This window comes from Neophocaena asiaeorientalis, unplaced genomic scaffold (assembly GCF_003031525.2).
Source record: "Neophocaena asiaeorientalis asiaeorientalis breed wild unplaced genomic scaffold, Neophocaena_asiaeorientalis_V1.1 scaffold124, whole genome shotgun sequence".
NCBI lineage: Eukaryota > Metazoa > Chordata > Mammalia > Artiodactyla > Phocoenidae > Neophocaena > Neophocaena asiaeorientalis.
In genome coordinates, this window is record NW_020174135.1 from 16,802,307 (window position 1) to 16,930,937 (window position 128,631).

Below are 128,631 nucleotides of genomic sequence, written 5' to 3' on the forward strand. Positions count from 1 at the left end.
TCAAGTCTAATATTCTTATACTCACTGCAAAACTCTGACCTTAGGGGCTTCCCTGGTGGCACAGTGGTTGAGAATCTGCCTGCTAATGTAGGGGACACAGGTTCGAGCCCTGGTCTGGGAGGATCCCACATGCCGCGGAGCAACTGGGCCCGTGAGCCACAACTACTGAGCCTGCGCGTCTGGAGCCTGTGCTCCCGGCAAGAGAGGCTGCGATGGTGAGAGGCCTGCACACCGCGATGAAGAGTGGCCCCCGCTTGCCACAACTAGAGAAAGCCCTCGCACAGAAACGAAGACCCAACACAGCAAAAATTAATTAATTAACTGATAAGAAAAACTCCTACCCCCAACATTTAAAATTTTAAAAAAACAAACAAAAAAAAACCCAACTCTGACCTTGGGCACATTACCTGACCTCATCCATTTTCTGTAATTCAGTGTGGCGGTTTTAAATCATGGTCACAAAGTCTTGGACATCCGTCCGTGGAGGGTTGGAATCTAGGTCCTCACTCTTTTTTTTTTTTTTTTTTGGTATGCGGGTCTCTCACTGTTGTGGCCTCTCCCGTTGCGGAGCACAGGCTCCGGACGTGCAGGCTCAGCGGCCATGGCTCACGGGCCCAGCCGCTCCGCGGCATGTGGGATCTTCCCAGACTGGGGCACGAACCCGCGTCCCCTGCATCGGCAGGCGGACTCTCAACCACAGCGCCACCAGGGAAGCCCTAGGTCCTCGCTCTTGAATCTGTGGTTGGGGAAGGTGGCTTGTAACTGCTCTGACCAAAGCAATGGGACGGAAATGACACTAGGTGACTTTGAGGCTAGATATTAAGGACATACAGCTTCCACCTGGGTTGCCCGGAGCACTCATTTGGGCGCCCTCAACCTCTATGCCAGAAGTTTGATTGCCCTGAGACCACCATGCTGGGGGCGCCACATGTCGGCACTCTGGTTGACAGTCCCAACTAAGACTGTCCTTCAGCCAGGCCGGTGGCCACCTTGTAAATGGATCCTCCAGCCCCGGCTCTTCTAGCCCGCCTGTTTGAGTCATTTCCAGCCATTTGAGTCTACCTAGCTGAGAACCCAACGTCATGGTGTAGTGAAGAAACATCCTCACAGCTTCCTGTCCCACAGAATCTATGAGCATCATAAATGGTTGTTGTTTATGACACCAAGTTTGGAGATAGATAACTAGGACACACGGGAACAATATTACATATGTGTTAAGATTCGGTGAAACCTCATGGGAATGCACCTGATGTAGGGACTGTGATGTAGTTTTTTAAAATACTGTCTTGACTCAGTTTTGAGGTCCTGACTAGAGGCTGGTGAGTTTCCCTTCTTGAGCAGCCAGTTAAATCCACAGGCCCAGCCACCTTCCTCGTCGGGGTCTTATAGTCCAGGCTACTATACACCTGCTTTAATCACCCCAGGGCCAGCCCCTGTGCCCCAGAGCCTGCTGGAAGGATACAAACTAGCCAACTCTAAACCTGTTTACCCTGCCTCGCCCATTCCTTCCCCCGGAAACTACAATAAGGTTCCTCCCCACAGCTGCCTTCCCTCTGTCTGCCCTGCAACAGACCCCAGGGTTTCCCCTGAGGGTTTCCATGTGGTGGACTCCATACCCCATCCCCAGGGAGCTGGGAGTAACCAAACCATAAAACTCTTTCCGGTTTCTCTCTCTTTGATCTGCATCTGGCCTCACCATACCTGACCCAAGGTAACACGGCTAAAACAGTGATAGACTAAGTCATTGATCTGGGTTACTTTCTCTTCCTTTGCCCCTTCCTACCATTTAAAAATTTTCATCATTAACAAATGACTACATTTCTGGGAAAGTAAATATAATCAACTTGATGGGAAGACAAAATAGGAGACAAGAAGGTGGTGCAGTAGAAGGCTGAGGAACAAAGATGGAACCAACTCCATGGACGGTGGGCTGGCTGGGGGCTTTGGGAACCACAGTGATGGGATGGGGGCAGGCGAGGTGGTCACAGGCAGATGATCTGGGGGTCCCTAATGGACTAGGGACTCTGTCGTGTGTGCTGTGTGAGGGATAAACTGTCTGGAAAACTTCATTTCCTTCACGTTGGGAATGTCACGTAGCCCTGGGGTCATCCACCGCCTACACAAGTGCTTCTTAAACTCTCATGTGCATGTGGATCCCCCGTGGAACCCCCTAAAACGCAGCTTCTCTGCATTAGGTCCAGAGTGGGGTCTGATGAGCTTCCGCATTGCTGTCAATCTCCCAGGGGAGGACGAGGCTGTGGGTTTAAGACCTCACTTTGAGCAGCCAGGACCTGCGAACCTTCAGGACCCAGGACATCAGAGCCAAAGGGCCTGGGAGGACCCTTTGGTTCTGTTTTCTCTGGAGCAGGGTGTTTTCAGCTCTGAGGAAACTTTCCATTGCCCCTAGATCACCCCACAGCCATGTGAACATGGAGGAAGGTCTGACTGCCACCTCCTCCCCACCTGCCCCCCCACCCAGAAGCGGAGGGTAGAGGAGACCTTGGGGGTTTGGCTGTTTCTCTCTGACCCGGCAGTGGGGACACAGGGCCCCAGTTTCTTCCCATGTGTCCGTCTAAGGATGCCCTTCCAGCCCCCAATCTCTCTTCCCAGGGCTGGCTTTCCAGGTGAAGATGGAGTGACAAGGACTCCAAATCCTCCCCAAAATCATTCTGAATTTCTTTAATTGCCTGACTCCTAGAAGTCATTTTCCATTTTTTACTGGGCTTAGAGTTAACTAATATTAAGCAAATGTGAAATTCCAGTTCTGCCTCTACCCTCCTGCCCCTGTGGCTTCGTGGATTTGGAGACAGGGGTAAAGAAAAGAATGTGTCCAGATGCCTAGGGAAGAAGGAGGTTTGATTGTCAGGTGAGAGTTAGGGCTTACTGGCAGAAGTCCCCAACTGTACCCATAGAATCAAGAGATTAGTTCCAACAAGTATGAAATTTTACTGGCTCAGTGAGAAAAGGTGTGGCTAAGGAGGTTTGGAGAAACCATTTAGAGAAGGAGTCTTCAGAGAAATCTATAGAAAGCATTCTGCCCCCTGTTCGATGAGCACTTCTACAAGCTTTCCTATTCTCCCTCCAGGAGACGGTCGATGCCATGGGTGGCAACTGGATTTGGTCTTGCATTTCTTTACAGCCCCTGCTGCAGTGGTTCTCAAACTTAGCCATGAGGCAGAGCTCTTGGTGATGCAGGAAAAGACCAAGAAATAATTTTTTTAGTGTAAATAAAACTAATTTTATTCATAATTTTATTTAACTAATTCAGATATCTTACCCACCTCATCTCAAACGGCCACCCTGTCATATTCTCATTGCCCTGTTTTAACTACCCACCAAGAGCTAAACTAGCAGATATTTCTCTTGTTTATGTGTTTGTGCATTTCTTGTCTGTCTCTCTAGCACACGGGTTTTTAACCTTTATTTGCATAACTCAGTCTTCTCTCCCTTGTCTTTGCTGCACGCAATGCTCACCACCTCTTCTCCAGCCCTGCCCTCCAGGTGGAGGTGGTGGGACCACGCGTTGCTTTGCCTCTAGTTACCCTAGTTACCCTTTACTTCATTTGCATGTGAGTTTCCTCACAGGATCATTATCTTCAGGTTAGAACCTCATTGCCAATTGGCAATGTGGGTGGTACAGGGGTAGTGTGGCCCTCACCCAAATTTACCTCTACTTGATCAAACGCTACTAGTGTCCTCAGTTCCCCTTAATCCTTCACTTGGGATAATGCAAAACATTTTACACGTCAGCCTTTCCCACCTCTACCGGCATCAGCTCACATCGACCCCACATTCCTTCCTAAAGTGACTGCCTTGACTCATTTTATTTTTACTAAATCAACATGATACGTCCTTCCTCCAATACAATAGATTCCAATTCTGAGGAATACTGCCCATTCAACAGCCAGGAAGCTCGACCAGGGTCTGGTACACTGTTGCCATCTGACACACAAGGGTGGGTAGCAAATTAGAAAAGGATAAAAGAGGCCCAAGGAATAATAGAGAAGTTGCAAGAATTAGCACTGGGGAGAGAAGTTCTCGGTAAATTGAGCACTGAAGTTGGAGTTGGAGACAGAAGAAAGAAACCCAGGGAGAGAGTGAAATAGAAAACTAGACTAAGGATTATTTCCCTATTCCCAGTCTCAGACTATGATTTCTCTTAGTTAAGGTCTTTTAGTTGTGATAGGAAACAACTCAAATAAGCTTAAGCTTGGGGGAGGGATAATTACAAGGATACAGGGTATCTCTCAGAACCCAAGGATGGACATGTCCCTTCCCTGAGGGGCCAGAATCAGAATATTTCACTCCTGGGTATATATCTGAAAAGAACAAACACACTAATTCTAAAAGATACATGCGCCCCAAAGTTCATTGCAGCATTATTTACAATTGCTAAGATATGGAAACAACCTAAGTGTCCATCAACAGATAATAAAGAAGAGGTGAGATATATATATATATATATATATATATACACATATATATATATACACATACACACACACACACACACACACACACACACACACACTCCAATGGAATACTACTCAGCCATGAAGAAGAATGAAACGTTGCCATTTGCAACAACATGGATGGACTTGGAGGGCATTATGCTAAGTGAAATAAGTCAGACAGAGAAAGACAAATGCTGTAAGGTATCACTTATATGTGGAATGTAACAAATATAACAAACTAGTGAATATAGCAAAAAGCAGCAGATTCACTGACGTAGAGAACAAACTAGTGGTGCTCAGCGGGAGGGAGGGGCTTTATGGGGTGGAGGAGTGGAAGGTACAAACTATTAGGTGTAAGGTTACAAGGATGTACAACACAGGAATATAACCAAGATTTTGTAATAACTGTAAATGGAGTGTAACCTTTAAAAATTGTTTAAAAATTATTTAAATAAAAATTTAAAAAATACTTCTCTCTCTGTCTCTCTCTCTCTCCCTCTCTCCCTCTCCCTCTCTCTCTTTCTCTCCCTCTCTCTCTGTCTCTCTGTCTCTCTCTCCCTTCCCCAGTTGTCTCTGCTTCCCTGCCTGGATCGGGCAGATGAGGAACTTCACAGCTCTTGGCATCACATGTGTGCACAGTCCCGGGGCTAACCAACACTTCTGAGCCCCAATTCTACATTTCTCAACTGTCCTAGTTTCTACGAGCCATGACTAGGCAAGACATCTCAGGGAGATAGAGTGAGCCTGGCCAGATCACCAAGGTGTATTCACCCCTCCTTCAGAGCAAGGGGCTCAGATGGCTGTTCCTCAGTTCTCCTTTTTCTCACATCTCTGTCACAACCTCTTCCTTCTCCTTCTTTCATTTTCTGTTTATTGTGTTCAGGCTCTTGTTCCTGTCCTTCTTTTCAGAACATAGGGCACAAGGTTACCTAGAAAATGTCACTCTCATTCAAGGCAGCCATCACAGCTTATGACAGTCCACATCTGAGTGCATATCCCCTGTATTTACTGTTTCGTTTGCAAAAAGAAAAAAAAATCCAGTCGACCAGGAAGCCACACTTTCCCTCTTTCTCTCCTTCTTTGTTCCTGCTCTAGCCTATACAACTCATATTAATACCCTTTAATGAAAGCAGCCACTGAAAAGTTCTCCTGGTGTAGTTAAGACAGGCTAATAATTGTCCTGCCACAACGTGAGGGCATCTATGATGAACGTGGGGCGGATGAAAATGTAAAACAATCAATGTTTTCCATTTTCTAGTTCATTCATTCATTCTATATCTCAATCTTCCAGCTGAACAGTCAATTCACCGACTTCTGTGTTTTCATCTTCTGGCCGTCTTGTTTACATTGTATAATGAAGGAACGAGACATGGCAAAGGACAATTAGTATAATGAACCGCTGGTGTATAAAAGGAGAGGGAAAGGTTATGTGGCAGGAACATGTGAGAAACCAGAATGTTAGATGAGGTCTGAGAAAATCAGAAACCTGGGGCTGAGAAGCATGAGGCCAGAAGAATGTGGAAGTTATGTTTACTAGTAAAAGCGGGAGCTAGCCAGTGAATTTAAAAATGATTTTGTGAAGGTCCTATATCGATTACCGATCACTGTCATTTGAAGTAACAGACAACCCAAGGCTTCAGTCACATACAGCAGTAACACTTGCTCACATTCAAGCGTCCGCAGTCAGCTGAGGGCCAACTCCGGGGCTCCGCTGAGCTGCTAATGCTTCCCATGTCAGGGTTGGCCGGTCGTCAGCTGATCTTAGCCGGCCTCCTCCAGGCAGTTCAGCTGGCTTGCTCCTGTGTTTGTTGACATCCCACTGGCCAAAGCAAGTTAATGATTACCGATCACTGTCATTTGCCAGTAACAGACAACCCAAGGCTTCAGTCACATACAGCAGTAACACTTGCTCACATTCAAGCGTCCGCAGTCAGCTGAGGGCCAACTCCGGGGCTCCGCTGAGCTGCTAATGCTTCCCATGTCAGGGTTGGCCGGTCGTCAGCTGATCTTAGCCAGCCTCCTCCAGGCAGTTCAGCTGGCTTGCTCCTGTGTTTGTTGACATCCCACTGGCCAAAGCAAGTTACATGGCTGAGCCCAGTGTTAAAAGGGTGGGGCAGGTCAGGGAAGGGACTCAAGTTCACGCGTGGCAAAGGGTATGAAGAACCGAGGCCATTGTTGCAATCAAGCACGGTTACCACACTTAGCAAAAGTTCGAGGGCAGCTGCTTCGTCAGCAACTATCACTTCTCTGAGTCTCTAATCTTTGGGCTCTGAGCATTAAATACACCCCTGATGGGCATAGACACCCTGTGCAGCTGGAGGAGCTGGACGCCCGCAGCGTGCAGATGGCCGGGGCAGCAGCATCTGGGTGGAGACTGTGGATTTGCCTTCACTTTGTAGCTTCAGGTTTATGGCTTCAGAGACCCCACAGACCTTTCCCTTTTACATGAGGGTATGCTTCTCCTGGGGGCTGCTGGAGTTATATTGTGCTCAACCACATGGTCCCAAGAACGTTAATGACTAGTCTTGAAACAAATGTATATTTCCATTTTCCTCTCCAAATAAATAAACACATGAATCGTATTTACAAAACATGGTATTCAGAAAACTTTGTGGTTCCTTCTTACATAACTTTACCCCTGATTTTTATCAACAACTGACCCACGTGCTTTTTAAAAATTTACCATAGTTCCCTTCTAGAGGGTATAATCCTTTCAGGTCAGCCCACACCTGGAAGACTTCAGGTTAGTATTAAAATATCTGTGTGTTTCTTTTCTTCACCTATTATGATTCCTTTCCTCCTAAGTCACACATTTGGGTTTTTGAACTAATTTTTAAATTACCTTTTGTCTATACAATGCAATATTGTTTTTCATTTAAAAAAATTAAAATACTGATCCACACTACACCATGGATGAGCCCCAAGAACACTGTGCGAAATGAAAGAAACCAGTCACAAAGGACTGCAATTCCGCTTATATGAAATGCCCAGAATAGCTAAACCTATAGCAATAGAAAGTAGCTTTGTGGCTTCCTAGGGCTGGGGGAGATGGGGAGGTTGGGGAGCGATGGCCAAGAAATATGGGGCTTCTTTCTGGGATGATGAAAATATTCTAAAATTGATTGTGGTGATGGAAGCACAACTCTGTGAACATACTAAAAGCCACTGAATTGTACACTTTAAATGGATGAATTGTTCTGTAAAAAGTCTCAATACAACTGTTTTGGTTTTTTAAAAGTTATCCTTTCTAAGATTCCAGATCAACTGATGCATCCACGGCAATTCTGTGTGCCCTTTTTGTACCTTTTCCGTCATGTAGCTGAAGAAAAAAGGAAGGAAAGTGTCACACTGAACATTTATACAATAAGAAAGCAAAATCTGCCATGAATATTTTTGTGTTGGGAAGGAGTAATGTTCCATTTAAAAAATTTAAACCATTTATTGCCTGCTGGACACGGTGACTCTGGCACAAATGTCCAGAAATCTAACATCACCTATGGAGCTTCCTTCTGGCTGCGTTTTGAGATGCTAAGTGGTTCAAGGCCACCAGAACTCTTATGAGGAAACCGACTCCATAGAGGTTTTTGTATCACTGACAACTTAGAAAAAACATTTGCCAAGAAGACACATTTGCCTTGATTGCATCGCACATCCTTTTCTTTCCGTCTGCTCTTTTCTCACTTCACTCATTAAAAGGTTGATTTGAAAGAGGGTTGACATACCCAAAGCCTTCTGTGGCCCACAGCTGTTTCTTTTTCTCTCTCTCTCTTTTTTCTTTTTTGTTTCCTTCTCCCCACTCTACACCCCTTTTTTTCTGATTCAAAAGAGCAATTCCAGTCTTTCTGGTTATAATATTTACAGTTTACTGATAATGGACCCTAAGCTATAGATTAAATAAACGTTTATTCAGCAATTACCTGAGACTTGAACATTATTTCAAATAACATGATTACCTCCAGAATAACATGATTGAGAAACACTGCCAAGAGTGAGGGGGGACGCAAGGGTAGAAGAGTTTGAAAGTTTGAAGGGAATGACAAAGTCCTGAATGAGTAATTTTGAAGAGTGAAAGAGTGAGAGATGGTTGGAGAAACACCATAGGATTGCTGTTTTTATATTTTGGAGATTAATCCTTTGCCCATTGCTTCATTTGCAAATATTTTCTCCCATTCTGAGGGTTGTCTTTTCGTCTTGTTTATGGTTTCCTTTGCTGTGCAAAAGCTTTTAAGTCTAATTAGGTCCCATTTGTTTGTTTTTGTTTTTATTTTCATTACTCTAGGAGGTGGATCAAAAAAGATCAAAGAGTGTTTTTCCTATGTTTTCCTCTAAAAGGTTTATAGTGTCCAGTCTTACATTTAGGTCTTTAATCCATTTTGAGTTGGGTATGGTGTTAGGTAGTGTTCTAATTTCATTCTATTACATGTAGCTGTCCAGTTTTCCCAGCACCACATATTGAAGAGACTGTCTTTTCTCCATTGTATGTTCTTGCCTCCTTTGTCATAGATTAGGTGACCATAGGTGCATGGCTTTATCTCTGGGCTTTCTATCTTGTACCATTGATTTATAATTCTGTTTTTGTGCCAATAGCATACTGAAACACTCCCATTTACCATCGCAACAAAAAGAATAAAATACCTAGGAATAAACCTACCTAAGGAGGCAAAAGACCTGTATTCATAAAACTATAAAACACTGAGGAAAGCAATCAACGATGACACAAACAGATGGGGAGATATACCATGTTCTTAGATGGGAAGAATCAATATTGTGAAAATGACTATACTACCCAAAGCAATCTACAGATTCAATGCAATCCTTATTAAATTACTAAGGGCATTCTTCACAGAATTAGAACAAAAGATTTTACAATGTGTATGGAAACACAGAAGACCCTGAATAGCGAAAGCAATCTTGAGAAAGAAAAACAGAGCTGGAGGAATCAGGCTCTCCAACTTCAGACTATACTACAAAGAGAGTAGATCTTAAATGTTCTCATCATAAGAAAAAACTGTAACTATGTGAGGTGATGTACGTTGACTGAACGTATCGTGGGGATCATTTTGCAATATATATGTATATCAAATCATGTTGTACCCCTTAGACTAATGCAATATATATGTATATCAAATCATGTTGTACCCCTTAAACTAATGCAATATATATGTATATCAAATCATGTTGTACCCCTTAAACTAATGCAATATATATGCATATCAAATCATGTTGTACCCCTTAAACGAATGCAATATATATGTATATCAAATCATGTTGTACCCCTTAGACTAATGCAATGTTTTATGTCAATGTTTTATGCAATGTTTTATGTCAATTATAGCTCAACAAAACTGGGAAACAAAGATAGAAGGACCAGAGAGCTTGACGTATTGATACAACCATCTTCACCATACCAGCCATCTCTTTTTTAACAAAGAGAAAAAGAGGCAAAGCCCAAAAACCAAGTGTGACACTTGGAAGGCACCCTCTGCCTTCTCTGTGGCCTGAGCTTCGGAAGCCAGGTACCTGACAGTACAATCAGAATCAGCTCTTTGTGGCCCAGGTGCTGAGGAAGTTGGCACGAGGTCTGCAGCATGGGCCTCCTGCCCTCCCCTTCACTCAACAGGGCAGCAGCATCCTTTAGCTGGGCTCTGGGCTGAAGGTGAGCGGACAGGGGACCAGGGCAGGGGGTGCATGAAAGGATCTGTGGAGCAATTCCATCCGACATGAACAGTCCAGATGCAGTCGTATGGCCCTGTGGCTGCTCCCCGTGGCTGTCAGGCGGCTGCAAAGAACCAGGGCTGCACTCAGAGCAGGTGGGTGTCGAGGGGCTCAGGCAGCATCTGAGCCGTTAGCTGGGACTCCCCAGCAGGTCTGGCCTAATGACAGAGACAGGGACGCCCGAGGTCTTCACGCAGGAAAAGTGTGGGCAGCGGTCAGGTGCACCTGCTCTTTCAGAAGGGGGCTTCTCACCTGTGGGAGTCATCAGTGTTGTCCACCTAGTAGATCTGCTCCCCGTCCCTGCCCCCGCTCCCAGCACACAGGAGGATTGCTCTTCTTGCTTCGCTGAAGTTAAGTGTGGCTGTGAGACTTTTCAGGCCAATGAAGAGCGAATGGGAGTACAGGTGTCACTTCCAGGCAGGAGATTTAAGAGAATGTCAGTCTGTGATGTGCTCTCTGTCTACAGCAGGGGAATGTTAAAGATGGCGCCTCTTCTACCAGCATCGTAGAGCAAAGAGAAGCGGAACAAAGCCCCCAGCCACGGGCCACGTACAGCATGAAAAAGAAATAAACCTTCATCACGGCAGCATGTCGTAGAAATGACCCTTTTCTGTTACTGCAGCATGACCTAGTTCATCCTGTCCGTTACATCATTTGATTGACAAGAGCCCCAGACTGTGTGGTGAAAAAATGAAGAGAAAGGAAAGGGAGGAAACGAACGTTTGTCGATACCTAGTTTGTGTTTCTCCATCTTCTCAGAGCTGTTTATCTCTGCCTGATCAACCATGGGTGGATTTCATAGCTTAATCCTGAAAGGTCTGACCTGGTCACCTTGTTTCCATTTTCCTGAGATGAGAGGTGGCTCATGCCGTCGCACAGAAAGTCCATCCTGACGTTTAGGGAACTTTCAGCTCAGCATCAGCTGTGTGCAAGTGTTCTGAGCCGGGCCACTTGCTGAAGGATGGGGCTGTGCAGGGAGTAGTGTCTCTTTACTAAACGTGTGGGCTTGGGTCTAGAAGAAAAGAGAGAAGGCAAAGGTGGGAACAGGCAGGGAATGGTCACGCACCCAGAGGAGGAGGACGAGGCCGGGCTGAGTGGGGGAAGCACGAACCGCACAGCAGCTAAGCAGGGGGGTCCTGGCAGGCTCAGGTCAGCAACGGGAAGGGGGACCCCGTCCGTCTCGGAGGTGGAGACAGAAGCGCTGCGTTAAACTGAGGAAGAGCCTCACACCTCCGAGATATTCATTTATTCAACACATATTCATTATTCACCTACTCCATCCCAGGCAACTTTTCAGTTGCTGAGGGGGAAGAAACACTACACAGGAGAGACAATAACCCCTGTCCTCTTGGAGCTTACGTCCTAGTAGGGAGATAGGTGTTAAAACAGCAAATGAGTAAACTACACAGCAGGTCCGACGGGAGCAATGCCCTGGAGGAACGGCCAACAGCGGGTCGGGAATGCAGGGTGGAGGCAGCAGCAGCATGAAATGGTGTGCACAGAAGAGCTGAGTGACTCACGAGGTCCCGGCCCGCTTGCAGGCCCTGCAGGGTCAGTACACCCACCTGTGGACCAATCAGGACCCCAAGGGTGGCCCCTGCCCCTCCCTCACCCCCACCAGTAGCAAGGCTATTGAATCTAGTGTGTGTGCTTGGTTGGGATACGGCCCCCTTTGCATCAGAGGAGGCATAGTCATGACCCAGCTTGGGCCTGGGTCTCGCTTGGTGTCAGAGGTGGGGACGGGGCTCTCTGTTTCTCCCGATGATAATGGACGCTTGTGGGTCACAGTCCTGGCCCAGACCACGGGGCCCGAATCCCTCCTCCAAGCCCACTGCTGTTCCTCGTGTCGGCATCTTCCTCCTGCCTCAGTTGGGCACACGGGCTGGGCCTCTGGCAGGTCATCCGCAGGTCCTTTTCTCACGCCCGCGTCTGTTTCCCTGCCTCTGACTGGCGGGAAGGGAAGGACGGCTAAGCCAGGGCTGCGTGGTCAGGAGCGGCTGTAGCAGGACGGCCCCCAGCCAAGCGCCGGAGGATGGATGCGCTGGTCAGACCTCCTGTCCATTAGTAACTCCAGATCCATTTTCCCGGTTTACATTCTCAATTCATAAAGGTTTAAAAACTATGGATTTTCATTTTGCTTGTTGCACCTGTAACCTCCCCAGGCGTCCTCGGGGGTGCGGGCAGTCAATGGCTAGCAGCCAGGCCTGAGAGGTAATGTAGCACCTCTGCCGCCGAGATGGGCGCCCAGGGAGAAGGGACATTAAACAGATCAGCAGCTGCAAATCAATCAGGGCTTGCCCGGGGACACGGGCGGTCTGTTCTGGTCTGCCCCGTCACGTGCTAGAGCGCGGGCGCGAGAGAGAGAGTGAGAGAGAGAGAGAGAGAGAGAGAGTGAGAGAGAGAGAGAGAGAGAGAGTGTGTGTGTGTGTGTGTGTGTACAGGGGGGTAAGGGGGGGTGGAAAATTCTGGAAAGTGCCAGAGTTCCTAGTCCTAGCGAGGGCCAAGGAACCAGGCTGAAACTCTCACTGTGGAAGAACTGAGTCCACCCAAGGGTCCGTACTTCCTCCCGCCCTGCCCACCTCACAGCCCATAACCCAGACTCGCCCGCAGCACACCAGCGCGCCCTCAGACCCTTGCCTGGGGCTGCCGCAGTGCAGGTGACAGGAGGGGAAGCGGGACAGGTGTGGGGACCCCTCTGCCCCCTCCCCCTCCCTCCTCAGGCTACATGTGGACAGAGACACACGCATCACTAAATATTCCAGGAGGTGAATGATTTTGGAGGGGGTGGGGAGAAGGCCAGGATAAAGATTTATCGAATTTTAGAAAAACTTGATTCCTTAAGTCTACTTCACAGCCGGACTGTCACACACACAAAGGCAGAGGTTCAGGATTGATTCTTCAGGAGGAAGAAAGGGAAACCTAAGAGCCCTTCACACGCCATCTCTAGGGCACTTAACGACCGAGACGGCTCTGGACGCCCCCAAACCCCACCCCACCTGGGTCCTGGTCCCTCACTCTCTGCTCCACCCTTGACCACTCTGGCCGGCGACAGCGGGTCTGCTCCCTCCACGGAGAGCTTAACGTCCCCCGGGGGCCTCTGGCCCCCAGGCCCTCTGTGCCCAATCCCAGCAGCTCAGTTCTGCCCCCAGCCTCTCGGGGCTTTCCAACTGGCTTCCTGACTTGATGGGAGCTGGCCCTTGACCCGAGGAGTCCTGCCCAGAACGGCCACTTCCAGGCCTGGCTCCGCAGCCCCCAAGCCCAGCTGGAGCCGCGCAGGGATCAGGAAGGACCAGCCACTGGAAAACCCAGCCCTCTGCCCTGCAAACCTGCCCTCGTCCCCGCAGTCACTGCCCGCTCGTCCTGCAGACACCCGCGCTCCAGAGTGCAGAAGACAGAGAGGCACAGCTGTGCAGCCACGAGCCCCAAACAGAATCTCAGCTCTGCTAGCACCTTCGCAAGGAGCCTCTGTCTTCTCATCCGCAAAATGGCACCACAGTATCAGGCAGGACCCCCAGGAGCGGCCAGTGGGCATCAGCGTGGATGGCCCTGGTTCACGCTCTTCCTCGCTGTGCTTCTCAGAGGTGGGGTAGGGGTAGCAGAGGAATGTTCAAAGACCTCAGGGTACAGATCTCCCCATACCTTGCTGTGGGGAAGTAGTCACTCGGCTCTCACCAGGCACCGGGAGGCCAGAACACTCATGGGGCTGTCTCTGGGTCTGAAAGTGGGACCAAGTCACCCTCGGATCGGAGGCGTCGATCTGGGGTTCCTGCCCTGGGCAGCCCAGTCCCTCCAGGGGACAGCCCTGCACGTGAGCGGGGATTCAGGAGAGGACTGTGGGCACAGCGGCTGGGAAAGGTCCCCCTCAGGCCAGACCATGCGACCACTTGGCCATCAGGCTGGTCTGACTCAGGCCCGGTGCTGCCCGAAAGGATCTGCCAGGGAGAACGAGGGGCGGAACCTGAATGGCCACCACCCAGAACAGTCATCAAAGGCTTTCATGTTTGGGGACCAATTAATTATCCAAACCTCCCGATTTGAAAAGGAAGATGTTTAATCTCCTGTTTTCCCCAGGGTCTCAGCCCTTTGACCCCGCTTCCTGACCCCTGCCCTTCCACCTAGCCTGTTCCCCAGAGGCCCTGACTCTGCTACAGCTTTGTTTAGTAAACAAGGCTCCCGAGTGGGGGAGGTTAAGTGCATCTTTTGACGAAGCCACGCTTTTCACAGGGAGTCTTGATGGGGCAGAAGAAAGGAACTGGGCCTGGGGGTGGGGAGGATCAGGGCCAACCAGGGACCCCAGGGAGGCTCTCAGGACTCCACTGGAGAGAGTGAGCATTCCCTGTCTGGATGCCACTAAGCGGGAGCATTCTTTTTTTTTTTTTTTTTTCTTTTTTCTGAGCATTGTCATGCAATGAGGTTGGCCAGCCGCCCCTCTGGCAGCGGGAACAGCTGCAGCAGATGCAATGAAAGGATCCCCCAGGGAGCTGGCAGGGCCCACGTGCAGAAACAGAGGTCCCAGAGCCACAGCTTTCTCCAGGGTCTTAAACAATCCAGGGTCGAAACAGAAAGTGCCAAGTCGGCCTGGGTTCAAATCCCAGTTTTGCTCCTAATTAGCTTTTTTGACCTTGAGTAAATTATTTAAACTCCCTTTGCCTCAGTCTCCTCATTCAGAAAAGGAGAAGAATGAGAGTGCCAATTGCATAGGTTCGTTGTAAAAATTAAATTAGATAATCTAAGTAAAGTGTCGAGTTGCCGTGAGGTTTACAGAACGACTGGCCAATTTTATGTTTTTCTGGGGAGAGCTTTTTCCTCCCAGCAGGTGACTCTGATCCAGCTTCATCCTCTCCTCCCCAATCTCCATACACCTTCGAGTCCCTAAGGAGACCTAAATTCTAAGTCCTATACCAGGGCTTGTAGCAAGTCTGGGTCTGTTTGAGTCCCTGTTTACCCTGAGCCAGTGGGTCTCAACCAGAGGTGATTTTGCCCTCTGGGGACATTCGGCAATATCTAGAGACAGTTTTGGGTGTCGCATCTGGGTGGAGGGGTGCTACTGGCATCTAGTGTGCAGAGCCCAGGGATGCTGCTATGCGTCCTACAAGGCACAGGGCAGCCCCAGACAAAGAAGTATCTGGTCCCAAAAGTCAATACTGCAGAGGTTGAGAAAGCCTGCCCTGAGCATGGGAACAGGGTGAGAGAGAAGCTTGGGTGGGGCTCCTGCCTGTTCCCCGCCCCTCCCCCCCCCACCCTGCCCAGGAGAATCTGGTTGTCTCCCACAACTAACCAGACTCATCAGGAAAGGGGAAAGTGCCGCTCCTGTGATATTTTCATTCTCCCATAGTCCCTAAAGAGTTCCATGAAACAAAAGCAATAACACAAATTATGTACCCTGAGAAGCCAGTTACAATATGCATTCATGTAAATCAATGAACAAAAACCAATTTCTGTGGCACCGACTGCTAAACAAAGCCTCGGAACCAATGCCTGTAATTGGAAGTATTCAGGAGAGTGATAAAAATCTATCCATAGGGCCAGGTCCTCTTCTGTCTCCCAGTGACACTGCCAGCCTTTCAGCTGTCACTCAGCCCCAGCAGCTCCGGGAAGGGAGCTTCTGCATCCCTGGTCACCAGGGTCCCCTCTGAGTTAAACCCTTGCTGGGCGTCCGTCTTCTCATTGGAGACAAGAACCAGGAGGACCCTGGTTACCTTGGTTACGGTCAGGGACAAACCAATCAACCTAATTAAAGGGGGCAGGGATGGGGGTAGATCGGAGGAAGGTGTAGAAGAGGTTGTTCTGGAAATTCTAACACTTCCATAATCCTGTCCTCAAAATGGAGTCTGGGTAAAACTCCCCAGTTTGCTAGAGACCAACTAACCTCTCCCTTCCGCTCTCTCTATGGATATTTCTCTTTAGGTAACCAAATGCTATTATTCCTGAAGACATTGCCACAAACAGCTCACCCAATATCAAACCAATGGCTCACACGCTATATAACTGGGGGAAATGCTAAATAAACAAGAGTACAGGGCACGGTGCTGTTTGTGTCTTTCCGACTGATCGTCATGATACCTGTAAGTTGACCATCTTTGACCAAGAACAGATTTCATCACCAGAGAAGAAAGGAATTTGATCATCACCTTGAAATTGTGTGCAAGGCATACAACAGGCAATTAAAATCTTAATTCACTTTTTAAATTTCTAAAATGGGAAAAAATATAATTACTTCAAAAGCCATTTGTCTTTCTCGGGGGTGGAGAGGAAAGATTTCCCCAGACCACATGACTCCAGTCATTGAGCATTCTGTTTTGTGTGTTATGAAACAGACTTAATTATAGCTTCTCTGGTCACATGTCTATGAGCCTTGGCAAGAGGCTGCCAACCCTTCATGAAACAGGGTTATGCGCTAGAAATGTATGGGTCCAATCACCCAACCTTGGCTCTATAAAGGGGTGCTGGAACATACTATGTCAACATTAACCTTGAAACAGCCAGTGCTCTTAACAATAAATAAATAACCGCTATACAGTCAGCGGGAAGCAAAGAAACAAACCCTTTGCTGGGTTGCTGAATTTGTTATACTCTGACCATCAGGATTGGCATCTGTGTGTAAATTCTGGCATCGCACACTGTGTGTCCTGGGGCAAGTCACGCCCCTTCTCTGTGCTTTAGTGTCCTCACGTGTACTTGCTTCATGAGGCTATTCTGAGAATTCAAACAGATGGAGAGTGGGAGGTCCCTGGCGGTCCAGTGGTTAGGACCTCGCGCTTTCACTGCCGTGGCCTGGGTTCAATCCCTGGTCGGGGAACTGAGCTCCCACAAGCTTCACAGTGCAGCCGAAATATTAATCAATCAATCAATTAATTACTAATTAATTAAAATAAAATTTGCAAACTTCTAAATAATAAACTCAAACAGATGGAGAGTGAAGAGCCCTCCACAAAGCACCTGGAGTTTAGGTATTGCCAGCAAAGGGAACTGTTGTGTAATCACTGTTATAGGGTAGGACCCAAGCCTCTCCCATCCCTGTGATGGATTGAAAGAGGTTCCCAAGGGCCCTTTGGCTGAGCTTCCCAGCACCTGTGAATGACCCCCTCCCCATCTGATAGAAGTGAAGTCCTAGAGGTAGGCAGCTCACGCTTCCGCTGGGCCCGTCAGCAACTTGAGCACAGAGCTCATGTCTTTGAGGAGAAGTGGAGTGGTCTGGCTGTTCAACGTCACAGAGTGGAATCCAGGACACCGGGGACACCTGACATGCGTCAGTTGAACTCCCAGAGCCTCTGTTTCCTCGTCCACAAGGTGAGAAGGCAGGCGAGGGGTCCCGGAACCCCGTCTAACTCTGCAGTTCCGTGAGTGCAGGGCCTGATAGAAACTGATGACTCGCACACATATTTTGTAACCCTGGGGCAGGGAGGGTATTGTTTGCTTCTGCGACTCCCTCCTAGTGCCCAGCACCGTGCTGTCTGATGCTCAGTGGATATCTGCTGGTCGATCTATCGGTCCCATCCATCCCCAGGCTCATGGCTCACAGCTCCATGCTCTTTTAATTTCAAAAAAGGTCAATCAGTCAATCAATCAATGTACTTTCTACAATGCTGCAGCACAGGAGGCAGTCGGCACCGGCCAAACGGCGTTCCCACCTCAATCTGGCAGGTAGATAAAGACCGTCACAGGCACATGTGTGCGCACACACTCGGGAGGAGAGGGTGACCAGCATCCTCGTTCCTAGGCCACCGTGTGAGCACACGCCCTTTGGTGGACTCACAGGGAGTTTTCCTGAGATGCTTTGCCAGGTTCAAAGATTTGGAGGAGGGCTTCCCTGGTGGCACAGCGGTTGAGAGTCCGCCTGCCGATGCAGGGGACACGGGTTCGTGCCCCGGTTCGGGAAGATCCCGCATGCCGCGGAGCGGCTGGGCCCGTGAGCCATGGCCGCTGAGCCTGCGCGTCCGGAGCCTGTGCTCCGCAACGGGAGAGGCCACAACAGTGAGAGGCCCGCGTACTGCAAAAAGAAAAAAAAAAAAAAGATTTGGAGGAAAATGACTCATCCAGGGCACGCGGTCAGCAAGAGGGCACCAAGCACCGCACAGACCCAGTAAGCTGAATGAGGTGCAGATCCCTGCGCGGACTTGACTGTGCCCTGAGTGTGCCAGGATGCGGGGGGAGGGGGGGCCCATGGCTGGAAAGAGGTGCCGTCTCGCGAAGATGAGCGACAGAGAAAGCAACCGCTAAATAAGTAACAGCGGTGGTGTGGGTGGCGAAACCTAGCTTCCTCGTCCTCAGCTTCTTCCCCTGAGAGCACATCCATCTGACCCCAAATTTTCCCCATTTTCCAAGTCACTGCCCTCGATGGGGCCCATCAGGTGCCCTGACCCCATCCCTTGTCATTGCTTCAATGGGGAACTGGTGTCAATTTAGAGCAGTTGGAATTCGCTTCTTTAGATTCACCTCCAATCTTATCAAAGGGGCTGCCGTTTTGTTCCTTGGGCTTATTCCCTCCCTCCTCCGTGAGGCTCTCTCCCCTCCCCGGGGCCCCTGAGCCTGAGCAGAGATCCCCTCCTCTCTGAAGTTAATGGCTGTAAGAAGATTTCATTTTATTATATCTCCAACAGCCCTGATATTTTAAATTTGCCTTTGACAAACTCGGAGCCCTGGAATCATCATTTAGGAAACAAAGCTTAACCGGGAGCTTTTAAGGAGAGTCTTTTTTTCCTTTCAATTTTAGCAGGCTAGTAAAAATCAATAACAACGTCTTCCCATCTGTAGCCCACCTGACATCTCATGAATGGTCAATGGAGCTGCTTCTAGCTGCTGAAGCTACTGCAAACGGCAGTGGCCAGGGCAGCTGGGGATCGCGTTTCTTTTCTGCCAATTTAAAGTCCTCTCTCCCCCCACCCCTAAGATGCTTCTGGGTGACTTCCTTGGGGAAAAGCTTGGGTCTTTCCGGAAAGAGTTTAGAGTGACCAAATTGAGGACAGGAAAATTGTGGGGTGGGAGGGGAGGTATTATCTGAGCACAGAGATGATCAAACTCTTTGTCTCTCAAAGGATTCGTTAAATAGGACAAGCCTAGGGTAGGGATTTGGAGGGTATTATTCCAGCGCAATTAGCCATAAGCTCCGGGATTCAAGAAGCTGTAAACTGGTCCTGGCTGATGCCAAAAGATTTGGGACCCAAAGCCCTGTTTGGATGCTCAGCAGACCCTCCGTGGGCTGAACCAGAGGCACCAGCAAAACACAGCCCTGGCCTCGCTGGTATCCTGAGGATGTGGGTCTGTCCAGCTGCCCTGGGCATCTAAATGTGCCCTCGAAGGATGGCCCAGGACAGCCAGCCTGGCCTTTCCAGCAGAAGAGGAGACTGGGCAGACACGACTCCCAGACAATGGAGTCGAAATTCAGGAGCTGCTGTGGCCACAGGACACGTGAAAAACAGGGCTCCGTGAACAAAGCGAGGCCGGGGGCACATGAAACAGCCTCCGCCCCTCACCCCACCCCGAGGCCTTTTCAAAGCCACAGACTGAACCATATTGTCGCTCCCAAGCCAAGTTTAACTTCTAAAGAAATCTTTTCAAGATGTTCAAAGCACCCGAGAGCAGTTCAGCGCTAAGCGCTACCATCTGCCGCTGCAGGCAGGCCCGTCCCGTCATAATCCCTCACTCGGTCCTTGCTTGCTGGCAGAGGCCCTTGTGGCAGGGTCCCCGCTGTGCCCACTGGAGAATGCACATTGGGTAGCGGGTGACAAAGGGCCGCTGGGCACTTGGCTCCTGGGCAGTGGTGCGTGGACCGTGAGGGTCTGGGAGCAGTTCAGGGTGGACCACGTCTGTGCCGACCCCCAGCTCGGCCTGGGCCTGAGCCAGCTCTGGGGAGGGGTCCCCGATCCCGAGGGCCCCCGCAGCTCCGTGAGCAGATCGGAGGGCTTGGTGTCCGCCGGTGAAGCCTGGAATTCCTTTGACTCCAGAATTTCAAGTGCAGATAAATGGGGACCTCGCTGATTCCAAATGGAAACTCTCCTTACGTTGGTTTTTGTTTCTCTTCTCTTTTTTTCTCTTATCTTTTTTCCTATTCTAGAGTATGAACACTCTCGTGAGTTAGCATGAAATTAAATAGCTGCTCATTGTAATAAGAGAACCGATATTGGGTTGTTTTTAGCTATGTCAACCGTCTCATCTCTGACCTTGTCCATCCAGTGCCCAGGAAATTCCAGGCCAGGAGGTCTGTTATTCCAGGGCCAGGCGCGCCGAGGTGGAGTATCATGGAAGCCCCAAGCCCAGAAGATGAAGAGTAGCAGGGCCCCCTGGGTAGAGGGGGAAGGGCCCAGGGGCGAGATGAGGGACGAGGTAGGGCAGGAGGCTGAAAGGACCAGAGTGGAGCAGAAGAAGGAGTCAGCCTGGGGACCAAGGTGATTTTGAAGAATGAGACCGCTCTGGCCTCCTCCCTGTGATGGAGACTCAGTCTGGCTTGAGCGGGAGAGAGAGAATCAGGGATCTAGCAGGAGTGTCTGCCCGGCCAGGGTGTAGGGAGAGGCAGCATGGAAGCCGCCTCCTGGAGGGCTGTGATCATCGATCCTGGGCTGCCGATGCCCTGTTGGGTGTCCCCTGCTCTGTGTGGCAGGGGAGCTGGTGGCGAGGCAGGAGCGGAGTCCCGGGGCTCTGTGTTGCTCTGGATTGCAGCAGAGGGCCACCAGGGGCGATGGTTAGAAACATGCCCAGGAGACACTTACTGGATGGCATGAGCCTGGACAAATCACTTAAACTTATCATGCCTTAGATCTATCTGCAAAATGGGGGTAGCTGATAACGAACACACACACCTCACAGGGTTGTTGCCAGGGTTAACATACATAAAGTGCTGAGAACAGTATCCGGCACATAGGAGGTGCCAGCTGAGGCTTGGCCATTGTCATCATTATTGTTTTATTTATCCCAGGAGTGAGTGAGAGGCTGACAGTCTCAGATGTCATCTGGGCTGCTAGAGAAAACGGAAGGCAGCTTTGGCCCCAGGATACAGCTGGGCTGCGCTCCACCCAAGAAGCGCTCTCGAGTTAGCTGTGGGGATTCCAGCTTCCCCTCCACCCCTTGTCCCCAGTGGTCTGGGCGCCCCATGCCTGGGGGCTTGGCAGATCTGAGACCACCTGCCAGGAGGCTGGGGGCTAGATTTCCCGGTGCAGATGTCTGTCAGAAGCTCTGCGGGGAGAAACCGCCCCCTCAGGCTCTGCGCGGCCACAATCACCAGACGTTTCTGACAGCGGCTGTGTTTCAAAGGCGCCCTGGAAACTGAGATTCAGATGGGGTCCAACTGGCACACCAGGGGCTCCGTGGGCCTGGTGACACCCAGCTGGCTTTTGGCCACAAAGAGCAATGCCCAAGCTGTAAGAAGACAGACACAGAAGTTTGCTTTGCTTTGGGGTTTGGGTTTCTCTCTTTCAAAAAAATTTTTTCTGTTACCCTGCCAGAATCTGGGCGACAGCAGTTAAAACTCCTGAAAATCTTCAGCAATGACTTCGGCCGATGGGCCAGCCTGCTTTGCTATATAGAAGTGTATTGAAATGGATTTCACGCAGTAGGTCCAAACTCTTCTTCCTTCATCCATCCCTTTACTACACAGCCCCTCCCATCACACCCCACCCCATCCCCGATCCTGCCCGCCCTTAGTAAACCTGGAGCTCAAAGCGGCGACCCTATCAGGCTGTGTGTCTGTGAAGAGAACAGGTCCACGGAGAACAGCCTACGCTCCCATGCGTGAGGGAGGTGGCATTTGCGGGAGAGCTTTGATTGGCACGTGATCTGTGGGAGACGCGACTGGCGGTGAGTTGATGAGGCTGGGGCTGCTGCAGCTAAGAGTATGGCCTCAGTTTCCTCATCAATAGTCGTCCCTATTTCCTAAGGTTGCTGTGCACGTTCGGCGACTTAATCTGGACAAAGCCCCTAGAACAATGCCTGGATCTTATAAACATCAGCTGTCATTTCCCTGTAATCTACCTAACCACACATACTTGTCCTGTGTTCTACATAACTTTCAAGTGTCCCACCAAACACTGACATTGTCTGAGCCTGAAACATAGCTCTTAAAAAAAAAAACCACGAACACAAAGCGATTTTTTTTTAAGGTTTTAAGATTCGCCGACCCTGCAGGAATGCAAGCACTCTACTGTATCAGACGTGGCTTATTTACCTCCTCAGATTCTCTGGGCTGCACCCACTTCCCGGGCCCTCAGCGTCCTGGTCCACCGGACTCCCTGCAGGACATTGTGTGCCACACCTGAGGCCAACCAGCCCTGTGCCCACGTGCCCAGAGTCTCGGGATATTTCTAGTGCTTCTGGAGTCAGACCAGAGGCCACACTCAAGAGGGTACACTTGCCTTGAGGGCCAGATGATGTGACCCAGAGGGGCAGGAGAGTTCACTCCTCATGGGGCCAACTTTGGCCAAGAGGCGTGAGGATCCTCTCTCCTCTCCTCTTCCTGATGGACTGTTCTGAAGCGTGGTTTCTCCATCTGGTCTATCTGGAGACTTCCTATGCGGCTGAGCATACGCATTCAGCCTGCAGTGTGTCTGAAGGAGTGGCTTACCCAGGAACACATCATCCTGTATGGCCTTCCATCTTTCACTCTTGCTGCCCTGGGATTGCACTTCCTAAAGAAAGCATCTCCCCTTCAGCCCTGCCTCATACTGTTTTCTAGGGAACTTGGGCTAAAATTCCCCTAAAAAGGGGAGATTCAACTTCACCAAAAGTTGTTTACCATTTCAGGAAATCACTTAATCAATAACAACACTCAAAGTATTTGTCACCAGTACAATATATTTCTATCAGTCTACATTTGTAGCCAGCCGCGGCACTCATGGTGATGGGCTTCGACTGTAGTTGTGCCTGTGTATCTATTTATTGAACTACTACTTTATGCATTACTTCCCTTTTATTTCTCCCTTATATTACATGTAGGGCGTTATATTGATTTTTTATTATGTATATAGGGAAGTTATATTATCTATAAATTTGATATCGAGATAGGTAAGAGGTCATTACAAGATATTTGTCATGTAAAGTGGGCACCGGGGTTGGTAGAGCTGAGGAACGGTGATGGAGGAGAAAGGGCCCCGAGGCTACTAGTCAGCTGTGTTGTGATGGATAAGACACTGGTCCCCATGTGCCTTGGTTTTTGACGTCGAGTGAGATGATCCCTAGAGGTCTTTACAGGCGTGCCACCTGAGGTTTAGTTTTCAGAGATGTCACCTGCTTTAGTTTTTCCGGGTTTCCACTGAGGTGCTTCATCTGTTGTTAGAAGCTAAATTCAGCCCCGCTCCCAAAGGCAGGAGTGGGGTGCCATTCCCACCTGAGATGGGCAGGAAGTGGGTGCGTGCCCACCTAAGTCAGCTTCCACTCCAAAGTCACATTCACACCACAGGGACCAGATGGCTGCCATCCCAGCCCAACTGGGCCACCTGCCCTACCTGGGGACATCTAACTGTGCTTTATAATTTGGCTCACCTGTAAACATTCAGTGTCAGTCCCAGCCTGGGTCCCTGTGTGCTTCCTGACGCTGGCCCTGCTTGCTGGGTCTTGTCTCCAGGGCTGGCAGCTGCCTGTGGACCTTGCTCCATCCCTGTCTCTGTCCCTCCAGCTAACACCCCCTGATCCTACTTCCCAGGTCCAACCGTAGAGCCAAGGCCAAGTCCGTGGCATGGCGCTAGAAGTCTTTACCTGCAGGGCAGGAGGTTTGAGATCTGGACCGCCGCCCTTTCACTTTTCTAGGTGGACACAGAGTGGGGACTGAGTGTGGCTCAAAAGCAGGAAGAGCTTTCTTACTGAAACCCCAGGCACTCCCACCCGGGTCCCCCAAGTTTCAGGACCAAACCCACATTGTTAACCCCTTCCATTTCGCCACGGAGATGACAGGAACCAGAGAGTGACGGGGCAACCACCCACCCCAGCCAAGAAGCCTCTTTTCTACCCTCTGTATTTTGTGAAGCTTCAGGAACGCATAGAAATGCTGATGAGCAAAGAACATGATAAAGTAGAAAGGACAAAAAGAAGAGGTTCCTCTCTGTAAAAGGAGCAGTTTCATGCAGAAAAGGGTGTTGGAAGAAAGCCCAGTTAGGGACCCTTGGTGCCGGGAAAGCAGTGAGTCTGAAGCTTGTACCTCCACCCTCCCATGGCTCATCTCCCCAGAGCCCCGAGGCAGCTTGGAAGTCCCGGGTCAAGCTGCGGAGGGGTTTGCCCCCGCGGGGCGCCAGAGCCAGCTGTTCCAAGCCCTGGGTAAGTCTTGTGGCAAAACAGTAACCAAGGAAGCTATTAAGAACCCAGATTAGCTTAACTAAGGCTTTCGAATAGCAAAAAAAAAAAAAAAAAAAAAAGTAGGGTTCTTAAATTGAGGTTATCATGCTGTGTTTTCATGGAGCTTGTAGGTTTCTGCTTAAGAAGCAGAACTAAGGTGGCTTGGGAGAGCTTCGGGAACTTTCTGAGTCTCGGGAGTGCTTTAGAATCTGTCAGAGGTGGCTTCCAGGCAGGTTTAAAGCTGCAGTGAGGATTTACATACAACTGGGGCCTTGGAGGAAGCTGAGATATTGCTTACAAGTTTCCAGAATTCTGTTTCATTTAAAACAGAATTTATTGAGGACCTACTACACCCAAGGAAAGCCTGCCTCACGAAGATGATCAGAGGCTGCGCAGGGCCAGTAGGTTCCAGTTCATGTCTGAGGGTCTCTTTGTGTCCTCCAAAAGCAGAGCCCACACTCCTGAACCCGGGGGCCTCCTTCGGCTTTTTTGCAAAACCAAGACAATAAAATGAAGCAAATCAGAAAGCAAATGCTGGGCACAGAAAAGCCCCACAGAGGCCATGGATGGCGCTGGGCCCTGGGTGCAGAGTCGGGGTGCCCCATCTCCTGGGGGAGGGGCTGAGGGTCTCCACACTGGTGCCCATCTGCCCTTGGGAGAGGTGGGGGGCTGAGCCTGCTGGGAGGTGTGCTCAGCCACTGGGATACCTGATCCCGGCCCGTGCAGATACCCCGGGGGCATCATCAGAGGGCAGAGCCAGAAAGCTGCTACCTGTTCCAGTAGGGGCTCCACGGGCTGAGGACCTCTGCTCTAGGGCTAGGGAAACCACTGCTCCCCGGACGTGGTGACAGTGCAGGTGGCGATGCGGCCGAGTCTGCCTGTGAAGGGAACCCTGTCCAAATGCAGGTTCTTGGGCCCCCTGGGCCCACCGCCTGGTGCTCTCCATGCTGACAAGCCCCCAGCAGATTCGTACACACTCCAGTTTGAGACCAACCTCCCAGTGACAGCCCTGCTGCAGGGGTCAAAGGGTCACAGTGAATCAATGTTATCGACTTTCACTGCTGCAAGGAGCCGCGGGGCGCAGCTCAGCTCACCGGACCCGGCAGCACACGGAATATTCGCTCCCTCAGGCAGGGCCCTTTTCCTAAGCTCCTCGTGGGACAGTGAACCGGCCAGACAAAATCCCTGACCTCTGGGGTCCCCATTCCAACGGTGACAGTGCCTTACCTTCAAATAACACTTGACTTATAAATACTGTTACATTGAGATCAGCCCGTGATTCTAGGAGACTTGTGGCGGGTATGTTATTTCCCCTTTGTACAGGTGAAGGAACAGGACCATAGAGACCAGAGGGCTTGTCCGAGGCCCCCAGCTTGTAGGAGAGAGCGATTGTTGAGGGCAGTGCCTTCTGCCCCGTGGTCCACCCTGTGGAGCGTTGCGGGGCCTCATCTCTGCAGGGCTCTGGTTCTCAACCGGGCAATTACGTCCCCCGGTGGACACTTGGCAGTGTCTGGACACATTTTGGTCGTCACGACTCGGGAGGGCTACTGGCATCCAGTGAGCAGAGGCCAGGGCTGCTGCTAAACATCCCACACCGCACAAGACAGTCGCGTACAGCAAAGGATCATCCACCCAGATTGTCAGTAGTGAAAAGCCCTGCAACAGGCAGGGCAAGGCAGGTATTTAGCACGTCAGCATGGCTGTTTCTCACAAGCAGCACGGAGATAATATGATACTGCCCGCTGTACAGAAAGGAACATTGAGGGCAGCCGCCCTCAATGCCCTAATGCCCCGGATCACGATGACTAGAAAGGGTAGAGCTGGGATTTGAACGAGGGTCCACATTTGAAGCAGTCCAGCTCCAAGGATCTATGGTTTTGCTCCTAAGCCCCTGCTCACCTCAGAGTCGGAGAACAGGACCGAGGAGAGCCGGGAGGTGGCCTGTGCGGTCAGCGGGGCTGGGCCCTGGGGTGGAGCGGCTCGGAGAAGTGCAGCACGCACCACCTCCAGCAGGTTCTGGGGCCTCTGCTTGCCGTGCCCTCAGGTCCCTGCTCAGTGCCAGGTGGCCCGGGCTCCCTGCTGCCAATTCGCCTTATTTCTCACTAATGAAATTCCCTCGAAACTCTATTTTGATTTTATTTATTTATTTATACTTTTGGTTTCGATTTTTGTTCTGGTCTGTTTGCAGGAGCGGATCCCCGGCAGCCTGTCTTCAGCCTGACGTTAGATCAAGGGCTTAAACCGAGAGCGCTTCTCACCAGTCCGCGGTGCTCACCCTGCAGCCGCCACCGCGTCCCCACCCGCTGGGAGCACCGAGCCCCCCAAGCACCCAGCCTCAACCTCTCCAGCCACAGGGCTCCCCAGGCCCCATCTCCCCCACACCCAGGGGGAGGGCCCTCCACTCTCTGAGGGGAGTGGGCTGGGACTGGAGGAAGGGGCAACGGGGCCACCAGGGATTTTTTTTCCCCTCCAATCCAGAAATAATGGCTCCTACAGAAAAGTCGTTTCCAGGGACCAAAGGGTAGCGTGTGCGACCTACTGGGGTGCATTTCTGAGAGCCGTGCAGCTGATTCCCACGGGGATGCAGATCTAGACAAGGCTGGACACCCCCGCCCCCCTCGCCCCCCAATCAGGGGACAGAGAGGAGGGACGAGAGGAAAGGAGCTTGTTAGCAAAAGCCCTCACAGGAACCTGCAGACGATCCTGGCTTCACCTCAGAGGTATGGGCGTCCCTCTCCTAACCCCACTTGGGTCCTTTCCTTTTCCCATGCTTGTCACCCCACGTAGGTTCTGAGTCAGGAAAGAGGTGCCGCTCCCAAGACTCACTGTTCTGCTCCCCAGAGAGAGCCTCAGAAGGAGCAGTGTTCCAGAACCGAATCATTCCTGTGCGTGGGGAGTGAGGGAATGGGGATGCGAGGGGAGGGTCGGGGAGGGGAGGTGTTAAAATGGTCTAGCGGGCAGGCGGGATGCTCAGAACCGGGGCCCATCAGTCCAGGCCGGAGCTGGGGCCTGCACACGCCTGGCGTGGGTGGGACCTCCCCCGACCCCAGACCAGAGGCCCAGGAAGTCATCAAGGCTGATGTGTCTGAAACGTAAGCGTCTGAAACGTAAGCGCGACAGCCGTGGCCACTTCCTGGAACAAAGGCCTTGTGACTGTGTCAGTGTCTTCCTTTTATGATATGTTTTTGGGTCAGGGCTCAGTCAAAGAATTGGAACCACTAGGCATGATGGAAAGAAGCCTGTGATTTGACCTCACGGCACTGTAGGGGGTGGTCAGGCTCTTCTGTGTTGGGTCCCGTGCCTTTGGAGTCCCAGGACCCGCGGGCTGGACTACAAGATGAGAGGATGATGATGATGACCCATGAAGAACAGGTGGGAAGTGTGTTGTCCTCTCCCTCTGCAGCCTCCGTCCTCGCTGGCTGCCGCGCCGGGGAAGAGGCCGTGCACCTGGAGCTGTGCCCCAGGCCCTGGGTGGGAGGCCCTGGGAGGCTGCGGTCCTGCCTGCCCGGGATGTGAGCCTGCATCAACCCTCCAGGGTGCACGCCTCCGCTGCTTCCCTTGCGCCTGCCGACCTCGCCCAGGTTCCACCCTAACCAGTCAGGAAAGGGAGTGATGGGAAATGGTGCTCAGCTAGCCCAGTTGCCACATGGCAAATTCACCAGACTTTTTTTTTTTTTATCCCAGATAGGTTTTGTTTGCTTGTTTTTTCACTCTTCGAGCTCCTGATCGAGCATTTTGGTAGATCTCTGTGTGCATTTGTGTGGACTCCCCCTGAACTAAACAATCTCTGCTTTTTCTCAACTGAATTCTTCTGAAGATCCCTTTAACTTTTGACAGGAAATGAGCACCGAGCCAGGAAGTCTGCCTGGAAAAAATGCTGCGAGTGTGTATCTGTGTTTGTGGTTGTGCGTATGTGTGTGTTTTTGCGGGGTATGTGCATGTTTGGCATGTGTGTGCCCTGTTTCCACACACCCTTCGGTGGGGAGGGCAGAAGGGAGGGTCGGAGACAATAACAGAAAACCAAGCTGCACATTTGGGCTGGGAGGCCCTGTCCTTTCTCCACGAACCAGATGCAGATTTCAATCAATTCAATCAATGGGCAATGTTTGCTGGCCGTAAAAATAGCCGAGAGGTTGCTGGTCAGCGGCTCTAAGATGGATGACCAGTGGCCCGGGACATCCCAAAGGTCAAAGATGACTATGTCACCTTAAAATGTAATCTGTGCTGGCTCCCACCCCAGGCCTGGCCATCTGCAGCCTCCCGCCAAGCCAAGCTGCTCTCGGCCCTGCTGCCCACTCAGCCAGCAGCCTGGCAGGTGGCCTTCGGGCATCACGGGCAGTGCCATCGGGCTGTCCCTACTCCCAAGCCCCCGTGGTGCTACTGTCCTCCCAGGCAGAGCCCACACCCTCTCCGCCCACGGCTGCCCCCATGACAGCCCACAGGAGGCTGCAGAAGAGCAGGGTTTTGCCTTCAACCCCTTTTCACTAAGCAAACCCTTGCCTCCTTCGGCTCTGAGCGCCCGCTCCAGCTTCTTAGGTACAAGGAGTAAAAGGTCACTGTCGTTCACTTGCAATCGTGAGAAAGGATGAAGCAGCAGCGAGAGGTGAGTGAGGGATGTTGCTATGTCCTTTCTTCCCCTCCACGCCGAAGGACCCCCGCTTCTTTTGCCCCTTCCCTCCCTCTCAGTCTAGAACTACCTCTCGTTTCTTCACCCAGGCATTCCTTCCTGTGCCGTCCTGCTCCAGGGCGGACACCGCAGCAGCACGTGTTGTATCTGGAGCCTCACCAGCTCATCTTCAAATAGCTCTTTCTTCCCCCCCTGCTCGTTGTCTGATGGATGCCAGATTTTCTCTCCCCATCTTTGGTGCACCAGTTTCCTTAATTTTTCCCATCTGCTGTGTTGCATTCGGGAAGCGTGTAAGGATGAGAAGTGCCTGGTGAACATTTTGGTCAGTTGCAATGTCTCATAAAAAGGGCTGCCCCCTTCCTTTCTGTTGTTGCCGGTCGTGTGCAGGTGCCGTCAACCCGGGGGCAGGGTCTGTGTGCTATGCATCAACCTCCTTCCATAAATCAGTGCAGTTCGGCTATTTAATGGTCAACGTGTCACCCGAAGATGCAGTATTTCCCAAAAGTCAGGAAGCAAATAAATTATTACAGTTTAAAAATGAATCTATTTATTGATCTCCTTCTTTTACGCTATTAATGCTAATTGTTTTTCATGGTGCATGCATTTGGGATTCATCAAAATGAATTCTTAACAAATTTCCAAACACAAAAATTATAGGAGGATAACAGATAGAACCAAATCATCCTACCATCTCTCAAAGGCCTTCCGCTTAAAGGGCCATATCACGTGTGTCTGTTTGTCTCTAAGAGCTGAGATATAGCTGGTAACAGCCCACGGCCATAGAGGAGTGTGTGGACATTGCAATTAACTATGTCGTTTGAGCACCTACTGTGTGCCAGGCCTTGGGCTAGGACGTTTCACTGAATCCTCATGGCAGCCCCACGGTCAGTTTTATTATTCCCACTTGATTTATTAAAAACTGAGACCAAAAGAAGTTTACGCATCTGTGGAGAAGAGACCAAGTACAAGTCCAGTTTTATTTGTCTCTAAACTGCATGTGCTTTCCACTCTCCATGCTCAGCCGGTATCAGTATGGCTGCAGCAGGTTCATTCCAGGGAATTGCATCACTGTTTCCACCTGTCTGTCCGACTCAGCGTTAACCTTGAGCCTTTCTGCCAAAGTCACCGCATGCACCTCCCACCCCTTGTCTTGGTCTGTCCTCTCTTGGCCATCAAATCAGTCAAAAGGCATCACTGTGCCCTCTTATCTCTCTTGGCTACAAGACTACTACTTGTTTCCCCTTATTCCTCAGTAATATCATTTTAGCTAGCCACATGGCTCCAGCTAAAGAGTTCCCAGAGTTCCTTGCAGCTGGGCACAGCCTGGGGACTGCCAGGATATGAATGAACTTGATGTGTGCCAAATACGGGTTTTGCCTTTAAAGGAAGAAAAAGTGCTTCTTCTCATCTTCTTTCCATTTTCCTACTGTCTGGAATTCAGACATGATGGTAGGAGTTGAAGCAGCCATCTCTGATCATGAGACAGAAGCTGTGTGGTGAGGACAACAGACCAACAAGATAGAAGGAGGCTGGGTCCCTGATGCTACAGAGGTGCCATCCCAGCCCTCAACTGCACGTCTAGACTTGTCTGTGAGACAGAATTCAATGGCTCTCTTGTGTTTAAGCCACTTTCATTCTCATCCTCTGTTATAGTAGCAAACATTTATCCTAACTAATGCAGCTGCCCAAGACAGTACTGATGGATGTGGTAGGCTGAATAATGAACTCCCAAAGATGTCCAAATCCTAATCTCTGAAACCTATGGATACATTACCTTACACGGTAGAAGGGATTTTGCAGATGTGATTAATTCAAGGATGTTGAGATGGCAAGTCTATCTTGGGTTATCCCAGTGGGCTGAATGTAATCCCAAGAGTCCTTATAACGGGGAGGCAGGATGGTCATATATACAGCAAGAAAGTGATGTGACAACAGAAGCAGAGGAAAGCAGAGTCAGAGAGAAAAGATGCTACATCACCAGCTTAGAAGATGGAGGAAGGGGCCATAAGCCAAGGAAGGGGGGCAGCCTCTAGAAGCCGGAAGAGGCAGGAAAGAAATCCTCCCCTAGAGCCTCCAGAAGGAGCACAGGATGTCTGCATAACCTCAAAGCATCTCCCCACAAGAGCCTTATTAATTAAAAGGAGAAAATACTAGTTCCATAGTTTACAGCATAGAAACCTGGCAGACCCCACCTCAGCCAGGTGATCAAAGTGGACGTCACCAGGAATGCGCATCCTGCCGCCATGCCCTGAGAAGGACACAACATCACTGCCGTGGTATTCTTGCAAAAATGCGTAATCAAATCTAATCGTGGGGAAACAGCAGACAAACCCAAATTTGAGACAGTCTACAAGATGACAAGCCTGTCCTCTTCAAAAGTGCCCAGGTTGTGAAGTGATTGAAGAGTCTTACTCCTTGCCAACCTCACGTGTCAGCCGATGGTCTCTCTCTCTTTTTTTTTTTTGCGGTACGCGGGCCTCTCACTGTCGTGGCGTCTCCTGTTGCGGAGCACAGGCTCCGGATGCGCAGGCTCAGTGGCCATGGCTCATGGGCCCAGCCGCTCTGCAGCATGTGGGATCTTCCTGGACCGGGGCACAAACCCGTGTCCCCTGCATCGGCAGGCGGACTCTCAACAATTGCGCCACCAGGGAAGCCCCGATGGTCTCTTTAGACCATAAATCGCATCCTCTTCCTGCTAGGCGCCCCCTCCACTGCAACCTTTGCTAGCCCAGGAGGCCCTGTGTGACCTGACCCCTCTTGCAATGACTCCCAGCCTCATTTTCCCCTCCTCCCTCCCTCCCACCTCCCATACTCTGTCCTCAGCCATACTGGCTCTGGTGGTGGTTTCTCAAATGAGCCAGGCTCCCTCCTGACACAAAGGCTTGGCATTTGCTTAGAGGCTGGAATGTTCATCCATCTTTTCCCTTTTTGCTTATAACTTTTCCCTTCATATTTGTCTCTCCCACTGGAATGTAAGCCCCATGAGGGCAGGAACTGCATCTGATGTGTTTCAAAGTTGCATCCCTGGTGCCTCATAAATGCCGGGCACCAAGAAGGTGAATAAGATAAGCTGAACTAGTGACTGTGCTATTGTCCCAGCATTCTGATTGGATGGACTTGGGCAGAAAGCCATCAAGCCACCCGGGGCCCCATCAAGCCACAGGGTGCCCTTAAATCCGATTCCTCAGCACTTTCTCCTATTATGCGAAGAAATACCTAACTAGAAAGAATAACAGAATATGGTCTATGTACAATGAAACATCATGAGTCCAACGTCCCAACACACTGGCCTCCCTTTGAAGCTGCTTTAGCTCTTGTCCTATATTTTCCATCACCTACCATGTTTGCGGGACTAATCAGCCTGTCAAACCATCCTGAACAAAAACAAAAGAAACATGGGCTTCCCTGGTGGCGCAGTGGTTGAGAGTCCACCTGCCGATGCAGGGGACACGGGTTCGTGCCCCGGTCCGGGAAGATTCCACATGCCACGGAGCGGCTGGGCCCGTAAGCCATGGCCGCTGAGCCTGCGCGTCCGGAGCCTGTGCTCTGCAACGGGAGAGGCCACAACAGTGAGAGGCCCGGGTACCGCAAAAAAAAAAAAAAAAAGAAACAGACAAACAATACACAAGGCATATAATAAAACCGTACTGGATTTCTGATGTCAGCTCTTCAAACCCCTTCATTATGCAGGTGGGAAAACTGAGGCCCCAGAGAGGGTACGAGATCGCATTTTAGGCTCAGGGCCTGGGCCCCAGGCCTCCTGCCTGCAGGGCTTTTGATGCCCAGCGTAGGGGCAGTTCCTGGAGGAGCAGCACACCCAGTGCGAGAGGCCTGGCCTCCACTCTGGGACCCACAGTAGCTGCTGGTGCCCATTCCCAGCCTCCACCCCCATCCCGAGCCTTTAACCTAATGAAACTATCAACAGCTCCTGTGAGATTCCCGTGTGGGCTCCAGCACAGTGCTTCCAAATATGATGTGCACGTGAATCACTCAGGGAACTTGTCAAAAGGTGGATTCTGCCCCAGGAGGTCTGGGTGGGGCCTGAGACTCTAACCTGCCCTGGGGGATGCTGACGCTGCTAAGGCTGCTGCTGCCTGGACCACACTTGGAGTGGGATGGATCTAGCCCAGGGGTCAGCCACCTTTTCCTGTAAAGGATCAGACTGTAAATAGTTGAGGCTTTGTGGGCCAAGAGGCGAAATGGAGAATTTTGTCCTTGTATAACAAGAGAAAACAAGTTTTCAGACGTTTTTTAATTGATGAAATTCAAAATATAATGACAATAATTAAATATGTCTTTCTGGTGATGCAGGTCTACTAATGAAAAGGCTGTAATCCTTTTTTGGGGAGGGCCACACTTCATTTAACTGGGCTTCAGCATGCCCCATCATCAAGTCGGTTGCAAATGTTGGCCTGTAAAAACCATTGTTAGCTCGAGTGCTGTACAAAAAGCACAGGGCAGCTGGATTTTGCTGCAGGCTGTAGTTTGCCCACCTCTGGTGTAGCTCAATGGTTAACCTAAATTTATCAAAACCATCCAGGGAGATGTTTCCCCCTGTTCCCATCCTAGGTAAGGGATGGAGATCCAGATCCTTCTCCTGCCTCAGTTTACCTACGGAGGCTCTGGGCAAGGTCACACACCTGAAACAAACATCCTGCCTTTTGCTTCTGAATGAATTTTTGCTTTGAAGCGTCAGTCCGCAGGAACGCACACCCCATGCGGCACCCTTGAATGGTGCAGGCTCATAGAAGGGTCTGTGGAACTGTGGTCTGCTTTATTCCTTTTACACCCAATCAACTGTGAGTTTTCAGATCGGAGTCCTCATGGGTTGCCTGGGAGCCTGGTGTTCAGAGTTCACGGCCAGGGCAGTAGGGGTCGCTGGGGGTCAAGGCTCAGGTTCTCCAGAAGCATCTTTTGCCGTCCTGTGCCCCATCAGTGGTAATTTTTCTGGTCATTTCCAGCATCTCCAGAGAACCTAAGTGTCCCTTTAGTCTCTGCTCTCCTTCCTCATGTGGGTCGAGGATGGGTAGAGGTCACCTCCTCTTGTCCAGCTTCTATAAAGCAGCGAGTTAGGGGAGATCCTGTCCTCCTGCCTCACAGCCAACCAAGTCATCCAGTTGAAAACACCTGGGCCAGGTGCACTCCCGGTTCCGCCATGAATGAGCTGTCCACTCCTTCCTTCGTTTCTCTTTTCCCTCACTCAGTGGAGCTCACTGAGAACCTAACATGACACCAGATACTGGGGACGAGTGACAACCAGCTGGAGCCCCTCTCTCCATCATCAAGCAGGAATGACTCAGCTTAATTGGAGACGCCCCAAATGAAATAACATTTACGAAAGCTGTTATCGAGCAGGAAAATCATTCTAAGCGGGTTTTCAGTATGAAGAAAGTAGATGCTCCCCTCTCATACCTGCCCCCCTTTCTTATCGAGTTCTGTAATTTACAAAAAGCAAGAAATATAAGTGCTGGGAAGGGAAACACAACAAGCATTGTTTTAAGTGCATTTCTGAGCCGACAACGAAGCTTAGCCTTTGTCTTCAAGAAATAGATCCAATGTGAAACTGCAGCTTTATATTCTGTGGACAAGTTTTTAATCAATATATGGGAAGCAATTCCGCCTAACACACACCCCGTGGGTTGCAGTAGGGGTGGCAGGGTTTGGCGGGTCACCTGAATGCAGTTTGTATAGGTGTTTCTCACTCCTGGGGGCTATGTTCCTGATCGAGGTACTGCGAGTCCAAATGGTGTAAACTGAATCTTATTTCCCCATAGCAGCAATGCTACACGTACGATTATGTGAATGGGAGTTTACTCCCAGGGGAGAGAGAATGCAGGAATAAAGGCATTGAGGCGTGAACGTGGATGGTATTTTCCAGGAATCGTGAATGGTCTGGGCTGGCAGACAGTTAGCTACCCGTCGCTCCCACTGGGGAAACGTGACATTTAAGCTTATTAAATCCCCTAGGTTCAGCCTCGACCAGGTCCCTCAGCTCTTCCTTTTGGTGTCCACTGTACCCTCTGTAGTTGCAGTTCTCACAATCTCTTGACTACAGCTGCAGCCATCTCCTACCTGGTCTTCCTGCCACAATTCTCTCCATTTTCTAATCTATTCTTCACCCAGGATTAACCAAGAAACAGAATTGTTCTCTCCCTTAAATTATTGAGATCTCACCAAACCGCACAGGGGAAAGTCAAACCTTACAGCACTGGCTACGAACACCTTCCCGCTGGCCTCAGCTCCTGAGCCTGGCACTGTTTCCTGCCAGGTCACTGGACAACATACAGGCTGTTTTCCAGCTTTGGCTGCAAGTGTCTTAACCAATGGGAAGTTGATTATATCATCTAACAAGAAGCTGAAGGTGGGCAACTGCAGGGCTGGTTACTCTAGAAGCCCAAGGGTGTCACCAAAGACACCAATGTTCTCCATCTTTCTGCTCTGCAATTTGCAGTGGGTTGGCTTGGGCCTTAGGTCATTTCCAGCGTGGGCCCAAGACGGCTTGTGTGGCCCTTGGTGTCACACACTCACCCACCTATGTCCACAGATAGAAATTTCTACTTGAACGACTCTCTTTATCAGGGAGGGAAACCTTTCCCCAAAGGACTCCCCCTGCAAACTGCCTTCTCATATCTCATTGACCAGAATGCCATTAATGACATTTCCTGAGCACTACCAGGAATTAAATTAGCATTATTGGCTTAAATTAATCAAGCTTCAATCCCCAATACTGATGAGAGATTCCACCCTGAGCGCATGGCCATGTTGTGTGAAGAATAGGACTAGATCCAGGCTTCTAGTCAGGGAAGAAGGGAGAAATGGCTCTTGGGTAAGCAGTTGGCTCTATGGAAAAACCACCTGCTTTCATACCTCTGTGCCTTCACTCATGGTCTCCCCTTTGTCTGAAATGTTCTTCTACTCTAGACAACTCCTATTCATCCTTCAAGACCCAGCTATAGGGCCACCATCTGTGGGATGTGGTTGTGTTGGGAAACCCCACGATGGCAAAGGACTGTGGGAAGCCTGTGGGAGCTGAGGGTGGGCTCCAACAAACAGGCAGCAAGAAAGTGAGGCCCTCGGTCCTACAACCAGCAGGAATTGAGTCCTGCCAACAACTACATGAGCTTGGAAGTGAATTCTTTCCTACGAGGCTCAGGTGAGAGCACAACCCAGCCAACATCTGGGTCACAACCTGTGAGAGACCTGAGGTAGGGGCTTCCAACTAGGCTGTGTCTGGACTCCTGGTCCACAGGAACTGTGAGATCATCAATGCATGTTGTTTATGCCACTAAGTTAATGGTGATCTTGTTATACAAAGTAGATAATATTCCCTGTTTTCATTTTGCCCCTCCCCCTAAACCACCCCCAGTCCATTCTCCAGGTGGCAGCTGTTTTCCAGCTAAATATCACACCTCAAGACATCCTTGACTATGGTCTACGTGGTCGTACACGATCCGGACTCCCTGCTCCTGTGACAAAAGCCTGGGTCACCACCTGCAGCCCTGCTCCTTCCTGCCTCGGACACGTCACACGTGCTACTTCCTCCCCTTGAAGGTCTCCCCGCTCCTGACTGCTCTTCTCTCCCTTCAGAGACCTGCTGTCGACTTTGCCACCCCATCCCCGGGTTGTCAGGTCTTAGCCCTCTCCTTCCACTCTGCATGGATCACGTTACAAGCCGAGGTTTGTTGATCCTCCCATCGCCACGGCCCCGTCCCACCCACACTAGAACGTAAGCCCTATGAGGGCAGGTATGACGATTGTTTCACTCACCCCTGTAGTCCCAACACCTAGTTCACTGCCTGGCACATGGGAGATGTTCAATAAATATTTCCCAGATGAATGAATGAGTTTACTTTTCAGGAGAATCTACCAGAGTGTGTATATTCAAAGGAATGTTTGTCTGAACGGTCTGTCAGCCCCCTTCCTCTACGCTCAGAGGACCCTCGGGGTCGAGGGGCCGGATACTGGTTTCCTTCCTCACTCCTTCCTTCTCTGTGCTGTATCATTGTATCCAGGGAATGAGGCTCTGGAGACAAGGACTGGAAGAAGAGAAGAAAACAATGAAGAATGAAGTCAGGGACCAGTGGGGCTCGGGCAGGTGCGATCCAGGGAAGCAGAGCCTGAAACACTTAAGAAAGCAGAGTCCTGGTCTCCCGGGGGGCCACCCAGGACCAGTGCCTGTGTCCACCATGGAGGACCCTAGCTGAACACAGCACTGAGAATTGCTCTAAGAGCATCGGAAGGAAGGGGCTGTGTGTGCGTGTGTGTGTGTGTGTGTGTGTATGTGTATGTGTGAGCAATATGTATAATGGACTTCACAAAATATACTACATTAGCTAGATAGCTTTGAAATGCATGAGCAATGTGAGTGCCTGGGCTGTATTAATTTGCCTTCTCTAGAAATGCCTGGAAAATAATAGGCATTCAATGAGTCATTGTGGAATAAATAAATGAAGATTGAATTTTGAGGTCCTTGGTTTTTCACTGAGGTCAATATGAGAACGGAGCATGTCTCTTCAGCTACTATAAAACTGGCCTTGAAGAAACCGTCCACTGATGGAGAGGAGAGAGCGCTTTGGATTTGAATCTTAGCCCCACCTCTAACTAGCAGTGTGACCTTGGGCTGGTTACTTAACCTGTCAGTATATCAGTTTTCTAACCTATAGAAGAACGTAGACCAACTCATGGGACTTTTGAGAGGCTTAAATGAAATCATATATACCAAACACCTAGCACGGTCTCAATAAATGTTACTTTTTCCTTCAGATTTTTTAAATTTAAGGATGCAGGCGATACATTCCACTCAGAATATAGGAAGAATAAGAAGTTGGTCTTTCCTTATGCCCAGTATGGGTCCTCCCTGTATCAGACAATTAGAACTATCTAACTCACCTCTGCTCCAGTTGCTAAGAAATTTAGAGCCAAACTGAACGGTAAATTGCTTTCTGGAAAACTCACCCACCCCCCTCCTCTAAAAGGTTTGGAAGCAACAAGCAGAACGCTAAGTGTGAAAGGGTGGGAAGTGGAAGGAGGAGATGTTTTGGCAATAAAGGGACAGGCAAAGCACAACAGAACCCTCCCAGAGGAGCCTGTGACTCATTAGGAAAGAGACGTAAGATTTGTGTCTCATGAGTCAGGGCCTGGCACGTGCTCTAGTGACCAATCTGAGGCTAAAGGATGTGAGCATGGTGGTGTGTTCTGGTTTGCTCTAGAAAATTCTGATATATTCCAGTATTTCCTGGAATGAGATCATCAGGGACAAGAAAGCCTAGGCTATGAAGACCCAACGTGTGACAGTAGAGACTAGAGGGGCCTCTGTCCCGGCAGGGACTCCTTTTTGGAGTAAGTTTTGTGCTACTTCTGTCTAGATGGGAGATCAAGTCACCTGCCAGGTGCGCCCTGAACATTTGATTCCATTGAAAAAATTTTAAGTTTCAGAAGTGCATTTTATATATCCTAAGGAAGAAGAGATGCCAACAAAAGCAATGGGGAGGAGAGGTCAGAGAGATGTGGCTCTGGGAAGGTAAGGAGACAGAGCTAGGGGGACCGGCCAGCAGCACCAAATTCTGCTAAGTCATCAGTGAAAATGAGGGCCCATTTCTGTAAATGAAATTCCATTTTTCCCGAGATATCCATTTCATAAGAGAGCAAAACTGGTTCCTGAGTTACAACAAAATCACTCTGTGGAATGTAGCACAAACTCATGCATTTTAACTCAACCGTTTCATGGTAAAGTAGTCATATTATTCAACACAGAGAAGGAATCTCTTGTCCTTTTAAAATCTGGCACAATGGCCGTAAAACCAAAGGAAAAAAATAATGGCTTTTTTTTTTTTTGGCCGTGTTAGGTCTTTGTTGCTGCATGCGGGCTTTCTCTAGTTGCGGCGCGTGGGCTTCTCACTGTGGTGGCTTCCCTTGTCACGGAGCACAGGCTCTAGGGTGCACGGGCTTCAGTAGTTGTGGCTCACAGGCTCATTAGCTGTGGCACGTGAGCTCAGTAGTTGTGGCTCACGGGCTGTAGAGCACAGGCTCAGTAGCTGTGGTCCACGGGCTTAGTTGCTCTGCAGCATGTGGACTCTTCCCAGACCAGGGCTCGAACCCATGTTCCCTGCGTTGGCAGGCGGATTCTTAACCACTGCACCACCAGGGAAGTCCCAAAATAATGGCTTTAATGGCTTAAACGAATGAACATTCTTTTCTGTTCTACCACACTTTCTTCTGCTTCTAAAAGACGATGGCTGGCCAGGTCCCCTGATGGCTGGCTTCCCCGACTCCTGTCAGAAGAGGGAACTTGGAAGAACAGAGAAGGCTGGGTCTTGGCAACAGAGGCTGGGATTCGAATACTAGATATGGCTTTTGTTAGCTTTGTGATCTTGGTCATTTATCTTATGTGACCTGCAATTTTTTCATCTGTGAAAGGGAGATAATAATTCATGGCTTCTTGGATTAAGAATTAAGCAGAGGGCTTCCCTGGTGGTGTAGTGGTTGGGAGTCTGCCTCCCGATGCAGGGGATGCGGGTTAATGCCCCGGTCCGGGAGGATCCCACATGCCGCGGAGTGGCTGGGCCCGTGGGCCGTGGCTGCTGAGCCTGCGCGTTTGGAGCCTGTGCTCCGCAACGGGAGAGGCCACAGCAGTGAGAGGACTGCGTACCGCAAAAAAAAGAAAAAAAAAATCCACGAAAAAAAAAGAATTAAGCAGAATAACGAATGCAGCTAATATAGTGTCTGGCACACAATAAGTACTCAGAAATGTCAGTACCACTCCACCTTTCCCCATCACTTTTTAAAAGTCAGTACTCTGATCTGGGTTGAAGAAAGGAATAAAACAGAGGGGAAAAAAGTTGATGGAAAAGTATACTTTTATGTAACGCAGAAGCAGGAAATGAAGTAGAAAACCTGAAACATTTCATAATTATAGCTTAAGATAATAACAGTTAGCAGAGTTAGCATTTATTGAATATACTATGTGCCTGACACTGTTCTAAGTGCTCTCTCTATATTAACTCTTTTTTCAGCCTTATAACAAGACCATGAGGCAGGGATGAACTTATTCCCGTTTTGCAGATGAGGAAACTGGGGCACAAGGAGATTCAAGTAACTGAGGCACGTGGAGCGTTATTTAGCTAATAAGTGGCAGAACCAGATTTGAACCTGGGCAGGTTCATTTTCTGCAAAGGAGACCCCAAGATTAAGATTTGCTGGAAGGACGTGTATCAAGACATGTTCCCGGGATCAACACCTAAGTGAGGCAAGCAAAAATGGGCAGAGGGAGAAGTTGGGCTGTGATTCAGTTGCAACAGAGGTTTCAGCCAAACCCTCTGGGAGCTTTGAAGCTGGGGTGGCCCCTTGGAGCTGTCCCAAACCGAGGCCAATAGGGTGGAGCCTTTGCCCTCCCATGACCACTCATTGGATGCAGCTGCCTCGGGAAGGTGGGTAGGGGCTTGGGGAAAGCAGCTGTCTTCAGCCCAGGCAATTCCTGGACAAATGTCAACCGAGCGATGTCAATTGCCAATGGTTCGGCACCTGGTTCACCAGCCTCCACTACAGTCACTCTTTGCCCCGCTTGCTTTAAATAAATTCTGGGAGCATCTCTTCCAGTATTCTGGAGAGAACTTATAAGAGAAATATGAGTGGGACGAACTACAACCCTTGATGCTGCAGCTGGTCCTGAGGCCACCATTGATACACACTGTCTCTTCCACTATCCCTTCTAAGTCCCCCTCCCCCTTGGCAAGAACCTCTGCTAATCTTGGGTACTTACTATCTTGCTAACCCAGAACCCCACCCGTGAGGGTCTGAACTCCTGATAACCATACCCTTCAGGTCTACAAACCAAGTAAAGAATTTTGATTTCAGGGGGGGGAGGTGGCTGCCTTCAGCCTCCTGTTATCCATTCTTGATTTCTTTGGGGTGGAGAGATTGAACCCTTGTTGGCTGCCAGAAGGATGACATACTTTATTAATCATTTCCAAAGATCTCTGCAGGGCAGGCCCCTTTGGCTACCACTCCAACCTTGCTGCTCATGACGACAGCACCCACTGGGTCTCTATTACTTCAGGAGCCTATCATCTGCATTGTTTTCAGGGCCTAGTTCTGTAGCGGCATTTTCTACCCTCAGCCTGGGCCTGCAGAGATGCTCGGGCCCTTCTCACCAGCATGTCCCTTATTGGTTGGTAAACAGAACGTCCTCTGGCCTTTCTCGCAGAGCAGTCATCTGGCGAGCTGCTAGCCTTACACACCTTATCTCCTCCAGCAGTCCCACCACTCGGAGCTTTTTGGTTCTTTCCTCCATCATCTGCCATGGCTCTTCTGGCATTTCTTCTTGACCTCCTATCAGCCATCATCTTCTCCAAGCTGAGCAACAGGTCTGTACCTTGTCATTTCCCCTTGGTCTCACTTCTTATTCTCTCTCCCCTTGCCCAGCGCACCCAGATTCCAGCCCCATTATACTCCCAGCTCCTCGAGGGTCCTGTTGGCTCGGTCCTACAGCTCCTTTGAAATCTAGTTCTTTTCCTCTCTTAGCAGGCCCAGAACCTTGACAGCCAGATGCTATCCTGACTGAACCCACACTCACTGGTCTGGTGGCTGGGAGAGGAGGTTGAGGGCGTGTACTGTTCTGCAGGCGAGAGGCATCCACACAGCCTCAAGCAAAGGAGCAGGCGACTCGGGCAGGCCAGGGAGGGCTCACTGGAATCTGGGGTTTCAAGATTGCTCAAGTGCGTCAACCTAGAGAGCCCCATCCACCTCATTCAGGGCTCTGACCTTGGGATTACAGACCTTCGGAGGCTAAGACTTCAGCCTTCTCTGGAGCTCTGCTTCCCAAAAACAAGTCCTGGGCCTCATTCTCAGCTTGTCATCGGCTGCAGGAAATGAGGCTCTCCTGAGATGTGGCCAAGGAGTGTCTCTGCTTTCACCTGTAGCCTTTAATTGATGACACCCTCAGCTTTCATTGTCTTTTTTTCAGTGTGCTGAACCATTCAAATCCATTGTCCTTATAATATGTCTTTTCCCCTACTTTTCAAACACCTGCCATGTTGCACCCTCCAGTGTATCCCCTTCCATCAGTATGCCATCCTGATCAAGTTTTCACAGTTGCATGGCCCCAGCATGCCACAGGCTACCCATGATCACCTACCGCCAGGGATGGGATCCGCACTGCCAGTGACCCAGCTCCCAAATCATGTTTTAGATCCTGTTTTCTTGGACCACCCCTGGTACCAACTGTCATAAATTGGGTTCTCTGGGGTGCAGACCATGAGATAGATATCTGCACACAGGAAGCTTATGGAGCAGTGTTCTCGAGATCAACACTGCAGGGGAGTGAAGGAAGCAGGGTTAGGCAGAGGGAAAGCTGAACCATGATGCAGTTCAAGGAAAGCTTCAGCCAATCCCAAGGGAAGTCCTGGAGCTGGGACGGCCGTTCAACGTTGTTCTGAAACAGCTAGAGGCTAGGACTTTACACCTTCTCCCTGACCCATCACTGGATGTGGTTGTCCCCAGGAGAAGGATCATGATCTTGGGTCAGACAGTTCTCTGACTGTGAAGCAATCTCCAGGGAAGGACTCAGCAGAGAGCTATTAGACGCCAACACTCCCAGTAGCTGGGGGAATAAATGCTTCAGTCCTGGAGTGATTGTTGAGGGAGGTGGGAATCTAGGCAGTGTACATGGCAGGCACCCAACACACTATGCTTTCTACGTACCAGAAGACAGGATAAGGAGAATGCATAACTTATTTTTAAAGCATAATTTGAAACAATATATGCACCCCAATGTTCTCTGCAGCACTGTTTAAAATAGTCAGGACATGGAAGCAACCTAGATGTCCATCGACAGAGGAATGGATAAAGAAGCAGTGGTACATATATACAGTGGAATATTACTCAGCCATAAAAAAGAATGAAATAATGTCATTTGCAGCAACATGGATGGACCTAGAGACTGTCATACTGAGTGAAGTAAGTCAGACAGAGAAAAACAAACATCATGTGATATTGCTTATATGTGGAATCTAAAAAAATGGTCCAAATGAACTTATTTACAAAACAGAAATAGAGTAACAGATGTAGAAAACAAGCTTATGGTTAGCAGGGGGGAAAGCAGGGTGGGGGGTGGGAGCGGATACATTGGGAGATTGGGATTGACATATACACACTACTATATATAAAATAGATAACTAATAAGGACCTACTGTATCGCCCAGGGAACTCTTCTCAATACTCTGTAATGACCTATATGGGAAAAGAGTGGATATATGTATATGTATAACCGATACACTTTGCTGTACAGCAGAAACTAACACAACATTGTAAATCAACTATACCCTAATAAAAATTTAAAATATATATATATTCTGAATTTTCAAAAAAAGCAAAAGAGCTTTTTTTTAAAAAAAAGAAATCTGGAAAACTAGTAAAAGTCAAAGAAATCTTTCATTAGGGTTTTGCTCTAACTATCATCATTATTTTTAGGGTTTTTAACTTTCAGATGTCAGGTGTTCTTTAGCCCAGCAGTCTTGTTTTCTGTAGTTGTATTAACTGCAACTGGAGAGCCACCTGGATTGTCAGTACTGCCCACCAATGCCCCTCAGGTTGTAGGTGTGAAGTAGTTCATGTACCCTCAAATCACATAGTAACTTGGACTCCCATAAATTCCTATCTTATACCTTCCATCTTCCTAATTAATTTCCATTTATTCTTCAAGGCCCAGCCCGAATGCTTCCTCTCTCGAAGCCTAACTTGACAGTACCTTACCAGAATTAGTCACCTCTGTGTTCTCATAGCTCTTTGCCCATCTCTGTTCTTCATACTTTTTCCATAGTGTTTATGGTCCTTTGCTAGATTGTGAGCTTACCAGTGAGAGGAAAATAGAACATATGCTTGGCATATACTAAGATTCAGTAAATGCTTGTAGACTGAATAATGTTTCATGTGGTATCTTTATTCATAAATTTTCACTAAAACTTAAAGTGTCACTGGGTGGCTCACGTTTTAGATAATACATTTCACATTTGGGTAAATGAAGTGCTAAGTCATTTTTTTTTTTTTTTTTTTTTTTTGCAGTACGCGGGCCTCTCACTGTTGTGGCCTCTCCCATTGCGGAGCACAGGCTCCGGACGCACAGGCTCAGTGGCCATGGCTCACGGGTCCCAGCCGCTCCGCAGCATGTGGGATCTTCCTGGACCGGGGCACGAATCCATGTCCCCTGCATCGGCAGGCGGACTCTCAACCACTGTGCCACCAGGGAAGCCCTGTGCTAAGTCATTTTGACGCTAGTCAAAACAAGAAGATATTGGCAACAGAACTTACACGTTGTTTCCTTTGCTTTGGTGATTTTGTGAAACCTAAGCTATAATACTTGGTGCAGAGTCTTGCGCAATTTTGATGGATGTATATTTCAAAGCTACTCATATAAGTAACTCAGAGTCATCCCTGATGCTAAGATGGCGAACTGCTTCCTTTTTCAGGAATCAGTCATAACTTCAACAGCCATAATCAACCAGCCCCATCCGCTGGTATATATTTTGGCATCCCCTCAGTGTCTACAAGTTTTGGTGAGCAGCAAGATGGCAACACACAGCAACATGACGAAGAGCCTGGTGAATACAGTTGGAACCAGAGAGACTCCTCTTTGGGTAAGATGTTCAGACCTATTATTGGAGTCTACATAGAGATAAAATACAATACAAAACCCAACAGTGTTTTCCAAAGAACACATGTAATTTACAATCTTATTTATCCATGCTCCGTCAGGACTTCTAAATGTCTACTAAAAATAGTAGCTCACATTTCTTGAGTGCTTACTATGTGCCGCCCTTGTAAGCACTTTACAGGCATACTCTTATGGATGTAACAAATGCAATACATATTTGATACTCACTACAAATCAGGCATGAGCTGGACTCCTGGTCTTCTCTGGGAAATCTCAGAATATTGAGGAGTGCTGGCTGGCTGTGCTCTCCTTTTGAAACAAATAATACAAAAAAATCTCCAACCAGATCTACTCAGAATACAGATTTTTTTTTTTAATGAGAAAGAAGGTATATAAATTAAGGGTATATTTTCACTGTTATTTTAATCATGATGTTGCTTGTCCTTGAGGAAACAGAGTGTTACTTTAGATACTTCAAGTATTCAGGATTCCTTTGTCTTTCTGCGTTTGGCTGGAAGGTATGGGCACCATTCGACTTCTTTTTTTATCTGTAGGAAAGAAACAAATCTATATCCATTTGATGGAGGTATCCGTCCACAGAACAAATGGATCTAATCTTGCGGTAAGAGTGGAGTGAATTGCTTACCTACTTCCTAGAGATGCGTAAGCCTCACTTTGAAGAGTACTAATTAGAATACTTGTATAAATAATTTGCTTAAAGGGATTTGGAAAAATAGAAACAATTCAAGTTCCAAAGGCACTCTTTTCTCACGTTAATGACTGAAGCGAATGTGACGGAGGGGCTAAGATTTACGTGGCATCAGGGCAGCAGCAACAGGCATCAAAAAGCAAGACTCAGGGCTTCCCTGGTGGCGCAGTGGTTGAGAGTCCGCCTGCCGATGCAGGGGACAATGTTACCACAAGACGAGGTAACCACTCCAAACACAATCCACGTCCAAGAAAAAATGTACAAAACCCAGAAATCTTAACAACTTTTTAGGCATTCAATATTTCACACTGCTGCCTCTATAAAATTTAAGATTTGGTTAAAGGAGGACCGTAACATTACAGCACACAACTGTGAGCGCTGTTCATTTAAACGGTTCCAAGCACGAACCTCTCTGTAGTCTTTTTTAGTTTGTAAACAGCAGAAAGAACTGAACGTCTAATTTTTGAAATTCTTCTGGCTTTTCTTTTTGACCTTTGGTATTTGTATGTATTGACGATCTCTAAACCATTGTACAAAAACACCTTGAAGTGTCAAGCTTTAAAAATGAATCTTCTTTTCTCTTTCTCCTGTGCAGCTTGGATTATCTTGGCCTTGTCAAAATGCATTCTCTAGTTAGAGGTTAGAAATATTTCCCTCCTGGCTCCAGAGTATTGATTTTCTTCAACACTCAGCTCTGTCAGTCAGCCGAAGGGGTGAAAGGTGAAAGTTCACCCAGCACTGCTTGGCTTTACCTTCCTATTAATGTCATGCCCTTTCCACATTTGATCAGTTTATGTGATCACCAATCATAAAGAACTGTTACTGCCCCTGTTTTCCCTATAAGGATACATTCAAGATATCAGGAGATGTTAAAACCCTTCCTGGGATGGACAGGAGGCCTTTGAATAGGGCCAGTGATGTTGTAGTCAACTCCTTTAATGCTTGTCTATCTCTTAAAGGAAACTGTATTGTTACATGATGATTGACTCAATTTAATTCTTATCTGAAAATTAAAGAGAGCTACATTCACCACTTACATGACTAACCCTCTGTGAGCGATGATGACCTATTTTGTTCCTCTTGCTTTTTCTGAAAACCAATTATACCCTTTTCCTCAGGGATTCAAATTCAACTCCAAACGGAGTATTAAATGAAATTAATTTAATGATCTCAGCCCAGCCCCCCACCCCAGGGCAGTCAAGCCGTGTCATCAAATCTGACAAGATAAAATTTGGTACGATTAACAGTCTATTTAGAAGCAATTTAAGGTGGAGATAAAGCAACAGGCACGCAATTCCCTTGCCCAAACCACAGAGGGTGCTGTTGGGTCTTGGTAGGGGTGTGGTTCTCACTTCCACAGCTGGGAGAGAGACTCCTTTACTGCTCTGCTCTCCTTTGTGGACAAGTTTGCCTTTCCTGAAGCTAGCTCTCCAGGGAAATGAATAATCAGACAGAAATAGAAGGCTTAATTTGGTACCAAAATTGGGAGATAGCATATGGATCTCAACTGAGAACGTTTAAGAGTGAACAATGTTTTTAATGAGAAGAACAATCTTCAGTACAAGTCAGTTTTATTTAACACACGTAAGTACACAGGACATTCAGCACATATAGGATCTGTTAAGTGGAGTCATCAAGAAATGCCTTGAGAGGCAGACACCTTACGTCACGTGCTGTACACAGTGAGTTCAATCATTACATTTTCATACAGGTATCACATCATCTTTCACTTGTAAATTACCAATGAAGCCACATATGTCTCTACGTTTACAAGGACAGGTCCAAATACAGCGCCAACAAGATCAATAAGACACCAAAAGCGTACACTGGGATGACAAGGTAAAGTTTACCTCGGTGCTGAGAAAATCTGAGCTGTGATGAAGTTTGCAACTGTGGTTGTCAAAACAGCCAAGGAGAGATTGGTGTGAACAAGAATGCAGATGTTGGTTTAGCAGTTAGAGGTGTCTGTCTCACCATCAGATACCATCCACCCCAGAGTTTTACAACTGTGATGTTCTAGGGGCCAACAGTTTTGGCTGTCTGTGCAGCCAGGCTGTGTGGCCAGCTGGCCGAGGCCCACCGCCCAGGTATTTGGCTCCTAGGGCCCTCACAGCTTTGTTCTAACCCTCCATGGGGTGGGCCGTCCATGCTTTGGGGTGGCCTGCCCACAGCCTCACACCTTCCTCCGGATGCCCTGAACATTCTGTTTAAAAAAAAAAAATCTCTAAGGTATACTTTTACACTTCATCATTCCAAAGCAGCTTTGTAGTCTAGAATAAATGAATCCCCATTTCAGTTCATAAAGTGAACACGTGCTACGTACTCGCACTGAAGACTCGGGAAACCACTGGAAAAACCGAGAGCACCTCTTGTTCTCCTCAGGTTTCTCTATCCATATAGGGCACAACAGCATGTTCACTGAACAAAGCAAGTCTACGCTGTATAGTTCTGAGTTTCCTCCTGGGAAGCTACATACATAACCTTTATAAATACGATGTACATGCATATGGCATAAATTCACTTTTTAAGAATACCTAAAGTCTAAAACCAAGGTATAGGATGGGTTTGCCATGACTAGAAATGACAAACTTCATGTCGACATGAAAGAGATGTTCTAGTGGTCTTAATTTCCTAACACGTTCTTTAGAAATCTGTTTCAATAAAATAACAGATGTATTTGTTCCTGGACTGTGATCCTACTTTTTTTGTATATTACATAAACGCTGACAATCTATGCTTTTTAAATTAGACACTCCCGTTAGCATTTTGGTTGCTTTGTAAACTTCACGTATTTTTTCTGAATTTAATAAATCATTTTCTATTTTTGTATTTAATAAACCATTTTGCCCAATTAACCGACCAATCAACAACCAACCAACCAACCAAATCCCCAACTATATACAGAGCAAGGTTTACTAGGAGCGAGTCATCCAAAATATTATTTTACAGATTTTTTTTTTTCCATTACTGTGAGGAAGAACCAACATAATCTGACATAAGGAGAAGAAAATGACCGAGTTAAAGCTTACTTGGAAGTGTGACGAACACCCTACTGCAATGTTCGGGTAGATTCGGAAAGATTGAGAGCCTCCACGTTCGTGCACACAGCCAGCCCTCCATGTACTCTGCCATTTTATATCAGGGACTTGAGTATATGTGAACTTTGGTACCCTCGGGGGTCCCGGAACCAATCCTCCGCGGATACGGAGGATTGACTGCACGCTCCTGAATGCTTGTGCCGTAGTTAATAACTTTCTAGGAGACTTGTTTCAAAGAAATGCTGTCTTAGCTTTCCTTTAACTGATCAGTAGTAGTTTGAAGGCTGAATTGTAACTATTACATGATAGCTGACTTACGGGAACTGCAGGTCTGTGAAGTTTCTGGAAGGAAGGGGTAAAGCTCTTTCTTAAAAAGATCTGTAGCCAAGGAATCTTCTTTTCAGGTATACGCTATACTTTCAAACTTGGTTCTTTATTACAAAAGTCCATTTAAGAGATTATAGTGACTGGATGATTATGTTAACTAGATCATAAGTAGCGATCATTTTGATTTTGAGCTACTAAATACAGTATCACTTAAGCGGGATATGAGCATTTTAGAAGGCTAGGTGTCTGGGAAACTGTAGTCTCCACAAGGAAAATTTGTGTGTGTGTGTATTTTCTCATTAATCTCCAATCGGTTAGGTGTTAATAAAGAAGGTAGTGGCTAAACCCTAGGAAATTGGATTGAGTAATTGCCTAGCAATCTCCCGGAGGAAAAAAACCCACGTAAACACAGAATCTTTCTGGTAAACAATAGCACGTTTTAGGAAATCCAAAGGAAAATGGTATCAATAATTAGGACTGCCACATGACCTCAAAACCCAATGTCAGAACAACCAGCGTCCAACAGCATTCAGAGGTGGGCTTTAGCGTGAGGAAACTGCTGATCTGGGCTGGCAGTGCAATCACAGTGGTTATTGATTTCCGGGCTTCTGGTGCACCGAGGCAACGGGACTGCTGGCTGCCCCTCCCTCTGCGGCGGTGAGAAACGACCTGGGGACCGGACGGCCACTTCCTGCGGAGCGATGTGTGCATGCCTCAGTCAATAGGTGGCACGAGCAGGAGTCTGCCCCCGGGGACCATGCGGAGGGACACAGACCCGGCTGTGCCCCCCATGACCCCGGCGGGGGTGGGCACTGAGGAAGGACGGGACTCTGGGCTTGGAGACCTGGGAGAACGGGGACGCAGACACAAGCCCTAGACCATGAAGCGGTGCTCCTTGCCGTCGTGGGCCATGAGGATGACGTTGCGGTTGGAGGTCCAGATGAGCCGGGCCAGCCTGAGGGCATTGTGGGAGCCGGGGGACGCCGGCTGCACGGGGGGCACCTGGTAGGTCTTAATACAGCGCAGCTGGGGCGCCGAGTTCAGCATGCCGATGCTGCCCAACAGGGAGGTGTTCATCTGGAGGGACACGGGGACAGGAGAGCACACGTGTCACTGCAGGAACCGCTTCCCTTTCCCCGCCACAGAGAGGGGTTCGAGGGACACACCCTTGCGGTCACTTTCTCCTCCATCACGAGGCCTCACGGTCATCTAAGAGTCTACTGTTAACCTCTAAAGGGCTCCTTTCAGTGTATTTGAAATTGTTCTGATGCTGTTACAGCAAATGCGTAAACCTGCAGAAATTTTACCTGGTGGGTAGAACTAGACAGCAGGAAAGCCCATCCATCTTTAAGAAGGCGGCTAAATGACACATGTTAATAAAACGGTCCAATCAGACAATATTTGGAAACAGTGGGCATTTCAAATGGCAGACTTCTCTGTTCTTTAGTAATGGTGCTCACTGCATCCCCTGAAGAATGAGCCCCCAAAGGCAAGTCTGGGGACTTAGAATTAGTTTGAGAAAATGAAGCAAAGTTAAGCAGTAGACAGAGTAATAGGTGACCGGATCAAAGCTCAAAACTTACCCCCCTTCTCCAGTCCACCTACCACACCTTCCCTCCTCACCTGCTTTTTAAAAACTCCAAACTCTGGAAAGCTCTAGCTTATTTTGAAGGAAAAAGCAAGAATCAACGGCCTCTCAACCCTGCATGTGTGGCCCACTGTTCTGCGGCCACGCTAAAGAGAGCATACTCTTAACACTTTATTGGCAGGAGGTTTTAATCGGCTGGTGATTTCTGCTTTTTGGGCAGCCTTTCTGGCTTTGACTTGAGTCTTAGGTTCTCTTAATTCGTTCACGTAAATGGAAAATAACATGGAAATTATGGCTCATGAACAACTATGCATTCATGTCGAAGCGCTAAATGCTGAATGGCCGTTATCTAAGTGAACTGTCATCTGAGCGACTGAGTCTGAAGAATCCTTTAGATTCTAAATATTACTTAACATTTTTTCAATATTCATCTTTTGTGCTATTACAAATCACGTGGCAAGCACACTGACCATCAGGAAAGAGGGCTTGGAAATAATATTTTTCTTTGCACTAATTTTCATGTCCAATTCTTCTCTCCAGCAGTACCTCCACCTGAATGTACGTGATTCTAGGGACTTGCTTCCAGAATGCAGATTATGCTCCAATGTGTACACACGGTTGACACAGGAGACCTTGGCACGTCCTAGGACATTTAAGGTGTGTTATTGCTAATATCATGCTCTGCATTTGGATTAGTGCGAAATATTTAAGCCATTCCTTTCCTGGCCCTTCTCAGAAGCAGGATGGTGTCAGGGGGTGTAAATCATGGCATCTCTGGCAGGACACGTGCAGGCTCCACTGACATTTTCACAATTTAAATCATCTTGAGTAATAACCCTTTTAAGATGACTAATGTTACTGATTTTCCTGCATTAATAATAGTGCCGAACACAACACAGAGGTGAAAAAAAATCACTAGTGTACGAGGTCACATTTTAAAACCAAATGTATGATTATCATTAACTCTTTCTGTTAAAGTGCAGTTAACATGTAAAGCCAGGCAGTACCTTACCGTCATCCTCTAAGAACCTCTTTCCTTGCGTCCTTCCCTCCTTTTTCCAAAAACTCCATAAAAGATAAAAATCAGGGCCTTATTGCTTTCTGGACGTTCCCAAATAGCTTAAATATAAATAATGATGGCGAGCTTGATCTGCTAGTTCTCACTTGTACAAAGAGTAACAGTACATCATTATTTAGTCCTCTTACAGAGCAGATCCAAATGATGCAGAAGATTGCCGGTTAAAATGAACTGGCATCAACAGGCACACTGTGCTTTTAAAAACTCTAATTTCTCAGTTGATAAATAACTACAAAGTATTTTTCATTCTTTATGGATTTTCTATGAAAATGTGTATGAAGCTTGATTTCTGCTGGTGGCTCAAAAAGCTAGGGGCATCCGATAGGCTCAGACACATCCTTATTTTTAAGTCCTTCCTTCAAATTTAGCCACATACAAGAAGTGGGCTGAAGGCTCAAGTGGGCAGGGAGAGAACATCTTATTGGAATGTGACAGGTGGAAAGATTTCCCCAAAAGTTCCATTATTATAGCTGGGTTCTCCTTGTAAGTTGAATCATCCGTCAAATGACTGATAAATGCTTTGTTAGGGTCAAACAGCCTTCCTGCCTCAGAACAGGGCTATGTGAAATTCTACACAGTACATAACGATTATGGTAGGAAACAGATGGAAAGACAAAGACTCTCATGTTAAGTATAATTTGTTGCTCCTCAGACCATCCTTTTCCTATGATCTCTTCAAATAAGAGATGAATCTGAAAGACCAGTAAGGGTGGGTATTGATTTTTCCAGCAAGCTCCATCGAAGAACCCTCACCAAAACAACTAGCCATTTTGTTATTCGATATTCATATTTGATCAGAGACTGGCTACAAATTTACTGGCATAAGTAAAGGCAATCTGAGTCCTGCATGAATGAAAACTACATGGCATTATAATATCTGGTCACATTAGCTTTTTTCTTTACTACCAAGATAATAAATACTCATCGTGGAAAATTCAAATGATAAAGAGAAGTATAAAAAAGAAAGCAAAAATCCTCTGAAATATCATTTCCCAGAGACAATCACTAACCTTCTGGTAAACCTCTTCCCAGATCTCCAAGCCTATATCCATATAAGGAGAAGCAGGTTTAAGGAGTTTTACATAAACAGGCTCATATTAAAAGGCAGTCGCACACTCCGCTTTTTTCGTTCAACAGAGCGTTGAGGGCAATCTTTTCATGCTAACGACTATAGATTTACATCATCCTTTTAAAATGGCTGAGTAGTATTCTATTGTATGATGGAATAAAGAAAACTAAATGAAACCAATATCCATCTAATTTATTATTAGCATTCCTGGAAGAGGATACTTAATTGCTGGAGGGTGGTGGTAAAATTCAGGTGAGAGAATGATGGTTGTATTTCATTTCTAAACTCTCCTGGCTCAAATACCAATGGATACACTGAAGTGAAATATTCAAATAGTAGGAATATGTTGTTGGAGAATCAAAGGGCTTGAAAGATTGCCAAATTACATCATTTAGCGGGTGAGTATGTAAACGAACTAACGGCCACCATGGCTTTTTCCTTCCCTTTAAAAATAATGCTTCACAAGACCAGTTCTGAGAAGATTATTTTCTGAACACACAGACATACATACAGATGTAATTCATCAAAACAGGAAGTGTTTTAATGCTATTCTCAGTGTAAGTGATGTTGCACCCAAACCTTTTACTAAATCTCACTTGAGTAATTATCCAACCAGTAATTCTCATTAACACTCATTTCTCAGCAAAGATTTTAATAGCTGATGGCTTTTGTAAGGCTCTATATATAATAAGGCTTCATTAAGTTCTCAAAATATATTGCAGTACATTTACTGGAATCATATAAAAGTATTATCATACATCATTAGACCTAAACAATATGTATATAAATAAATCAGCCAAGCCCATTTGGGGAGAGCCACGGTAGATCTAACACTGCTTTTTGGACTCCCTTTAATTCAAATGAAAACCCACTATACTTCTGGAAGAGGTTTTATTGTATTTTCTTGAGAAAGTTGAAATGATATTTCTGTGTCTTCCACTTAAATTTGAAGACCAAGCTGGGTATGATTTAAGCAGGGAAGAAATGGGCCACATTTAAAATTCTGACATTGGGTTTAGAGGCAAGAAAGACCTGGGTGTTGCCTGAGTTGCTTGGGTGCTCTGTCTGCTGAACACCCACCCCTGCAAGTAACACAAGGTGCCCCTGGAGAAGAGAGTGCAGACGAAGGAAAGGAGCTGGGCAGAGCCACGTGGACAGATGCGCAAGGTTAAGTGCACTTGGCGAAGCCCAGAGGCAACAGCAGGAGCCTGGAGGACAGAAAGAGGTGCCTCAAAAAGACAGCATCTAAGGAACGATCTTGATCCCCGGGGTGAGGAAGATGCTGACGATAATTCCATCAATGAGCCGAGCAGCAACTCTGATAAACATAGAAAAAGATTCAAGGAAGGGATGAACATATCCAAATAGGTCTCTGAAGACCTAGATAAGGGGGAAAAGGTTTACCACTTAGACATTCAGGAAAATACTGGGGAAAGTTTCACATCTGGCCAATTTAGGAGGTATCCCTTTACATAAGGAAGTATATTTTCTTAGCAGGAAGAAAAATTGAACAACGAAAAAGAAGGGATCTGGTTTTGTTTATTCCCAAGAATAAAGCATGGGGCGAACACAAGCTCCTGGAAAGCAGGGACCCGAGACTGCTTGGTTCCATGTCCCTAAAGCTAGGCTGGCACCCAGCGCTTCCACACCAGATACATGCCAAATGAAGGGAGTTTCACATGGACACTCCTCTGAGATTTCAAGAGAACAGGAAATTCAGGAAAATGTGTATCAAAGTACAGTCGGTGTCACAGACACCACTGCGTTGGCAGAAAAGAACAGTTGGTAGAGACACTATCTACAGGACCAATGTTGCAAGAGTTGTTTATGGACTTGCTGTGGGATTTCAGTGGGATAAAATACGAGTCCTGGGGTTACCCACTAGGAAAAATGAAGACTCGGTGACATCTCTAAGGAAAAGTTTAATATGAGCCAATTAAGATGCTGGAGATATATTCTGGAAGAAAGGATAATAAGAAAACAGACTGGAAAACTAAATTAGAGGAAAAGTAGAAAAAGCTAGGACAGATCTGGAAGCTGTCATGCTTCAGTAGCATGTGTTTAATTAAGAAATTTATTGTATCTGTTTTACATTACATTAGCTATTGAGTTTTTAAAAATCGTCACATTGTGAAGTCTTGTTTAAACTTTTATTTGCTTTTTTAGCTTTCAAAGCAATAAACTGAATCTCATAAAACATACTTGCATCCTAGGATAGGTAACAGAATTTTATATTAACTTGCGGCGGGGGGGGGAGTTGGTAATGTTTAACTTTTTTGTAATTATCAGGAGTAAGGTAATTAAAAAGAAGATGGGGGGCTTCCCTGGTGGCACAGTGGTTGAGAGTCCGCCTGCCGATGCAGGAGAGGTTAATCACTGAGGATGAAACAAGTTCTATTATAAAACTCCGTTGCTCCAATTAATATTCACTGTAATCACAATGGAGCAGAGCTGTCCTCGTGTACTGCCAGTCAGTGATACTCAGATTTTTGAAAATGTTTTAATAGCTTGGAAATGAAGAGCATTATGTGGAAATTCAGAAAGCCAATGCAAATGAGATAATACAGATGGGGCATGGAGTTAATACGAGGCTGCCCTTTCCCCTATGCCCTGTTGGCGTTGTCTGGATGCCTTGTGTAAATTAACAGCCTGAGCAGTGCTCTGTGCCCCGATTCCTTTCGGGCCAGGCCCTCACTTACATCTGAATGATGCCTACCTCTCTCCAAACACCCACCCCTCCCTACCCTGAATGCCTGGCTCTTCCTTGATGTCACCGTGTCTCAGCTCAGGTGCCGCTGCCTCTGTGAAGCCGGCCCACCAACCTTACTCCCAGGTTCCCCTGTACTGTAGTTACTTGCTGATTTGCTTGTGTCTCCCTCAGACTGAAAGCTTGGTGAGAGCAGACCCCCTCCTTCTAGGTTGCTAATTGTATTCTCAGTAGCCCCTGCGTGCTGGCAGCTGGCACACAACCGGCAAGCAATAAGTACTTGATATCTGTTGAAAGAAGGGAGGGAGGGCACAAGGGAGCCTTTCCCAGCAAAAGCGGATCATGCACCACACGTCAAGACCCTGCAGCATGTTCACTTACCTGCCAGAAGGAAATGTGGCTGTCTGTGTTTGAGTAGGTGGCAAGATATCGTCCATCAGGAGCAAAGGCCACAGCAGTGATGGGTCCCTTGTGACCATGGATTGTCTGAAATAGAATTCAGAGTCGTTCATCGTATGCACTGCACAGAGCTGCTACGCATACGGATGCAAATACGTTCAATGCCGAAAAAGTTATGTCATGGCTATTAGAAACCATTATGTTCTTTACTTCAAAATTTAGGTTAGAAAAAGAGGAAAAGCAACCAAAGTTCTCTCACTGATACATCCAGGGGCTTTGACCTTGTTCTGAGGAGTCCACCTGTCTCCTACTTGGGAGGACAGCATGAGTCCGAAGGAAAAGCATGTATTAACGGGCAAACCGATGTGTTAATTCATTTATGTCCATGATAGGGAAGAATTTTACAATTAATTAGGAAGGTGAAAAACTGATCACCAAATCTACCCAGGAGCTTCGTCTGAAATGAAGACCAATCAAAGCTGTGTCGTAACATCCCCGTTCTGGAAGGAGTCAAAAACTATAATTTCAACCCCTTAATAATTATACATCTTTCACATTTTATGCTTCATTTCCCACCAATAGCACTGTGTTTAAATGCATGTGGCCACAATTAGTACACATACATACACGCATGAATTGGAGGTTTGAGCACACATATAAGTTAAATGCTATTAAAAACAAGTTAACAGGGATAATTCTGAGCCTTTGCCAAATAGCTATCATTGATTTAACCATGAATAAAAAAAAAAGGATGTTGTATTTTAGACACGGTCTTTGATAAAAGGTCTTTACTAAGAAAAAGTTACACTCACGTTTAATGATATTAATAGTTAACCGAAAAGACTGGAATACTTAGCAAATTAGCATAATACTGTATTGTTTCTACACAAACTATTAAAGACCGTATCTCTACCGCACGAAGCAATATTCACTCTGCTTACAACGGGAGGTTGGTCTCCCCTCTTGATTTAGGAAAGAATGGGGAAAGGTGTTCCCTTAAACTAAGGCAATGCTAGGAAGGGTTGTTTCCATCTGCTGTTTCTTGATGACGAACTGTGAGCCTTGAGTCTTGGCGGGAGCTTCAAGCTCACTGCGTGATTCAGGTCCCCTCCACCTCCGCCTGGCCACACCCGTACTGTAAATTTCAGTAAGACACTTCTCACAATTCATATCTGAGTGATTACAATGAGGAAGGGAGACAGGGATGGGGGTGTGGGAACGTTCCTCAGTGCTTCTTGGGTTTCGTTCTTTCCTGTCATTAGACAAGGCGCTGTGGGATCCAAAATAATGCCTGTTTTTCAACACTCAGAGAAAAAAGTGTTATACTGGTAGCACTGGGCTTTGGGCTGGCAGGGGACACTGCTCTAGGTCAGACTGCCTGCCTTGCACTTGGGCTCCACTGCTTACTGTGGAAGCTGGAGCAAGTTACTTACGGCCCTTAACCTCAAGAGCACCCACGTCTATGGAGCAGAGATGACAACGATGATGCTGGTAATGATATTGAGAATGATATTGATAATTCCTGCCTCAAAGAGCTTTGTGAAGATTAAATGAGTTACTACATATATAGCCCTCTGCACAATGCATGGCACATAATAAGAATTCAATGAAGATTAATATTTGTGTTACTCCTCCTTATTTAAAGATGATCAGATGAATATACTTGAAAGTTGCTAAGACAGTAGATCTTAGATGTTCTTACCACAAAAAAGAAATGGTAGTCACATGATGGTATGGAGGTGTTAGATAACGCCAGGGTGAGTGATCGTTTGCAATATATATAAGTGTGTCAAACCATCACGTTGTACACCTTAAACTTACACGTTATATGTCAATTATATCTCAATAAAGCTGAAAAGAAACATGACCAGACAAATGTAAACAATGACAAAAATCAATTACTGGAGTATGCCATTTAATGAACCCCCCAAAAAATCATATACGAAACCAGATTATACATATGTTGGGTTTGACCTGCAAAATGATTTTTAAAAACAGTTTCTGAGCCTATATTCTAATTCATTAAACATCATTTAAAATCAAGATTTCTAGCCTCTCCTGGAAAAGCCCAGGAATGCTTCCACTCTGGCAATCCTGGGCCTTTGCACGTGGCAACATGGGCCAGGCTGAGTGGAGGTGCCCTGTGGGCCTGGGCGTTTGCTCTCATGTCCCAGCCCTGACTCAGGTGGGTCTGTGTACTTAACACCCACTGCCTGACTCCCTTATTTCCTGTCTGGTCCCTCATGGCATTTAATGCAACCTTTCCACTAAAAATATTTCATTCAAAATAGTTTCTTCCATGCTCTGGGGTCCTGGTATGCATCAGAAGTGTGAGCACACTGAAAGCTCCTCTAAAAGCTTGCCCTTCTTGCAAGCCCCCCTCTCCACCAAAGCCCGGCTCCACGTAGAGGTGGATTCAACCCTCTTGCTGGAGTTAGGGCCCCTAAGTCTCAAAGCAGAATGCTAAGCCTATCTCCTTCAGATTAGCGTCCCTCCTTAATCAGCAAGCAGGATGTGCTTCAGATAAGAAGAGAGCACAAGAGTGAGCAGGCTGTAACCCAGAAGGTCCAAAAGGATGTACCAACCCAATGATCTCCTTAACATACCCCTCCGTGAGGTTGGCTAAGGTGGCCCTGTAGTAAAGGCAGAAAGCCAAGCACACAGGCTCCTAATATCCCATATTATATCTTCATCCTTTATAGTGTTTGGAACGTCCACTTGAATACTTCCGTGTCAGCTGGAGACACTCTTCATTAAGTTATCTAGTATCTCTAATAGAAGATGCTGTGAATTAAGTTCATCTTGGAATTTTCTGCCAGGAAAATGTTGATCTTTCCAGATAAATTTTGTTGGTTTCTTTTATCATGAAAAGATAATTACACAATCTCACACGAGCTTGCTTTCCTGCCAGGAAACTCAGAACTATATTTATGCTCATTCTAGGCGTCTAGTAATAAATACTTCTTCCTCATTTCACTAATCACGGTCCTGTTTTCCTTCATTGTTTTTACTGTCAAGGTGAGATACTGAGTTTAATGTGTTAGTTTCTTTAAAGTCTGTTTTGAATAAAGGGGAACTATACTTTAGATCAGAACACATCAACACACACACACACACACACACACACACACACATACACACACACACACATACACACACACACACATACACACACACACACATACACACACACACACACACACACACACACACACAGTGTGATACTGCGAGGTGCCCCACAGGCTGTCTTTCAAAGCAACATAGAGAAAAACCACAGGGTACTGACTGCAGTGTCAGCTGACAGACATGTTGTCTCATAAGAAAGCAAGTACCACTCATGGTAGCTCAGGGAAGCTCACTATTTTAAATGGTTTGGTACATCTGGTGAGTTCATTACAGTCTCAGCCTGAGAGGTGCTTCAGTCCCCAGTGTAATGGAAATGCTGCCATTGTCTTTTGTTCAGACTCTGAATTTCTCAGATCTGCGCAGGCACCACCTGAAGTGACTTCAACCCTCTATTCTGGCATTAGATGCAGCTGTGTGCGGATCACAGTGAACTTGTAAGTGCTTTGTGATGGGGCAAACCCAAGGGTTTGGGATCTTAAACGCTCAACTAGAAAGAACATTTTCCAAAACAATGGGTTTCAAAATAAAAGGAGGTTTGGTTTACTTTTTATATGTGGATGAGTATCATATGCCTTGTTATATTTTTAGTCAAAGAAATTGCTGTCTTGAAAAGACAGAAATGGACTATAAAGAAATTAATCTAATTCAAGAAGTGCTATGAACAATAAAAGAAATCAAGCAATTATTCCTAGCAGGAGACAGAGTGCTGAATTGTTAAACACTCTCTCCCCCTTTTTCTTATGAAAGAAAAGGAACTGAGAGGCCTCATTAATAAGAAGCAACACTTGCACTTACCCAACAGTTTTTAACAGGCACATTCAATGTGCTCGGCAAAGAATATAATTAACCCCGTTGGACAGAGGAGGAGAGACACGGATTTCCAAAATGATTTGGTCAGCATCAATACAAATTACGACTTTCTAGAATATTCTCTAAAACTGCTCTCTCTTCCTAGAGTTCTTGCTATTCAGCTTCCAAATGTCAAATTTGAGAATTGAAACCAAGATGTAGCACTCTACTGCACCCACTTTACAGACTGAACAAGATCAAAGAGAACATCTAGTAATTTCCAGGCCTCATCACTTTTTTAAAGGGGAGGAAAAAACTCCAGCCAAACAAAATTTCCTACTTTTAACATAAATTCTGAAGAAGAGATTTCCAAATGCAGGTACAATTTTGCTATCATAAACATCATCACAACGGAAAGACTTATAAAGGACTGACCCATGTATTTTGTATAACAGTTACTAAACTAATAAAAAAAGGACTTTGACCGAACTTTCACAGCCCCAGGGTCTGTAGGGCCTGAGAGGGAAGGGGGCCACCCTGGTCGCAGGCCTTCTTGGGGAGCAGTACAGCTGGCTCAGGAGGAAAACAGGCAGCGACAGTCTGAGGGGTGACTGAAGCTGAGCTGCAGGTGTGTCCCCAGTTGGCTGCGCATGGTCTCTGAAATTTCTACAAATACAATTATGCTTTCAGTTGTGGCATTTTCCCTAGCACGTGCTCTGGCAGACAGCAAACAGGACAAACCTGCTTTCATGAGATACAAGCATGGCAGATGCCTTGAGTTTAGGGTGAGCCCGAATGAAGTGTCCATCTGTGTACAAACACAGGAAATAGCTGGAGACAGGCCAGATATACAGGGAAGTGAGTGCTTAGGAAGTGAGGATGAGCCCCGAAAAGAAAAGGAGAGGCAACAGCAAAGACCTACAAATACCTACATTTTCCTAGGGCTGGTCCTTTACTGATAACAAACAACGCAAAGTGAGGTTCAGGACACGCTCTCCTCTGTACCCGAAGCACCAAACAAACATTTGGCATCTCTTCCCAACGGCAGCCAAAGTCAGGAACAGGCGGATGAGGAAGGTGGACCAGGGTCTGATTTGCGTGCCTTTCTGGCATCCCAGTACAGGCTGCTGATTTCCCCGCTGACTGGTAGGGAGGGAACGGCTCAAGGCGGAGGGGAGACAAAGACATTGCTCTGACAGCTTTGTTTGTTAGGCAAGGGGGAGACTCATCAAAAAAGAGCCATTTCAAAAGAGTGGCAAAGTTAAGAATTAATTATGTTCAAGAAAAAACTACCCCTTTCCTTTCTCCGAAGCAACCAATTTGTGAAAATTGTATTATATATTTAAGGTTCACCTGCTCAAGGAAACAAATGATTTAGGCAGATGATAACACATTAAAAACAAAGTCTCATCTATGGCCGATTAGAAGGCCCGAGTCAAATTTAATTCCCACTATGAACTAAGCCTTCTGCAGCCCTTTTGTGTGTGGGATCTTAAGGCCCTATGACGTGGCCAGGGACATTGAAAGGCCACCCATTTTCTTCCGTATGTGCACAGGGCTGCCTTAAAGCAGGCCAGATGAAAATCCATTCTGTTTTCAAATCTCTCTAGAGAAGATGCCAAACCCCCTTTCTGTGTTTAACACTGTGCTGGTCAGGAAATTTTTCCTTTTTCAAATCGAAATCCAAAACGCTACAGTGCAAGCAGGCTGCTTCCTCTGTTCTAGCCTTAGTAGAGATGGAGAACAGCTGGTCACCAATCTTAGTATGATAACCTTTTATAGCCTTGAAGGCTGTTACTGCAACTTGCTCCTTTCTTACTTATTTATTTTTTATTTTCAGGATTTTAAAAAAATTCAGTGACTACCATGTAACCTTTCCTTTCAGGTCTCATTTTCCAACTCTTAAGATAATTTCTGTAGCTTTTCCTTAAACTTTCTCCAAGCTTTCAAATCATGACATCTTAGAGTTGGATGGTATCTTAAAGGTCAACCACGTCTCAAAATGTGGATTTCAAACCAGACTGAGTGCTAGAACAGGCAACTGGCTGTCGTTATAGTTTCTCATAACACCAAGCAGGAGGCCAGGACTATGCTTGTTTTATCACAAACCTGCAACCGTGGCTGGAAAAGCTGGTAAAGTTGTTGGCCTGCAGATGGCTGACGCCCCGCAGTCCTCACACCTGTGGGGAGAGGCAGGGTCCCTGAGCCCACTGCTATCATGGTAGATGAAGGAAAACTCTTTTCCTTGACCTTAAACAGAGGTTTAAAGATTAGAAGCTGCCTCACCCCTCTTCAGGGGTGGGGAAGTAGGTGGATGGTGGCCCCATTGCTCTCATCAGCAGTCTCTCTTCCTGGGGCCCTGAAGGTTTTCACCCTCCCATGAGCTCGCCTGTGCCCCCACAGAGGCAATACCCACCTACAAGTACCATAAATAGGCACTTCTTGAGGAAAGAATCATAAAACTAGGGACCCAGCTTTTTGTCACTTGGGACACAAAAGATGGAAACTAAAAGTATTGACCAAAATGGAGGTATATGGGAAATGCGCTCCAAACATTCCCCAGCATTGAAAGGAGCCCAGCTTCTCTTACTGGCTGTACTATCCATGACTGTGTAAGCATATCTGCCTCGATGCTGCCCTTTGGTGGCTCTACAATGATTTTGAATAGAGATCTGAGGGTTGAAAATGGGTTGTTCAACTCAATAATTTCTTTTCTCGATGGAGGGACAAGCCAATATTTTTTATTCACATTATGCCAACTCTATATTATAGAGTCAACCCATTGTGGCATCTGCCAATCCAAGGGGTATCAGAATGATTCAATGAATTGAGTTATTTTCTATCACTATCTAACTGAAAAGAATATATATTCAGGGCAAAGGACAAGTAGATATGATATCATTTTAACATCTTAATGGAAAACAGATTTAAGGATAAATATAATAAAGTTCGCTATCTTAAGTTTTATTATAAGATATAATGCCTCCAGTAAACAGACTTTATTCCCTAAAAATAGCTGCAGCATTTACTGTACATTTTCAGTTACTGAAAGTTACTTACATGTCATTTGGAAATAAACTGACACTGATGAATTAAAGGAGATTTTTTGGATATCTACATACTGGTAATCCTTAAGACACAGGCAATCGTTTTTGAAATTTCTTTGTGGAGGATTATAACCAACATGTGTGTGCACAGCACACTTATCCAGGAATAGTAAGAATCAAAAAATGCTCAAGATTGCTTCACTATTGTAATTTAGGCATTAGTAAGAATTTCAGGTTTTTAGGATACTGAGGCTTATATTTTCACTAATATCAATTACACATTATCAAAATTGATTTAAAAAGGAAGATCTATAAATGAACAAGTAGAGAGTAACCATTTAATAGTTGATTTCCAATCTTAAAATATTGTAGCCATCATAACAGCAACCTCTATGAAAAAAATATCTACTGGTCTTAGGCATTGACTCCCTTCTATTCAATTGAGGAACTTTTTCAGATTCAAATAAATTTTCCATAAGTCTCACCACTTAGTTTTTCTTCCTCTTTTTCTTGCTATAGATAATCAGGAGCTGACCACACATGTGTACCTGTATACACACACACACACACACACACACACACACACACACACACACACACACGTCTTCTGCTTTACTAGAGCAAATATTTTCAGGATGCAGTAACTAAAAAATACCCACTTCAATTATAATAACTGATGTAGTATGTTTGTGTTGTGTGTGAGACTCTTTTAAGTTAAATAATGATAACAGAAGAAAAAAAATCTAGTTTAAGACATAATTCCAACCGTAACATTTTTCATATATGTTAACATTTTAAAATAGAGTCATATTTAAAGATTATTTATGGATACTCAAATACTGAATACCTATATGATTTAGATAAATGTGCTTCAGTTTCAAATAAAAAGGATAGAGAATAAATTGTTATCAACTATTCACACTGCTGGTATGAAATAATTTTAAGACATTTATTAAAGTATAACTTTCTGTAGCTTTTAAGAATATTCAAATGTTTTCTATAGATCTCAGACCCAAAGCTAAGTATTTTTATCATATTTCTAACATAAATCTATTCAAACACATGACAGAAGTCTTAAAATGAACAAAGTTTTGCTTTTGTATTCTCAGACTATGAAGATTCTGATAAAAAAATTCTGTTGTTAAATATTCAAAGGATTCCTGGGAAATTGGACCAACATAAAATGGTTATATAATTTTTCAAAGAAGACAGGAAAAAATATTCTTAAAGATAATACTGTGTCACAAAAGTAAAGCCCAATTGCTTCCACTTGGAATTCCTTAGGACATGGACTGTCGTATCTCTGTGCCCTCTCAAAAGACTGCAGGCCCTTCAATAGCAGCCTTCAGCGGACATGTGTCCACATGAACCAACGGGGACAGCAATCACATTCCTGAGGAATCGTCCATCCAGATGGACCTCAGCATTTTCGTGGATTCTGATTTGGGTTAAGGCGAACACAGAAGATGGTTTTGGCTACAGCCTTAGGACAGGGCCTTCACCCAGGTGCTCTCCCACCTCTCTTTGGCCTGGTACAGTGCCTGGTGACACAAAACTGTCTTATGCAGATTGTACTAATATGGAATTTATATTTTTCAAAATCACATTTCAAAAGGATCTAATGTTTTCATCATTCCAAAAAGAGAAGTGACTTGAAAGTGTTAACGAAACCTAAAGCATTACATAAATTTCTAAAATTCATACGTGTATTAACCGATATATTACTATATCTTCTGGCTCCTATTTATTTTGGAGAATGACAGAGTACATACACTAATAGAAACACAGATTCAAGAATTTTATACTTTTATGTGTGGCTTATTAGGCTTCTTTAACTTATTAAAACAAAATCAGATTAGTCTGGAACGTAACCTAATTAATACTGACCTATATTACAAGGTCTATTTCTTTTGTTAAGTCAAGACATGCCAAATTAGAAAATTGTAAAATCATCCTCCTATCTTTGAAGTATCATTCCATATTTTTAATATTAAAATAGTAATAAAACAATAAAATATATATGTAAGATTTTTTTCCAAATAGTAATTGAATTTTATAACATTCCCTGGCAATTACTATGGCAAAATAACACTGATACTACTTGTCAGCCCTGACTTACTCTTAGACTACCCCATCTTTATCCAGGGGATTAAAATTTGACCTTGCTGCTCTTTTGAATGGGCAAAATTTTCCGAGACACAATTTGCTTATTTGTAAAATAAGGATAATATCTTTCTTGCCTACCTCATGGGATTCAATATTTTTTGGAGAAATGTACTTTAAAATGTTTATCAAGAGCTTATTATGTTATAAGCCCCATGTTAGATATCAGTAGAAAGATGAGACGTGGCCCCTTCCAGTGAATCTAGGAGACTGGGACAGGTTGACAGTAAGCAACTAGTGTGTGACATACGAAATGGCATAACAGAAATGTGTGTTAGGTGCCATGGAAACACAGATGAATAAGTAGCAATTTCTGTTCAGGGGTAGATGTCAAAACAAGATACAGAAAGAAGGTGGTAATGGAGTTGAGCTTTAAAGGAGAAGTTGGCCTGAAGGACAAGACTTGAAAAGCCCAGATCCCAGCAGATAGGTGAGGCAGACCTGTGAGAGTGAAGATGTGGGAGAGGTCCAGGAATTGTCCGTCTGCCACTGGGAGTGTCAGGGGGCAGAGGACGATGAGGAGGGACAGGTTTGGGGATGAGGGAAAAAGCTAGCTATGGCCAGGCTATAAACTGCCTTTTTCTTGTGCTAAGAAATTTGGACTTAGTTCATAGTCCCAAACTCCATAGGGAGTTTCCCAAAGTTTTAAAGTAAGAGAATGGTCAGAGGAGACCAGTTTTAGGAAAATTCTGGCAGAGAGAGGAGAGAAATTAGAGAAAAAGGAATGGTTGGCAGGCAAATATAGTAGGTAAATTAAGAGTTGAATGAAGAACCAGATGCGGGCAGGAAAGAGAGGTCCAACTGGGCGGGTGGTGATGCTGTTTCCTGGACAGGGAAGCATAAGCAAAAGAAAGTGCTTTTAGTGGGGATGGGAGAGGCTGGTGGGACATCATCAGGGGGAAATAATAAGCTTAGTTTGGGACATGTAGATATTAAGGTGGAGGGCTTGAGCAGGTAGTTGGAAATATGTCAGAAAATGAGAAAGAAAAATTTGGAGCTCAGGAAAAGATTTATGGAAGGAGAGACAGATTTGGGAGTTATTAGCACACAGACAGACGCTGAAGGCATAGATCCTGCACTCGGCAGTGTTCCTGGCACACAGCAGTCTCTCTGTGACTATCTGTTAAATAACTGAGTGTAAGGGGCTGGGATAACCCATGAAGAGCAGAAACAGTGAAAGGAGCAAAAGGATGCAGTTACAATGACAGAGGACATTACCAGTGTAAGGTGTGGGCAGAAAAGAAAGAGCTGGTCTATTTTACAATTTGTAGACTTGAAATCTCAGTTTTTAACTAATAATTTTAAGTGACAGATTTCAAAGTTGTCCCCAGCGTACCAGTCACTTTTCAGGTAGAGAATTTTGCGATGAATCACTGCAGTTAATACCCAACAAAATTGCTTTGAAGTTTGATAACAATTTTATATATTTATTTATTATTATTATTTTTTTGCGGTACGCGGGCCTCTCACTGTTGTGGCCTCTCCCGTTGTGGAGCACAGGCTCCGGACGCGCAGGCTCAGCGGCCATGGCTCACGGGCCCAGCCGCTCCGCGGCATGTGGGATCTTCCCTGACCGGGGCACGAACCCGTGTCCCCTGCATCGGCAGGCGGACTCTGAACCACTGCGCCACCAGGGAAGCCCACAATTTTATATTTTAAATATAACTCTTTATCAAGCAGTAATCATTTAACTCAGATCAGTAAATAATTTATTAAAAAGGCAGACTGCTAGGATCAAAAGCATATATTTGAACTTCTAATTCCAAACAGCCAATACTAATCAACTGACAAAACTGACAGTCCAATTTCGCTAATTTTAACTTTGCTTAAATTTCATCAGTTATCCACAAATTCTGATTTTTCAGAAAGGTCATTATACAGTAGGGTTAAGACTTCCCTGAGTATAACTATAAAAAGACAAAAGAGATATACTGTTAAAAGGAAAGGCAAAAAGGATTTAAAACGGAACTTGTATGCCTGTGTATGTGTGTATGCATGTATACACACACATATGTATTTGGTTGCTCACTTTGATATACAGATCCTTTTCAAAAATGAAAGGAGAAATATTTTAACCAAATTAATGATTTATAAAGACTCATATTAATGATCACAATCACCAACTTTGTTCTGATAGAAATTTCACTGATTTACTAGATTCATAAACTAGAATCAATGCAAGATATACTGGATAATTTACTACTAATTATAGTCACACAATGCATATTTAAGCAAGCACTCCCTATAGTTTGGTCAAAGAGAAGTCACTTACACAGAAAGGAAAATGAATTAAATATCCTCTTGCTGCAAATAAGCTCTACAGGAATATCTATTTGATACCCCTAGAGTGGGAGATATGCTGGCTGAAACCTTTTTATCTTTAATGCAATCACACTGTCTAATGATAAGCCAAACTAAAAGGCCAATTCATTATGAAATTCAATATCAGGACCATCAAACTCTTTAGCACTTAATAAGCAATTAATATTTGTCAATGAAAAAATGTTTTGGTAACACAAGGTGAAAATCAATAACCCTAGCCCACTTGTTGCATTCTGTAGCACTGACAAGCTATCCAAATAACTACAATCCTTAAGGGAAACAACTGCTTTGATGTTTTAATTTATGTTCTTCCCAAGGAAACATGAATCCTTTGAAGCTTTTTGTTTATAACTTAGAATGCACTTTGTTAGTAATCTGCTTATAATTGCCGTCATGTATGCAACCCACAGATGTGTGCCTTAAAACAACACACTATGACTTATGACAAATACTATTAAAAGCATACTTAATAGTACGCACGCTAATTTTATTCACTTCTGAGCAAAAGCATGTAAAACTCAAGCAATAGCCCTCCATTTAACATAATATTTTCCTTTTAGGAGTAAGTATATAAAGAAGGCAGCATGGACACATTTCTGAAGGCTTAATGGATTATATATATGAACTCTGCATTAGCAAAAATGATTTTTAATAGAAGTATGATTTTTATTTTGGAGCTTTTCTTTAAGAGAATAACGCAAAAAAAGGAAACTAAGAATTACCTGTAACGCCACCACTTTTTTTTTGAAGTACCTGTAATAAAACTGGAAACCCTACCCAACTATTCTTACTAATTAGATCTCAGGCCTCAGAAGAAACACCATGAGCCACTTGGCATACATCCTTCTAGAATTTCTATTAGCTTGTCTTTGAAATCATAAAGTTTAGCAGTTTTTTTCTAGTATGAACAATTTGGTATTCCTCTACACTATTTTATATTTTTAATAAAAATATTTGTTCAGAGATGAGACTTGTAGTTGTCAAATCATTTTAAATGTTAAAATTAAAATTTGTGCACCACGTGGTGAGTGTATGCTCCCCCCCCACACCCAAATCTGCTTCTGCTTTAAAAAACAACAACAAAAAAGAGAAGCATTATTTAACACATTTAATTGCTTGTATAGCTTGGAAAAGGTAGAGACTCACTAACTATTTTTGTAAAACAATAAAAGGAATAAAAGGCAGGTATGCTCTTTTAAAGGGGAGGGTTCTTGAGGACCTTCAAGATGGAGGATGAGGTGGTGGAGATCACCTTCCTCCCCACAAATACGTCACAAATACATCTACATGTGGAACAACTCCTACAGAACACCACCTGAACTCTGAGAAGGCCTCAGACTTCCCAAAAGGCAAGAAACTCTCCACGTACCTGGCCGTGTGGCTGACAGGGTCTTGGTGCTCCGGCCAGGTGTCAGGTCTGAGCCTCTGAGGTGGGAGAGCCAAGTTCAGGACATTGGTCCACCAGAGACTTCCTGGGCCCTCGTAATATCAGTTGGTGAGAGCTCTCCCAGAGATCTCTGTCTCAACACTAAGACCCAGCTCCACTCAACGACCGGCAAGTTCCAGTGCTAAACACCCAAGCCAAACAACTAGCAAGACAGGAACACAACCCCACCCATTAGCAGAGAGGCTGCCTAAAATCGTAATAAGTTAACAGACACCGCAAAACACACCACCGGACACAGTCTCGCCCACTAGAAAGACAAGATCCAGCCTCAACCACCAGAACACAGGCACCAGTCTCCTCCACCAGGAAGCCTGCACAACCCACTGAACAAACCTTAACCACTGGGGGCAGACATCAAAAACAAAGGGAACTAAGAACCTGCAGCCTGTGAAAAGCAGACCCCAAACACAGTAAGTTAAGCAAAATGAGAAGACAGAGAAATATGCAGCAGATGAAGGAGCAAGGTAAAAACCCACCAGACCAAAGAAATGAAGAGGAAATAGGCAGTCTACCTGAAAAAGAAATCAGAGTAATGGTAGTAAAGATGATCCAAAATCTTGGAAATAGAATGGACAAAATACAAGAAACGTTTAACAAGGACCTAGAAGAACTAAACAGCAAACAAACAATGATGAACAACACAATAAATGAAGTTAAAAATTCTCTAGAGGGAATCAATAGCAGAATAACTGAGGCAGAAGAACAGATAAGTGGCCTGGTAGACAAAATAGTGGAAATAACTACTGCAGACCAGAATAAAGAAAAAAGAATGAAAAGAACTAAGGACAGTCTCAGAGACCTCTGGGACAACATTAAACACACCAACATTTGAATTATAAGGGTCCCAGAAGAAGGAGAGTAAAAGAAAGGGTCTGAGAAAATATTTGAAGAGATTACAGTTGAAAACTTCCCTAATACGGGAAAGGAAATAATCAACTCCAGGAAGCAGAGAGTCCCATACAGGATAAACCTAAGGAGAAACATGCCAAGACACATATTAATCAAACTACCAAAAATTAAATACAAAGAACAAATATTAAAAGCAGCAAGGGAAAAGCACCAAATAATATACACAGGAATCCCCATAAGGTTAACAGCTGATTTCTCAGCAGAAACTCTGCAAGCCAGAAGAGTGAGGCAGGACATATTTAAAGTGATGAAAGGCAAAAACCAACAACCAAGATTACTCTACACAGCAAGATTCTCATTCAGATTTGATGGAGAAATTAAAACCTTTACAGACAAGCAAAAGCTAAGAGAATTCAGCAGCACCAAACCAGCTTTACAACAAATACTAAAGGAACTTCTCTAGGCAGGAAACACAAGAGAAGGAAAAGACCTACAATAATAAACCCCCCAAAATTAAGAAGATGGTAATAGGAACATGCATATCAATAATTACCTTACATGTAAATGGATTAAATGCTCCAACCAAAAGACACAGACTGGCTGAATGGATACAAAAACAAGACCCATATATATGCTGTCTACAAGAGACCCACTTCAGACCCAGGGACACATACAGACGGAGAGTAAGGGGATGGAAAAAGATATTCCATGCAAATGGAAATCAAAAGAAAGCTGGAGTAGCAATTCTAATATCAGACAAAATAGACTTTAAAATAAAGACTATTACAAGAGACAAAGAAGTACACAACATAATGATTAAGGGATCCATCCAAGAAGAAGATATAACAATTGTAAATATTTATGCACCCAACATAGGAGCACCTCAATACATAAGGCAAATGCTAACAGCCATAAAAGGGGAAGTCGACAGTAACACAATCATAGTGGGGGACTTTAACACCCCACTTTCACCAATGGACAGATCATCCAAAATGAAAATAAATAAGCAAACACAAGCTTTAAATGAAACATTAAACAAGATGGACTTAATTGATATTTATAGGACATTCCATCCAAAAACAACAGAATACACTTTCTTCTCAAGTGCTCATGGAATATTCTCCAGGATACATCATATCTTGGGTCACAAATCAAGCCTTGGTAAATTTAAGAAAATTGAAATTGTATCAAGTATCTTTTCTGACCACAACGCTATGAGACTAGATATCAATTACAGGAAAAAAACTGTAAAAAATACAAACACATGGAGGCTAAACAATAAGCTACTAAATAACCAAGAGATCACTGAAGAAATCAAAGAGGAAATAAAAAAATACCTAGAAAAAAATGACAATGCAAACACGATGACCCGCAACCTATGGGATGCAGCAAAAGCAGTTCTAAGAGGGAACTTTATAGCAATAGAATCCTACCTCAAGAAACGAGAAATATGTCAAATAAACAACCTAACCTTACACCTAAAGCAATTAGAGAAAGAAGAACAAAAAAACCCCCCAAAGTTAGCAGCAGGAAAGAAATCATAAAGATCAGATCAGAAAGAAATGAAGGAAATGATAGCAAAGATCAGTAAAGCTAAAAGCTGGTTCTTTGAGAAGATAAACAAAATTGATAAACCATTGGCCAGACTCATCAAGATAAAAAGGGAGAAGACTCAAATCAACAGAATTCGAAAGGAAAAAGGAGAAAAAACAACTGACACTGCAGAAATATAAAGGATCATGAGAGACTACACAAGCAACTCTAAGCCAATAAAATGGACAACCTGGAAGAAACAGACACATTCTTAGAAAAGCACAACATTCCGTGACTGAACCAGGAAGAAATAGAAAATATAAACAGACCAATCACAAGCACTGACATTGAGATTGAGATTAAAAATCTTCCAACAAACAAAAGCCCAGGACCAGATGGCTTCACAGGCGAATTCAATCAAACATTAGAGAAGAGCTAACACCTATCCTTCTCAAACTCTTCCAAAATAAAGCAGAGGGAGGAACACACCCAAACTCATTCTACGAGGCCACCATCACCGTGATACCAAAACCAGACAAAAAGTGACAAGAAAAGAAAACTACAGGCCAATATCACTGATGAACATAGATGCAAAAATCCTCAACAAAATACTAGCAAACAGAATTCAACAGCACATTAAAAGGATCATACACCATGATCAAGTGGGGTTTATCCCAGGAATGCAAGGATTCTTCAATATACACAAGTCAGTCAATGTGATACACCATATTAACAAATTGAAGGAGAAAAACCATATCATCATCTCAACAGACACAAAAAAAGCTTTCGACAAAATTCAACACCTATTTATGATAAAAACCCTCCAGAACCTAGTCATAGAGGGAACTTACCTCAACATAATGAAGGCTATACATGACAAACCCACAGCTAACATCGTTCTCAATGGTAAAAAACTGAAACCATTTCCACTAAGATCAGGAACAAGACAAGGTTGCCGACTCTCACCACTATTATTCAACATAGTTTTGGAAGTTTATGACTATACTACAAAAAGCAATCTACAGATTCAGTGCAATCCCTGTCAAACTACCAATGGCATTTTTTACAGAACTAGAACCCAAAATTTCACAATTTGTATGGAAACACAAAAGACACCAAACAGCCAAAGCAATGTTGAGAAAGCAAAATGGAGCTGGAGGAATCAGGTTCCTGGACTTCAGATTATACTATAAAGCTACAGTAATCAAGACAGTGTGGTACTGGCAGAAAAACAGAAATATAGATCAACGGAACAGCATAGAAAACCCAGAGATAAACCCACGTACATATGATCACCTGATCTTTGATAAAGGAGGCAAGAATATACAATGGAGAAAAGACAGCCTGTTCAATAAGTGGTGCTGGGAAAACTGGACAGCTACATGTAAAAAAAAAAAGGTCTGAAGAACCTAGGGGCAGGACAGGAATAAAGACGCAGACATAGAGAATGGACTTGAGGACATGGGGAGGGGGAAGTGTAAGCTGGGACGAAGTGAGAGAGTGGCATGGACATACATACACTACCAAATGTAAGACAGATAGCTAGTGGGAAGCAGCCACATAGCACAGGGAGATCAGCTAGGTGCTTTGCGACCACCTAGAGGGGTGGGATAGGGAGGGTGGGAGGGAGACGCAAGAGGGAGGGGATATGGGGATATATGTATACGTATAGCTGATTCACTTTGTTATACAGCAGAAACTAACAGGCCATTGTAAAGCAATTATACTCCAATAAAGATGTTAGAAAAGAAATAAACGGAGGGTTCTTTAAAAAGGAAATAATATGGCTGAAGAAACATTTTTTTATATAATATGATAATAATTTTATGGTGAATGTTTTAGTTTAACAGTCAATTGAGATTAATATGTAGGTATGGCACTGTAGTTTAAGACTGCACTATAAACCATAGATTTTAAATTTCTGATTTTTCAGGAGTCAGAGTTTATAACTGCTTTAACACAGTACTTAAACTACAGAGCACACAACCAGTCAACCTAAGAGCACTCCTTAAAACCACTGCAAACCTTCACAGTCAAGGTTTGAGTTAATACAGAACAGAAAAGACCATTTCTGGATCTTTGGAAAGTTAAAACTTAATGAGAATTCTGATTCATACTTCCTGTTTCACATATTGAAAGGTCAGAGCCCAAAGTTAGAGCTCACAGAAGGGTAAATGGTGCACGGGAGGTGAAAAAAAGATTGATATTATGAGAACTTTTTTGCTTCTTAAATTCTTGATATTAATTTTGTTTTAAAATATAAGAAATAATAAATCATTCTGTTTGTAGTTCTGTACATTCGAGACAGGCTGTGTCACTCCATGTTATTCCATATGCAATCTGGTAATTTTTTAAATGATCACACACCAGAAATACTTTCACATGCAGGCTGCTGCAGCATTTCCATAAAGGCAGTCATCCAATAAGAGGTTTGGAATTCGGTTGTTTGCAACTCTGAACACAATTATCTATAGAAACAATGCCATGAATAACAGTTAGATTTCTAGGCTAGCTTCCAAAAGCCTATAGAATTCTTAATGTTTCAGAATTTATAGTGCCAGTTCAATCTCCTAAGCACTATTTATAACAGTTTCTCTGGAGAAAAGCATGTCAAGGTGCAAGTCAGCCATTAGGAACCTGATTACCTACTGTAGACACCAGGCTCTTATAAGTTCTAACATCTTTAGATATATGGGGGCATATATATGTGTTACTAAGCCAGCAGGAGTACATGTGGAATGTCAGAGAAAAGTATGAGATTACCTGTCTTGAACCTCTAGACATTGGACTCACCCAAGGTTTACACTCATTTACGTGCCCCTCTACATACACCTTCCAGTAGAACTTAAGTTATGAGATTACAGTAAGAAATCTTTGAGATCTTCTGGGCAATAATCACAGGTGATTATGTGGTGTGGTGGTGATTGATGGTGATGGTGTGTGTGTGTGTGTGTGTGTGTGTGTGTGTGTGTTTATGCATATGTATGCTGCGGGGAAATGGGGGATAGCAAGACTGCAAGAGTGTTCCGTGCAGAGGGTGTAATATAATCACAGGCCTAGAAGAAAGGGAGAGTAGACCTTGTCAGAAAAACTAAACAAGCTTCAAGTGATTAGGACTTATGGTACAAGGGATGAAGTGGAGAGAGAGAAAAGTGGATGGAGAATTAGGCTGAAGACAGACCATGAAGGGCCTTGGGATTTTCAAGGAATATATACTAACTGTGAACACATATTGTGAGAGGGACTTTTAAACACAGCAATAATATTTAAAACAATATTTACTGGAAGACGTTGTGATATCCAAACCATCACTTTTTACATATAATTTTATTTTAAAAATACAGTTATTTAGTATTAGATTCATATCTGAACCTTTAGATATTAGATTCATATCTAAACTTAATTCATATCTAAACTTAGATTCATATGATACTAGATTCATATCTAAAATGACCATGGTTTTGGTCATTTTATATTTAGATAAGTATGGCTCAGTTTTGAATAAAAAATGGTGAATAACTCGATCATTTTCTCATGGAACAATAACAGAGTACTTATTGAAGTGTAACTAACGTGTTCAAAAAGTTAGTGAAAACATTTTCTTGGGATTTGGGCAGATCTGAAAGCAAAATGTGCTTTTAAGTGTTTTTAACATAAAATCTATTTCAAACAAATAGTAGAAGTCTTAAAATGAAAATAGTTGTGTTTTTGGACTTCTTAGATTATAAATTCTTTAAATTAAAAAAAAAACTGCAGAACCATAAAACAAAGAACATTTAATTACTGAGATTTGTCCACATTCAAGTTTGGCTTCTGTGAACACTATAATAAATCTATACAAATATACCATACCGTCTCATGAATTTATATTTTCCTTGATCTCTTTGATTTCAATTTTCAACAAAAGTAAGATAAAACCACTGTAAAAATGTAAAGATGTTTAATTTATCTAAATGCTCTAGAAAATTAATGACTGATTTTTTTTTTAAGTAAGATATCTTTGCATTGATTACTAGAACTGCTTAGAATGTGGACAGCATGATTTTTGACGGCTGCACACTCAAGGACAACAGTGAATGACCTTGAACAGCAGTGTATAAAAATAAATTTATCACTGAAATGGCATGCTGGCTGCCAGTCAATATATGCCTCTCATTTGTTAGGAGGTTCTCCTGCTGTGATTCCCTCATTACAATTTGCTTTTACTTCCTGGGCAAATGACAACTAGAAAATGAGGCAGCTTCTTTCTTGACCAAACTTAATCCAGAAAAAATGAGATGACAGCTGCAGCCACTCAAGTGTTACAGGACATTTTACACATGTTTGTAAAAGGCCCAATTATATATTCTAAATATTACATCACTGAGTGTGACAGCCAGCAAGTTATCTCACTTTCCTAGTCTCTTTCATTCGTGGAAGGAAGGGTTTCAGAAACAGGATACTTTTTGCTTATAAAATAACTTCTTATGTCCCCTCCAATCTGCTTTTCTAATCAAATAATTTGCGGTGTAGGATGCAGGTAAATGCTCAATTTTGAGATGAGCTGGAGAAAAAGCAGAATCCAGCTAAAGTTCTTAGTTGGCTAAAGGGAGTAACTAACTCCTGTCTTATGTTTTTATGATTAGTCTCAATGCACAGCTTACATTTTTCTAGGAAGCAAAAAAAGGTACATTCACATAGATAATTTACTTGTACTAGAAATATACTCGTATGTGTAAAGAAAATTATATAACAGTCACATATAGGTTTCAGTTATGTTTAATTTATTTTTTCATATAAAGATTTTCTGACCCACTGATTTCTAGTCACGATTTGAGACACCTCAGGGCACAGTACCTTATTACAAGAGATGTGAAATTATCACAAAATGCTGAAAACAAAAATAATTTTCCCTTTTAATTAAAAAAATACAGATACCAGAAAGCACCTTACAAGCGGGAAGACAAAGGAAATAAAAAGCTCAACGACTAGTAATAAGGTATAAAAACGAAACTAAAAAAAAAAAAAAGGTTCAATAATTGTTTGGTTTCAGTTTTCCTTTATTTAATGTGGCTAAACAATTTCTGTTCTGGTGTAGATGGGCCCAGTTTTCTAGTTAGAGTTTGTATCTGGGACTTTGTATTGAGAAGTTTAAAATGAGTGATTAGTAAGGAAACAGACGGAAAATACAGGTAGGTGGGTGAGTAAGAACATGATGCTAAGTGAAATCACCTAAATACAAAAACCGCATCTGAATGATTCCGCTTGTATGAAATTCTCAATGAGGCAAAACTACAGGGACAGGAAGAGTCAGTGATTCCCAGGGGGCAAGGACTAAGTGCGAAGGGGTAGAAGGACACTTTTGAGGGTGATGGATATGCTCTGATCATGATCGTAGTGGTGGTGACAAGGCTGCTCACATTTGCTATCACTCATCAAATCGTGCACTAACAATGGGTGAATTTACTACATGTAAATTCCACCTTGCTAAATCAGTTACAAATACAGACATAGAGAAAAACAGATATATTAAGAAAGAGGGGGCTGTGTAATAACTGATGCTTTTGTCACTATTGCCTGGAAGCGTTGAGAAACAGACATGCAGAAGGCTAATTACTTAGAGCACGAGGCTCCGGCTGCTCCCCAGAACGCATCCTCCAGTTCTTCAACAGTCTCAATGGACAGTGACCCCACAATTTCCCCTGGGGAAACTTAACTACAACCTACCGTTTCTCAGTAAGGATACCCTTCCCGTAAATCCGCTGGGAGTGTTCTTTTCCTAGAACTCTTGTTCATCACCCTCTGGTAGCTTTGTGTATGCCACCAGTGACATTTCTTCCTTTTTAATATAAGCCGTACATTTTAGCTCAATTTATAATACCGGCTATTGATTCAGGATTGCTGGGCCAAACCATTCTTAACTTCATTGTTTTAAAGTCCTATACCTAAATTAATATGTTACTGTCCATAAATATTATATTCAATTCAAAAGGCATAGGATTTAGACAAGTATTTTTTAAATTCTAGAATCTGCAAATACAAAATTCCACATATTAAAGATTCTATGCCAGAAATGTATTAAGATTTATATTTAATAGATGGCATTAGTACTGAAACTGACAATCCAGCTTTTACATGAGGGAAACTTTTGAACGTTTTCCAGAAGAACAATCAAGCTATAAGAAAATAATAAGCCACACACTTCACACGCACGTGTATCTAAAAGGCCTTTCCATTTCCCTGCAGCCTTGTGAGAGTGATACAGCTAAGGAGCTGCTGTTTAAGCTAATCGATTTTCGACATACTAATTCTCTTCCAAAAAGGAAGATTATAAAAACATTGAAAACCAAAATGATTAGGGCCTATTAGAAAAACTGAATCTGTCTACAGAATATGGTACTTATAATTAAAATAACACCCAACAAAGGAGCATGGAAAACAAAAATAACATTCATTGAAGGAAGAAAAACATAAATAATTTAGGATCATCCTTAATACACACCTTCTCTATTAAGAAAAACAAGAAATTAAATAATACAGGATCAGTAAAATTACATTGGAGTACTATTCATTAAGACTTCTCGGGACTTCCCTGGTGGCGCAGTGGTTAAGAATCCGCCCGCCAATGTGGGGGACACGGGTTCGAACCCTGGTCCGGGAGGATCCCACATGGCGCAGAGCAACTAAGCCTGTGCGCCACAACTACTGAGCCTGTGCTCTAGAGCCCGCGAGCCACAACTACTGGGCCCGTATGCCACAATTACTGAAGCCTGCATGCCCTAGAGCCCGTGTTACACAACAAGAAAAGCCACCGCAATGAGAAGCCCGCGCACTGCAATGAAGAGTAGCCCCCGCTCCCCGCAACGAGAGAAAGTCCGCATGCAGCAACGAAGACCCAACGCAGCCAAAAATAAATAAATTAAAAAAAAAAAAGACTTCTCCTTGGTTACTGAATAAATTCTGGTTTATGATAGGCCTTTAAAAATACGAATGTAATTCTAGTTAATTAAATACAAATACTAATAAATCTCTCTAAAACGACTTTATAAAATAAAGGATTAGACTATCAGGACTTTAGCTTGCTGATATTCTCCCTAAACATTTCCATACTGTATCTCCTAATAGAGGACTCTATAAATATTTTGATACTCTCAATTCTTCATGTCAAGACTGTTCCCAAGGAACAGTGGTCTGCCAGCCAGCAGACGAGCTATTCCAGGTCCAGAGGGGCAGAAATGTGCCACAGGAATTGTGCCCCAAATGAACTGCAGGAGATGGAATTTGCCAATGGGAGAGAAGCCCATAGTGGCCAGAGGACAGAGACGCCTCTTCTGTTCAGGGAGATGTCTTGGCAGGGCCGCGGAATGGTTCATGCTCTTGGAAGGGTTTCTGGAGTCCTACTTCTGCCCTACTCAGGTAGTTATCTGCAGTGTTCTATTTTTCTTTCCATTTTCCATTCTATCTCTCTATATTGTTGACCTTATTATATAAGAAGATAGTGCAAAAGCATTAAATTCTCGTTAGTCTTGGTTATTTTTCGTTGATTGTTTTCTCTACCATAATGTATCTGTATCTCTTCTTGGCTGTCAACTCAAAGAAAACCTTTATTGTTGAGTTTTTTTTTTTTCCTGGCCTACATTTTTTGGAACACTTTTTCTTCTTCGGAACGCTTTTTCTAGATATTTTTCAAGGACTTAGATGCCCCAGACTAACATAGGGGCTGACCTCATGGAGAAAGGTTGAAAAGAATTCTTACTTTCCTTTCCCATTATTTTAGTCATCTCAGAGCAAGTGGTTTAAAAGAGTTCTGTGGTCAACTCTTTCTACCCAACTGAGGTTTAATGTATAATCCATTATCACCATTTCATATATATTATTTCTTAATATGTATTTATTCCTAAAATATTTATCTCTATAATCTCCACCTATCCCATGAATTTAACTTTTTTATATTTCTGTATTCAAAAACTTTTTTCCAATCCTAAATTCTTTATGAGGTTTTTTCTAACACACTCAATACAAAGATGGGTGCTGTAGAATATGGAAAGATTCTGAACTCTATTATTGGCTGTGAAGTCTCACATCAAACTAAAGGATTGTACTGTCAGGATTTTACTTCACTGATCTTCTCTGTAAAGTTTATCATACTGTATTTCCTAATATAAGACTCCATAAATATTCTCATAACTGTGACTTCTTAATGCAGAAGCTATTCCCAGACATTTTGAAATCATGGGATAAATTATTATACGTTCTATGTGACACATTATTCATACTGGTGCTATGTTGGGATACTGCTGCTTAAAGCTTATTTTCCTCAGCTATTAAGTGCTATAATGTACTGTCAAGAACTTGGCACAATCAAGAATAAGACCTGTGGTTTCTCGAATATACCATACTTCTAGATTTTAAAAAGATATTTTCTCATTTTATAAGTAGAATATGCTCATTTTTCATTTATTTTTTGTGTGTAAACAGTCATTTAAATCACATTCAAGTCCACAAATATTCTATTCTTTGGATAAAAAAGATGATTTTCTATATGTACAACTTAGTAAATTTTATTTTTTAGTGACTTGCTTTTGATGACATTTTACAAAGATTTGTCACAGTTATTGTATCATTTGATGATTAATTCATTGAAATGGACATCCCAGCTTCAACTCATCATTCCTTAATAGAATTCTATACAGGAGGGGTTACAAAAGCAAACCGCATGGTAAAGGATGAAGTTAAATGATTAATCCAAAGCCACTAAAGGTCACATTGGCTTCAAGTATGCTGACAGAATTCAACTCTTTCGCTGTAGACTGTTTTGTCCCACATGAAGTATATCCCACCTCCATGTTTTAAGAGAGTCTACTGAAACCTGATTTTATTAAATAGAATCCATAAAAACCTCGAGCTATGCCTACAACTGCAGTGTCAAATATACATGTCAAGAGATGGCAGCACTTGACCTTTGCCCCCTAAGGCCCAGTGAAAGAGTTCTGGGAACATGCATGGCTCCCGAGAGACCTGCAGTTTAAACCCAATCTCTCACAGGTCCACAGGGCAGGCAAGCACACAAAATCCTAGGATACTTGGGTCTTTACTGCTTAAATACTGGGGCTTTGGATATCAAACTGTTCTTTTCAGAAGTGCCCTGTGACCTTGGCGCTCTCCTGCCCAGGTTTTAGAAGACTCACCCTGCCCAGCGTATACCTGCTCTGTCTTTAGTCTTTTCTTTTTGTTATCCACAGAATGTAAGGAAAGCAATACAACAATAAGAAGGGTTAACTTTCTCCTCTGCCCTTCATCCTTCCTATAAAGATTATCAGGAAAGATGGCTTCTTTAAAGGTAGAATCAGGAGGAGAGTAAGTTTTAAAACACAGACCATATACACATTCACTATTTCATTTGAGGGAACATGACTGAATAAAAGGGCAACTGAAAATGAGGAAGGCTGTTTGGCTCTTGCTATAAACACTGCACATCCTGCTGGCATCAGTAGCCCTGTCCTTGTCTGCTTATAATTTAAGTAATGTATTCATCTTTCTTCTGAAAAAGTTGGAATCTAGAGATCAGCCCAAGTGTCAAAAAATGTCCCAAGATGGATTAAGAAATTTTTTTTTTACAAGAAGTGGAATGATTTTCAAAGGCTTGATTATGTTTGTTTGTTTCTTTGTTTGTTTTTAAGAAGCCACAAATAAGCTCCCCTTGGTTGCCAAGATCTGTGTTAGCTGTCCACATGGAAATGAAACACGCTTTGGACACTTCAGTACAACTTACTTCATCCTGCCAGGAAACACAGAGCTATTAATAATAAAACTGCATTTTTAGTTTAACTTCTGGTTCCAGTCATTAAGACCCAATCTTACAGATCCAATAGTAAATGCCACCCCTCTCAACCCTGCCCCAACCCGTGGGGAAATTCAAGAATGGATGTTGTCTTTTCAACCAATACTTTAGCTTTGCCTCAGATGTTTACAAGTGTGATAAACATTTATTCTTTTCTATACCTGCCACTACTGTGAGGTTATTGATCAAATCATACTTGAAAACACTCCGCTAGAGACCATGGAGAAGGATATATGTTGTTTCTGAAACGTAATTGCAAGAAGTCATAGAAGTGCTTAGATTATAGTTTTGTCTGACTACATAAATAGTATATGCTCATTAAAAACATACAAATATTTAATTATGTATAAAGCCAAAAGTCCCCCATAATCCTAACTCCCATAATAGTCATAGCTATGTATGTTTGTGTGTTATTTTAATATTCACTTGTGTGTGTGTGTATGTGTGTGTGTGTGATACACGGGCCTCTCACTGTTGTGGACTCTCCCATTGCGGAGCACAGGCTCTGGACGCGCAGGCTCAGTGGCCATGGCTCACGGGCCCAGCCACTCCGCGGCATGTGGGATCTTCCCGGACCGGGGCACGAACCCGTGTCCCCTGCATGGGCAGGCGGACTCTCAACCACTGCGCCACCAGGGAAGCCCCTAATATTCACTTTTAAATATTTAATAAATGGATCTTACCTAAAAAAAAAAGGAAAAAAAAGAAAAGTAATTGCTTCCTTTCCTCTGAACAATTCTTTGTTTAATCCAGGTTTGTTTTAAATCTGATTTTTGTTAAGGTCTCATGCAAGTCACGATTTCTTATAAAACACTCAAGCAATTACGGATTTACATACCATAACTTTCACTAATATTAAACTCATATGACACTGTTTCCGGTTAAGAAATGTGATTCTTTCTATTTCAGGTATAGAAAAGTTCCATTTAAAAAATGGAAATTTTAAGGCTCTTTATAGGTAACTTTTATTGAATATCACATGCTTTTTTCTACCTCTCAAGTAAAATATTAAAGAAGCTTTAAAAAATAAATTTAAATGCTTACTTGACATGGCAGGCTAAAAAGAATAAAGGATATTATATCTACAGAACATCCTGCTGCTTGCTGAAGCCTCAGATTTTAAGCCCCATTTTGTACCGGCTGACAAAACAGAAGGGAGAAATAAGGTAGTTTTCTCTGTCCCCTTCTGAATAGTTCTAGGCATTTCTAACTTCCTTGGAAGTTCTCTTCCTTATTGAACCAACTGCCTGAAAGCTGAAGGGAAAATAAAATTTTTATCTGGCAATATCTAATTCTACATGATTTCCCAATCTACCAAGCAGCCTACATGTATTTATATCCCAGCTTATATTTTCTGGGTTGCATCTGTTTGTCCAAACAGCTATACATTTTACATTTCCGAATTAAGGAATTTAATCTCTCTGGTAAATTTGATCATAATAGCATTTTAATGTTCTTTGAAATTTTAATTTTTAAATATTTTCAGTAACTTGCGAACTATTAAAAAAGTCTCTTTCAAAGCCCAAGAATCCAAGAGGAGAAGCCCAATTTCTTCCCTAAGTTTATACACAGGAGGAATCTAATCCTTCTTTTATTTAGGTTCACCTTAAAAAAATAAATAAATAAAGAGTAGTGACCAGCCCTCATGCAGAGTATAGATGTTTGGCTACCAGCTCTGTAACAGCAGAAACAAGAGTCTCAATCAACCTGTATTACAAGAAAAAAAAAAAAAAAAAAGAAGAATGCACAGATGAATGAATGAGGGGGAAGGGAATCATAGTCAGCTTCTTATTAAATACTTCTAGACTCACTTTAAATAGTGGGGTACACTGACGCTCCAATCCCTTCTGGCAGTCCTCTCAATTCATTGCTTTATTCTTTGATTTGAAATCATTAAGCCTCCAAAGCAGCAAGCGGCCCAGCTACCAAGCGTGCATTAATTCCAACTGCCTGCCTTGTAGATCCGAGTCTCTCTATGTATGGCTTATTGAACAAAATGTCCTTTAACTGTCGGACTAGGTTCTATCTCCAGGATAATGCCCTTGGGAAAAAAGTCCACAGAAATGTATAGACATTACACGTGCTCAGGCAGCTGATGCTGTGACTGAATGTGGGGATTCTGTATAGACAGGAGGTAGGGCTGGGGGACATCAGAAATCGGAGGCATCCAAATGGGTTCTAGTAATTCTCATGAACTCCCAAGCGAAAGAACTCTATAATGCTTTCTGGCATGAAAGACTCCATTTTAGGAGTCTGAAGTGAATTACTGCAGGTGGGGGATGAAAGAAGAGTAAATCTCTGAGTTCAGGAAGAACTAGGTGTGGTTCAGAATAGACAATCATGGGCATGATTCAGAAGGAAGTTGTAATTTCATTTAATCCCAGTGGTATCTCCTGTAGACAGAATGAGTTATGCTTGGAACGTTCTTTGAGTATATGGTACATGTAGTTCCAGTAGGATTCAGTTTTGGTTATCAGTCAGATTTTTTTCCCCAAAGAAATAAACACTACACATTCTGTAATCATTTATTCCATGCTTTAAAAAGTCACCAATTTTATACGCTTCAACTTGTTTTTGCCAGAGAATAATCATTTTGAAAAGGAACTCAAAACACTTGAACTCTGAGTTCAAGCAAAATGTGTGTTTCTGAGGAAACTGGCAGGATTTTACCAAAGGCAGCTTTCTCAAGGTCCTCTTCTACCTTCATTTGTCCTAGAGCTAGAGCTCTAGGCAGATACTAGGCACACAAGTCACTGCCTTCAGAATTTAATATCCTTAGCGTTACTACACCAGGCTCTGAAAATCCAGAAGTCTGAATTTCAAAAGGAAGTTGCTTTTATCCCTCACACTCTAGCTTAAATTATTACAACAGAATATTTGATGAATAGCTAAAGAAAAAAAACCCAAAAAACCCTAAATCACTTGAGTGATTCAAATTCTAATACTTTGAGAATTTAATTCATCTGAGTAACGTGCCATTGCTTCCTGACACATTTGTTGAGTGAATTAATAAATTACTAGCTATCGCCTAGACATTTAACACTGTCTAGCATATGGTCAGTTTAGTAAAATCCTCTCACAATCCTGAAGCCTAGAACTTTGTGGATAGTAGAATGAAGACACTATGAGATATGAAAGATTTAATCTGTGCTAGAATAGCTTGCAGTTGGATTTTATTTTTTTAATTTTTAAAAATTAAAAAAAATTTTTTGGTACGCGGGCCTCTCACTGTTGTGGCCTCTCCCGTTGCGGAGCACAGGCTCCGGACGCGCAGGCTCAGCGGCCGTGGCTCACGGGCCCAGCCGCTCCACGGCATGTGGGATCCTCCCGGACCGGGGCACGAACCTGCGTCCCCTGCATCGGCAGACGGACTCTCAACCACTGCGCCGCCAGGGAAGCCCTGGATTTTATTTTTTAATAATGGTCACCATGGGGTAGATCCATGGATAGTCTACCAACACAGGACGCTGAAAACCTTGCTAAACTTTATTTTAAAACCACAGAATCTATTAACTAATGTGCTTGCAAATGTAAACATACTCAGCCAGTGTCATGAGAATTTACAATTAAATTATTCAGGGAAAACCTTAGGAAGGAACACACAAAAACCAAAAACTTCCCAGGACATTATTCCTATTCTTAAGAAAATGAGGAATCATATTTAGTAGTCAAAACTAACAGAATAGTTGAAAAATAAGGAACTGAGAAATGCTATAAGCATAGCAAAAGTCATGAGTTTCCAAGGATTTCCGCTTACTTCAACAGAGCCTACAGACACATGTAGAGTGTAGCAAAAATGCCCTTTAAATAGTAACAGATGAGGGACTTCACTGGCAGTCCAGTGGTTAAGACTTCGCCTTCCAACGCAGGGGGTGTGGGTTCTATCCCTGGCCTCGATCCCTGGTCGGGGAGTTAAGATCCCACATGCCTCTCGGCCAAAAAAAAAAAAAACAAACCATAAAAATCAAAAACAAAACATAAAACAAAAGCAATATTGTAAGAAATTCAATAAAGACTTAATAAAAAGTAGTAATGGATGAGCAGTCATACTGGTTCCACTTTAATCAACAAAAATGTAAAACAAGGGACACACTAGCAAGGAAGAGTCTGTTACTCCAAGCAATTGCCATGCAACTGACTGACAGCAATTTATTTGCCCAATCACTGCCCATATGTATCCAGTAATCTGAGGATCATTCTGGGAGATGACTGACCACTTTACAGGAAAAGACCATGCCTGCAAAAGGGTTTCTTATAAATCAGGGTGAAAACGAAAAATACACAGCCCCCTAACCCCACCGTCTTCCCTAGACAGAAGCTCCTTTTGACAGCCTGAACGAAAGTGCTTTGCTAACACACTTAAAATGGAGCATTTACACAGTTAAAAGCTGAAAAGGCCTATCCAGGGAGACAGAGGTAATAAAAGCTGAAAAGGCCTATCCAGGGAGACAGAGGTGAATTAGATACATTTCTGCATTTCTTTTGATACAAATTCAATTTTTTAAGAGCCTTTACCCCAGACACGACGTCACACTTGTACGATAATAAAAATTTAAAATCACTGTATGTGGCTTCACAGAGTGGTCAGCAGGTTTACTATTTTTCCAGGCAGCCCCATCTCATTATAGCATATGGCACCATTCCAAAAGAAAATAAAAGAAAAAAATTAAATTGATTACTATGTCAGCCTGGGCATCCATAAGCCAAATTGTTCTTTGATAAGAGCTAAGTATTGGGTAGAAACTTGAGAAAAACTGTTCTCCTTTTTGAATTCCAAATTCTTGCTATCAGATATAATTTCTTACGCTCACAGATATATATCTAAATGATCTGAGTATTACCCAAATGACTGAAGAGGCTTTCCTACTTTCCTTCTTAGGAATGTCAATTTATTAGCCTACTAAGTGCCTCCTTTTTCCTCCCAAATTACTCTATTTCATTCAACCTATTTGTCACATACATAAAAACAGAATACGTGGTTACTACAATATAGATTTGAGTTTGGGAGGCATATAATTTTATGAAATACTAGGATATTACAATAGTGAGTTAGCTTGCAGTGTGGACCGGCTTGAAGAGCACGTGACTCATAGCCATTGTAACACCAGCTTATGGCGTAACCACTTCTCTCATTCAAGATCCAAATGAAAGGCAAATAACTACCCAGAGTTGGGACGTGCCTCTTAATGAAAAATTTACATAAATGCATGCTACAGGTTTCCTCGACCGTTCTATCCCTGAACTCCTAGTTTAGTGGAATATTTGGGGATAGGTTGGACTAGCCTTCAGAGAAGTCACAGGGCAGGGCTGGGGAAGACGGTGCAAACAGGAAAAGTCTGATCCTCCAGGCCTTCATTTGACTATGTTTGCATTAATTACATTGTTTTTCAAAATAATTACTACCTATTACTTGAAATATTTCTCCAGTAGCATCATATGTTCTATATGGGCCTAACCATAAAACTTTTAATTTACACTCCTAATTAAGTCAGATCTTTACAGAGCTAACCATTAATTAGTATGCTCAATATTAGAAACGTTAGAAATGTATTATTTTCTACTTTTGGACAAAATTCAGGCTTTAATTTAAATTTTAAAGTTAGTGTAAGAAAATTCACTCCTTTGGGAATAGTCTCTGTGAATAAAGGCCCCACAAAATCCCATATTTGTCTTGACACTGGTTCTATCATTTTTGAGATACCTCAGTTTGTTAAGAAATATTCCACATAGACAACTTCATCTTTATAAAGATACGATACAGTTCCTTCCCATAGACAGACTAATTTACAAAATGCTGAGTTGTTGTGTACTGTTGCTAATTCCACAAAGAAGACAGGCACCCCGTCTTCCCAACTCTAAAGCATTCACATTAATGCATTTTGCTACTGACACATGTCTAGTTTGGAATGGATTCTTACGCTACAGGAGTGATTCGGAAGACCGGCCGCCTTAATCAAGACAGGTAAGGAAAAAGGAAGTTGTTATTTGATTAGCTGAATTATTCTTTTTCATTATGAGTGCTTTATAAAATTAAACATCATGGGCTTGAGGTTACTTTACACGGAGCAGGCCTCATGTCTTCAATTTTAATTGATTAATATGATTAATTAGAAGAAGAAATGGGGAACTTTAAAAATCTGGCAAAATATATTTATACCATAAATAATAATATATTTTGAAAGGCATGAATTGTCTGAACATATTAAATTATACATGAACTCACAATGAGAAACTGAACTGAAAGATGTAGACCTTCTCTCTCCACTAATATTTTGTTCCCTTAGAGCAGCGGTCCCCATCCTTTTTGGCACCAGGGACCGGTTTTGTGGAAGACAATTTTTCCACGGTGTAGGCGAGCGGGGGTGTGGTGCAGGCGGTGATGCGAGAGATGGGGGGCGATGGGCAGTGGCAGACGAAGCTTCACTCGCTCGCCCGCCACTCACCTCCCGCTGTGCGGCCTGGTTCCTAACAGGCCACAGACTGGTACCGGTCCGCGGACCGGGCTTTGGGGACCTCTGCCGTAGAGCTCTCTGGGATCACATTTTAAAACAGGGTATTGGTATTCACATTTTCAATAACATCTTGAGCTGCTGCTAATAAACTACATTTAAAATAGAGATAAGATACTGAGAGTTCAACAGAAACAGATTCCTTTTTCTTTCTCAGCCTATAACAACTCATGTTTCTATCCACGTCTATAGACTGTCCACAGGCTCAGTGTGGTTCACAAACTGGCTTTGTTTGGTCCATATGATGTCTAAAGATTTTAGTTTTAGTTTTTTGGGTTTTTTTTTTGCGGTTCGCGGGCCTCTCACTGTTGTGGCCTCTCCCGTTGCGGAACACAGGCTCCGGACGCGCAGGCTCAGCGGCCATGGCTCACGGGCCCCGCCGCTCCGCGGCATGTGGGATCTTCCCGGACCGGGGCACGAACCCGTGTCCCCTGCATCGGCAGGCGGACTCTCAACCACTGCGCCACCAGGGAAGCCCGATGTCTAAAGATTTTAGAGTTCTCCTCCCCCTTCCCCCAGTGAGGCAGGCCCTCTCCACTTTACCATGGTCTCTCACTTTCCTGGAGATTAATTCAAATCTCATTTGACAAGTCTCTCTCCCACTATTTATAAAACATGATTTGCATGTGTTGTATCCAAAGCTAAGAAAGGCATGTGCCATGATTTTCATCTCAGGAGAACAGGAGGTGAGCAACTGGATCTCTGGATAGGTACTGAACTGAATGAGAATCACCTAGTCCCTAACAGTACAGTCTGATGTACTGGTGAGGTAGTGAGTGATTGTTGGAATTAGGAACAAGTGAGGATAGTAGTTAATTAATTGAAGGAAGGAGACGGTATATGTGGTGTGGAAAAAAAAAAGTCCTAAATGAGGAAATAGTGGGTGCAAAGGTCCTGGGGTATGAGGGAGAAAAGGCCTAAGCACAGAGGATGCAGGGGAGCCTGATGAGAGATGAGGCTGGAACGTCAGTAGGAGTTTAAAGTAGAGTAACTATAATATAAGTTAATTTTACCTCATAAGTATTATTAGTAATGATATTAATATTTATATTAACCAAGTAGTTATATTTATTTGCACTTAAAAAGTATGGAAAATTTCAACACGTACGAAAACAGATAGAATAGTACAATGAACCTCTATGTACTCCTCACCCAGCTTTAACAATTACCAATTCATGGTTAATTTTGCTCCATCCAGACCCATCTTCTTTTCCTCTTTGCATACAGTTTGGAAGAAAACCCTAGAAATCACATGATTTCGTCTGTAGGATATTTTATTTTAAAATAACTCCTGGCTACTGTTTTTTTAAAAAAAGCACTTGTGCAAAATTAAATGTTAAGGTGTTGGAGTATAGTGGTTCTGACCAGGGAGCTAGGAGAGCAAAAGAATTTCTAAATGAGCTTTTGGTCCACAGATCAGCCCGTTTTGCCACAAGGGCCATGAAAGTGATGAAGGCTGGACTCACCAACACAACACTCAAAGTTTAAATAATATTCTAGAACTTTTCAAAATAGGAAACTCTATCTGCAAGAATAAAGGCAAGCTCGGGCACTACACTTATTAAGAAAAACTTATTTTCTCTCTATGGGATAAATAAAACTACATGTTACGATCAAGTATTGTAAATCATTTAATAAGTAGGCAAAAAAAAGTCCCAGCATTTTTGGTTGATAGAAATTCTTCCTAAAAAAAATGTGTCACTTTATCAGGAAAGCTATTACTTTAATTTTATAAGCAGATTACTAGTTTTGACATACATCAAATACCTAACTACTGGACAGGACCTTCTGAAAAATTGAATATGAATTAAAGATAGAAGTTCTACTAAGAAAAATTTTAGATCTTTATAAAACTAACAGACTTTTTCAGTTGTTATTTAAACATTAAAATTTTAAAAAGACCATGATAGACTAATTACTTGGAAAATATCATTTTTTAAGCTACAAAGCCATTCATTTCTTAGTAATGTTAGGAGGAGCTTAAGAAAAATTAACTTTGGGGGAATTTCTTTTTTTCTTTAGAACCATGCTATCCAATATATTAGCCATTAGCCAAAGGAAGCTATTTTAAATTTAATTAATTAAAATAAAATAAAATTAAAAATTCAGTTCCTCAGTCTCATCAGCCATACGTGGCTAGTGGCTACCATACTGGACAACATAATGTTATTACAAGAACATTTTTTTCATCACAGAAAGTTCTAGTGAATAGTTTTGTTTTATAAGACATGATTAACTTAAATTCATACTGAAAATATTCAAAAGTTAGCCACGGTATTTTCTTTTTCTTTTTCTTTTTCTTTTTCTCTACATAACCACAGGGTTTAACTGAATTTGTAGAAATACCTATACACATTTATATATTTGTACATAATGTATGTACATTTGAAAAAATGTATTTTCATTATTTCCCTTTTTTTTAAAACAACAATACACACACGTGCACGCACGCACGCCTGTGTACATACACACTACTGTTGAGAAGATTTATCATCTAAAAGGCAGCCTCTTATTCTCGTTAACAACCAGGTCAAAACTACTGTAGATAATCCCATTTTTCCTTTTAAATACCAAATTAAAGCCTATATAAAAAAACCCCTATTCTTCCCTTAAATATTATCTGACAAGAAATCTGAATTAAAATATAGTTATAAAAACGAATATTTTCTCCTCCTCCACACTGGTCTATTTTTAACTGTGATATTTACTTGTGATAAGCTAAAAGGAATTTTCTGAACCAAAAATCCAGTGAATATTCCCTACATTACTTTCAACTATTCAATAACTTCATTTGCATGAAAACACATGCAGGCTTTTTCTGAGTTTACAAGAATGCCTCATCGTTTGCCGTTCACTGGAGTGGCATCCACTAACCGCTGCAAAGTTATAACAACAAAAGATATATTCGCTTTCCACGAGACCTTCTTCTGAGGAAACTTTACCTTTAAAAAAAAGTGTATCTACATTTTGTTCAAAGATGTACTTGGCAAGTCAACTGATGCTACTGAAACAATAAAATAGAAGCTTACGGGTTCAAACTTCGGTTTATAAGTCTGAGGTCTGAAGCAATAATTTAATAAAATCAACAATTTGGAGGGCTGAGAAGGTGGGTGAGGACAAGTCCATCTCCCCCCAACTCCACAGTTTGTGCGTGAGTGTGTGTGTGTGTGTGCGTGCAACACTGGTATCAATGAGCGGCAACCTGGCATGTTTATCGTGAGATAATCACACCCCTAGAGGTTTAGAAGCACTCAGCTGAACCCTGTGCCGCTCAACACACTTGGGGTGTCATTATCTCATGATAACCATACTCCCTGTCAAGCCTTATTGCTTAATTAGGGGTTATGAAGGTGATAAGACTAAAAGAAATTGGATGAACATTACCTAAGATGAATGATACCTTAATCAACTGAAACCCGGTGGCTGAAGGAAGCTTGATGAATGAACAAACACAGTGAGTTACACGTTATTTTTAGAGAAATTTGTTAATAATAAATGAGGAGAAACGCAACCTGCGTCCACAGATTATTTGGACTGCATTTGCCAAGAGACAGGATGTTTATGATCAATAATTTAAATTGTGTTTTCATGCAGTATGTAAAACGTTCAAGAAATGAATGATAACATGAAATTTAGCTTTGACATAAGATACCCAGTTTATGCACAACAGTGATTCATCATAATCCAAATACAGAATTTAGGTATGAAGTCTGCAAGGGTGCCGATCGATAACACCCATGCCATGTAAGATTTTAACAAACTAACCTGAAACCAAAGAGGAAAAATAATGTGATATGCCCCTTTCTATTTTTTTTTCCACTAGAGCTTAAAATAATCAGACATGAAAAAAAAATCATAGCACCAAACGCTCTAAAAAGCCATGTCTAAATATTTAACTTTAGCTCTTTTGTTCTATTTTCATGAACAACTGCCATATTTGTGGATAGAATATAGCTCCAAATACAGTGCACTTGAAGCTGCTTTCCAATTCACTGAGAAACTTCAATTATCTTTATCAAATAACAGTATCTCATCTCAGTCCATTATCAAGATGGAGTCTTATTTTAGCTGGACTGAAGCCCTATCTGTATATCAGGGCTGGCCGCAGTGGCAGAGTGTGAGTGAAAGGCTGTGAAATAATCAATAATCATCATCAAATTGTGGTCGAAAGGTTGTGAGGATGGAAGTTTTTGATGAAACCTCACCTTTTTTTGGGGGGGGCGGTGGTGCTGATGATAAGGCTTAACCTTTGCGATACCTGATGACTATGAGTCAGTCAGAGAAAGCTTTACGCACATTTTAAAGTGGTTCTGAATGTCCAAAGACACACTGAAATGCTTAATTGGAACACAAACCTTGTGCTATGGAAAACCATCAGGTGGGAGGGCTCAAAACCATGATGACCGGAGTTTATTGTAAACTGGATACTAGCCTCTTACACAGAGAATTCAAACCTGACAGACTGTGGGGTGTGAAATCCACGTAAGTAAAAGTCTGCTCTGAAAGAACAATGCTTGCATAACAACGTGACAAACGTACTCTGCTATTTACCCTGGAAGTGAATGAAATGTTGCCCAAGCCTGTGTACCTAGATTTGAAACGGTTTTATGGCGTCTGTTAGTATCACGTGCCCTAGAAGTTCATGAGCTGTGGTGTGCAGAATCACAGAGAATTCATTTTTTAATTCGAAAGAACAATATTAATTTGATGGAAGGAGAAGTGAAATGCCTTTCCTCTGATTTTTCTGTCATTGGGTTCAATTTATACCAACGAGACATAAATCAGAAGTAAATTAGCTGAGAACAACTAGATTCCAACTAGACACAACTTTGTTGCTTGGGGTTTTGTGCAGATCCGTCATCTAGAGACAGTCCACCACGGTTATACTATATACCCCCAGCCACCAAAAACAACACTTGCTGAAAATTTTAATTACAAAATTCTTATTTTATGACTGATACTTTTAAAAGCATACATTTAGAAAACTACGTACCCCTAAAACATAAAACCTACCTACTAAAATTTATTAAAACGAAAAAACCAAGAAAACTAAATCCATCAACCAACACAAATGAATAATTCCAAAATGTTTAAAAAAATTAAATGGCAAAACTCACTGATACATTTTCCAGTGGTAAACTACTAATAATTTGAACATAGCCTTATTGGTGTTATATCAGATATTTTTGAAACAGATCCTAGAGATCAGGGAATTCATGAAGTTGGACACATACTAACAAAGAGATTAGCTTTAATATAATTGCGAAAGTCTGAATTTACTGAAATAGGTTTAAGAAATGTGTTTGTTCTGACTAATGATTAACACTCTTCAGTTAATCAACTTCAAGAAGAAATAACCATCAATATTAACCTAACCTGCAACTCTTCCTTTGACTCACCTTTTCTAGAAAAATGTCTAGATATTTCTGGCAAGAATAGAGTACCTGCTCTCCTCTGAGCTATATCACCGTTTATACCAGTAATGGTACTTACAGAGGTTAAAATATTTCAAGTATATTTAGGAAACATGTGCATTTTATTCCCTCTGTACCAATAGATTCAGAGCCTATTTCTCAGGCTCTCTGAGCTCTTTTTGAAATACCGCACTACCAATCAACAGACGGTACAGAGGAAATGTTAATGTTAATTGTGGACTAAGAAATACATGGGAAATAAAAATGAAAATAACCTGATATTAAAATACATGAAGCCTCCAATATAAAACAATATGATACATGCTCAAACAAAATCAATTACAGCTTAAATAGAAAAAAGTCTTCCAAGATAAATAAGAAAGATTTTACCTGATTTCTTATAACTTGAGACCCTATCAGAAGTTAAAATGTACAATGGGGGACATTTTGACAATAGCAAATTAGAAATATGTAAATTAAATACAATCAGAAACTTCAAAAACCATCATGCACTGTAGTAATAAATCATAGCATAATCCTCGTGACATATTTCAAAATTTACTTTTGAAACTGAATATTATAGCAACATGTCAAGCCTAGTAATGCAAAATTTCATGCTAACAATATATGAAAAGCTAGTATTTGCTTTAAGACAATAAAAATATAAAGTGTGTGTAGAATCTTGCTGCAGAGGTAGCTATTAAAGCTACACGAGACAGAATCCTAAAATTGCTACAACACTTTACCCCACATAAATGTTCTTCAGAAACACTGTGGTGTTCTTGGGCTGAATCAGTTGGCTCTCAGAGCTGAGGAACAATAAGATAGTGTGTTTTATTATGAGTGTCATGGAGACGGCGTGAAAAATCAAGAGCCACAGGCAGGCAGCAGCAATGGGTCAATGGTGCTCCCAGAGACACTATGCAGATAATCAACAACCAGGCCCGAGGTTCGCTGTGCACCGCACACAGCTGAAGGGCAAATCAATACAGCCAGGGGAGGACATTGCCCTGCTCCACTTCCCACAATACACTGTGGCTACTCTAGGAAAAACACCCCCAAGTGGAAATAAAGCAAACTTGCTAGGCAACTAACAATCAACTAACCTTTCATGTAATCACAAATTCACCCTTCCAATGGGCTTCCAAAAAATCCAAACCTCAAAGTCTGCCTGAAAATGAAACCAGAGCAAGGAAAGAAAATGCTACCTGAATGGGGGCCAGGATGGAATCACTTAAATATAAGAAGGGCAAACCTGATCTTCAGTTTATAATCCTAAAATGAAAGTTTAACCAGAATTTTAATGAGTAAAGAATTCTATATCAGGAGGCTTTGTTCCTTAACTTTGGGGTCTAATATTTTAATGAGTAAAGAATTCTATATCAGGAGGCTTTGTTCCTTAACTTTGGGGTCTAATATTGATAATGCTCAAGCAGCGTTATCAATTAGAAGAGTAAACAAGAAATAAAACTATACTAAATTTAGGAAATTGTAAATTATATTTGAATTAATTGTTTCCAAAAATGGAACATAACATTTTAATTCATCTTACTGGTTTTGAGGGCAAGATTCTGTCGACAGTTTTTGTATCTGACACCTTGTTAAATATATGATGCTAATATTTCATGTCTTTCAGTAAAAATTTATGAGTAGGAATATGTTGATTTATTATTTCTGAAGAAAAAGGTGATTCATCACATCCATCATTCTGTTAATCGTTAGGTGTTATTTCTAAGTTACTATGTAAAGCCATCTTTCTTGAAAAGTGAAGAAAATGTGCTGGAAGAAAAAGAATAGTGGAAAATATCTTAAGGTTTAGTTCTTATTTTTCACAATTAAAGTTTCTTTTTTTCCCAAGCAGATAAAATAACATCTTTAAGCATTAAAATGTGCACTAGCTCAAGCGTAAAATACTGTAAACACCCCTTCAACATAATATTATAGGAAGGATTGCAATACGTTCCTATCGTTACAATTTCAGAAGAATATTAAAAGAACATTAAAAAGGAAAAAAAAAAAAAACTACGGTTGTGTAAAATGGCTTGTGAGTGAATTTAGGAAACAAAGCACTGATCCTTACAGAATTTTAAAAGAATGTTCAGTCTGCTGATAAGAGACTTCCTTGTTTCTTTTATTCACTGACAATCACTTGCAGGTATTGAGGAAAACAGTACTATATTGTTTAGCAAGGTGTTACCATAAGAATGCTCCAAAATTAATATTCTGGCAACACAAGTTTTTTAACTAGAAAGAATATGAATTCAAAACCCACAATTCCTTTGTTGGTGCTTACTATGTTGTACAATTTGGAGACTGACAGGGAGTTTGTGTGTGTGTGCGTGTGCGTGTGTGTGTGTGTGTGTGTGTGTGTGTGTGTGTGTAACTACTGAAATCTGATGTCTGTAAATTTAGACTTTAGCTAGGGGAGAAACTAAATAGAAATTGCCTACTCTGAACTCTGCATTATGACTAGTAGGTTGATACAACATGGTTAAAAGCAGGTTTCCATTTTTTGAAAAGTTATATTATCTAGTCACCATGACAACAAAATTGAAGTACCAGAGCAAGCCTCAGAATAATATTTGCCTTTAAAAAAGAAAAGTTGGCTTCTTAAAATAGTTAGAATCTTTATAAATACTTATTTCATTAAAACATTAACCTTACAGAAATAATCTAAAGAGTAATTAGTGAAAAATAGAAGCTGTTTTTCATCATCAAATAAGATGGTTCAGACTTAGATGCCACTGATGATGGGAGATCTGAAAAAAAAGGCAATAACATCAGCCGTCTTTAAAAAGCAGTTTTCCTATGGGATCCCTCATTGTCCCTTCACATCTACCTATTATTACAGAACTTGTGTTGACCTATTTAATTTTAGACCTTCCACCTCTTTGTCAAATCTGGTTGAGATCAGTCCTGCTGTTGTCCAGTGACTGCGGAGCGTGTGACATGACAGCTGGCTTATTTGCATATTTCTCTCTTATTGGCTGAGGCAACTGCCGAGGCAGTGAAACACGCAGAGATGGACAAAGATTTTAGATGCTCCCTCATTTTGAAAACTAGGAACATTTCTTACGTGCTTAGAGAGCATCTACACAACCCCAGACGCTATACATTAGGATAGTGCTTTTTCACCAAACACGAGCAGAAGTTGAGGATGATTTAAAATGTACTCCTATGGACACAATGCTAGCAGATTAAAAACCCCTCGATTCTAATTGTGTTTAGAGGCTTTGGTGTTTGGTGGGATTTTTTAACGTCCCATAACCACATGATCAATCCAGGTGATTTAAAATCAATGCCAAAGCCAGACAAAGGCTGTTGTAAACAGCTCTCTATTTGCTTTATAGAAAAGGTGAAAAACCAGAGTGAAGTTTTCTTCAGTGAAATGGCTAAACCATAGGAAAACAGCTCAAGCCATGAGGCCACTTGTATTTCCTTGATGGAAATTCAGAAATGCAAACTGAACCGACCCCTCTCTTGTCCAGAGAAAATTAAGAGAAAGCCTCTAAAAACTGTGCTCATTAAAACTGATACCTCCTTCTTGGTAATATGAAAAGAATGCTTTGGCCATGATATATTTGTACCAAATATAAATATATTTGATAAATCAAATGTATATGATACACAGAGAGCCAAATAATGCTCCATCCTTGGCAAAAAAAGATTTGCCCTTTAATCCTAGAAGTACAGGATTATTGAGTAATTTCATTTAATAATACTCAGAAGCTGAGTGCTTCTGAAATCCAACAAATTTTCAAGTAATACATGTTTTTGAAATCCCTGGACAAAGGACCCTTATTAAAGTCAGGTACAAAGGCATTGCTCTTAGTCTTAGGCTGTGATTTCAAAGGTCTGTCTTAATGACCCTTTCATTACTCTAATTAGCATAGACCTAATGCCACTTGAGTTCTCTGAGTTGGCATTTAATTGATATTAAAATGGCTCAGAATAATAGTGTTACAATATATCAGTATACAGACAACATGTAGGGGTCTTTTCTTAAAGGCCAATCCAAAACAGTATCTTTCATTATCTGTTTTAAACCCTTTCCTACTGCTAAATGTTCTGCTTTGGTAAACTGTGAGTCAGGTGTTCACCTTCTGGGGTCAAATATCCTATGGCTTATTTTAAAATATGTATCTTAAAAAGCAAGTCTCTTGATGCTACATTTACTCCTAGCCACGTCTCTTCTCTCTCATTTTTCCAGAGCTTTCTTGAAGGAGTGGTACACACAAGTCTGCCTGCTCTGCTGCTGCCAGGCTTCCACCCCCACCACTGCACCAAGACTGCTTCTTTAGAAACACCCATGACCTTCTGTTGCCAAATCTGATGGCCTCCTCTTAATTTTTAACTTACTTGACCTTACAGCAGCATTTTTTCCATGAGACATTCTCCTCTTTTGTACCACAGTCTTCTGATTTTCTTCATGTCCCCAAACCATACATTCTCGCATTTCTGCGGATGCATCTCTTCCATCTCATCTCTTAATGTGGAACTTTCTCAGGGCTTTGCCCCAGCCCGCTTCTCTTCTTACTATATACTAATCCACTGTTATGGCTCTGAATATATTTACACACCAATGATGTCTAAATGATCATCTCCAGAGCCAAGCTTGTAGCTACATATTTGACAGCACCACGTGAATGTTTACAGGCATCTCAAAGCTAACATCAAAAGCTGAGTGATTCATCTTCCACCACACTCATTCCACAAATCTGCTCCTCTTCCAGTATTTCCCATCTATTCAGTTGCTCACACCAAAAACCTGAGAATCATCCTTCGCACATCATTCTTTCAATAACCACACTGGATTCATCACAAGTTCAATTTTATCTTCAAATTCATCTCAAATTGGTCAATTTGAGGCTATATATTCACTGTCCCTACACCCTAGGCTGTTGTCATCTCTAGCCTGGAATACTTCCTGAACAGCCTTGTTACTAACTGGTCTTCCCATTTCTACTTTTGTCTTCTTTCAATCTGTTCCCCACACAACAGTTCAATCAGATCAAGTCACTTGTTTAGAACCCTTAATAGCTTCCCACTGCATTTAGGGTAACACTCATCATGACTCAAGGGCCTCTGTGACCTAGCTCCGGCCCATCTCTCCAGTCTTGTCTCTTGTTGCTCTGCTATAAAATCTCTTGGGTGTTTAATTTCTTTTAGTGTATTATTAAGGACATATTGACAAACTAAGTGCTTAGAATTTTCCTTAAATATGGATGTGTCTCACATCCTGGGAATTTCGCTGGATTCACAACTTGGAAAACAAAGGCAGCTAGATGAGTCTGGCTAAGGTTTATCCATTTTGCTTACCTTCTCAAAGAACCAGCTTTTAGTTTTACTGCTCTTTGCTGTTGTTTTCTTCATTTCTATCTCATTTATTTCTCCTCTGATCTTTATGATTTCTTTCCTTCTGCTGACTTTGGGTTTTCTTTGTTCTTCATTCTTTAGTTGCTTTAGGCGCAGGGTTAGAGGGTTTATTTGAGATTTTTCTTGTTTCTTGAGGTGAGATTGAATTGCTATAAACTTCCCTCTTACAACTGCTCTTGCTGCATCCCATAGGTTGTGGGTCGTCACGTTTTCACTGTCATTTGTTTCTATGTATTTCTTAATTTGTTCAGTGATCTCTTGGTTTTTTAGTAGCTCACTGTTTCGCCTTCATGTATTTATGTTTTTTACAGTTTTTTTCCTTTAATTGATTTCCAATCTCACAGCGTTGTGGTCAGAAAAGATGCTTGATACGACTTCAATTTTCTTAAGTTTTCTGAGGCTTGATTTGTGACCCAAGATGTGATCTATCCTGGAGAATGTTCCATGTGCACTTGAGAAGAAAGTGTATTCTGCCTCTTTCGGGTGGAATGTTCTATAACTATCAATTTAGTCTATCTGGTCGATTGTGTTATTCAAAGCTTGTGTTTCCTTATATATTTTCTGTTTGGATGATCTGCCCATTGGTGTAAGTAGGGTGTTTAAGTCCCCTACTATTTTTGTGTTACTGTCGATTTCCCCTTGAATGGTTGTTAGCGTTTGCCTTATGTACTAAGGTGCTCCTACATTGTATGCATAAACATAATCGCTATATCTTCTTCTTTGATTGGTCCTTTGATCATTATGTAGTGTCCTTCTTTGTCTCTTGTAATAACCTTTATTTTGAAGTCGACTTTGTCTGATATGAGAATTACTACTCCAGCTTTCTTTTGATTTTCATTTGCATGGCATATCTTCTTCCACCCTTTACTTTCAGTCAGTATGTGTCCCTAGGTCTGAAGTGGGTCTCTTGTAGACAGCATATATATGGGTCTTGTTTATCACACAAAAAAAAGAAAATTATAGACCAATATCACTGATGAACATAGATGCAAAAATCCTAAACAAAATACTAGCAAACAGAATCCAACAACATATTAAAAAGATCATATACCATGATCAAGTGGGAATTATCCCAGGGATGCAAGGATTCTTCAATATACACAAATCAACCAGCGTGATACACCATACTAATGAATTAAGGAATAAAAAACATATGAACATCTCAATAGATGCAGAAAAAGCTTTTGACAAAATTCAACACCCATTTATGATAAAAACTCTCCAGAAACTGGGCACAGAGGGAAACTACCTCAACATAATAAAGGCCATATATGACAAACCCACACCAAACATCATACTCAATGGTGAAAAACTGAAACCATTTCCACTAAGATCAGGAACAAGACAAGGATGTCCACTCTCACCACTCTTATTCAACATAGTTTTGGAAGTCCTAGCCATGGCAATCAGAGAAGAAAAAGAAATAAAAGGAATACACATTGGAAAAGAAGAAGTAAAACTGTCACTGTTTGCAGATGACATAATACTATACAAAGAAAATCCTAAAGATGCCACCATAAAACTATTAGAACTAATCGATGAATTTGGTAAGGTTGCAGGATATAAAATTAATGCACAGAAACATCTGAGCCCATTGGTGTAAGTAGGGTGTTTAAGTCCCCTACTATTTTTGTGTTACTGTCGATTTCCCCTTGAATGGTTGTTAGCGTTTGCCTTATGTACTAAGGTGCTCCTACATTGTATGCATAAACATAATCGCTATATCTTCTTCTTTGATTGGTCCTTTGATCATTATGTAGTGTCCTTCTTTGTCTCTTGTAATAACCTTTATTTTGAAGTCGACTTTGTCTGATATGAGAATTACTACTCCAGCTTTCTTTTGATTTTCATTTGCATGGCATATCTTCTTCCACCCTTTACTTTCAGTCAGTATGTGTCCCTAGGTCTGAAGTGGGTCTCTTGTAGACAGCATATATATGGGTCTTGTTTATCACACAAAAAAAAGAAAATTATAGACCAATATCACTGATGAACATAGATGCAAAAATCCTAAACAAAATACTAGCAAACAGAATCCAACAACATATTAAAAAGATCATATACCATGATCAAGTGGGAATTATCCCAGGGATGCAAGGATTCTTCAATATACACAAATCAACCAGCGTGATACACCATACTAATGAATTAAGGAATAAAAAACATATGAACATCTCAATAGATGCAGAAAAAGCTTTTGACAAAATTCAACACCCATTTATGATAAAAACTCTCCAGAAACTGGGCACAGAGGGAAACTACCTCAACATAATAAAGGCCATATATGACAAACCCACACCAAACATCATACTCAATGGTGAAAAACTGAAACCATTTCCACTAAGATCAGGAACAAGACAAGGATGTCCACTCTCACCACTCTTATTCAACATAGTTTTGGAAGTCCTAGCCATGGCAATCAGAGAAGAAAAAGAAATAAAAGGAATACACATTGGAAAAGAAGAAGTAAAACTGTCACTGTTTGCAGATGACATAATACTATACAAAGAAAATCCTAAAGATGCCACCATAAAACTATTAGAACTAATCGATGAATTTGGTAAGGTTGCAGGATATAAAATTAATGCACAGAAACATCTGGCATTCCTATACACTAACAATGAACGATCAGAAAGAGAAATTAAGGAAACAATCCCAATTACCATCACAACAAAAAAGAATAAAATACCTAGGAATAAACCTACCTAAGGAGGCGAAAGACTTGTACTCAGAAAACTATAAAACACTGATGAGAGAAATCAAAAATGACATAAACAGATGGAGAAATACACCATGTTTTTGGATTAGAAGAATCAATATTGTGAAAATGACTATACTACCCAAAGTAATCTACAGATTCAATACAATCCCTATCAAACTACCAATGGCATTCTTCACAGAATTAGAACAAAAAGTTTTGCTGTTTCTAGGGAAACACAAAAGACCTCGAATAGCCAAAGCAATCTTGAGAGAGAAAAACGGAGCTGGAAGAATCAGGCTCCCCAACTTCAAACTATATTACAAAGCTACAGTAATCAAGACAGTATGGCACTGGCACAAAAACAGAAATATAGATCAATGGTACAGGATAGAAAGCCCAGAGATAAACCCACACACCTATGGTCACCTATTCTATGACAAAGGAGGCAAGAACATACAATGGAGAAAAGACAGTCTCTTCAATAAGTGGTGCTGGGAAGACTGGACAGCTACATGGAAAAGAATGAAATTAGAACACTACCTAACACCATACACAAAAAAGTGGCAGGGCAGGAATAAAGACGTAGACATAGAGAATGGACTTGAGGACACGGGGTGGGAGGGGGAAGCTGGGGCGAAGTGAGAATAGCATCGACACATATACACTACCAAATGTAAAACAGATAGCTAGTGGGAAGCAGCAGCATAGCACAGGGAGATCAGCTCGGTGCTTTGCGACGACCTACAGGGGTGGGATAGGGAGGGTGAGAGGGAGGCTCAAGAGGGAGGGGATGTGGGGACATATGTATGCATATGGCTGATTCACTTTGTTGTACAACAGAAACTAATACAACACTGTGAAGCAATTATACTTCAATAAAGATTACAAAAAAAAAAAGAAAGGCAGCTAAAAATGTTCTTCTATTGATAGTATGTCTCTGTAGGAAGCATTAGTTTCCTCATAATCGTTAAATAGAAATACGTTATTTCAATAGTGAGTAGCACTACCATAGTAGCTGGTACACAGCAAATACTTAATATTTATTAAATTAATAAATGATTTGAATGGATGCTGTAGCAAGAGAAAAGACCCTACCATATTGTGAGAGAGATCCAGAGAGACAGAAATCTTGAATCGTGTGTTGTATCTGAGTAGTTGGAGGAAACTCTCCATTAGGGACAAAGCTGTAAGCAGTTAACAAGATACTGGACTTCTGTAAGCAAGTTTTCTGTTAGTGACTTTTATCTGGTAGAAAATCCCACGGTTGTAATTTGAAGAACAGAAAAGTCATCAGAAAGGGTTCTGTGGAGGGAAACGGAGGCTGTATGTGTACCCAACAGCAGTTGATTAAAGCTCTGTCGGGGGGGTTGGTATAACATACTAGGGTAATTATCAAATGCAGTATGAAAATCTAGGTATAGAAAGGAGTAACTAAAACCTCATAAACTAAAATTTTATGGTTTTATGTAATATTTCAAAGCAAATCTAGGGATGTATAGATTATGATTACAAATACTTACAAATAGTTATACATGTGAATAAGTAGTATATAAATGTAAGATCTTTGCAGGGGGTGTGGATTATGATGGGCTTTCCCCTCTAAACCTTTCCTTCATGTGGCTGCATCGCTTTCTCAATGGTAACACCCCTCCCCCCATCAAGTTCCACTCATCCTAAGGCTCCATTTCAGTCTATGTGATTCTAGATCTAATGCAAGCTATTTTTCCTGATATTAAAATTATTTGATTTTCTAAACCATGGGGACTTAAAATGTTAGTTTACAATAATCCAAACATTGTTTGCTCCTCACATAACCTGTTATTTTGTTTGGTAAACCCCGAGTTTCTCAACTCCAGTCTGCCTTCGAATTACCTAGGAGCACCCAATAAAAATGTAGACATCTGGGTCCCTGCCTCAGAGATTCTATTCTAATTCAGAAGGTCTGAGGCAGGAGGAATCTATTTTGAAATTTCCTACGTGATTCTGATGTGTCACCTGGTTTGGAAAGAACAATGCTATATGACAATGCCCAGTGAATTTATATAAAAGGAACTCCTAGAGAGATGAAAACATCCATGGAGAGCTAAACACATATACACCATCCTACAAAGGATACTAGCTTAGCATTACAATTAATAATTACTTCCTCGTGTATGAATTTTGCAGTTTTCAAAAGCCCTTTCCTATCCTCCGTAAAGCACCTCATCTTTCTGGACCCACTTTGCTTTTTTGCAAAAATAAGGATGCTGGACTAAATTATTTCTTTCAGCTTAAAAAAATGATGTGTGCCTGATATATAGTAGGCACTCAATAAATGTTTATTGACTAAATGAATGAATGAAAATCACAAAAACCATGCAAAGTGTACTGGGGTAGAATAACAGGTTTTTGAGAAACAGTCTTATACCTAGTAAACTTAGGCTCAGAGGATTTAAGTAACAAATTTAGTAATTGCGTCTAAGACTAAATTTTCTGACTCCTCATTTGGTGATCTTTTGTTCAGCATTTTTGCAGAAATTGGCCAATTAGACTTCGTTGGCTGAAAGATGGTCCACCTGCTGTATTTGGTATTCACACCACTACCGATGAATGACAAACTGCTGTAAAGGTATAATGGCATGTAAGTTGTTACCTTCTTCTTTAACCTCTGTCTACAGTAGAGGCTGTAATTCCAGAGGCCTGATATACGTGTCTACAGGTAATAAATCCCTGTGAGTTACAGCTGTATCCTTGTAGATTTACAATGATAAGTTTTAATTCATCTCTGGCAACATATTTATATAAATTATAGCAACAGAATCACAATGCCATATGCCGGGATGTTCACCCAGAGAAATTCAACAGGCTTATGGCAGCTGGCTTTCTTATGGCTACAAAGGCCCACTCTCAGTGTATATGAGGAAAAAGTATTTAAGTTGCTGTGGTGGGCAATATACAGATGTCTTCTTACGCTTGACATTTGTTTGAAAGTGAACTATGTTTTCAATGCCTTTCACTGCATTAATAAATAGTCTAGATTAAGAAATAACTTTAGGGGAGCTTCCCTGGTGGCGCAGTGGTTGAGAGTCTGCCTGCCGATGCAGGGGACATGGCTTCGTGCTCCGGTCCGGGAAGATCCCAAATGCCGCGGAGCGGCTGGGCCCGTGAGCCATGGCCGCTGAGCCTGCGCGTCCGCAGCCTGTGCTCCGCAACGGGAGAGGCCACAACAGTGAGAGGCCCGCGTACCGCAACAAAAGAAAACAAAAAAAGAAATTACTTTAGGGAACAGTAGAATTACTTAAATAGTTAAACATTCAAGGAATAAATGCAAATTATTTCTAAGCATTTACTCTGTCTTCAAGTGTGTCTGCTTCACTGCTCACTCTGAAGCCGGAGCACAAGATCAGTTAGGCTGGGAGGGGACAGGGACAGTGGGAGGTAACCATGGGCAATCCTCTCCCTCTAGTGTGATAAAGGGAAGGGGTCCTTGGTCTTGGACGGAACATGAGAAGGGAACACAGCCAGGTCTCTTGAGCCTTATCATGTACTTTACCATTCTAGCTCACTGTTTCTGTTCCAATAAAAGGGAAAGCTGATTCTTTTAAAGTCATGTTACTATTAGTCTACTTTGTTTTAACATATTTCCCGTTAGAAGTGCTGTTCTTACACCAAAAGTCTCTTTCAAATTCAGAAACTCAAAACTGGATTTTAAAGATGACTATTAGTCAACCCACTACTACCATTTACTGAGCACTGAGATTGTAATAATCATGAAGTCTTTAAGAGGGCCTAAAATTATGCCCTTTTTTTTTTTTTTTTTTTTTTTACAGGAGAGGAAAGAGGGCTAGTAACTTGTTCAAAGCCTCAAAGATAGTAGGTGGAAGGGCAGGTCCACAAGTCCAGATCTGTTCCGAAGCCTCTACCGTCAACCTACTTTCCTGTTTATCACATCTTACAACACTCCAAGGGCCGTGTTACCAAATTCCCTTGAGGAGGCAATGTTGGTTGCCTTTGTCAGGCCAACTCCCTGTGTTCCGGAAAGGTGACAGCCTTCTATCTCAGGAGTAAACTTCAATTAGTCAGTCATGATAATTCCATTCTCTTTTCCAGCAACGGGTTTTAAATGAGTATGCGATACAATTTTGGTGGACCGAGACATAAGAACAGGCTTTCTCAGATGGCCTATTTGCTTTAAAAACTTCTTTCTGCCTCCGGATGGTGTCCTCTGCATAGGTTGCTGGCTCTGTGGCAGCATCCTGTATCCTGAGGTGGTCCAGCCTAACAGACCAATGCACTGAATACAGCGAGAAAGAGAGGCAAACACTGGGGTCCTTCACGATACCATCGAGCTGCTTGCTTCAACAGCCACCTCTAGATGTTCTGTTACATGAAATAATAAATTCTTTAATGGAAAGCCTCTTTTGTGGCTTCTAGTACTTTGTAAATAAAACATCCTAAGGATTAAATCTTGCCAACAACTCCATAGTTCTTTTATTTGTAAAACTCCCCTCTCTATGCCTCAACTACATCTTTCCTTTTACATGACCATCTTCCCTATCAGTTCATACCTGGCCCATACTTTTTTTTTCTTATTTTTTCTCCAGAAAATGTTGCTTTTACTGTTTCATTATGGTATCAATTTCTATTTTAATTTAGTGTATAGATATAAAATGCCGCATTTGAAGGCTTATCGCAAGCTACTTGCCGTATGTTACGCTTCCTGCTCCTTTTCTTCACTCGGCCACCCACATCGCCATTCAAGTCCGGATCAACTGTTGCCTGGATCGTTACCAAAACCTCCAAGAGCAAGTCTTCTTCTCATCTTCTGGACTCCGGCTCTTCCCAAATGGAATATGAGATCCCGTTGCTCCCGTGCTCGAAACTCTTCGAAGGCTTTCTCTGCTACTACGCATCCAGTGTAGAGTTGATCTGCATACTCTAAAAACTTTCAAAACCAGTCACTAGCATTTAACACTTGGGAGGTTTTTAAATAAAAACCCAGATTTTCAGCTCATCTTGAAAAATCAGATCAGGCCCACAGTTCCACATGGCACCAACTGAGAGGACCTGAGACATGGCTGATCCCTTCACATGGAGCACGTGCTCTCCAGTCTGACACGGTCCCTGCCCCTCCCGATTCTGTCCCTAACACTCAAGTACAGTACCAGCTGGCATTCTACCGAAGTCTTACACTGTTGTTTTACCGAGGGTAGTGTTATAAAGAAAGACAAATATTTCTTGGATGGTGCTATCAAAATGGGTAAAGAAAAGATTAACCAAGAACGCTGACCTTTATTTTATTAATTTATGCTACCTGCCTGGTCTCTGTGGGCATTTGAGTTTGTTACTCCTGACCTACAAGACTCCACTCCATGAGGCCATCTATCCAGGCAAGGCTTGCCGTGATCTCCCCCCTCCTAACTACTAGGCTTTCTCTCTCTCCTCCTGTCAGACTTCTATACTCCTTTGCAACCTTGGTTCCCAGCATAGCAAAAACTTCACAGTCCCTGGAATGTACTCTAAGCTAAACAAGTCTCTGTGCTTCTGTTTATGCTCTTTATCCTCTCTCTGAAAAGGTTTCTTCCTCCTTGTGTGCCTATGGAACGCCTACTCAAGACTCAGCTCACAAATGGACTTATTTACAAAACAGAAATAGTCACAGACATAGAAAACAAACTTATGGTTAGCAGAGGAGATAGTGTGTGTGTGGCGGGGATAAATTAGGAGTTTGGGACTGACATATATACACTACTATATATAAAATAGGTAAACAAGGATCTACGGTAGAGCACAGGGAACTCTACTCCACATCTTGTAATAACCTATAATGGAAAAGAATCTGAAAAAGAATGTATACACACACACACACACACACACACACACACACACACACACACACACGTATAACTGAATCCTTTGCTGTGCACTTGAAACTAACACAACATTGTAAATTAACTATACTTCAATAGAAAAAAGAAAATTATTCTCCCCCCACGCCATACCCCCAAGCCTCAGCTCAAATATCACCTTCTTTGTGGATCTTTTCCTGTTCTTGTCTCCCACCTCCCCAGGATTCAGCCTTTCTTTCTTTGTGGCATGCCACACCATTCTACTGTAGCACTGAAACACCTGATTGCACTTATTTGTTTCATCTTTGTCATCCCTGCTCTGTTGTAAATACCTTGCCCACTTGAGTACTCATTCCCTTCTGCATTTCATAGTGCCATGGAAATATTTCCAGGCACCATGCATTGAAGGTACTAGGATCTCTCTAACTGACTTCTAGTTTTGCCGACTCTTGGGGTTAAGCGATACGCTGTACTCCCTCTGTGAGACATCCTGACTGACGCCCACCACGTGAGGAATGCCAGCGGTTAACAGGCCCACTTGCTACTGCTCTCACCAGGTGAGCTCTGGGACCCAGAGTCAACGAAAGCTATGCTAATTCTGCTTGTCAGTGTAAACAGGTAGTTGAATTAAACACCATATAAAATTATAAGAGGGGGGAGACTGTTTTAGAAAGACATAGACATACACACACTCATGAAATCAGGTGAGAGTGAGACAACTGTAAAAGAATGGGAAAAGCATAAACATCTAGGATTATACTCCGAGACTGCTTTCTGAGTATCTTTAATTTCTCAATCTACTTAAAGAAACCAAAGCTGGTGTGATTTAGGAAGAAAAATGTTCTAGAACTATAATCAATGGACCAATTATAGAAAGAAAAGGCCTTGGTCTCACGTTAAAAGAGATGGAAAATAAAATTATCTTTACGGAACTTAAAATGAGGTGTTTAAGATATATATCATTTTATATGATTCCACACTTGAGCAAGAGCTTTGACTACCTGAGCAACTTCTGAGGCTGACCTGTGCCAGATAAGAGGGCTTTTGTGTTACCTGTGTATCCTCCCTGACTAGACGTAAGCTCCATCACGAGCTCTATTTGAGATAGGAGCTACCAAATTTTGACAAGCTCCTTTGAATCATTATCAACATTTCTTTAGAACCTATCATGAACTACAGACTCATGTCCCTATTATATATGTTTTAGAGTACTTATGATTCATATTTATTCAATGACTACTATATGCCACACTTTAAGGCCTTTATATATCAAGAGTGGATATAAAGAATACAAGGCACCGAATCCAGAATGAATTCAATGTACTGTGATTCTCCTACCTAGCATTCTTTAATTTTCTGGACTAAATATATGTAGAATTTATCTATCTATCTATCTATCTATCTATCAATAGACACTTGTATTTTCATTTTTTTATGTGTTGACAGGAAAATGAATGGCTAGGAAGGAAATTGAATGGCATTGAGAAGTGTAGATAAAATGTGAATTTTGAGAACCAAAATTCATTTCAGTCTACTTAATGCTTTTGCAAGGATGTTGAAATGCTTGTAATAACTGTTGGGTTTGGAAACAGTTGAACTCTCTACCTCATGTATTTCCAATTATAGATATTACCAAGAATTATTTTTTTCTCTTGGTGTAAAAATCTTAAATACTGCCATTCAAAGTATAACAGGGATATAAGAAATACTCAGTAAGTGATGGGGCAGACAGACAACAGAAAAATATACCTCTACTCAGTCCATTAAAATAATTCTTTAAAAATTGTTAAACTTTCAAGATAAATGATGATCTAATTTCAAGCATTGTCCCAGCTATCTGTTTCTCTTCCTAGAGGTTCTTCTCTAAATAGCATTTTACTTTTAAAATGGGAAGCTTGTTGGGTAATTCTTCAACACAGCGTCAGGAAACCATTGTCTTCTCCAACCATTCATCTTATTATCACCCTTGATGCCATATTTCTGGTTGCTGCTCCCGAATGTCATAGGAAGCACCTGCCATAAAACCAGTTGCTGAAAAGAACAGGAAGAAAATGTCTAAAATGTCGGCCTAAGTACTGTAGTCAATTCTCCCTGCAATTTTTGCAATCATCACATAAGTACCCTTGATGTATAAGCGTTATGGACTTCTGCTCAGTGAAAACTGTGCCTGAAGCTTCAAAACTCTGCCTTAAAGAAACATCAATCTTACTGTCCCCCAGATCCCTAAGGCCCATTGCTCCTCTTAAGTAGAAGTAAAATCTTTGTTATTTTTAGAGAGAAGACATTTTTCTCCAAACTTCTATTCATATAGGTGTGTTTGCTGACACTGCTGTTGAGCCTGAATGTCAGCTTTCTTTCCATATGTAGTGGCCTTAGCATGCTTGCCAGAATTAAATGTGTCAGAGAAAATTAACCTGGTTTATTTTCATCAGAACGATTTGAATCCCACGCTGAAAACATGTTCATATCTTGCCAAGCCCACTTTTCCTAAAAATATTATTTATGGGAAATGCCAGTATTCAGTTCTTTCTTTACATTTTGCTAACACCATGTAAACTTTATTTACAAAATCTATGTTACTGAGTTAGCATTCAATAAGTCACAGAGGGAATTCCCTGGTGGTGCAGTGGTTAGGACTCTGCTCGTCCACTGCAGGGGGCACGGGTTCCATCCCTGGTGGGGGAACTAAGATCCCACAAGCTGCGTGGCCTCCCCCCCCCCAAAAAAAAAATCACAGAGGAGAGGTGTCTCTACTTACCTATCGGAAAGACTGTTTTTCACCTAAGATTTGTACATTTCTCAGGGTAACGCCAATCTGAAGATTGCTGTAACGTGAATCACTCACATATAACGGGGAAAACACCTCTCAGGTTCAGGTTTTGATAAGCGTGCTTCCACTACATTTCTTCTTCTTCTGGGCTTTGCAGGTGTTGTGCCTTCTGCCTGGAATCATGGCCCCGCCCTTCCCCTTTCCTGCTTAACTCCCATAGTGAATGGCTCAGTTCTGACGTCCTCTCCTTTAGAAAGCCCTTTCAGACCATCCTCCCTAGACTCCTAAACAAACCCGTGCGCATGTTCCTCCTGTGTTCTCCCATCGCACTCTAGACAGCCCTGCTGGAAAGGACAATCACAGTATTTCAACTCTGGGTTTATGTCTGTCTTCCAGATCAGAGTATAAATTCCTTGAGGGATTTTATAAGAAATAGTTCATATTTATTTATTTTTACCCCTTGCACATAATACGGTATCTGATACAGAGAAGAGTTATCATAAAATTATTTTTATTTTCCTTTTTTATAAATAAAATAAGTGATAACTCATGAATAAACAGTCCACGGTCCAAGATGAAAAATACAGAAGGCAAAACAGACCAACTGTGGAGTTTCATCTTTTTTTTTATGAGAACAATTGCAGTTCAAGAGTCATTCTGTTATTCATAGGAATATTAGGGAAAGTATGAAAAAATGAATGCGCATGGACCGTGGGAAAGTAGTTTCAAAGCATTCTGATAATCAAATGCACAAACCTTTGGGCCTAGCACTGTGAATCCAGGAATTTACCCTAAGAAAATCAGATAGGCATAGAAAGTTATATAAATAAGGCTATTCAATGTAGCACTGTTTATGATGGTGAGAAACTGGGGGTAGGGGACTTAAATGTTAATTGATAGAGGATTGGCTAATGAATTCTACATCTGTGTACTAGAACATTATGTAGTCATTTGAACAGATTAAAATAGCCCTTCAAACTTAATATGTCCAGAACCTAAGTCCTGACCTTCATCCCACACCTCGCCTGCTTTTCTCTCAGTCGTTAATGGCACCATAATCCATTTAGGTGCTCAAGACTCAAATCTATGAGTCACCCTTGAACTCTTCCTTTCTCTCACCACTGCCTTTCCCTGAACTTTCCACACCCTGCACCCTACATTTGAACCATCATCAAGACGTGTTGGCTCTACTTACAAAACATATCCTTTATGTGTCACATTTCTCCACCACTACTCTAACAACCCTAGTCCCAGCTCAGCAGCTATTAATCTTTTAAAGTAAAAACAGATCAAACCAGTTCCTGGTTTTAGGACCTATCCTACAGAGAGAAAAGCAGCAGTCTATAAAGATGCTCACTGCAGCTTTGTATGTACGAACACAGAGCTGGACTTAATGTGAATAGTTCATCAACAGAATAATAGTTTGATAAAGTATTTTACATTCTGTAAAGAACATGTTAGATCAATGGTGTTTGACCTGGAAGTTTAGCTATGATGTACTATTAAGATTTTTTTTTAGGCTGCAGACTACTATGTCTCTTGTGATTGCAAAGTTGTGAAGTAAAGAACAAAAGCCTTTCAAAAGCAAAGCAAGCAAAAAATAATTGTTAAAAACGTCATATATTTCCAATCATGATGCTATGAAACTAGAAATCAACTATGAAACAAACTGCCAAAAAAAAATCATGTAACATCATATAATTTCCTCACTTGAAATTCTCTAGTGGTAACCCATCACACTGAAATAAAATCTGAGATCCCCACCCTAGCCTTCATGATCAGATCCTGCCTTCTTATCACACCCCATCTCAAATCTATCTTCCACTTGCTCACAAACTGAATGCCCTTTGCGGTTGTCTGTTTTCTGTTCCCCGAACTTTCCAATGTTATTCCCACCTTAGTCATTGTACTGACTGCCCCTTGACCTTATAACGCTCTTCTTCTAGATGGTCACATAGTCTCGGGTTAAATGAAACCCCCTCAATGCGCTCACCCCTGAATGCCTGAAGTAGGTACCCGTCATCCCTTTGTATTATCATCTCACTCCATGATATTTTCTTGTCTTTTCTCACTGAGTAGAAGCTCCTTGAGGGCAGGATCCACACCTGCTTTGTTTGCAACTAATAGTAGGCACTACTTGCTATCATTGAATGAGCTATATGGACTCACAGGGAGAAATGATACATTGTTAGGTAAAAATAAAACGGGTTGCAGAAAACTATTATATTATTGGGGAGGAGGGAGGGAATAATATTATTTGTATATCACAGAAATAAGACTCAAAGTATTTACAATATATAGCTAAACAAGAGTTAACTCTAAGGGACAGGTTTCAGTGGACTTTAACTCTCCACTTTAAATATTTTATTATTGCTTGAGGTTATTTTTTTTTTTTTGAGGTTATTTTTTAATAAGCATGAATTACATTTATAATCTGAAGAAGCAATTAATAAATCTCATTCATTTTCCAGAGAAAAAGAGAGGTTGACTTGCTCCTTCACCAGCCGTTATGTATCTTCCTCTTCCCTTGCTCTCATGTAAATGCTAATCATTCAAGCATTATATCTGGACTTCTCATGGAAATTACAGAAATTACTCAATTTCAACTGGCCAGGTATCATAGGTCATTACTGCCAACGAAAACAAAATAATTCCTGTAAGAAAATAATTGTTACAGGAAGCTTCAAAGCTTCATGCTGAGAAAGAGAGAAAGAAAGAAAGAAAGAAAGGAAGGAAGGAAGGAGGGAAGGAAGGAAGGAAGGAAGAAAGAATTGGGAATTGGCCACAGCTTGCCAGATCCAGAGATGAAGCAGAATGAAAAAATTTTCAACCAACTCCAAATAAAGTAACAACAATCCTTAAGATCCTAACTACCGTTTTCCTTTGAGTTATAAAGGCAACCATCTAAGTAGCACAAAAAGGCTTGTAATTTATCCAAAGAGGTAAATTTATAAATAAACTAGACTGAATTTCAACAGAGATAAGTAATGAAAGGATAAAGAATAAATGATATGCAAATAAGAGAGAATGAGAACATTCACAGCTATGCCTGTTGAAAGCAAGAGAAACTACAAAGAAAATTATGCTGCCTAACAAGTGAGAAACTGAAAATTTCACTGACCTAATCTTTCTTATCTTAAAAAGGATGCTGAAGAAAACAGATGTGGAAAATTACACAGTAATAAAATCCTTGAAGAAAACCCAGTGGGGGTTATTTAATATATGACTTTAAATATATACAAACAGATGGGCCAAAAATTGGAATATACTGGCAATTGAGAATACCATATTTAAAAATCAGCTTCACTCAGAAAGATTCTAATATAGCAGTAACATGAAAAGTAATATTTGTAATGATTTCAAAAAATTACTAAAAAATATATCAGTAGAACAATAGATTAATGCTATAGAAAAAATCAGGATAGACAAAAGAATAATTATTAAACTTGGATGGTTGAGGACAGAACAGTAAGTATAATCTTAACTTGGCTAATTACTTGGTTTGATATTCTACTCATTCTACTTTTAAGATTTATCAAATTGTTCTGGAATAAAAAGCGGCAAAAAAAAAAAAAATTCCTAAAATAGAAATTGTAATGGATCTGGCTTGTACGAAGTCATGTATACCTGAGGAGGAGGAAACAGTTCAGGGCTGACTGATTTTGTCTTATTTAACCAATGACTAAATAATAATTATGATGGCTAACATTTTTAAGCACTTATTATTGGCTGATGTTTGCTTTATATATAAATATATAACCTTTACAACATGATGCTAAGATGGTTATTGTGTCCATTTTATAGATGAAAAAACTAAAGCACGGAGAATTTAAGTACAATGCTCTCAGCCTCAAAGCTAGTAAGGGCTGAGCAAGGATTTGAACCCAAGGCAGTGTGGCTCCAGGATCTGCTCTAAGACTGACTTCCCTAATAAATAAAAGGAAATCAATAACTTGCTAATAGAATTTAATATTAAATTTGGTATATTACAAATACCAGCAAAGAAACTGCATTTATCTGAGTCAGAAATATGGATACAAGAATTTGAGACGGCCACATAACTTACAAGGGGTATAAGGAATTCAGAGGATGGTCAGAAATAAATTTCAATAGAACCATGAATAAAAAAGGAGCCAATATTCACTATTTTAATGTGACTTATTCTCAGCATTTTTGTTTACCAGGAGTGCTTCACCTATGAGTACACAGTAACTTTATATATTCAGTGAGATCAGACATTTCAATATAATCTAAAACCCAAGGTAATGGGAAAGGGGCATTTATTGAAATCTTCACTGTGTTTGCAACAAATCACCCAACAGCCCAGGCTGTTGACCTGATTTGTCTCACCTGCTCAGAGGAAATGGGGTCAATTATAATGTATGAATTCTTAGCCAAAGTCAGGAAAAAGAACAGATAAGTGAAGAAATCTGTACTCTGGGCAGTGGAGTGGTAAGAATTAACATTAGGGTACCCCAAGAAATTAAGAAATCTAGCTAAGGACATAATAAAAGGAAAATCAAGTCAGGTGGTGGTGCTATGGAAGTGAAGGTAGAATTTGAGAGAGAGGGAAACCAGTTCTACTAAACTACACTAAGAGGGCAAGGGGCCCGTTGCTCGTGGTATGGCGAGACAACCCTAGTGTGTTGGAGTGTATGATTTCAGTCGCTCTGTCAAGGTGGAAACTAGAAGGTGTGGGACAGAGGGGGTGTCACAGACCAGAGAAGTACAAAGGTAGGTACAGTAAGGGTTAGGAAATGCATTTTTTAAAGGCGCCAGAAAGGTGGATTTACCATGAAGCTAAGCTAATGAAATATATATATATATATATATATATATATATATATATATATATATATATATATATATATATATAGTTTGTTTTTGTTTCATTTTATGCAGGCCTCTGATTTTTTTTTTTTCTTAAATATTGGGTTGGCCAAGAAGTTTGTTTGGGTTTTGCTATAACATCTTATGAAAAACCTGAATAAACTTTTTGGCCAACCCAATAGAAGTCTCCGAAACTATACATGCTGTAGACCCCATGCCCTGGAGCCTTAATGAATGAAATGGAGTCTCCTCACAATGTAATAAGTCTAGTTCTCAAAGTGACTTTGCAGTTGAGGACGAATGGGAACACGGGAAGAGGAGGCTGACAGGAAAGCAACGAGGCTGTGGTCCTCATATTCCATAATCGCTTAAAGGTAATTGTGGTTTTTCTGATTTTCTCACTAGTTTAGTTAGATGCTCGGCAGATGCCTGTATATAACAACATGACTGGACCAGTCGGTGAGGTCTTGTTGGTTGAAGAATGAAGGTAAGCCGTGCCGGACAATGATGGGATAAATTAAGGTTTAAAGACCAGTGAAAATGGATCTGAACAGAGCTTAGGGTTGCTTTCAATACCATGGAATTAGCAAAGGAGCAGGGCAGAGGACATTCAGGAGATAAGGGTAAAGTAAGTGGACGAAATAACCTGTAGCCTCCTTCTTTCCACGTGGAGTAAGGAATCTGTAAGGCCAGAGGAGCTCAGCCTGCAGGCTCATTGCTTTTTACAGCATTAGGCTGCGTGATGGGGCACATGTTAGCATTCCAGAATCCACCTCCTGCTCTATCTATAACGGACTATAGTGAGACCTCAGTTACTACCATTCTATAACAATCAATCTTCACTTCTGTTTTCTCCTTCATTATCTGACCCACAGCAGGCCTGGTCATGGTCCACTACTGAAATATAGGTGTATTTTCATGACTCACAAGAAAGAGGTTCTCTATGCTATTTCTGAAAAGACATTCTATTATCCTTTATACAGAAACAACAAGTTTGATGAGGGGTTACTGACATACTAAAATGTAACTATATCCAAATTACAAATATATTTTTGATAGAACTGAGGCATACTTTGTTTTCATTTACCATGTCATATTATATTTCTTACTATATTTTTTACTCCAAAGACTCAGGGTATTTTGTTTGATCAACATGAATGAATTTTATTGTGAAACTACTATGTAGCAGGCACTGGAAAGTGTGGGGCTTCAAAATTGAGTTCTTTATGGAATTTACTTAAATTTTTCAATAATAAAATTCTTTTACTAATTTAAGATTTAGATAAGACTTTGGCCACACTTTCTTCCTCTCATATATCACTGCCTTTTTGGTCACGTTATGTCAAAGTAAGAAAATAAGTGCCCAGATTTACCAAAGTGGATTAGATACCACCAAGTAACACAACCCAAACTTCCTAAGAAAAACTAGCTAATACGAACCGAAGAGAATCTTGCACAGAGCCAGCAGTTATTATTACAAAGAACGCATCCAAAAAGGATTGGAAAATCAGAGACAGATAATAACAAGTCTGCCAAACCAAAGGCAAATATTGTTAGAGGGAAGATTTGCATTGCTGATTTAACCAAACACACACTTGTAGCTCTAAGGATTCATGGAACCTAATTAACTGCTTATCAAGAAGGCTGCTTTCCCAATACAATTTAAAGCACTTCATCAGGAGCTACTTTTTTTTTTTTTTTTTTTAAATTAAGCAGAATTCAAGTCAGGTATATTCCTAAATTGCTAGCAGTTGCCAAGTAAAAACACAGTTAGGAGCACAGCAGGATTTTAACTACTGAACTGCCTCAAAGTTTCTGATTTCCATCATCAGTGGAGGTTCAGCCCAACACCACAGGTAAGAGCTACCTTTAGAGAGGAAATCTACACATGGCCTACGGCAGTGCTGCCAGACTTTTCCACCAAAGCTCTCCTAACTAAGGGGTGGGAAGTCCTAGCCCTGACCATCTACAAACATTCTGAGGTCTCAAGGTTTATCTTTAAAATCTCCACAATTCATGTAATTTCATTGCGATGTAATGTATTTCCAAGTTTATTTTAATATAACCAACACTTACTGAATACTACTTGCTAAGAATTCTACATAAATTACCTTACTTCCCACAATAATAGGCCCTATTTCTATCACTATTTTGTAGTGAGGAAACTTCACCACAGAAAAATAAAGCAATATATATATATATTTTTGCGCTGCACGGGCCTCTCACTGTTGTGGCCTCTCCCGTTGCGGAGCACAGGCTCCGGACGTGCAGGCTCAGCAGCCATGGCTCACGGGCCCAGCCACTCCGCGGCATGTGGGATCTTCCCGGACTGGGGCACGAACCCCCGTTCCCTGCATCGGCAGGTGGACTCTCAACCACTGCGCCACCAGGGAAGCCCTAAGCAATGTTCTTAAGCTTATGAAATGGAGATGGGATTTAAGCCACACAAGTTTCTATTTGTTCTTCTCCAGTATATTACACTACACTGTTTTAAATCACTTTTCAGTTAAATGAGTTAACTCTTCCTCCTGTAGTTGCTTAAGTCAGAGGTCAGCAAACCTTTTCTGTAAAGGGCCACGTAATACATTTGATAGGCTTTGTGGACCATATATGGTCTTTGCTGGCTACTACAACTCAGTTCTTCCACTGTAGTGTCACAGCAGCCATACACGATCCTTAAATGAACGACGTGGCTGTATTCCAGTAAAATTATATTTACTGAAACGGGTGGCAGGCAGGTTTGGGCGATAGCTTGTAAACTCTTAATGTAAGTAAAATTCCTGTTCCAGACTGAATGCATATTTATCTTGTGGTTTTGTATAATTGCCTCTACTAGTTTGAGAACAGGTCATAAGAAAACATTAAAAAAAAAAAAAGAAGACGCCAATGCCAAAAGGTAAGGGAAAGAGATTTGACTTTTCTATCTATCCTTTACCAACTAATTGAATGATGATGACAGGGAACCTATATGTTCCTCCCCCTATTCCCTCAGCCATGGGTCCTCTGCTTCCACTGGGCCCAGGGACATTTCCTCAGCCTCTGGCATCCTGGACAGGCCACAGCGGGTCTTCCCATCACTTGTGACTCTCATCATGTAGGTGGTTGCCCCTTATCTTTCCACCTAATTGCAATCTACCCCTGGAGTCCAGTGAATTTACTAATTATCCCTTCTACATCTTTTATGTCATATCTCTCTGTCTTTGCTCATGTTAGGAAAATTGTCCCTCTCTCTCTGTTCACTGATTCCAATAACTAATTCAAAAAATACTTTACTACATTCCTAGTTCAAAATTCTTAGTCCTTTGATTCACCTCTAAAATATCATTTTTTGAACATGCCAACTATACTTGTGTATTCTGTTTCAACTGTCGACTCACGTATTTCAAACACTACAACACTAATACCATAAAAGAATTAAGAGAATCCCTTAAGAGCTCATTGTCACTGGATAAAACTGGTCACTGGCAAAAGTAGTTAAGATTGATTTTAGAGATTTACCTTTGTTTTTATGCTCTGAATGATGAGAGTAAAGGGTAACCTTCTCTTTCACACAGAACTGGAAGGTAAAGGTTATTCCATCGTTCGACACTAATGACAGTTTGGGGTATCAAAATAAAGAAGCTGAGGTAGAAAAATGTCATGGGGAGACTGAAATGTCTAAGCGTAATAAAATAATGTACAGAAAATAAAATGAAATAGGAATGACATTACAAATTCCTGTTAAGAAAGAATGTCATCGATTGGTAAGTGTTTCTTAAATAATTTCGTGAAAAAGAATAAGATATTCAAATTATTCATGTTTCTTTCATGTTACCAAGATCTTCACTGAGACCACGCAGGAGGAAAAAACTGTCAGGATATGTATGCTCAGGGCAGTCTGTTGCTTTCTCTTTAGTTTTTCATTGCTGTTCTTTCACTCCTCTTTGGGTTTTGTCACCGTGCTCACGCTGTCTCACTCTTCTCTCTGTTGGTGGCAATAGTGTCCTCTCTATGATTTCCTCACTTCTTTTTTAAAGAAAGTTGAAAAGGTCCCCTTATTCAATTTTTTTTTGCCTTTACCTTGTTGCTGTTTGTGCCTTATTTCTCTCAAGTTGGCTAATAATAATATACAGTTGACCCTTGAACGACACTAGCTTGAACTGCGAGGGTCCTCTCATACTCAGATTTCAATAGTAAATACTATAGCTCTACACCATCCAGGGTTGGTTGAATCCCCGGACGCAGAACCAGGGATATGGAGGAACCAGGGATAAGGAGGGTCAACTATAAGTTACATGTGGGTCTGCACCTCTAACCCCAGCGGTGTTCAGGGTCAACTGCATTCCAATTTTTAAAAATTGATTTACCAAAAGAGATTCTGAAAATGCTGTTTGAAGAATCTGTCTCTCTTAGGAGAGAATGTTATAGACAATATGTAACTTCATTTTTAAGCAAGTATTCAGAGTGGTTTCATTGCTCAAAGTGAGAGTTCAGAGTAAAGAAATACAGTCACCAATGAGGAGTTAAAGTCTTTTAAAGAAAATAAATCACACAAAGGATATTCAATAGTTACATCAGTGTGGCAAATGATGCATATTCCACGCACTTCCAGGAAATGCACAATGCACACTCATGCATTAGAGCCTCTGAGAAGGCCTGCGCAAAGAAACGTGTTATATTCGAACAGTACCCCCAAACTTGTCTGACCCTTGAAACTTTTACCCCCAATACCTGTTACCATCCCTTAGAACTATTTCACGGAAAGCTGCCAGAGAAACTTTTGGAGAACTACTTAATAGCTTATTAAATTTAAGAGGCAATTTAAAATTTAGCTACATCCTGATGTATTTCTTCATATTCCTTCTGGAAATTCCTAATACAGTTGAATATATCCATCTAATACTACGGTTGAATACAATTCCTAATTCCTGACTGAATATATCAGCATTGATAGATGCTACAGTGAAAAATAAGAAGTTATTGGACAGTAATGAAAGCAAGCTTGGAACTATTTATCAATGACCACAATAAATTCACAATGATCAGGGTGGAGCCTAGCCCTGCTTTTGCCATTAACTAACAGTGTGACTCTGGAATAGAGATTTAAAGTCTGGGAGCTTTGATTCACTTACATGTAAAGTGGGGCTAGACCTGCTCCATCTACACAACCGGTACATTCGGAGAACAAAGGACTCAAGATCAAGACCGAGAAGAATTTCTCATAAACAATGAAGTTTTATAAAAGCAGAGAAAGTTATAAAAGTATAAAAAAGGAATATATCTCAAATAGAGACTCAGTTTCCTTACATATCCACACTAAATGCCATTATGATTTCTGCCTTTCTTGAACTCTGAGTAGAATACTGTCTTATAATCGCTAAAGATCTCATTTTACATAGTCAGAAAACTAATTTTTGTTTAGCCACTAATCATAATAATGTATCACCAATTTTTTTTCAGAAAACGAGGCAAAAATAAGAAATTCAGAAAACTTTGTTTAAAAGAAGAAAAGATTTATTGCAAAGTGGTTTGTGAGTAGTGCGTACCACCTTACTCAAGGCTCTATTATGAACCCATCTGTGGCAACTCTTCATTCCCAGTGAGTAAAGACAGTAGGGGTCTATATTCTCTCAGTCCTTCATTAAACTATTGATCCCTTTAGCATTATCCATAATGTTCCAGCAGCTCAGCACGTCAACTGGTGAAGTGCTGGTCTCTCACTCCTTTCAATAACTTGCGCCCTTTATGGAGAAGAAGTCATAATGATTTATTTACCTGACACTTTCCAGTCCGGATGTCGTACAGGGCCACTGAACCATGGCGAGCTCCAACTGCTATTCTGTGATTCCGCTCATAATAGCTGACCATGTAGAACCTGGATTGAACATTTGAACAACAAAAAAACAAAAAACAGGTGAGATGACCTGCACATCAAAGTGGATAGCAACACACTTCAAAGATTAAAGCCAGCTCTGATATATATTTTTAAATAACTATATGTATATCTGTAATTAATATATTGAGATTTTCCAAAAATGTTTCATTGTAATAATTCTTAAAAATCAACTGAAAGAAAAAGGATGCAGAATACCGCTTAGGCCTGTTAATGATTATTTTCAATAGAAAACAACTTCTTAACTACAAACACCATTGAATTTTGAAACAAGAGATAAGGGTCACATACAAAAAAGATTAAACATGAAAACTCAGTTTTGCTACAGTGACTATTCTGCAAATATTTCTATTTGAACAGAAATAGAAAAGATGAAAAGTCTTATATATTCCATCTAATTATGTTCTCATGGTTTATTACAGTATTAAGGAATACAAAATACTTTCCAGCAGGACAGTCATAAAAAAGCTGCATAAGTATGAAGCTTAAACGTTCATATCAATAATTTAGAATGAAATCAGAAAGTTATCCACCAAAAAGTTATCTGGCAAATTCTCTAGAATTTCCACATTTAGCAGTTTATCTAAATGATAACTGTGACTATTGGTAGTATAAATAAGCATATTTGGTGATTTGGCATTGCATGAAAATAGGATTTAGGGAGGAGGCCTTGAAGGTCGTAAAAGGTTGATTTATTTTTATTTGTTTACTTTTCTAGATTAATTTTCATGATGATCAAGTATTCGAATTCCTGATCTATGCTTTGTTATGATTTAATGGCCATATGGCAAGAGCCTGGGAAGGTAAGAATAAAAATTATTAGAAGTGTAAATAAGGTATGATTTTATGTCCCCAAAGAGTTTTGAATATGCCTTCCCATTATCTAGTCCTATTGTCTCAGTGAGCATTACCCAGATAAATAAGTGGCCTACCCTCAATATTTCTGAGGCTATTACATCAATTCTACTACACATTCCTTGCCATTTTTCTCTTTGATTCCCCGCTACTAATCTAAATTTTCTGCTATTATTTTTTTAAAAGACAGGATGGGGAGGCAAAACAAATGACAGAAAAGAAATATCATTTCTCTAATGCTTTCTTGAGGTTGATGTAGAGTAAAAAAACTAGTAGGGCATAGGACTCCATTTCTGAAATTCTGGTAAGAGAGGCAGAGAGAGAGAGGGAGAGAAGATATTTGTGAGCATTTTGAAACCAGGGACAGTCTGACACAGCCATTTTGGCATTAACAGACATTATGACATTCATCCATATTTTATAAATCTGGAAAACAAGCTATTAAGTGTTTAAACTTTTTGTTTGATACTTATTACCAAGGAATGGATTCAATAATACTTCTGTCCTATCCCTAAGCCTCACTCAATGAGGCAACTTTTTTCCTCTTCAGTGGAAGATGAATGCTTCATTTCTAGTTACATGGAAGCTACTACTTTAGGATGTCCTGCTGGTTTTTGCTGTGCTCAGGTATGGGATGTTCTGTTTGCATACAGGTTTGAGGGAAGGAAGAGGAGTGGAGGCTCCTGACACATATGAAGCTTCCCCACTATTAAGTGGTTAGTAAAAAGTTTCTTAAAAGCTTTTCTTGTCTAAAGCATCCTATTACTGCCCTCGGTAGAAAAGGCAGGAATCAGCAATCAGCATTCAAAATGTAATGTTTCCATAGTCAAAAATAAGAGGTTTAGAAGAGTTTAAAAATGTTTACTATTACGTTATTCAATGACAGTGGTCTAAGTATTGGGCATCAGTATATATCTATATGTATGCCTATGTCTACATCTACATCTAAACACACATAAGCCCACACAATTTAAATCCTATTAGAGTAACATGGAATATAATAGCTAACAAATGTTTTAACAAATATCTATTCTGTGCAGGTTAATAGCCACAGGAAAATAACATTTCCAGAGGTATTTTCTTGTCCACTATTAAACTTTGCACAGACATAACAGTTGTATTGCCCAAATCCTACTGTGAAACATGAATATAATTACCCCTCAAAATAATCCTCTTCAAAACAAACCGTTGGTAAAATACATTTCTGTTGACCAAAATTTTACTTAAACTCAAATCTAAAAGTTTTGTTACACTGACCATTTTCTATGCTCTGGATATCAACCTTCTATATCATCCTTCTATTATCTACAGACACGATTATTTATGGGAGAAAAAAAAGATCAAATCTATTCTTGGTATCAAATCTTTAGTCTGCCTGAAAGGACCATATATTACAGGTCTGCGTTTTTCATTCTTTGTAATTTACTACTAGGCTAATACTCCTAAAATATCTTAAAGAATTCTGGACAGTGAAGGTCTCATGGCATGTTCTTCATCTTTGGATTTCTTGTGAAACTTTTTATTTCTTTAACAGTCTCTCCTTTAACAGAGGAAATCCAAGGTATGTATGCAGTCACTTCCCAAGTATCCACTCTGGGGACTGGCTGCAGTGAGCCTAACTCTTCTGAGGGTTTCTAGAGCCCACCATGCACCCAGACTACTCTTCTCCTGAAACCAGTTCTCCAATGGGGGGCTGTCAAGATTTAAGGATGGTGCAATGCACATTACTTGACCCTACCCCAAAAAGTATCAATGGATTGCAGAGCAGGATCCATCCTAGTTCTTAAGACTATTCTAGTCTTGACCTGACCCCACATGGGAGTCTTGAATTCCTCCAAAATTTGGGGGGAGGGCTCTCAGAGTAAGGGTTCACCTGTGCTGAGCCTTCTGGAAATGGTATCTCAGTCTCTAGTTCACTGCATTGATAATATGCGCTTGGGCAGTATTTCTTGGGCAACAACCTGCCACGAATCTTTCTGTTATACTCAAGTTACAACAAAGGTTTTCCTCTATTCGGCCCACAACAAGGAGACTGTTAAGTCAGAGGAAACATTACCACTCAAGTATATGAAAGACGAATAAAGTGGAATTGAATAACGTTGCAAAATGTATTTCTTGCTGGGGCTGCGGTGGTCATCATCCAAAAATTTTGAAGTCACTGATCTCCTTACTTTCATTACTGTCCACGTGCAGCCAGAGTGATCCTTTTCAGCCATAAATCAGATCACCTCTCCTGTGTGTTCACAACCGTCCTTCAAGATCTGGCCCTATGTGATCTGGCCCTAACACCTCTCGGACTTCCTATTCCCTTTGCTCGCTCTGCTCTGGTCATACTGATCTCCTTATGCTTTCGTGAATATTCCAAGAGTGTACCCACTTCGGAGTTTAACGTTTGCTATTCCCTCTGCTTGAAAATCTCATCTGCCCGGTATCTCCAGGGCTTGTGCCCTTGCTTCATCTAGGTCTCTGTCCCAAGGTTATCTTGATAAGGAAGGCCTTTATGGGCCATCCTATTTAATACAGCAGCCTTTCCTCCACTACTCTTGAGTCCAATATCCTATTTTTTCTTTATTGTATTTATCATCTCTGATATTAAACAATAATTTTTTGTTTATTGCTTGTTTCCCTCCATCAGAGACTTTTTTGTGTATGAATACATAAACAGGGTCCAATCCAGCAGCATACAGCAGTACAAAGTTTAATACTGTAAGAAGTCCAAATCACTATGCTTATCCTTCAGTGACTACTTTATAAACTAGGCTAAACATATCAAGTTTTAAGACCACTGAATATTTCATAAGGTCTAAAATAATAATTGGTATAAACAACAAAGGAAATAAAAACTGTCTATAAAAGTTAGGCAGAAATCAAGAAACAGAAAGCAGCCCCATGACCCTTCTAAAAAATGTATTTTCAGTTGAGACAAACAATTGTAGATTTACAAAAAGATATCTGTAAAGGCCCTTGAAGTCTGAGTACATTGCATGAGACTGACAGTTGCATAATGGAAATTATTTAATTATGTCTTGGGGAACTAGAAAAGATTATTTGGTCTGAAACTCAAGAAGGCAAATATAGTCTAAATAATGATACATACAATAAAGCATGTATTTTTGGTATAAATGTTCTGGGAATAAAATTATTTTAAGAATTTGCCAGGTATTTATATAGGCACACATAAATTTCACTGAACATGGTATCACAAAAAACATAATTAAAAGAAATAATCAATTATCGATCATTACTAAATAATAGGTTATTATATTTCTCCAAAGCATATTTGTGACATCAACTCCTCAGAAGTAACACACAACAGGGTGCCACCCACCCATAACTGGGCGGTTTATGATGTGAAACACAAATGTGTATTGGGTCCACTCCAGGGCAGGATCCTGGAGCAAATCATGTTGCTTAAGAGTTTGCCAAGCACCCAATACCTAAATCTAAACAACTTTGGTATTCTCTACTTATAGTCTCCCTTGAATTAATGACCTTTTTTATTTTTATTAAAAATGGCCCTCAAATAAGAGAAATTTGTGTGAAACTTAAATGTCAATTTCGAAAAATATAGGAAGAGGAAACATGCAACTCTCAACAGAGATATGATTTAGGAGAAAGACAGAAACCTGTAAAATCACTTTCTCAACTATGACTTTGATAATATGCTATGATTTCAGGATGTTAATACTGTATATAGTGTCCTTGAGCATTAAAATACAACAAGGAACACTCTTCAACTAATCCAAAATTCATCTCCAGCTAAAATGAGCCCATCTAAAATCAAGGATGTAAGGAATAGAATGTATGAGCTATAAGTACGATTTATAACTAGTTACAAGTCACTACTACTGAGGACAAACTGTGTAACAGGCACTGTCCTGAGAACTGGTATATGTATTTCCAGGAGTAGCTGAGGTATTAGGAGCAATTCTTATCTAGTTGCTTTTACAAATTCTTGATGTTGATTTAAAATAGTTCAAAAACTTTGGACTCTTTGTTTAAAAGGTATTAAGGTAATATGCACTTGTAAAAAACCACCACTAATATGTATTAGTGTATATGTATATGTACATATTAGTGTATATGTAGTATATATGTATACATATAATGTATGCATATATGTATGCATACAAGTGCATTTTACAATATACACTTGTAAAAAACCACCACTAATATGTATTAGTGTATATGTATATATTAGTGTATATGTATACATATACATATATGTATATAGTAAAAAGTAAGTCTTTCCTCTCATACCCCCTCCTTCACCAAGGGTTAATTACTGTTAACAATTTGGTGGATCTTCCCAGCTTTTTCTAATGTTTATTACAAAAATAGTATCATATTACATCTATTATTCTACAACTTCCTTTTCTTCCCTCAATAGTTCATGGAACATCCTCCCACATCAGTATAAATGAATCCACGTCATCCTTTCTCACACCTGCATTGTACCCCTGTGCATTCATACTCCATTATTTAACTCTTCCCTTTCTGACATTTAAGTTATATTAAACATAGATTCTTGTATACATAGGTGAGTATTTTTGTAGGATAGATTCCCCAAAGCAACATTCTGGATGAAAGCATACACACATTTTATTTTATTTTATTATTTTAAAATTTTTATTTATTTATTGGCTGTGGTGGGTTTTCATTGCTGGGTGCGGGCTTTCTCTAGTTGCGGCAAGCAGGGGCTACTCTTCGTTGTGGTGTGCAGGCTTCTTACTACAGTGGCTAGTCTTGTTGTGGAGCACAGGCTCTAGGCGCAGGGGCTTCAGCAGTTGTGGCACACGGGCTCAGCAGTTGTGGCTTGAGGGCTCTAGAGCACAGGCTCAGTAGTTGTAGCACATGGGCTTAGTTGCTCCGTGGCATGTGGGATCTTCCTGGGCCAGGGCTTGAATCCGTGTCCCCTGCACTGGCAGGCGGATTCTTTTTTTTTTTTTTACTGCATCGGCAGGTGGACTCTCAACCACTGCGCCACCAGGGAAGCCCCCAGGCGGATTCTTAACCACTGCGCCACCAGGGAAATCCAAGCATACACACATTTAAAATTTTGATTACCTTCAATTCCCCGTAAAAGGGTGACCCCACTTGATATTATCAAATTTTCTACTTTTTTCGCCAATACAAGGAAAAATTGCTATCACATTTTTGTTTTAATTTGCATGAAATAACTTTTTAGATTGGTTCATTTGATTGCACTCTGCAGGATATGCATGCAGATTTTTTATATTAATGAAAACAAAATTTATTTAAAATCTAATCAACACACTGCATCCCTTTATTCATCGTGCACACTTGATGAGGAGAGAGACCCCTCAATATCCATGATGTGCTCCCAATAACCCATGGACAAGATCTGAGCCCTAAACACAGGCAAAGCTGTTCTGCAGGAAAGAACAGTAGGCCTTCTGTAGTGGAGCAACGTACAGTTTGACAACGAGAAGGTACCAATGACAACACCCTTGTCCCCTTTTTGGCCAGGATGGGATGGGCAAGAGCTCTTTCTGCGGGCGCCCACGTGAGAACCAGGAGTCGGTTCTCAGAGCACTGCTCAACAGCCCTCAGGGATGTCAGAGCTGCAACCAAGGGGGGCGCTTTGTAGAGGAGGAAACACCTTGCAGACATGTTTGTACACCTCCCCCGACAGAACTCCGGTCTCCATGCTGCTGATATGTTTGAACGATTCAGAGACACGAAAGTGGCTTTGGTGAAGGCACCAGCTCAAGGGGAGCTGTGTTAGTTTTGGGGGGTGTGAGCAGTGGAGGGTGGGGGAATGTTTTCTAGAAGTGCTTCATTCCAGTGACGGGCACTAGTTCAAAAGACAAAATGTAAAGAGACCTCATTCTGGGATGGTGATGGACACTGGCAAATTCCACTTAAGAGTCACAACTTCCCACTCAGCATCTTGCACACTGTAAAATCATCAGTAGGTGTTCATCGCCTGAATACCACCACTAGGTATTTAATTGGTGAACTACTTTCCTTCTGAAAAAACTTGCTATAGGCATGCTGTAGCTGGGGTGTTAGAAGGAGAACTGGAAGCAGAGTTTCTGCAAGGAAAAATACCACGCCTGTTGAGGGTGTATTGTATGATGGCTGAAAGACACGTCTCTTATCACCTGACTCTTCCACCTACTAATTGTGTGACCTTGAGCAAATCAGGTAACTTATCTATGCCTCAGCTTCCTCATCCATAAAATGGGAACAATAATAGCACCTGATAAAATTGTCATGAGGACTAAATGAGTTAATACATGTAAAGTTCTTAGAACCATTCCTGGCACATAATAAGTACTTACTATAGTAAGTACACACTTTAGTAGCTATAATAATTATCATCATCATCACCATTTGCATCTCTGAATATACACCACAGAAAGGATATAAAAGGTGTAGTTGTTTTGCTATTTTCCTAGGGCAAGTAAGTGCTAATAACATGCTAATAAATAAGGGAAATGAGTTCCCCCAAATATTTTAAACTTGCCTATTCCTTAAACACTTGTGATTTGCAGATATAACCTGATAACAACAAATTATCTCAGTTTCAGCTTAAAGTTGCTAATACAAATGATATAGACTTTGGTTTGCAACTCTTCTCTGTATCATTTCCAACAGTGTGAAAATTTAATATTCTTCCTGTTATACAGTGAAATGGAATACTTCCGGAAGCTTTAGAGATTTGTTTTCTCATCAAGAACTTTAATATTGAAAGACAGTCATCTGTTGGGGAGTTTTTAGGACTAGGGATATGGACTAAAATGGTTTTAGAAGGATTTCTACTCATGTGAGTGTAGGAGTAACATCTATGTTTATTATAAAAGGCATCCTATAAAATAGTAATTAATTTAAGAATTTTACTGGAAGTTAGGATAGACGCTGTTTTACATCCCATTATTGTTATCATCATCCAAGATAAGCACAAACCAAAGATTTGGAGGAGGTTTTTAAAAAAAATGAGCTCATGCACTGTTCTAAGTAGACAGTATTCATTTTCTTACTGGATTTTAAGTGCCCATTTAGAATGAAAAGAGCTGATTCAGCTTTTCACTTGAAAAGCAGAATCAATCAGTCCGTCTACATAATAACAAAGTTTAAGAAAAGGTAAACTATGTCTGAAAATACAGACTTTTAACTCTTTGTCTGGATTTTTTTCCCTCATTCAGTTCAAAACTTTAAATACTTATTTTACTCTGAATTTTTTGTATCTTATCTATGTTATAGCTTTAATGTCTTCCCAACGATTTTTAAAATTTGAATTATTCTAATATAGCACATCCAATTTTAAAGGAATACACACTGTAAAAAAGAAACAGAGACTATAGAAAAATAAACAGTTAAGAAAGGAAAGTTATCCTTTACGACAAACCCCCTCCACCACCCGAGGTAACCATAAGAAACACTTTGGGGTGTGTCTTTCCAGACTTTTTCCCCACTTCATATGTATATCTGCATGTACATGCCTGAATATCAATCCTTACATACAGTTTTCTGCTTCAAAAATGATTTTATTTTACATACTTTTCTGAAACTTTGCTAGTTTCTCTTTAAATTTATCTTATACTGGCATCTTTCCACGTCAGTAGAAATGGATTGCCCTCAACCTTTTTAATGGCTGTATGGTATGCCACTGTGCCAGTATCTTTCAATGGAAGAACTGTTGGTAAGCAATAATTACATCTAGAGGATGCTGGTGAATAAAAGTGTTTTAACATAGGGTTTCCCTGGCGGCACAGTGGTTGGGAGTCCGCCTGCTGATGC

At 42.2% G+C, this 128,631-nt stretch overlaps 1 long non-coding RNA gene across 1 annotated transcript; it reads right to left on the bottom strand.

Moving 5' to 3' along the window:
- Window positions 1-46,961: 46,961 nt before the first annotated feature.
- LOC112406201 (uncharacterized) lies at window positions 46,962-119,975 on the bottom strand. Its single transcript, XR_003004505.1, has 3 exons — window positions 119,892-119,975; window positions 55,596-55,700; window positions 46,962-49,849 (listed from the first exon to the last, which is right to left on the bottom strand). It is a non-coding gene; the product is annotated as an uncharacterized LOC112406201 (long non-coding RNA).
- Between the last annotated feature and the right edge of the window lie 8,656 nt (window positions 119,976-128,631).